This window comes from Phascolarctos cinereus, unplaced genomic scaffold, assembly GCF_003287225.1.
Source record: "Phascolarctos cinereus isolate Bilbo 61053 unplaced genomic scaffold, phaCin_HiC Scaffold_4;HRSCAF=312, whole genome shotgun sequence".
Classification (NCBI taxonomy): domain Eukaryota; kingdom Metazoa; phylum Chordata; class Mammalia; order Diprotodontia; family Phascolarctidae; genus Phascolarctos; species Phascolarctos cinereus.
In genome coordinates this window covers 502,917,861-503,062,039 of record NW_027555847.1, presented here as the reverse complement: position 1 = coordinate 503,062,039, position 144,179 = coordinate 502,917,861, and the positions used below count along the sequence as shown (strand labels likewise).

The 144,179-nt window shown below is 39.3% G+C and overlaps 1 long non-coding RNA gene across 1 annotated transcript; it reads right to left on the bottom strand.

Annotated features, from left to right (window-relative positions):
• Positions 1-35,727: 35,727 nt before the first annotated feature.
• On the bottom strand, positions 35,728-102,209 carry LOC110195778 (uncharacterized). Its single transcript, XR_002321009.2, has 5 exons — positions 102,125-102,209; positions 38,909-39,076; positions 38,497-38,586; positions 38,030-38,097; positions 35,728-35,976 (listed from the first exon to the last, which is right to left on the bottom strand). It is a non-coding gene; the product is annotated as an uncharacterized LOC110195778 (long non-coding RNA).
• Positions 102,210-144,179: the final 41,970 nt, after the last annotated feature.

Sequence of the window (144,179 nt, the reverse complement as noted above, 5' to 3'; positions counted from 1 at the left end):
ACACTGGGTGCAGAAGGAAGGGAGAGATATAATGGGGTAAATTATTGCAGGTGAAGAGGTGTGAAAAACCTATTTCAGTGGAGGGAAAGATGGGAGAAGTGGTGATGGGCATGGATTGAACCTTACTCTCACCTGTATTAGCTCAAACAGGTAATAATAGTTGAATATAGAAATATATCTTAGCTGACAGGGAAGTAGGAGGGGAAGAGATTAAGGAAGGAGTGGGGGGGGGACTGAGAGAAGAGAGGGCAGACTGAGGAAGGCAGTAAACAGAAGCAAAAAATTGTCAAGGAGGGAAAGGGTGAAAAGAGAGACAAACAGGAGGAAGAATAGGATGGAGGGAAATACACGGGTAGTAATCATAACTGTGTATGTGAATGGGATGAACTCTCCCATAAAATGGAAGTGGATAGTAGAGTGAATCAAAAATCAGAATCCTAAAATATGTTGTTTACAAGAAACACAATTGAAGCAGAAAGACATGCACAGAGTAAAGGTAAGAGGCTGGAGCAGAATGTATTCAGCTGAAGTAAAAAAGCAAGAGTAGCAATCCTGATATCAGATAAAACAAAAGCAAAAATAGATCTAATTAAAAGAGATAAGGAAGGAAACTACACCTTGCTAAAAAGGTACATAGACAATGAAATAAAATCAATACTAAACATATATGCACCAAGTGGTATAGTATACAGATTCTTAAAGGAGAAGTTAAGTGAGTTACAGGCTCATGACCAAACAAAAGATAGAGCATTCTGAAATGTAAAATAGATAACTTTGATTATATTAAATTTTAAAGCTTTTAAACAAACAAAACCAATGCAACCAAAATTAGAAAGAAAGCAGCTTGGAAACAATGGAAAAAATCTTTATAGCAAGTATCTCTGATAAAGGTCTCATTTCTCAAATATATAGAGAACTGAATCAAATTTATAAGAATACAAGCCATTCCCCAATAGATAAATGGTCAAAGGTATGAAAAGGCAGTTTTCAGTTGAAGAAATCAAAGCTGTTTATAGGCATATGAAGGAGTGTTCTAAATCACATTTGATTAGAGAAATGCAAATTAAACCAACTCTCAGATACCACCTCACACCTTTCAGATTGGCTAATATGACAAAAGAAATTATAAATATTGGTAGAGGATGTGGGAAAATTGGGACACCAATGCACTGTTGGTGGAATTGTGGACTGATCTAACCATTCTGGAGAGTAATTTGGAACTATGCCTAAAAGGCAAACTACACATACCCTTTGATACAGCAATACTAGATCTGTATTCCAAAGAGTTCATGAAAAAGGGAAAAGGATCTACATGTACAAAAATGTTTATAGCAGCTCTTTTTGTGGTGGCAAAATATTGGAAATTAAGGGGATGCCCATCAATTGAGGAATGGCTGAACAAGCTGTCATATACGAATGTAATGGAATACTATATTGCTCAATAAGAAATGATGAACAAGTAGATTTCAGAAAAACCTGGGAGACTTGTATGAACTGTTGCAAAGTGAAACGAGCAGAACCAGGAAAACACTGTACACAGTATCAGCAACATTGTTTGATGATCAACTATGAATGACTCAGCTCTTCTCATCAACACATTGATCCAAAACAAACACGAAGGATTCACAAAGGAAAATGCCATCCACATTCGGATAAAGAACTGATAGGCTCTGAAGGCAGATTGAAGCCTACAATTTTCACTTCATTCTTTTTCATGTTTTTTTTTCTTTTGATCTGTTTCTTCTTTCACAACTGTGACTAACATGGAAATATGTTTTACATGATAGCACATATATAATCTATATCAAATTGCCTACCATTTCAAAAAGAAGAGAGGGGATGGAGGAAGGGAGAAAAAATTGGAACTCAAAATCTTGTAAAAATGAATGCTAAAAATTTTCTTGACATGTAGTTGGGGGGAAAAATACTATTTTAAAAAATAAGCATTCAGAGCACACAAAGCCAGTGACTAGGCCCTAGGCTCCCAACACAAGAAGCTTGGGTCAGTGCTCTCTGCTCCCCAGCAGGACAGCTCAATCTCTTTAAAGGCCAGGAAATAACCAAACACCATGAGCAAAAAGAAACGTACCATGAATTCATATTTTGAGAACGTTGAAGATCAAGGCAGAAATTCTGAAGAGGACAACATTGTCAACAAACCCACATCTGGATCCTCAAAAGGGAATATGAACTGGACTGAAGCCCAAAGAGCCTCTTAGAAGAGCTCAAGAAGGATTTTAAAAGTCTAATGAGAGAGGTAGAAGAAAAAATGGGAAAAGAAATGAGAGGTATGTGAGAGAGAGTCAATAGCTTCAAAAAGAAGGACAAAAATTAACTGTAGAAAACAAGTCCTTAAAAAATACAATTGGCCAACTGGAAAAAAAAGTACACTGAAGAAAACAAGTCCCCTAAAAAATACAATTGGCCAAATGAGGAAGGAGGTACAAAATCTAATAGAAGAAAACAATTTGCTAAAAATTAGAATTGGGCAAATGGAAGCTAATTGGCTCTATGAGACAGCAAAAATCAGTCAAACAAAAACAAAAGAATGAAAAAATAGATGAAAATGTAAGATACCTCATTGGTAAAACAACTGACCTGGAAAATTGATTCAGGAGAGACAATTTTAAAATTATTGGTCTACCTAAAAATCATGATGAAAAAAAAGAGCCTACACAGTATCTTTTAGGAAATCATAAAGGAAAACTTCCCTGAGGTCTTAGAACCAGAGGGTAAAATAGCCATAGAAAGAATCCACCAATCACCTCCTGAAAGAGATCCCAAATTGAAAACGCCAAGGAATATAAATAGCCAAATTCCAAAATTACAGGTCAAAGAGAAAGTACTGCAAGCAGCCAGAAAGAAACAATTTAAATATCATGGAACCACAGTCAGGATTACATAGGACTTTGCAGCTTCTACATTAAAAGACTGTAGGGTATGGAATATGATATTGTGTAAGGCAAAGGAGCTTGGATTGCAACCAAGGATCAACTATCCAGTGAAAATGAGCATGATCTTTCAGGGGAGGAGATGGATATTCAATGAAATAAGGGACTTCCAAACCTTCCTGATAAAAAGACCAGAGCTCAACAGAAAATTTGATCTTCAAATACAAGACTCAAGAGAGACATAAAAAGGTAAATGGGACAGAAAGAAACAACATGTTATTAATAAGGGCAAACTATTTACATCCCTACAAGGGAAGATGACACTTCTAACCCTTGTTAAAGGGGGTTTACATAAACAGGGTGGGTATAAGTTGACTTTGATGAATCTGATAAAAAAAAAATCTAATCAAGTAAATGGATCCAAGTAAGTGGATTAATCTAAACTAACTAAGAAAATGTACTGAAAGAAAAGGAAAGGAGGAGGCAGACAAGGGTAAATTACATTACAGGAAAAGGCACAAAAACCTATTACAGCAGAGGGAAAGAGAGGGAGATGAGCATTGTTTGAACTTTACTCTCATCAGATTTGGCTCAAGAAGAGAATAACATAATCAGTTAGGTACTAATACCAATAGATTTAATCCTTCTCAGCAATACAAGGATCTACGACATCTCCAAAGGCCTCACGATGAAAAATGCTATCCACATCCAAAGAAAGAACTATGGAGTTTGAATGCATATAGAAGCATACTATTTGCTATTTTTTTTCCTTCTGTTGTGTTTTGTTTCCTCTTTCTGGTGGTTCCTCCAATTGGTTCTAATTCTTACTTACAACATCACTAATGTGAAAATGTTTAATAGCAATGTATATGTATAACCTATATCAGATTGCATGCCCTTGTGGGGAGGGAGGGGGAGAAAAATTTAAAACTCAAAAGCTTATGGAAGTAATTGTTGATAAAAATAAATTAATTTTTTAAAAGATTAGTAAAAAAAATAAGCATTTATTAAGTTCCTGCTGCTTTTTGTCCTTTGTTCTCGAAGAGGACCATGACATCAGGGAGGTAATGCCATGACGTGAAAGAGAATTGGATTTAAGTAAGAGAGGACTGTCTTAGGGCAGCTAGGTGGCTAAGTGGATAGTGCCCCACTTGTAGTCAGGAAAACTCATCTAAAGGAGTTCAAATCTGGCCTCAGACATTTACTAGCTGTGTGACTCTGGGCAAGTCATTCAACCCTGTTTGCCCCATTTGCCCATCTGTAAAATGAGCTGGAGAAGGAAAGGTCAAACCACTCTAGTGTCTTTGCTAAGAAAGCTCCCAAAAACAGGTCACAAAGAATGGGACTTGATTGAAATGACTCGATCACAAAATGCTTCTCTTAATGCAGTAGAAGATCCCATGACCTCTTTTGGTTCTCCTATCATAGGACTCCTAATAAACTTATCCAATAAAACATCCATATCTTTTTCAGATAAATCATTTGGCATAGATAGGAAATAATGCTCAAGTTACCATAATCTATAGTTCAGGAATCTTAAAAGGAAAAAATCATCCTTGTCTAACAAATCGGTCCGGTTTAAATCAACTCAAAATTCACTTTGAGTCATCTCCCCATAGAACTTGTGCCCCCTGGGACTCTTCTACCCAAGGAGGCTTGATGGACTGAAAGGCAAGTGTGTGAAGCAAAGACCTTACTTTTCATGATCTTCCTTTCCAGTTTTCTCCTCCTCCTCCCCCACCCACCCACTTTCTCAATGCCTTGGACTGACATACTGAAATAGCATCTCCCAAGTCCCTGATGGAGACCAACAGAGCTTATTATATAATCTCATCTCTCCTTCCAAAAACCTCAAGATCAATCTCAAAGAACAGCCCTCTGAACTTGGCAGTCGCTCGTGTGGGAAAGTCTTTAAACAAAAACAAATTTGTTGATGTACTGGACAAGAATCTCAGAGAACAGATAGACTGTCCCATGAGCCAACAGTGCCCTCAGTCACAGAATTTGCTCTGTTTTCCGCCTGCTGTCTGGCTACTTATACTGATGTGTACAACTGAAGGCTGCTCGGCAGCTTTCTTTAATACAGTAAAAGATTTTACGCCAAAGGGTCCTGGGTGATGCTGAAACAAAAGGAATAGCAAGTGATTCCTGATTATGAAGAATTATAAGGAAAATGTCTTAAGTTTTTCTTTCCTACCCAGCTTTGTCCTGCTGATGAATAAGCGCTATTAAGAAATGAAAGAATGATTAATTCTCTGTTTGTGCAGGAAGCTCAACACCAAAGGTGAGGTACATGGTTTTCCCAGTTCAAGATGGGAAAAGATGTGAACTACTCACAGTTTAAAAACAACAACTATGGTATGTTTCCTTCTGAAGAGAGGGGAAGGCTATCTCTGGCCACATTCCACTCCACTCCAGAGCAATGTGAAAGTTTCTGTCTCTGCCACATGGCAGTGAAAGACAACATGGCAGCACTGAACGGATTTCTGCTCCAAAATAGAAATCAAAATAAAGATTATTGTTCCCCAAGGAAGGAAGTTGCCTTGATAACTTCTCCTTTCCCAAGCTGCACACTGAAGGAGACACGGTGAAGAGAGGTCTGGGTAATATCAAAGGGGTTCCCTTAAGCCAGGGAAAGAGTTTCTTGAGAATAGGTATCTTTCTTTTATTTATCTTTTATTTCTTGGGAAATAAAAAAAAAACCAGGAGTGTCATCCCATCCAGAAAATGCATGCTGAAATCACCTAGGCTGGGAGAGGAGAAGGAAGGCAATAAGAGACAGGAAAGGAATCTAACCCTCAGGTTTGTATCTATGACACAGGTTTATGGAGTGTTCAGGGAGCACTAGCACTTCTGGTGTGAGGGCTTACCAAGCCCTTTTCAGGGCCGTTCATCCTGCCCTACTCTCACTTGTGGCTTCAAGAAGCTGAAGCATGGACAGTGGTCACAACCCAGTTAAACTGTCTTGGCAGATGAGCTAAGCCAGGTTGAGGGAACTGATAGGCCTCAAACCCATTGGCGAGTTAGGGGGATGTCTACCCTAAGCATGTGAAGACTTTTCCCCAGTAGAATGGATGGATGAGAACAATTTGTACCTACAGCCAGGAAGGTGGCTGAAGAAGGCACTGTGGGGCACCTAGAGAGTGTTAGAGCTTGGCCAGACATTGAAGATGCCAAGGTCACCCACTGCCTCCCAAGCCGTTACCATCTTGACTTTTGTCTTGCCACTGGACTTGGATGACTGTGGAAGAGAGAGTAAGGATGATGAGTATGCAAATCTGCCTCACTTAAATCCAATTCACACATATGTCAGAACATCACCCTGTGATATCATTGGTCCTCTTCAAAAAGGAAAGACAAATAACAACAACAGCATCTATGACATAACTATCTTCTGGGGGGCTGTTGGATGGTACAGTAGATAAAGCACCAGTCCTGGAGTCAGAAAGACCTGAGTTCAAATTCCATCCCAGATGCTAGCTGTGTGACCCTGGGCAAGTCACTTAACCCCTGTTTGCGTCAGTTTCTTCATCTGTAAAAGGGGGGTAACAGTTGTGAGAATCAAATGAAATATTGATTAAAAACACTTAGCACATTGCCTAGCACTTAGTAAGCACTATGTAAATGTTAGCTAGTAAGAAGTAGTAGTAGTAGTAGTAGTAGTGTTATTATGCTTTCAATGTCTGCTCCCAAAAACAAGGTATCAGAAAGAAAGCCTCCCCAACACCAAATAGGTGGAGAAAAGGAAGACAACCCTATGCCAAGAGAACATAAGAATCTTTTTAAAAAAATGACTTTTCTTAGTTTTTACCTTGGGACTAAAAGGATTTTTTCTTTTTTTTTTTTTTTGGTGAGACAATAGGGGTTAAGTGAGTTGCCCAGGATCCCACAGCTATTAAGTGTGAAGTGTCTGAGGTAAGATTTGAACTCGGGTCCTCCTGACTCTAGGGTTGGTGCTGTATCCACTGAGTCACCTAACTGTCCCCAACAAGAAAGATAATTTCCTTTTTTTTTTTTTGTAGTAAGGCAATTGGGGTTAAGTGACTTGCCCAGAGTCACACAGCTTGGAAATATCATGTGTCTGAGGCTGGATTTGAACTCAGGTCCTCCTGACTCTAGGGCTGGTGCCCTGTCCACCGTGCAACCTAGGTGCCCTTTTTCTTCCTTTTTTAAGGGAAGAGAATGAAATCTGAAAACTATAAGCTAATAAGATTAATTTTGATTTCTGGAAAATTTTTAGAACAAAATATTAAAGGGATAGTTAGTAGACCCTTAGAAAAGAAATGGTAACCCCAAAGAAGCTGATCTTCACCAAGAACAGGCCATGCTTGATCAACCTGATTTCCCTTTCTGATAGGATTACCAGGCCAGCAAAGCAAGGCAATATTGTAGATTTAGTTTATCTTCAGTAAAGAATTTAACAAAGTATTTCATTCTCTCATACTTATTTGGTGGTATTCAAAATGGCACTATGTTATCTGGATAGTAGTTCAGTTAGGTGATTTTGAAATTGGTTGAATGGCTAGACTCAAGGAGAAGTTACTGAAGGCATTATATCAACTTAGAAGGAGGCCTCTAGTAGTAGTGACTCACTAATCTATGGTTGACCCTGAGTTATTTTAGGTTAGGAAGCAGAGTTAGAATTCAAGATCATGACAGGCTAGAATATCGGGCCTGAAGAAATAAGATGACATTTAAGAGAGATAAATGTTAATAGTGTGTCTTTGGATTTAAAACAGTCAACTTCAGAAGTATAATATGGAGGAATTATTCCATGACAACAGTTTATCTGAAAAAGATCTGGAAGTCTTAATGGACTGCAAGCTCAACAATGCAATATGGCAGGCAAAAATCAATTAATTTGTTCTTGGGATGTGTTACGAAAGTCATATTGTTAATAGGGAGGTGATAGGTCCATTGCAGTGTGCTCTGGTCATATAACATGTAACATACTGTATTAAATTCTGGTCACTACATTTTAGGAAAGATGCTGACAAGCTGGAGAATGGGCAGTGGAGGGCGACAACCAAGGATGATAAAGGTCAGCCAGTCAATAAGCATCAATTAAGCACATACTATGTCCTTGAGATCATGCCAGCCTAGAACAAGGCAGGCTATATCTCCTTCTCATGGTTCTAGGGGCACCCCAGAAGGGTTAAGATGTCTCCTGTCTAACTCCCATGGGATCTAACCTCAATTCTGGGTGTGTTCCCCACTCTACCCCCCGTGACTGGCATCCCTTTTCCCATTTAACTAATTAATATAGATTTTTTAAAAGATATGTATTCCCAAGAAATAGCAAGAACAGAAGTATAAACATTTACCTGCAAGATCTCAGGGGCACATTCTCCCCTACACCACTTCGGTCTCTGAGAAGAGTGGGCTCATGTTTAGACAGTTTCTACATAGCACTGGCCACACCAAAGTCACTTCAAAATTCAATATCATTGCTAGATGAGTTCTTGCTTAGCCACTGCAGGGCCAAGTCCTGAAGATTGCTCCTCACCGCTTGAGGCCTCAAAGATGACATGCCAGAAGGAAAAACCTAGCATGTACTTGTTTCTTTGACCTTTAGAAATGCACAAGATTGTAGCTTCCAATTTTTACCTACAACAGAACAGAGAGGCAAAGAGCCAAGGCCCATGTTCATGGACCTCACCCGGCCTCAAATGGAGAAGGTTCAAGGCCTCTGCCCTGACAACATTATCTCTATTTTTTCACCATAATGCCACTGGGAAGAAAGAAGTACATGAAGAGAGAAGAACAAGGTTGATTCGTGCCTTTTAAATCTCCCCTTTTTCTTTTCTCTAGTTCTGGCTATGTATCTACAAACAATCAAAGATACTCTCCTGTCCATGTGGTTGGTAGATAATAACCAATAACAGGATATCTGTGCGTGCTCCAAATCTATCCAAGGAATTTCCATTTCATATTATCATGACCCTCCTAGAAGCAGACTCCCAAGCTTCTTCCACGAGGGGAATTGAATTAGAAGCATTCTGCACATAAGAAGTAGGCTCCTCAGCCATTTCCCCACCATATGGATGCTGTTAATGGTGTCAGTCATGCTAAGCCAACTTACCTTGATCTCCAAGTTTCTCAGAGTGTCATAGACAACATTGCTTTGATCTGTGGCTATATTTGATGCTAATGGGAACAAAATATGACCAAGGTGCTAAATTTGACTACTAGACATTAACTCCATTATCCAAGTTATGGCTAACTCTGTCCAATGGTAGAGCAGGTAATGCTTCCTCCAAGATTCTTCTCCAGTATCTTTTTCCATGTCAAGTCCCTCCTGAGCCCCTCAGGTGTTAGCACTTTCTTACTCTTCAAATTATTGTGTATTACTTTGTCTCTACTTAGTATTTACTTATCTATGCTTATAGAGTAAATGCCAGTAAAATGTAAGCTCCTTGAGAGCAGGGACTATTTTGTTTTTGTATTTCTATCTCCAGTGGGTATACAGTGGGGGCTTAATAAATGCTTGTTGAAGGGCACAGTGGATAAAGCACCAGCCCTGAAGTCAAGAGGACCTGAGTTCAAATCCAGCTTCAGACACTTGACACTTACTAGCTGTGTGACTCTAGGCAAGTCACTTAACCCCATTGCCTAGCGAAAAACAATTTTTTTTTAAAACAGTGCTTGTTGAATGAAGTATCCATACAGGCACCAGTGTCACCATGGAAATTCTGATGACATCAGAGCCATCTCAATGACAGCTTTACCAGGTCAATTCTACAGCCTGTGATCAAAGAGTTCACTTTATTATGCATCTGCTGAATGCAGAGCACTCTTCCACGTACTGGGGAAGATACAAAGTCTAAGCAAAACATTGCCCTTGCCTTCATGAAGTTAAAAGTCCAGTAGAAGGGAAACATTGAAACCTCAGTGGATTCATGAATACAATGAATGTACTACTGCCTGTCTCATGGTGCAGATCACAGTCCCCTCCCCCATGCCTCTCATCTAGTACTGTTCTTACTCATGGTCTCTCATAAATCCCCAGGAGAAGATTCATCCAGTGTTCTGAAGGCCTTTCTCTTTACATCCCCATCCTGTAGCGCGGTACCCTGTCCTAATTGATGTTCAATACATTTTTATTGAATTCAATTGAATTTAATGGGCAACGGTACAGAACATGGGCTGCCTCTCCAGTAGCTATTCCCTGATCCCCCTACATGCTCAGCTCACCCATTTTTTCCAATCATAGATATTTTGGGGGATAAAACATTTATGTTACTTCTTGCATACACAAATAATCATTGGTAATATGCTGAGGTTATTTCTTCCCATTATTCAAAAATAAATATAACATAATATATAATCACCTAATATCCTCAGGTCCTAGTGCAGTGTCTTGTTGCAACTGACAACTTGATAAATGTTTGTTGAGTTGAATTGAATTGGAATGCATTCTGTAGACAAGAAGAGGGCCTCTCAAATAAGTAAAAGGCTTAGCACAGTGCCTGGCACATTGTAGATGCTTAGTAATGGTTTAGTATGTCCCCCTCCCTCCCTTAGCAGTAGATTCACCATTAGGATGATTAATCTGCCAGTGGTATGAAACACAAGGGCTAGAGAATGGATTTGACTGTGTGACCCTGGGCAAGTCACTTAACCCCATTGCCTAACTGGGAAAAAAAATAAAAGAATGCATTTGAGAAGATAGTATGTAGGGTAGATGGTAGGAGATTATTGATCAAATCAAATGAGATATGTGTTAAAATATTAATGTTAATTAAATTAATTAAAACATTAATGTTGATTAATATGTTGAAAATATTAACTACTTTATGGTAGTTGTTATTATCATTATCATTGTTATTGTTGTTGTCACAATAGTCCAGGCTAAGGGGTATGAGAACCTGAACTATAGCATGGACATTAGGAGCAGAGAAAAAGAAAAATATGCAAGAGATATTGTAGAATGTTGGAAAGCCTACAGCAAAGCAGGCAAGCTAATCTGTTGCTAATGAATTACTCTAATTATTGTGGGAAATAGTTTGGAATTATATAATAAAATTTATTCAATTGTATATATATGCATATATATACATATATATATATATATATTCTTTGAATCAAAGATAACACTACTGAATTTGCTCTTCAAGGACATTATTGGCAGCAAGAAAATACCCATATATAAAAAAATATTGATAACAGTATTATTTGTGATAACAAAAATGAGGAAATAAAATACGTATGCAATTGGACAAACTGTGGGAAATTAATGTAATGGGATATTATTGTGGTATAGGGAATGGCAAATGTGATGATTTCAAAGAAATATACAAAAACTTGTCTTTCCTTATATAGAATGAAATAAACAAACCCAAAAAAGTTGCACTGTGGCTACATGCATATAAAGATTACACTGGGTTTATGGATCTGGGTCATCTGCATAGAAATAATGGAACCAATGAAAGGACGTTGCCAAGGCAGAGACTATAGAGATAGAAGAGAAAAGGTCCAGAAGAGAGACAGTACACCTACTGTTAGGGATTTGATATAGATGACAATCCATCAAAGGATACTGAGGAGTTTTCATTTAGGCAAGAGCAAAACCAGGAGAGAGTAATAGCAAGAAAACCCAAAAAGGAGAGAGTATCTAAGAGAGGGTGATCAGTACTGTCAAATACAACAGGGAGGTCAAAAAGAATGAGAACCAAGAAAAGACCACTAGATTTGGCAAATAAAAGATCACTGTTAGCTTTGTCAAGATTAATTTCAATTAAGTAATGAGGTCAGAAACCAAAATGTAAAGGGCTGAAGAGTAAGTAAGGATAGGAGATATGAAGGCAAAGGGAATAGACAATTTTTTCTAGGAGTTTGACTAAGAAATAGAGGATAAGCCAAAGAAAATCATTCGAGAAAATGGGAGAGTCTAGTGAAATTATTTTAAAGATGGAAAAGACTTCATCTTGTTTGAAGGTGTTAGGGAAGAAACCAGTAAATAGGAAGAGATTAGACATTAGAAAGAAAGGGGAGATGGCTATAGCTGCAATCTGCTACAGAAGAAAGGAGGGGTTGGCCTTAAATAAACAAGGGCCACCTTGTTGTCAGAAACTAGAAAAAGTAGAAGGTGAGAAGTGGTGTTAAGGGACTTTGAGATAAGAAAAGGGGAGAAGATACATAGACCCAGATGTGAGTCATCTGCTTAAGGATGATCACTGAACCCATGGAAGCCTATGATGTCACCAAGAAAAAGAATAGAGAGATAGAAGAGAGCCTAGAAGGGAGCCCAGTAGAGGGGTATGATGTGGACAATGATCCAGGAAAGGATGCTGAGGAGAGGTCAGAGACATAGAAGGGGAACTAGTAGAGAGCAGTGTCATGAAAACCTAGAGAAGATAAAGTATCCAGGTGAGAGTGGCCATCACTGGCACATATGGCAGAGAGGTCAAGAAGGATGAGGACCAAGGAAGAGAACATTGGTTTTGACACTGAAGAGATGTAACTCTGGAAAGAACAGTCTCATGTACGTATTGAGGTCAGAAGCCAAACTGTAATAGTCTGAGGAGTGAGGGAAATGGAGGCATTCATGGTAGACAACTTGTCCTAGGAGTTTGACTGTGAAAGGAAATAAAGGTAGAGGGTGATTATTGGAGGGGATGGAAGGGTCAAGTGAAGAATCTTTAAGGATAGGGAGACCTAGAATGAAGACTAGAGTGATAGTGATAATTTCCAATTTGATCCGTGTATATCTTGCTTATACATAGTTGTTGTTACATCATCTCCCCCAAAAGATTGTGAATTCCTTGAAGGCAGGGTCTTTTGCCTTTCTTTGTAGCCTCAGTGCTTAGCACAGTGCCTGGCAGTAGGCACTTAATAAATATTTATCGACTGGCTGATTGTGAAGACAATCTACAGTGAGAGTTGGGAGGTGATAGCCGTATTAGAGTGGTTGGCCTTGGTGAGGAGGGTGGCCTTTACCTCAGAGACCAGAGGAAAGTTGGGAGAGCGGAATGATGTCTTGGGGGCTTTAAAATGGAGAGAAAGGGAAAAGAGAGGGCTTCCCTCTGAGATCATTGATCTTTACATGGACCTTCACAGACCCATAGACTTCGTTCTAGAGTTGACAGGGATGTCAGAGGCCAATCTTGCCTTAAAAAGGAATCTGCCCCATACTGTCTCCAAAAAGTGACCATCTAGTATCTGTTCAAAGACCTCCAGTGGTAGGGAACCCACTATTTTTGAGGAAGCTCACTGCACTATGGATAGCTCTAATTGTTTTAGGAGTACCCAAGATTCCCCTGGGCCTCTAGAGATGCTCCCCCAGGTCTGAGGCATTCTGTGGCTTAGCAATCACTCAAAACCATAGTTCACAAGATTCCACTGACTTGTCTACTTCTACCAGCCAACTGAAGGACATGTTTAATGAACTAGAACAGCAATGAAGTTACAAGAAAAAGATTCTTCGCGTGCCCAGTTGGGCTGCTACCTCATAGCTTTCCACACCAACCAATGGGGAAAGAGTATTCATTTAGAGAATACATGTGGTGTGACAACATGCATGGAAGGTATTTTCAGAACCGTTCATAATCTGATCTCTTCCTATCTTCCCAATCTCCTTATGCCTTACCCCTCATACTCTGAAATCCAGTGACACTGGCCCCATTATCGTTACTCAAACACCAGTCCATCTCCCAGCTCTGACCATTTTCACTGGCTCTCTGCCACGCCTGGAAAACTCACCCTGCTCATCTCAGCCTCCTGGCTTCCCTGACATCCCTCAAGTCTCAACTAAAGTCCTGCCTTCTATAAGAAGACTTTCCCAGTTCTCCTTAATCTTAGTGCCTTCCCTCTGAGATTACATAGTTGTTTGCATGCTGTCTCCTCCATTAGACTATGAATTCCTTGAAAACAGAGACTCATTTTCCCTTTCTTTGTATCCTCATTATTTAACATAGTTCCTAGCAAATTTGTTATTGTTCAGTCATTTCAGTCACGCCTGACTATTTGTGACCTTATTTAGGGTTTTTCTTCTCCAGCTCATTTTACAGACAAGGAAACTGAGGCAAACAGTTAAGTGACTTGCCCAGGGTCACACAGCTAGGGTGTCTGAGGTCAGATTTGAACTCAGGAGGATGAGTTCCTGACTCCAGGCCTGGCACTCTCTGTGCACCATGGTGCCACCTAGCTGCCCCTACAAACTATCTATGTTTGCTGCTATTGCTCCTGTCGGTGAAGTCTATATATTGCTATATACTGCTGTTGGATTTCACCGCCTAATTATCAACAACACATATCTCCACTGTGCTAGTTAACTGACTAACAAATAAGGAACACGTGTGGCCAGAGAATATGCTTAAAGAGTTATATACCAGAAACCCTTGTGGCCAGGGCATGTACATCTAGTGCACACACTTAGGGACAGGTGTATGTGGTCAGGAGACATGAATGACCAGAGCAATTCATACCTCCAGAGCTGTCTGTTTAGATCTTCTGATAGTGTCATTGTGTTGCTCTCTGCTGCCCCCTTCTGGGGGATGAGTAGAGCATCCTATCTGCTGTTTATTGCGCATCATTTTGCCTCACTCATCCTGTCTTCACTTTCCATCACGTTCTCTCCGTTGCTCTCACGATCATTGAGTTGCCACCATCGGTCATTGAGCCCGCTGAAGCTGGGCTTCAGCTGTTAGCCTCCTCAGGGCCATTTGCTGCTCTCTGCTTCTGGTTCTTGGGGGTATGGAATTTAGTAAGCCTCTCACTGACAAGGATCAACTTGTACTCTCTATTGCATAATCTAGGTCCATGAGATACCAACCCTGCCAGGAAACCAGCTAAAAGCTAGCAGAAATGCCAAAGCTAAGACTGTGTATTCTTCTGACTTCTTTTTTTTTCTTTTTGTTCACTTTCAGTCCCTGAATCTAGAAATTATTACTTGAGGTTAGAAAATTACTTTTACCTCTGATTAAATCCTAGATCATCAACCTATATCCCCAATACCTATTTAATAGACTCTAATCTCTGAAAAAAATAATTTTTAAACCACAGGAACTACATGGTGGCTGGGACAATGAAGCCCTCCTCATTTCCACGATGCTCCCTAATAAGCATGCAAATAAAGTTAAGGGTAACCAACTGCCAGGTGAAGCAGACGGGTCCATCAGCCTCCATCTCTTCCACATTCCTACTTTTATTTTACCTATTTATAAACAACAAAATCACTTTCTTCTCTACCACATTCTAACCAGAAGAAATTTTATTTGTCATCCTGCTTTAGGAAGTTTTTCTTCATCCTGGGATGACATCTTCCTTTCTATAGCTTCACAGAATCACAGGATAGCAAAGTCTGAGGCCCTATAATCCAAATCACACTTGAAGAGAAACCTCTCCTCTATAAAGTATCCAACAAATGATCGTTCAACCTTGGATACAAGACCTCCAGTGAGGAGGAACCCTCATTCCCCTGGGACAGATTATTAGATTTTTGAACATCTTTAATTTTCAGCAATTTTTCCCTTACATCAAGTTTGCAACTGCTTTCCCCCCCTCAAATTCTACCCATTGCTCCTACCTCTGACCTCAAGCTGAGCAAAAAAAAAAAATCTAACCCTTCTTCCACATACTAGCCCTTAAAAAGTTTAAGACAGCTTTCAATGTGCTGATCACCTCTGATTACATGGCTTCTCCCAGAACATCCATTTAAGGAGGGTGTCCAGGCCTGTCATGACTCAATCCATTCCAGCCTGTATTCTGAACTTTCTCTGCCATGCCCCAGAAACACCTCAATCCTGGAAGTTCATTCCAGTCCTGGAATTTATACATTAGCACTACCTTCTGCCCTTATAGCCTCCCTCTGATTGAATGGTTCCTCCCCAAACCTCTCTTTAAGGAGGGTTTCCAGACTAGTCATATTCCATTTCTCTTCATGCTGCACTCAGATCTTTCTCTATTGTGCCCTGAGCCGTTTGCCCCACACCTCAGCTGCTTTCAACTCCCTTTTTTTGCCTTCACCTATTAGAATGTAAACTCCTTAAGGGTAGGAATTACCATGCTTTCTGCTTATATTTGTATCACCAATGTTTAGCTTAGTGCCTGGCATATCACTTAGTAAATGATCCCTGACTAAAACACTGTTGTAATACATAGAGTTGTAATAGAGTTCTGGTTTGGGAGTGAGAAAAACCTGGGTTCTAATTCAGTACCTGACATTTGTATGTATGATTTTAGGAGAAACAGGTAGCGTCTCTGACTCTGTTTCTTCCGCTGAAAATGGGGATAGTGCTACTCTTAGATACCTACTTCACAGCGTTGTTTGTGAGGTGCCGGGGAGATAATGTATGTAAAGTGCCTCAAACACTTTAAATCACTTTATAAATACCAGTTTTTATGATTATGTCCAGCCGTCCCTGCTGCCAAGTCTTCTCATCTCTAACCTAAATATCTGGAGTTTCTTCAAGTAATGCCATGAACCTGAGACTTTACATTCTTCTGGTTGTACTCCTCTGAAAGCCTGCCAACTTGTCAATATCCTCCCTAAAATGTAGTGCCCATAAACAAACACAATACCCAGGACCCAGGCTGATGAGGGCAAATACTGTAGGAGTATCTCCTTTTTATTTCTGGTTGCTATGCGACTTCATACAACTTAAGGCAGTGTTAGCTTTCAGGTAGCTGTATTATAATGCCAACTTACATTGAATTTGTAGGATACAAAATTAAATTTCCACTGATATTTTTAGATAAACTGACATTTATCCATACTTCCCCCTATTGTACTTAAGGAGTTTATTTCTTTTCGATTCTAGTGTAGGACGACATTTATTCCTATTAAATTTCATCTTTCTAGATTTGGCCCGGTGTTCTAACAAAAATCTTTTTGAATCCTAATTCCATCATCCAGTAAATTAGCCATTCTTCCTCATTTTGTGTTTGATAAGTAGGCCATGTGCACTTTTTGTCCAAGTCTTGGGTAATGTAATTATTAGGTGTCATGATGGAGGGTAGTTTGGTCCCTTCCCCAATCTTTCCCCCTCTTCTCTTTGGGGAGTAGATGGAACTGATTCTGCCTGACCCACTAGAAACAGCTCAGTTTTTCTTAAAGTCGCCTCCTCTATTCCCCTTCCCCTCTCTCAATTCTGGGGATGAATGAAGAAAGACCCAAGCCACTGGTATTTTAAATAACCTCTTTCCTGGAATGAATAAGGTTTTTTTGGTTTTTTTGGTTTTATTTTTTTTTTACTTTAAGGGAATTTTCTCTTTTTTTTATTAATTTATTTTGATTTATCAACAATCACTTCCATATGCTTTTGAGTTGAAAATTTTTCTCCCTTCCTCCCCCCCCTCACCCTCCCCAAGACTGAGCACAATCTGATATAGGCTTTACATTTACATACCCATTAAACACATTTTCACATTAGTGAAGTTGTAAGTAAAAATTAAAACCAATACGAGGAACCATCAGAAAGATGAAACAAAATTCAACAGAAGGTGAGAGCGATTCAACTTCCATAGTTCTTTCTTTGGAAGTGGACGGCATTTTCCATCCCGAGGCCTCTGGAGATGTCTTAGATCCTCATAATGCTGAGAAGGGTTCAGTTTAACAGTTTTACTCATTGCATAACGTGGATGTTATTGTGTACAAAGTCCTCTTGGTTCTGCTCAATTCACTCAGCATCAGACCATATAAGTCTTTCCAGGTTTTTCTGAAGTCAGCCTGTTCATCATTTCTTATAGCACAATAGTATTCCATTACATTCATATACCACAACTTGCTCAGCCATTCCCCAATTTCCAATTCTTTGCCACCACAAAAAGAGCTGCTATGAATATTTTTGTACACGTGTGTCCTTTTCCCATTTGTTTGATCTCTTTGGGATATAGCCCTAGAAGTTCTATTGCTGGGTCAAAGGGTATGCACATTTTTGTAGCCCTTTGGGCATAGTTCCAAATTGTTCTCCAAAATGGTTGGATCATTTCACAACTCCACCAACAATGTATTAGTGTTCCAATTTTCCCACATCCTCTCCAACATTTATCATTTTCCTGTTTTGTCATGTTGGCCAATCTGACAGGTGTGATGTGGCACCCCAGAGTTTTTTTGATTTGCATTTCTCTAGTTAATAACGATTTACAGCATTTTTTTCCTATGACTATAGATGGCTTTAATTTCTTCCTCTGAGAACTGTCTGTTCATATCCTTTGACCATTTATCAATTGGGGAATGGCTTGTGTTCTTATAAATTTGTCTTAATTCTCTATATATTTTAGAAATGAGGCCTTTATCAGAGAGACTGGTTGTAAAAATTCTTTCCCAATTTTCTACCTTCCTTCTAATCTTAGTTGCATTGGCTTTGTTTGTGCAAAAACTTTTCAATTTAATGTAATCAAAATTATCCATTTTGCTTTTCATAATGTTCTCTATCTCCTGTTTGGTCATGAATTCTTCTGTTCTCCATAGATCTGATAGGTAAACTATTCCTTGTTCTCCCAGTTTACTTATGGTATCAGCCTTTATATCTAAGTCCTGAACCCATTTTGACTTTATTTTGGTATATGGTGTGAGATTTGGGTCTATGCCTAGTTTCTGCCATACTCTTTTCCAGTTTTCCCAGCAGTTTTTTTCAAAGAGTGGTTCTTATCCCAGAAGCTGGGGTCTTTGGTTTATCAAATAATAGATTACTATAGTCATTGACTACTGTGTCTTGCATATTTAACCTATTCCACTGATCCACCTCCCTATTTCTTAGCCAGTACCAAGCATTTTGATGATTGCTGCTTTATAATACAATTTAAGATCTGGAATTGCTAGGCCACCTTCCCCTGCATTTCTTTTCATTAGTTCCTTTGATATTCTGGACCTTTTGTTTTTCCAAATGAATCTTGTTATTATTTTTTCTAACTCTATAAAATAATTTTTGGTAGTTTGATTGGTATGGCACTGAATAAGTAAATTAGCTTAGGTGATTGTCATTTTTATTTATATTAGCTAGCCTACCCATGAGCAACTGATGTTTTTCCAATTATTTAGATCTGATTTTATTTGTGTGAAAAGTGTTTTGTAATTGTGTTCATAGAGTTCCTGGGTTTGTTTCAGGAGGTAGACTCCTAAATATTTTATAATGTCTACAGTAAGTTTAAATGGGATTTCTCTTTCTATCTCTTGCTGTTGGGCTTTGTTGGTAATATATAGAAATGCTGATGATTTATGTGGTTTATTTTATAGCCTGCAACTTTGCTAAAGTTGTTTATTATTTCAAGTAGTTTTTTACTTGATTCTCTAGGATTCTCTAAGTATATCATCATGTCATCTGCAAAGAGTGATAGCTTTGTTTCTTCTTTGCCTATTCTAATGCCTTCAATTTCTTTTTCTTCTCTTATTGCTAAAGCTAAGGTTTCCAGTACAACATTGAATAACAGTGGTGATAATGGACATCCTTGTTTCACCCCCAATCTTATTGGAAATGCTTCTAGCCTGTCCCCATTGTATATAATGCTTGCTGAAGGTTTTAGATATATGCTATTTATTATTTTAAGGAAGACTCCATTTATACCTATGCTTTCTAGTGTTTTTAATAGGAATGGGTGTTGTATTTTATCAAAAGCTTTTTCTGCATCTATTGCGATGATCATGTGGTTTCTGTTGGGTTTTTTGTTGATATGTTCAATGATGCTGATAGTTTTCCTAATATTGAACCAACCCTGCATTTGGAATGAATAAGTTTTAAGATGTATATTGAATTTGGGGCAGCTAGGTGGCACAGTGGATAGAGCTATGGCCTTGGAAATAGGAGGAAATGAGTTCAAATCTGGCTTTCAGACACTTGATACTTACTATCTGTGTAACCTTGGGCAAATCACTTAACTCTAATTGCTTCACCAAAAAGCCAAAAAAAAATGTATATTGAATTCTTCCTACGTGCAAAATGATAGGAATACAACTGGAAGAGTAAAATCATCCCTGCAACCAAAGAGCTTACCTTTTAGTGGGGGAAGGCAACACATATGGGAAGTTTCAGCTACAAGTCAGTTGGAAAGCCCTCAAGTTCCTGTGGAAAAGCAGATAGAGCAGACAGGAATACATCTTCTTTCATTTCATTTCCATTAATCAATCCATGTCAATTTCTGATGTTGAACCATTTGACAGTGGCAAGGGCATTAAAGGCAAGAATTTTCTTTTCCTATCTTTCAATAGATGTAGCTACTGAGGATGCAGGGGCTGCAGGACCTGCAGAGGAAGTTATCAGATCACATTTCCACCAGAGTTGCTTCCCTGGAATTTGGTGGCACTTATTCCTCAATGGCCATTGCTTAGCATTTGTTAGTGGTAGTGAGGATGGCAAGCCCTTTTCCCACAAAGGTTGATCCCCATGATGATGGCTTCAGATTGACTTGGGAGGGAGACCAGTGTTCTGATAGGAATTTCGATTTCCAGATCTTATTGCTTTGGAATCCTGGGTTATTTCCACCTGGGTCTAAGCTCCCTGGGATTTAGCCTAGGGAAAGGGATCTGAATCCATATGGCTTGTTTTCTCTATAAAACTACAAAGCTTCAACAATAAGAGCAATAAAAGAGATTATTAACAAAAATCATAAATGCTCTGAGCACCCAGGTAACCTCTCTACACCAGATTGGACATGAGGATTCCCTAACTGCTTAAATTCTGAGTTTAGATGTGGCCTCAGACACTTAACTAGCTGTATGATCCTGGGCAAGTCACTTAACCTTGATTGCTTCAGTTTTCGCATCTGTAAAATGAGCTGGAGAAGGAAATGGCAAACCACTCCAGTATCTTGCCAAGAAAACCCCTAATGGGGTCACAAAGAGTTGGACACAACAGAAACAACTGAACAAAACTGTTTAAATTTTGCATAATCAAACATCCACCAGCTTGCCTTCCCCTCTCCATATCCATATTCTTTGTAAACAATTAAATACAATGAAAACTATCTTATCTTTATCTAGAAAAACAACTGTTAAAGTATAAACAATAAGCAAATTTAAAAGAATAGAGATATACACTCACAGTAAACAGTGCCGGCTCTATAAGTGACATTTTTCTTTTAAGGGAAAAGCAGAGAGAGGCCTAGATTCACCATTGTTTCAGCATTTTCTCAGGATAGGCATAGTTCAGTCACTCCCTCCTAGACCCCTTCTAAGCAGAACAGGGAGACTGGGAGAAGAATGGCTCCTGCCAGAACAAGGCTTAGGGTCAATTATCATGCCTATGGAAGTCAGCCTAGCAGAAGCGATGGGGCACCCTTGGGGAGAGAGAGGAGACAGGTCAAAGCAACACTGCCACCTTGGCCACTTCAAATCCTGATGGAGACAGCTCAGGACCCTGAACCCAAGAGCCTTGGGAATAGTGATGCTTCGATTTCAGTGCCTGTAATCATTGTCCTCATAAGCAGCCCCCATGGAGATGCACCCTGGTAATTGACTCCTGCAGGTGTGACACCCACAGCTACTCAAGACCTAGAAAATAAAGTTCTTGTCACTACAATCCTTGGTATTGTCAAACGGTTCAACATGAGAAAGTGATATGATTGTATCAATGGAAATGACATTAAAGAAAATTAATTATCATCTGCTTTGCTGCACCCTTAAAAACCATAGAACCTCTGCATCTGACTTGCAGCTAAAACCTTACCAATATGTTGTTTCCCTCATTAAAACGCAAGCTCCTTAAGAGCAAAAATTGTTTTACTTTTCTGTTTGTATTCTCAGCTCTTGGCACAGTGCTTTGCACAAAGAAAATACTTAATAAATCATTCATTCATTTATTCACTCAGGCATGCAACATTTTGTTCAGAGATGATTATGCATTCAGTGCAGCCTCTGAAGCTGAGATGCAACAGATTATGGATCAATTCTCTGCCACTTGTGCTAATTTTGGCCTGACAATTAACACCAAGAAAACAGAGTTCCTCCACCAGCCAGCAACACACTAACCATATATAGAACCATCAGTCACATACAGAAAATGGAGAAATTTTGAATGTATGGAAAGGACATGCCAAGGTAAGTGAACTTATCCACAGCATTCAAAAATAGATGTTGAGGTTGACACACTCATTGCCAGAGCTAGTTCATTGTTTGGGAGACTCTGAAGGAAAGTGTGGGAGAGAAGAGGTATTAGGCTGCCTATCAAACTGAAGGTCTACAGAGCCTTTGTCATGACCTCATTACCTACGAAACCTGGATGATCTACCAGCACCATGCCAGGAAACTGAATCGCTTCCATTTGAATTGTCTTGGGAAGATTCTGAAGATCACCTGGAAGGATAAGGTACCAGACACTGAAGTCCTTTTTCAAGCTGAACTGCCAGGCATTCAAACTCTACTGCAGAAAGCACAACTCTGATAGGCTGGCCACATTGTTCAAATGCCACATGTATCTTTGCCTAAAAGACTGTTTTACAAAGAGCTCACACAAGGCAGGCAATCACATGGAGATCAGAAGAAGCAATAAAAGGACAAGCTCAAGGTCTCTCTGAAGAACTTTGGTATTAATTATGAGACATAGGAGACACTGGAACCAGACCGCCCAGCATGGCATACCCCCATCAAAGAAGGTGCTGTGCTCTATGAACAAAGCAGAATTGCAATTGCTCAAAAAAAGAAAAGTGAGGTGCAAATTTCGAGACATCTCTATCCCAATATTCATACAGACTATTTGTACCCAACTTATGGCATGACCTTTTGAGCTCATATTGCCCTGATCAGCCACAGTCAGACACAGTGCACATTGACCCTGACATCATGATGTCATTTTGGTCCTCACGGAGCATGAAGGACAAACAACAATTTGCGTGCAAAGAGTCATTTGCTGTTGCTACTTTACTGCCAGGGACAACTGTCCTCTGTCCTCTTCAAAGACTAATTCCCCATTCCTGAGCCGGAATAATACCACTACCATCCACTTCAAACTATGTAATAGATCTCATCCCTTCCTAGTGTCTTTGAGACCATGCAGCTAATCCCTAAAGACTTGCTCTGCCTGTAGATCTCTTTAAAGGAATCTTGAAATGTCAAAAGCTCAGGGCCAAGCACAGATCAGTCTATCAGAGCTGCTAGTTCTTCCTGCCACCTACTAGCCCTGGATTACTCCTATATTTACCCTATGGATTTTTTATATCTACTTAAGTGTCTACATGCTGTTTCCTCAATAGAATATAAGATTCTTGAGGTCAGGGACTGTGTTACTTTTGTGTTTATAGTCTCAGTGTCTATTCATAGATAACACAGTACTTGGTATGTAATGGAACTTGATAAATACTCATTGATAATAAATATATTCTCTGGGACCAAGCAGACAAAATCTAATCCCTCTTTGCCATGATATCAGTTCAAATACCCGAAGAAAGCTACAGTTTTTCTTTATTAAATCTTCTTTTCTTCATGCTAAAATTCACAACTGGTATTATTTTAAATATTTACATGCTAATGCATATTGCTACAGTTTTTGTAACCAGCTTGTTCTCAATTTGTAACCATGACCAAAAGGTTATAAAATTGTGCATACCCTTTGACCCAGCAATGCCACTACTACATCTGTATCCCAATGAGATTTAAAAAAAAAAAAGGAGGGGAAATAATCTATTTGTACAAAAATATTTATAGCAGCTCTTTTTATAGTGGCAAAGAACTGGACATTGATTTTAAATTTCCCATCAATTGGGAAATGGCTTAATAAGTTGTGGTATATGATTATGGTGTAATGTAATTGAGCTGTAAGAAATGACAGGCAAGCTGGTTCCAGAAAAATTTGGCAAGACCTATATGAACTGATGAAGAAGGAAGCGAGCAGAACGAGGATATCATTGTACACAGTAACAGCAATGTTGGAACGATGATCAACTGTGAAAAACTTAGCTACTCTGACCAATACATGAATACAAGATAATTCCAAAGGACTCACGATGAGGACCTCCAGAGAGAGAACTGATGAACTCTGAGTGAAAAATGAAGTATAATTTTTTCATATTCTTTATTTTTCTTGCTTTTTTGACAATGTGGTTAATACAGAAATATGTTTTGCATGATTTCACATGTATAATTGATATCATATTGCTGGTCTTCTTAATAGGTAGGGGAGGGACTGGAGTGAGAGAGAGAATTTGGAACTAAAAAAATTTTTATGGGTGTTAAAAATAAATAATAAAAATTTAAAACAGCTTATTGTCTTAAGTAGGTTAAACATTTGTTATATCAATTTCCTCAACAATTTTTTAATTTACTAAGAATATGAATATTTAATAATAGCCTTTAATTTATCACACTATCCTGCATGAGCCTACAAAGTCTAGAAGGCCTTGGCGCTACATGCGAATGAATAGTATTGTATATGAATGAGATGGGGTCTTTCAGTGTGCTGTGAGCTCAGAATGAGTCAATAGTGATAGGTAGCCAAAAAAAAAATACAATCTTCAGTTATATTAATAAAAGGACAGAATAAGGAAAGTCATGGTTATATTATATTCATTATATTCTTCCATGATCAGATCATATCTGGAAACTGTGTTACAGTATGGGTGCCACATTTTTGGAAAGACATTGATAAGTTGGAGTGGAACTGACAACTTCAGGTGAATATGTACAAGACTGCAAGAGAACCAGACATCTTTTAGCTTAGGCAAACTTAAATAGAACATGATAGCTGTCTTTAAACATTTGAAGGATTGTCATGTTAAAGCTTAGCCCCAGATGGTAGACATAGGATCAATGAGCAGAAGAAACAAAAAGGTAGATTTCAGATGAACATAAGAAAAAAAATTCCTAGAATGCAGAGCTATCCAAAATTGGAATGGACTGCCTCAGAAAACAATGAAGTTCTCTCTCTCTCTCTCTCTCTCTCTCTCTCTCTCTCTCTCTCTCTCTCTCTCTCTCTCCCTCTCTCCCTCTCTGTCTGTCTATCTATCTGTCTGTCTGTCTGTCTGTCTCTCTCAGTTAAGGTCTTCTAAAAGAGGCTAGATGACCACATAATGGAAATGTTATAGAATGGATTCCTATGTAGGTTCTGATTGGATTAGGTGGTAGCTGAAGTGCCTTCCAAATCTGAGATTCTATGACTTTGTCTTTCATGCTTGGAATGTTGTATCTGCCTCCTAACCAGACTCCAAGACTCCATCCTCAATTCCACCTAATGATTATGATACTAGTTTTTCTAACGCGACATTTTTATAATGTCATTCTCCTAGTAAAAAGAAAATCTGCAATGGTTCTCCCTGATGATCAAGACCAGAATTTGGATTTCTAGAGTACAGTTTAAAATAAATGAGTAATGAGGTATTAGCCAGGGATGGAGTGCATGAAACAAGGACTTATAAAAAGCATATTTGACTGGAGTCTCATAAATTTAATCAAAAGGGTCTTAAACTGAAAAAAGAAGGGGAAAAGTGGGAGAGAAAAATTGACCACAGAGATCTGTTGATCCTGGTACTACAAAGAATAGCATGTATCATATGAAAGAATAGCAAAAAAGAGGATCAATAATTCATGGAAGATAATATCTAAGAAGGGAGTCAAAAATGAAAACTCATGTCCTCAGATGGTAACATGGAAATGCATAAAGTGTTCATGATAAACAAAGTGAATGAGAGCTCTTAATATAAGTAGACAAATGTGATCTTGTAGGTACAGTATTGCTGAGACTTGGTGGGTGGGATTCATGACTGAAATATGGCTCAAGAAAGGCTACCTAATTCAAAAGGAAAGGAGTATATAAAAGTGGAATAGCATTAACCAATAACATGAGCAGTGGTGACTCACATTGAAGCAGTGATTTGATATGTCAAAGCACTTTCCTCATAACAAGCGTATGAATTATGTTTTATAAATACTATTATCCTGTTTTATAAAAGAGAAAACTGAGGAGCAGAGAGGCTAAGTGGCTTTCCAAATCATGGCCAATGAGCTAGTAAGTATTGGGATCAGGATTTGAACTCGGATCTCAAGATTCCACATGTAGTCATTTGGTCATGTAGTACTGTAACATGCTGTAAAGAAGATAAACTCCTGAAAAAATCCAGGAACCAAAGAGGAGTATGGTAGAGAACTTTTGGGTGAAGATTGAAAAAGAAAAACAAAGATGATATTGTAGGAGTATTCTGCTTACTACCTAGACAGAAAAAGTAGTTAGATAAACACTTTGGGAAATAGGTCAGAAGTATTGACATGGAAGCAAAGTATGTGACTGTAGAGGACTTTAATTCTTCTGATATTGACTGGAGTCTCACTTTCTTCCAAAATCAGAGTGGGGGATAAGGAAAGAAGTCTTCTTTCTTCTTGTTTCTTCTTCTTCTTCTTTTTGGCAATTGGGGTTAAGTGATTTCCCTAGGGTCACATAGCTAGTAAGTGTCAAGTGTTTGGTCTGAGGCTGGATTTGAACTCAAGTTCTCCTGACTTCAGGGCTGGTGCTTTATCCACTGTGCCACCTAGCTACACCAAAAGAAGTCTTCTTTGCTGTTAACCTCTATCCAACTCAGCACCCACTCAGATGCAGTCCATAACATGGGCTAGGCTACGCTAACAAACCCACAAGCTTGCAATAGAATTCAATTCTATTCCCATCCACCCTTTCCCCCACAAAGAAAATCACCAAGCAGAAGCTTTCTCTGACTGAGACAGTAGCATGGCTGTACTCCATGATACAATATAGGGAACTAGGACAGGACATGTGGAGCTATGTGACATTCCACTAAACCTAGGGAAAAGATCCCAGCATCCATCTAGGGACAGTCCGTTCCATTGCAACCACCCTTCCTTACCCCAACCTGAGAAGTTACTTGGAACAGAGACTAAGACTGATAAAACATTAATTGTGCGGCACAAGAAGAGATTGAAATGGCTTTGAGATCCAGTCCCTAGGAGAAACCCAAATCAAAAGGGAAGGAGTTAGAAAGAGAGTCATAGGGGCAGCTAGGTGGCGCAATGGATAGAGCACTGATCCTGAAGTCAGGAGGACCTGAGTTCAAATCCAGCCTCAGACTAAACACTTGACACTTACTAGCTGTGTGACCCTGGGCAAGTCACTTAACCCCAATTGCCAGAAAGAAAGAAAGAAAGAAAGAGACAGAGAGATAGAGGAATAGAAGGGGAAAAAACTGAAATTACCAAAGATCTCAGGAGGAAGAAAATTCAGTTAAAGATCTAAACAGATAAACTAATAGGGAAGATATTAATAACAGAAAGGAATGTGGCTTCCAGATCAGCTGAAAAAGGCCAGACAAACACCTATGAATAAATATTGCAAGGCAAAGGAAGACAAAGCAATACCTGATGAGGCTGAGAACCCTAAGAATTCCCAAGAGAGCATGGAACCACAGCAGAATGTTCCTGAATGATTTCAGCAGTGCGTTAGAAAAAAATTTTCCTGCTACACTGGTAGACAAGGTGGAGGATACTGAGCTAGATAGTGGTACTGCGAGGTGAATTTGGAACTGATTGCACAACTAGACCCAAAGAGTCACCATTACTAACACAAAGAAAATATGTAGTAGAGAGTCCCAGACACACGTCCTTAACCCTGTGCTATTAATACTGATAACAACACACACGTAAACAACACACATTTAAAACATTTCATCGTTGACTCAAATGAAGCCACTAATGACTTGTCAAATTTGCAAATGACGCAAAATGGGAGGGGGATAATTAAAACTATCATTCTTTCCATTGCCTAGAATAACAGTGTATTTCCCTTTGTTCAAGAAAGATAAGCAATTGGAGTAATTACATTAATTCCATAGTGGGTGAGACAAAAACTCTGCTAGTCATTCTTTTTTTCCTTTCAAAAGTTCAGAATGTTCTTGTCTGTCTCATTTCTCAAAAGTAGGCACGTTTATATTGTGAAAAAAGATGAGCTGGACCCGGAATCAGTAGACCTGACTTTTAATCGTGACACTTGTGAGCTTTAGAATTAAAGCTAAATTTAGAACTGAATTCTATTGCAAACCTGAAAGTCTGTTAGGGCAGCCTAGCCTATGTTGTGGGTGCCATGAGAGTGGTTGCTGTTGCTCAGTAGTTAACAGTCATGTCCAACTCTCCGTGACCTGATTGGGGTTTTCTCGGCAAAGATACTGGAGTAATTCTCCATATCCTTCTCCAGCTCATTTTACAGATGAGGAACCTGAGATAAAGAGGGTTAAGTGACATTCCCAGGATCACACGGCTAGTAAATGTCTGAGGCTGGATTTGAACTCAGGTTTTCCTGACTCCAAGCCCAGAGCTCTATCCACTGTGCCACCTAGCTGCCCTAAGGTAGTGACTACAAGCTAGTTATTTATGATCTCTGAACCCAAATTTCCTCACCTATCAAGTGAGAGTGACTATTCTTGCATGACCTGTCTCACAGGGCTATAATGAAGAAAGTACTTGGTGAGCTTTAAGGCACTATAGAAATATGAGTTGCTTTTGTTTTCAATGAGATGGTACTACCAAGATGGCTTTGTAGTTACAAAAACAGAAAATATGTCATATAAGACTCATGAAAAAAATCCCAAAATGGTACCAGAAGTATCAATCATCTATTTGGGTTGCAAATCTTTTGCTTTTGAATAGAAAATCCTGTTTTTCCTCTGAATCTTGAATAGCCAGAGTCTGTCTGTCTGTCTAATCATCTATTTCTTTCTCACTCACATACATATATCATAGTCATGCTAAAGGACATTCCCTTAAAATAAAAATTCAAGATAAATAATTTTAAAATTGCAGTAAGCAGAACACAGTCTCACCACCTATTTCCTCATAAGATCTCTCTTCAGGACTTCCAAGCACAAAGGAGTTATAGTCCAGGGGTGGGGAACCTGTGGCCTCGAGGCCACCTGTGGCCTTCTAGGTCCTTGAGTGCAGCCTTTGACTGAGTCCAAGTTTTACAGAGCAAATCCTTTTAAGGGGATTTGTTCTGTGAAGTTTAGATTCAGTCAAAGGGCCACACTTGAGGACCTAGAGGGCCACATGTGGGCTTAGGGCCACAGGCTCCCTACCCCTGCCTCAGTCTATCGGCTCAAGGAGCTGCTGAATCAGTGTGGCACTCAATTTAGGGGAGTTTTTAAAAAAAAAGGTCTTAGTGACTTGCCCATTGGCTGAACCCTGAAGGCACTGCATCTCAATGTCTGGGATGCCTATCAATGTCTGTTCACTAAAGTGTGAAAGACATTGATAGACATCCCAGACATTGAGATGCCCCAGAATTCTGTAGCTGGATACATTCCTCTGGACTTCTCCATCATGGAACCTCCTCACCCTGCAAGATCATTTTACCCCTGAAGCTCACACTTTGTCCATACCCTCTGCCCCTGGTACCCCTTCCTCTCTCTGATTAGAGAGTGGAGAGCAGAGAGTTCCTCTCAGAACCTACATTTAAGGAGAGCACCCAGGCCAGCCATCTGATTTCCCACTATCCATTTTGCCCCACCTGGAGTTCCCACAATCATTTTCAGTTTCATTCTGTGCTTTGCCTTCTCCCATTAGATTATAAACTCCTTAAGGGCAAGGACTATCTTCAACACTTTGTACCCTCAACACTTATTACAGTGCTTGGCCCATAGTAGGCTCTTAATAAACGTTTATTGACTGACCCACAGAAGGGTGGAAACCTCTAAAGGATGCCACAGATTAATCTGGAAATCTATGACTGACATGAGTAAGGGTGAGAGGGAGAATATTCACACTGGGCTGCCAATGCTCAACGGCCTAGCATCAGCAGATGTAGAAAGACACCTTAATGTCTGCTAACCCCAGTAGGAGGAGATGTAGTAGAAGGAAAGTCCCTGACCCTACTCCCCTCCCCTTCTCCTTCGAAATCTCATCAGCTAGCATCACCAGGAACTTCTAATGATAGCACCTGCTAGACTGTCTCATACATGGCTCTGGGAGAAGTAGTCCCAAAGAGAACATGGTGTCATCTCCAGCTAGGGATAACCCCTACCTCCTCCCACACACACAGATTTCACATTCAGATACATCAAAAAGTTAACATATCTTTATCAGTAAGAGCTCAAGAACATGACAGGTGCCCCACCCCTTAAAATTTTTTTGAGTTTAATCACACTGAACTGATTAGTAAAAAAAAAAAAACTCAGAACAAAGAGATGTATTCAGAGCTCACCTACAGTTCTGATGTATTGCCTGGGACAACTTTCTCTGTTTCCCTGTTTGAACTTCTGCCAGAGATACCCAGACAGATAAACCTAAATTTGGCTCCTCCCTGAGCTGTTGCTCTTCTGTACCTGACTAACCAGGGCTTACTCTGTAATGCGGGCCGAATCACCCGAGTGCCTCAGCACGCAAAAATGTACTTTATCACTCCCTACCGGGGGATGGCTTCTTGGATCGCCTCTCCAGTCACTGGGTGCTTTGCCATGACACTAAACAGACCCTAGAACAATAAACCAGCTTTGGCTGCAGAAGTAGAGGCTAGGATTTTTGCTCTTCCAATCTGCTTCCCCTCTTCAATTTTGAAGATGGATTTGGAGGCCCGAGGGAAGGGGGATCTAAGGGCCTGAGATGTATTTAAAAGGATTTCCTTTTCTTTTTTCCCCCTTTATTCTCCAGCACCCTGATTGAGCTGTTTGTTTCTGTTATCACCTACAACTCATGTAACCTGCATGGATTGGGTCATTGTTGCTCTTCCTATTTTACCCAAGAGGGTTCAGAGGGGACAAGGGAATTGGCGTGGAATCAGTAGTCAAATTAGAAGCAGGAACTGAAGCTGAACCTCTGAAATTTTTTGCTTTTGGTGGTTTTTTTTTCCTCCCAGGTAATGTTGGCTACCCATTGAGATTGCCTTTTTACACTGTTCTGACAATAGCTTGCATGGTGATGCTGACATAGACCTTCTGGTGGCAAAGACAGGGCTTGGCATCTGGACTTTGTCTTATTCAGAAAGGCCATAGGGCTAAAAATAGCTTCAGAAATACTGAATACTGTTAAAAATAGGTCTTGGTGCAAAAGTTCTTCAGTTCAGAAACATTCATGATGGAAAGAGGAGTCTTCCCTCCCCTGCTCTCCCATTCCCCCTTTCCCACTCTTTTATCTGCTTCCCCCAGGGTTCACCATAAACTATCAATTATGCTGGGTCAATCCTGCCTAAATTTTCCAAATCTCCCAGGATAATCTTACAAGAAGGAGCCTAAGGTGGGTGGGACATAGGCTGCTTCTCTCTGCCTGAGGAGGCTGCCCTGGATTGTTAGCCTCTTAGGGATCCATTTGAACAGCTCAGCTGAGAAACATCATGGTTACATTTTCCCAATAAAAGAAGTCAAAATTTAGAGGTGAGATGAGGTGGCCACAGGGGTAAGCAATGAGCTAGAACATAGAACAAGGTTATGATCTTTGCCATTCATCTCCTTTTCCCTCTTTTTTCTCTTTATGCTATTCATTCATTCATCCATCTGTTCATTCAATAAACATTCATTGAACACTGATTCAAAAATTCTACTCCAGTGACATTTTCCCCCACAAATACCGAGGAGTTCAATGATTCATCATTTTGTGGAGGTGACTGTTTATTCCTGAAGTCCGTATGTGTAAAATATAAATTTTTTATGTTCCTGGAATCATAGATTTCAAGATGGTAGATCCTTTGGTGGCATCTAGTCTGACCCTCTCCATTTTACAGATAAGTAACCTGAGGTCAGAGATGCTGAATGGTCACAGAGATGCTCAAGGTCACATGGGTAATAAGGGGAAAAGTTGGGGTTCGAACCTAGAATTTCTAGCTCTAACTAGTATCTATTTAATAATTGTTTATTGAAATGATTTGATCTCTCATCTGTTAGGTGGGACATTTCTGTGGGTTAATGCAATATGAAAATGATGGAACCAGATAAAACATCTGCATGTCAATTAAGGTCAGGAAGGTAGAAAAACCAGTTTTCCCATCCAAAGTAATAGATATCCATGCATACATTTTTTCCACATTGGAAACATGTTTGTATTATCTATTTCCAGGACTTCAAAGGGCTCTAAGCAAGATACATATTAATGAGGATATATGTTGTTATTCCTTTTCCCCTTAATGTTAATTATCTCTGGCAAGAGAAAATCAAAAGGAATTTTTAGCTCAGATTTAGGAGTGGTTAAGGAGATTAGGATCTTCCAAGGAAAAAGCAAAGAACCTGGGGCTTAACAGATTTAGAAAGATGAGCCCCTGAGAACTAAGACCACTGGATTGGATCTTTGTAGGAACCCCTTGTGTGCCTTTCCATTGTCAGCCAGTTTCCATTGAGAATGATGGACGCTAAAGACCTGTACTCATTCAAGTAGCCTTGGTCTGCATGGGGCAAATTGGAAAGTCAGTAGAAAAGAAGCTAGAGTCAGAGTCAGGGGAACAGTGTCTGCTATCAGTCTCCTTTGTTCATTTCTAAAGCCAATGATACTGACCAAAAAGCCCCACGTGGTATAGCAGGTCTGAAGATCACTTTGTTTTTCAATTGTTATTATTTGTCCTTTGTTTTAGAAAAGGACCAAAGACATCACACCGTAGTCACAGGGTGATGTCGTGGCATATGACTTAGATGTGAATTGGATTTAAATGAGGCAGAGTTGTACAAAGTTGTCAGCCTCACTCTCTCTTCCAAAGTCATCGAAGTCCAGCAGCAAGGCAAAAGTCAGGACAACGGCCATGACCCTGGATGACCTCAGTAGATGACTTCAGTGTCTTTGATATCTAACCACGCTCTAAGTGCTTTACAGCACCTGCTTCTGCCGCCTTCGTGGCCTTTGGAACAAACTGCTCTCCTCCGCCCATTCCACTGGGGGAAGTCTTTACGTAGTTGGGGTTTTTCAGTTAGCAAAGGGCTAAGGAGTACCTTTGAGAAGCACCAAATTTTCAGCTGCACCACTGCTAGGCAATTGTCTCCATGATATTTATCCATGCTAGTAACACTGACATCTCTGAAATGGCATCTCTGGGCATGTGTTCACGAGTGCCCACAAGGTAGTACCCAACCAAAAAGCATCATTGGTCATCAGTTTGTCAATCAAAGATGGAGGCAGCAAGCCCTATGAGAACTAGGAACTTAGAGGTAGCTAGGTTATTATCTGTTATTCATTATCACTGTCAGACAGAGGATAGAATTCTGGGCCTGATGCCAGGAAGACCTAAATTTGAAAATCTATCTGGCAAGTCACTTAACTTCAATCTGCCTTAGTTTCCTCAACTGTAAAATGGGGGTAATAATAGCACCCACCTCCCAAGGTTGTTGTGAGGATAATATTTGTTAAGTGCTTAGCAATAGTATCTGCCACATAATTGGTATTTAATAAATGATTGATTCCTTCCTCTCTTCCTCCTTTCCTTCTTTCTTTCCTTCTCCTTCTTCCTCCCTCTCTTCTTTCCTTCCTCCCCCTCTCTCTCTTTCTCCTTCCCTCTCTTCCTTTCTTCCTTCCTCTCTCTCCTCCTTCCTTTCTTTCTCCTTCCTTCCTTGTAGAGAGCTGTCTCTGCCACTGGTTCTTATTTGGGTGATAGCTAACTTTTCCAGGTCAAAAGCACTGAGCTTCTGTCTGGCAGAGTAGTTTTCTCACAATAGTTCCCTATCAAGATGATCCTCAGAGCCTTAAGAAACAATTTTGGTGTCTCAGGCAAGCTTCACAAAAATATACCTGGCAACCAACATAAAATCAAGTTTTAAAGATTAATGTAGTTGGGTTAGAAAAAGATCCTGTGCTGTAGTGGGCAGATGGGAGTGGTGGTGGGTAGTGGAGGGTGTCAAAGAATAGAGACCCTCACATACTATAAGCCTGTTTCTGGGGAAATTGGAGTAGAGGAGAAGGGACTGTGCTACAAAGGACCTTGCCTAGAGTGCAAAGGGGCAGGTTGGGAAGGAGAATCTTTAAAATTAACTCTTTTTGCTAAATAGGTGCTAAATTCTATTGTTCCTGCCTGGTGAAACCTTTGGTATCATCTCATTTCAGTGCGCTGGAGCACAGGCCCACCCTAGCTACCCTTTGTTGACTTCCAGTGGACAGCTACCTCTTCTTCCTAAATCTTTTAGATGGGTGTAAGATGGTGAGCTAAGATTGTGACACTTCCCCCCTAGGGCTGGGGTCTTTGGTCATTAGCTAAGGATAGGGTGTATTCATCTGTGTACTCAGAGAAGGGATATATCTGGAAATCCTATCTGTACTGCTAAGGTCAGCAAATTGAATTGAGACTTATTCATTCTGATAGGTCTGAAATTGGGGTGTTCTGAAACCTCTTGAGCTTTGACAATATTGTTTACAAATCTTCGTGTGCATTAGTAGGACTATCCTTATCTTCATTCTTCTCCTCGAACTTATCCTTATCTTTATCCTTATCCTTCCTTATCTTTATCCTTATCCTTATCTATATGTCTCTATTAAAATATCTAAGTTATTCTAACTTAGTTGATTGAGTCTAACAATATAGACCCAAGGGCGCAGTACAGATATGACAATAATCAGACAATGATATGACAAAAAAAAATAATAATAGGCATAAGTCTCCAGTTAATAGGACAAGTACAGAGGAGCCTTAACTTCAGAACTGATGATAAAAGGATTCACATCCAACTGAAATTTACGTCCATGACACCTGCCAGATTAATTATGATTGTTTTATTTCTATGTTTTCTTTTATTTTCTAGCCAGAATGACTTTTTAAAGATGTGTGTGTGTATATATATGTATATATATATACATATATATACACACACACACACATATGTATATGTGTGTGTATACATATATACATATATATAAATATATAGATAGATAGATTTTTGTAATAATACAAGAAAATTACTTTGCTGGAGTCAGAAGGGTTCAGATCTCTTCTCTGTCACTTACTGTATGTTCATCCTCAGTTTTTGAAGAGGACCAGTGACATCATGGGGTGATGTCCTGACTTGCAAATGAATTGGATTTAAGTGAGGCAGAGCTATAGCAAGTGGTCAGATTCACTCTTTCTTCCAGAGTCATCAAAATCTAGTGGCAAGACACAAGTCAAGATGATTGGCAAATGGCCTGGGATGCAGTGGATGACCTCGGCATCTTCGATGTCTGACCAAGCTCTAAGTGTTCCACTGCAGGTGTGACCTTGGACAAGTTACTTAACTTCTTTCAGCCTCAATTTTCTCATTTGTAAAATGTGGAGGTTAGGTTAAATAGCTAATAAGGTACCTTTCAGCTCTAAATCTATGATCCTAGCTGGTATGGATTAAAGTCTTGGCTATAGTTTGTGTTTAATAAATGTATGATAAACCACATTGATTTGGAAGTCTCATTTCACAATGCCACTTAAGAGGCCTGTTGGTAGCCTGGATACACACATGCCTGGTTCAGTGCCTCTGTGGGTCACAACTTCATCCAGGAGGGTCAGCTTCATTATAGACTGAGTTGACCTTTAAACTTAAAGGCACAAAGACCTTAGTTTATTCCCCTGCCCATCTCTCCAGATGTTTCTACTTGATCTTGACCCCCAAAGCTGTGCAGCAAAGAGCAGGAGCCCCAACATTGAGAGAGACGAGTAAAGATGCAGCAAAAGCAATATGGCATCTGGGTGGCCAAGGAGGTCACTACCTAAGGCCTGCTGTGCTTGTCTCTATTAGATTGAAGAGGAGACACTTACCCTGGGTAGGGTGGGGGTAGGGTGTGTGAGGGTAATAAAAGAGGGAGAAATATTAAATAAATAACTTGACTATTTACAGTTTGTACTTAAAACAGTCATCAAAGTTAATTGTAGGTTTATTGTTACCTGTCCACCTCCCTATGCCAGCAGGTGCCAGGCACAGAGAATTCAACTCCCATCAGACATTGACCCTGGCATTCATCGAGGAAGCTGATGGATTCTGTTTACTCTAGCAACTGGGAGCCCACATACGATAAAGGTTTATAGTTGGTTCAAGACAGACTTCAGGCTCATTCTTTCCAGATTTATTCAGAGGGAGGGAGCAGAGGGGGAGGTCAGGAACAGAAGAACAATGTTTAACTCAATTGATTCCCAGGCTCTCTTTGGTGAAGATGACCAAAAGCCTTCCCACCCCCACCCCTCCATTTTTTTTTCCACATCCCTCCTCCTATCCCCCACTTTTCCCAAGTCTTGACCAAAGATAACGTCAAGGTATCAGCCTCCTGCCAAGTAGCTGCCGAAAGTGAAACAGAATTGCCCTGGGAACGAGGGAAGAAAATAAAGTCTAGTGAGGCCAAAGGAAGTCTATAAAAACAAACAAACAAAAAGACCACCCCCAAGACTCCTTCCTCTAATTCCCCCCCTCTTGCTCAAACAAGGACTGGAAAGCAGCTGTCTTCTCGTCCTGAGTGTCCTAACTGTCAAGTGTGAATCAAGCTAGAAGAATGTAGTGTGAAAAGTCAAGGAATAATGCCCAGAACTGAAGTTATTCCTCCTCCAATGTCTACAGGACATGTTGGAACCCATCCTGGACAAGCGCACTGTCCATCTTCCATAAACATTGGAGCAACAATTAGCTGAGAAAAAGTAGCAATGAGCTAAACATGAGCAAAAGTATCCTTGTTGTGCCTTCGTGCCACATTCTGATGAGTATTCATTCAACTAATAAGCATTTATTAAGCACCTATCATGTGCCAGACTGAGCATTGGGGATACAAAAAGAAACAAAAGACACTCCATCCCTCAAGGAACTTACAATCTAATGATGACATGAGCCTACAATTCTACTAGAAATGTTAGCTATAACAACAAAAGAAGGAAAAGAAATCAAAGGAATTAGAATAGGGAATGTGGAAACAAAACCATCACTCTTTGCAGATGATATGATGGTCTACTTAGAGAACCCTAGAGAATCAACTAAAAAACTACCTGAAATAATCAACAACTTCAGCAAAGTTGCAGGATGTAAGATAAACCATCAGCATTTCTCACAAAGCCCAGCAGCAAGAGATAGATAAATTTCATTTAAAATAACAGTAAACAATATAAAGTACTTGGGAGTCTGCCTGCCAAAACAAACCCAGGAACTATAACAATTACGAAACACCTTTCAAACAAATAAAGTATAGCCATATATATATATTTATAATAGTAATTATTGTAATATTATATTATAATTATTATTACAATAATAATAAATAGGCTATATATATTTATTAATTAGTTGGGGGAGGGACAAGATGGGGAGAAAATTTGAAACTCAATCTTGTGGAAGTGAATGTTGAAAACTAAAAATAAATAATTAATTAATTTTTAAAAGAAATAAAGCATCTAAATTGGCCGTGTTAAAATCAAAGACATTTAAAAATCTTTCATTTTGTTAAAAAAATGTATAATAATAAAATATGAATGATTAGGTGCTATGTTTGGATAGTATTTTGTTTGTTAGTGTAATTATGGCTTATAATGTTTAGTAGACAATGAGATATGTATATCTATATCTATAGTTGAACCAAAAATGTATTATTCGTTATTAGATTATGAAAATTCAAATTCAACAAACATTTATTATGTTAGTTTCGTTATTGTTAAGTGAATTGGATATTTTTAGGACTTAGTATTTATATGGCCTCAATAAATGTATTGAATGAAGGAAAACCATGCCATAAAATTTGAAACATTTCTGCTAAAAAAAAATCACTTTGATTAGAGAAATGCAAAGTAAAACAGCTCTTAAATACTGCCTCATACCAATCAGATTGGCTGATATGACAAAAAAGGGAAAAAAGGTAAATGTCAAAGAGGAAGTGGGAAAATTGGGATGCTAATGCACCGTTGGTAGGGTTGTGAACTAATCCAACCACTACGGAGGGCAATTTAGAACTATTTCCAAAGGACAACCAAATTGTACATATTCTTTGATCCAACAATGCTACTACTAATTCTGTATCCCAAATAGATCATTAAAAAGGGGGGGGGGGAAGGACCTACATGTGCAAAAATATTTATAGTAGCCCTTCTCATGGTGGAAAAATACTGGAAATTGAGGGGATGCCTATCAATTGAGGAATGGCTGAACAAGCTGTGGAATATGAATGTAATGGAATACTATTGTGTTACAAGAAATGATGAACAGGCCAATTTCAGAAAGAAAAAAAACTAGAAAAATATAGTACAAAGTGATGTAAATTAAAATGAGCAGAACCAGGAAAACATTGTACACAGTATCAGCAACATCATGTGATGACCAGCTATGAATGACTTAGCTCTTTTCAGCAACACAATAATCCAAGACAAGTACAAAGGACTCACAAAGGAAAATTCTATCCGTAGTCTTTCTCGTGGTTTTATTTCCTTTTGATCTGTTTCTTCTTCCACAACTATGACAAATATGGAAATATATTTTACATGATAGCACACGTATAAACTATATCAAAATGCCTAACAATTTCAGAAGTGGGATGGGAGAAAAATTTGGAACTCAAAATCTTGTAAAATGAATGCTAAAATTTTTTTCTTAATACGTATTTTGGGAAAATGCTATTTAAATTTTTGAAATCCTCACAAAAATAAATAAATGACTGATTAAGGAAAAGAAAAAAGAAAATGACTGAACAACAACAACTTCCTGACTCCAGGCCCACTGTTCTATCCACTGCACCACCTAGTTTCCCCAAAACTATGATACAGATAGATAAACTGAGGCATGAGAAAATCAAGGGTCATCTTCAAAGACAGGAACAGAGTATGGTAAAGAACAGAAGATAGCAAATACCCACCGAACTTACTTCACTGCTTTCACAAGTTGTCATCATCATCAAGATCCCAGGTATTTCTATAAGTTTCTTTCAATTTAGTAGTCAGTGTTCCTAGTCCCATTGATAGAAAGGAGAATCAGAGCACAGACAACGAGGAAGAATATCTCATAAAGCTGTCACACAATGGCAGTTGTGTAATCATTTAGGACCAGAGTTCACTGGCCTCTCCGATCCACTTGGATAGATTAAATAAGGAAGATCCTACAGGATTTTATATCAGATAGGTATAATTTTAGTCTTTTGAATTTTCTTTAGTGGGTATAGAGTGGGAGAACACTAGAAAATGATTTCTGTTTCAAGACACTGGAAAACATGCTTTGAGTTAGTCCATAGACTTCAGGTGGAGGAGGGGAGAGGGCGTTGCTTTTCTTACCCACGAAAGTTTTGCTCCTTTGCCGTAATCAGCTAATCTGGCTCTGAGCCCACGACTCCTACAGTAAAAGACGAGCACAGTAAAAATCAGTTGCAAGGCTTCCTCTCCTCATAGATGTACCATTAACTTCCTTTGGCTTAAGTCACTCTGTGTGTTTTTCATTTGCTCCTGAAGAGGGAGAAAAAAAAGTAAATGTTTTTTGCACATATAAATGGGGGTGGGAGAAGGTATGGGGGGGGGATAAGAAGCACTTTAAGAAGACAACCCTGGGCCACAACTCTTGTTCTTTTTGTCCATGAAGGCAGAAGACACAGTTTTTGCATGTCAGGTCAGTGGCATTTTCATTTTTTTAGCACTGGTTGTTACAGTTTCTGTTAAAGCATTGGGAAATCAGTGCATGGATCAAAAGCATAATGGAGGAATCCCATAAATTTCAGCAAATCCTGTTTGCCAAAGATTTGGAGTGTCTTTCCTCTGTCCTTTTGAACTTGTTTCTGTTTTGCCACTCTTACAAAAAAAAATATGTATTTTAGAAATCTTCTGGTATGGCAGTTCTTTTTATGCTCACAAATCATGGAGTGGGGGTGATGATGAAGAGACATGGAAAAGGAGGGTATTGGGTGGTGGTGGAAACTTCTTACTTATTCCTTTTTAAAGTTCCTGTAAAGAGAACCCTAAATTTACATGCCCAAATCTAGGTAGTTTTATTCATTTCTATTTCCAACCATTCATTTCCACTTTTCACAAAACGTATTAAGTATTTACTATATGTGAGACACTCTGCTGTGTAATATGAGAGATACAAATACAAATCAGACACTGTACCCATCATCAAGGAGATAGAATTGAAGGAACTTGACAATTTATTAGATGTGAAAGGCAAGAGAAAGAGGAGTAAGCAATGTCCGTGAAGTTATTAGTCTCAGTGACTAGGCACTTAAGATGATGGCACCATTGACAGGGATAGGAATTATAAGATTTAGAGTTCAAAGGCCTTCCGACACCATCAAGCCCAATCCTCTCCTTTTATAGATGAGGAAACTGGGGCCTAGAGAGGTAAAGTAACTTGCCCAAGGCCATACAAGTACTAAGTAGCAGAGCTAAGATTCCAATTCAAATCCTATGATTTTAAGTCTTTCCATTACACAATTATCTTGACCAAAGCTGGTCTTCGACATCTATGCAGATTAGAACAAGTTATCATCATCATCATCATCATCATCATCATCAATCTTCATCATCATCATCAATCACATATAGGGCTGCTAAATGGTACAGTGGATAGAACATTGGGCTTAGAATCAGGAAGACTCATCATTGTGAGTTCAAATCTGGCCTCAGATATTTACTAGCTATGTGACCCTGGACAAACTGCTTGACCCTGTTTGCCTCAGTTTCCTCATCTGCAAAACAAGCTGGAGAAGGAAAGGGCAAGCCACACCAATATCTTCACCAAGAAACCACAAAAGGGGTCACAGAGAGTCAGACATGACTGAAAAACAACTGAACAACAACAAATTATTATATACTATAATATGTCAAGGCACACTACACTCACCCATTCATAATCCCTCCTCTCCATCTACCACAAATTTGCTTTTAAAAAGCACTGGAGCCAGAGGACTTGTGTTCAAGTCTTGGCTTGGTTATTTACTACCTGTATGGTGTTGGGTAAGTCATATAACTTCAGGTAGTTGGACTACCTAATTGTTAAGTTCTCTTCCAACTCTAAACCTATGATCCCATGATCTCTTTCCTCAGTTACTCTGTGTGGTACCAGAATACAAGCACTCATGGAAGTGGGATGCTCACTTTGTAATCACGGAGGAAACTCAAAAGTTCAAAGTTGTTATGGGGTAGAAAGTAGACTGTGTCCAGTATGATAGAAATAAAAATAGGATAATGGCAAGTTTAAATCTCAGAGAAATTCAACCCTACATTTCTTTTCCTTATTCTTGTTTTCCTTTCTACATCTCAACCACAGATGGTTGAGTAGGAGGAAACATCTTCTACTGTCAGTAGCCCCAACAACACATACAAAATACCAGCCAAGCCCAGTGAAGACCAGTGCCCCTGCTCCAAGGAAACCTCCATCCTCACTGCCTCCCTAAGGAGATTCACCCTCAGAGCCCAGTTACTTGTGAGGGGAAGTGGGCATGGGAGGCCAGGGCACTTCTTTTTTTTATTTTTTATATTTTGGCTAGGCAATGGGGTTCAGTGATTTGTCCGGGGTCACACAGCTAGTGAGTGTTATGTGTCTGAGGGGATTTGAACTCAGGTCCTCCTGATTCCAGGGCTGGTGCTCTATCCACTGCTCCATGTAGCTGCCCTGCACTTCTTCTTTAGACCACTATTATCATAGGATCATCATAGTTAAATTATATTTAGCACCTTAAAATTGGCAAAGCAATTTGCATGTTTTCTTTCTTTTTATCTAAGTGTAGTCCAGTCTCCTCATTTTATAGATGAGAAAACTGGGGCCCAGAGAGGTTAAGTATTTGCCCAAAGTCACAGAGCTAGAAAGTTGTAAAGGTGAGATTTGAATCCAGGTCCTCTAACTCTAAATCAGGTAAATTTTCCCAAGGAGCTGAAATCATTAAGTCATTTGTAATTTTATCTCAATTTAACATTTAGTCACAGCACTGCAACTTCTACTGGCTGTTAAGAGAAAAATTAGATATTAATGCCACAACAGCAAGGAAGATAAAATGGGTTGTGATGGCGGACTGAAGAAGAAAGGCATCAAGGAAAACATGTCCTATGAGACTGAATTCCATCACCAATTTGATACTATCATGCTATAAGAAATGAGGAGCAGGATGCTCTCAGAAAAATCTGTAAAGATTTACATGAACTGATTCAAAGACAAATGAGCAGAACCAGGAGAACATTGCATAGAGTAACAACAATATTGTATGATGATCAACTGTGATGACTTAGCTATTCTCAGCAATGAAATGACCCAAGGCAATTCTGAGGACTTAAGACGAAAAATGCTATCCATCTCCAGAGAAAAGAACTGATAGAATCTGAATGCAGATCGAAACAACCTTTTTCTTTACTTTATTTTTATTGAATTTTTTGTCTATTTTTTCTTTCACAACATGACCAACATGGGAATGCATTTTGCATGACTGCAGGTGTATAGCTTATATCAAATTGCTTGCCTTCTCAAAGGAGGCGGGGGAGGGGAGGAAGAGAATTTGGAACTCAAAAAAAATTTAAAAACAAATGTTAAAAATTGCTTTTACATGTAATTGGGGGGAAATAAAATTTTAAAATAAAAAAAGAAAACAGTGGCATACAGCAAACAATGCTTTATGATCAGGTAGTTCTCTCTGTCAAATGCTTAAGCACCTATGAGGATCTCTGGGGTGTGAAGGCTGGGGTGAGGACCAGAGCAGTTACCACTCTATAGCCTGCTCCCATCTTAAAACTCCAATACCAGTTTGAGTAAAAACTGCTGCTGGGATTGGGGCCAGGTTGGAAGCAAAGGGCTGGCCTGAATCTAATTAACTCACACTGGACTAGCCAGGGTTCTCAGCTACAAAGGCAGCAAACAAGAGCAGTATCAGCATTGTCTACCAGCTCTTCCCTTCCCTCTCTGCCTTCATCTATCCCTGTCTCTGCTCTGTCTCCAGACTTCAGGTAAGGAGTTGGAGGCTGAGGAACAAGTTTGATCACTTTCTTTCTATGGGACAACTTCTATCATAACCCCCTGTATCTTCTATTGCCTTAGCTGGAGCTTCTACTATTATTTGTAGGGAACATGTCTATGGTCCCAGATTCCCACAATCCATGGGGTTGAAGTGGCCATACTTATTTGGGGCTTATGAGTAAGTAAGTAAGTACGTGTGTGGAGGCTACCTTTCTCAGGAGACTATGCGTGGCATGAGTCTTCAACATGGTGGCATGACCAAGTGAGTGCTCTTATTGAGTAAGAAGAGATTCTTAAGCATAGGAAGCCTGAGAGAGGGGCTGAGCACCTACAGAGAAGGGGCTCATCTAATGATAGTCATGGTGACTTGAGCCCTGAAGTCTCAGACTAAGATAATGACTCCAGGTCTAAAGGTGAGCTAGCTGAGTGTCCATGGATGTCATTCAATATCCAGCCAACTCTCTGAGACCATAATTAACAAATGAGTTACCAGTCTCCATTGGTGGAGGGAGTTTGCACACTGATTGTTTCCCGTTAACAATGAAATCATAAGTCTAGACCCAAAAAAATAGGTATGAGAAAAATGAAAGCATTTTACTATAATGTCACCATGAAATTTTGATTGTTTAAAATTGCAGGAGTCTGTCACTGCAAAAAAAAAATCCTACAAACATTGCTCTCTATCACTTAGTCCCATAATTCTCAGTGCTCAGGACCTACTTCCATAATACGCCACAGGAGAGTAGCTATTCCATTCTAGAATAATTGGCTTTAATATAATATCAAAAATTAGAAGTCTCTTGGTGCTTCCAAGATTTCATGAGTGAGGAAATTCCCTCTCCATCTCAGTAGATGGTCTTTGTGAGTTGTGGCCAGAAGATTTCATCACCTGGTGACCAAATTCTGGTGAGGAGCTTCTCCAGATAAATCTGGTTCTTGGACACCAGACAGTTTAGTGAAAGACCCAAACCTTACATTACATGAGAAAGTAAGCACCTTACTGGTAGAGCTGTCTTATTTTTCTGGTTCTATCTCTAGAGCCCAGCACTGTGTCTGTCACTTAGCATTATCTACAAAGTGCTTACTGAATTAAATTGAATTGAAACTTATTATTTTCTAACCTGAAGGAAGGAAAGAAATATTGATTATACACCTACTATGTACCAGGCAACATGCTAAACACTTTATAAATATTATCTCATTTTGTCCTCACATCAATCCTGTGAGGAAGGAGTTGTCATCATTTCCATTTTACAGTTGTGAAACTGAGGCAGACAAGATTAAGTGATTTGCCCAGAGTCACACAGCTGGGAAAGATCTGAGGCTGGATTTGAACTCAGGTATTCCTAACTCTAGGATTTGTATTCTATCCACTGCACCACCTAGCTATCTTCCTAATTTGGAAGAAGGATCTTCCAGAGCTTTCAATCCACTGGCACCCTCTTTGAGACCTTAGGCTCAGCTGTACGCCATGCTAAGGCATTAGAAGAGGGTGATAGTGGACTTTTTAACGTGCTTGTCATTCATTAAGCTGGTCTGGATTTACAAGGGTCTTCCTCTCAAGTGTTCATTTCACCAATAGCCTTACATAAAGCCAGAGAAAAGGAACAATCCAAGAAATAATAAATGTCCCTCATTTATTTTATATGACACATTTAAATTATGTTATGAAGATCTCCTTTGCTAAAGGTAAAATAATAGCTCAACCTTCTGGAATTGTTTCCTTCCCTGACCTTTGTAGAAAAACAACATGGCCATTGGGCAAGTGGGTGGCGCAGTGTTGGATGGCAAGTCAGGGAGACTTGAGTTCAAAGCCAATCTCACTTACTAGCTCTGTCACTTGATCTCTGTCTGCCTCAGTTTCCTGATCTGTAAAGTGGGGTTGGCAATAGCACCTATCTCCCAGAGGACTTATTGTCAGGATAAAATGAATCAACATTTATAATGTGCTTTGCAAATCTTAAAGTTCTAGATAAGTACTAGCTACTATTAATATTTCTAAATACTTTGAAAGCTCAACCTCTCACCCTACTCTTCTTGTCCTCTCAGCAAAGACCACTTTCAATTTTCTTTGTACATGTCTATACCGCCTGGTAATCATTTTCATGTGTGTGTGTGTGTGTGTGTGTGTGTGTGTGTGTGTATTTTGCCTCCCCGATGTTCCTTGGTGAAAATACGTGTTCCCTTTCTCCCAGATTAATTCTCTGCCATTGTGTTTTCCCTGTCACCTTGGCAACCATACAACTCCCCTTTTCTGGTTGTGCCAGCGAAGAAGCTTACCAGGCCATAATTGTCTATCCATCAGATTACTGACTAAATCAACATATTAATATAAACTTCTGCATTCTTTCTAAACGGATAGAAGATGCAGCTCTTCCAACAACTTTGTACTTGCCCAAGTAAAAGATACCTACGGTGGAAGGAAAGGGATAAGCATTTATATAGCACCTATTATGTGCCAGGAACTGGGCTAAGCAATTTTTTTCCACAAATATTACCTCATTTTGTCCTCACAACATCCCTCTGAGGTAGGTGATGTTATTATCCTCATTTTACAATTGAGGAAACTGAGGCTAAGAAAGGTTGAATGACTTACCTAGAATTATACAGGTATGAAGTATCTGAAGCTAGATCTGGACTCAGACCTAACTGACTGCAAGGCCTGAGCTCCACCCACTGGCCACTAGCTGCCATGAGGAAGATTCATGAGTTGTAACGTACAGTGGATGCTGATACAAAATATGCCTTGAACTTAGAGTAGCTTTCAAGGATGCCCATAATTGAATGAGATATGGTCTTCATAAGTATATCAAAGAGGAAGGACACCAAGCACTATGTGAGATCTAGATGAGAAAGTCTCTACCTACAAGTCAGATATGGCGAGATGTCAAGCAAAAGGAAGCATTTCAGTTGTGCTTTTTAAAAAATAGATAGGGGGGTGGGGCAGCTAGGTGGCGCAGTGGATAGAGCACTGGCCGTGAAGTCAGGAGGGCCTGAGTTCAAATCTGGCCTCAGACCAAACACTCAACATGTACTAGCTGTGTGACCCTGGGCAAGTCACTTAACCCCAATTGCCTCACTAAAAAAAAATGAATAGAAATTCAGCTTAGGACCAAGAGGGCAAGGTCAGGAATTCCAACACATCAGTGTCAACAAGTATGTACTAAGCACTTACATTATATGCCAGGCACCTGCTAAGTGTGAGTGAATATGGGAAGTCTGGGAAGCAGAGGACATTTGGGGGAAATAGAGTATAGTTCAATTTGGCTGCAGTATACAATTTGTGAAGTAAAATCAGAAGATGATAAGTCTAGAAAGATAGAGTGGTAACAAATTGAAATTACAGAGGGCCTTGAATGCCAGGAAAATAAGTTTGGACTTTACTGAGTAGACAATAAAGCCATTGGAGAAGTGACATGACCAGATACAGAAAAACAGTGAGACAGCAATCAGAAAAATGAATGGAGAGTAGAGAATGGAGGCTGAAAGTTCCTTGTTTGAGGACATTTCAATAAGCCATGCAGATTTTCATGATGCCCTGCTCTAGGGTAGTATGAATAAGAACAGAGAAGAGGGAACTGATAGGAGAAATCTGGAAGCAGAATGAAAAGCTATGGAGGAAAGGAAGGGAATGAGTATTTATTAAGCACCCACTGTGCATCAGGCACAGTGCTAAGTGCTTTTCAAATATCTCATTTGATCTTCGTAACAACTCTGGGAGGTTGGAGCTTTCATTATCCTCCTTTTACATTTGAGGAAACTGAGGCCAACAGAGGTTAAGTGTCTTACCCAAGGTTACACAGCTGGAAGTATCCAGGACTGTTTTTGAACCCAGGTCTTTCTGAGTCCAGGCCCAGTGCTCTCTCCAGTGTGCCATCTGACTATTCTGTTAAGACCTATGATGTCAATGGAGCATGAATAGGAAAGCCTGTTAATTCTCCTTATTTATATATTTATTTTTTGGTTTTGGCTAGGCAATTGGGGTTAAGTGACTTGCCCAGGGTCACACAGCTAGTAAGTATCAAGTATCTGAGGGCAGATTTGAACTCAAGTCCTCCTGACTCCAGGGCTGGTGTTTGATTCACTGTATCATCTAGCTGCCCCTGATTCTCCTTTTCAGTGAAGATCAATTTTGAGCTTAGACTCTATTCACCTTTAAGATGTTGAAAAGTTGACTGCAACATTTAAATCTTCAGAATAAGCAAAGGTCAATGCATAATCATGTCTCCTTCTCAGCCATGCTTATAATTCCCCACTGCAAAGGCAGAAAATGAAATGGAGTGAAGGATCTGATTCCTGCTAGGGAAAAATAATTAATCAACATTTAAACTCCCACTTCACTTTGACAATGAAGTTAGCCCTCTGGTTAGCCCTCAGCCTGTCCTGTGAATGCTACCTGTCAGTTTATCATCAAGTAAGAGCTTCTGAATAGCCAGGATTTTTGTTATTTTCAAATATTTGCTTGCTTGGGTCCTACATATTCTATTCATTTTAATGTGAGCCCTCAAAAGACAATGACAAAAAGATTTAAGCATTTTCTAAACATATGGAAGACTTAGCTAACAAAATAGTTTCTTTAATCTGTTATTTTTTCCCCTGAACTGACTGCTGAAAGAGATCTTGTCTAGAAGGGTTTGGGGTATTGTTGGTTTGTGTGTTTGGTTTTTTAAAATCAATATTGATCAGTATACAATGACTTTGATGGGTGCCTACCTAACGGGTAGTCTAGATCAGTGGTCCCTAAAGGGGGGAACCAGGGCATGACTCTAAAGGATATACCATCAACCAATTAGAAGGTGGGAAGATTGGTTGCATTGGACCCTCTTCAGAAGAGCCAATTATCCACCAATAATGCCCTTGCTTGACCCTTTCCTACAGTTATTCATGTCCCCCAATCTCCTGACCTTAGCCTCTTGGAGCAGTTATGACTTAACCATGACCATATTAGTCACATTTCAGATGGCAAGCTCTGAATTCTGGGGCAGTGACCAGTGAATGAGAGTCCTCCCACACCACTGTTTTCCATACCCCACATTTCCATTTCAAGTAGCATAGAATGAGAACCACAGGATGAACAAGAATGGATTCATTGTTATTTGCATGGCAGATCTTATATTATCTTTCCCCCCAAAATCTCTCTCTCTTCCAAACTTTCCTATTTCTGGAAGACATTACCAGTCTTACTGACATCCAACTTTATAACTTAAGAATCAGCCTTAACTCAATTTCACTCAGTCTGTAGATCTATATTGTTTCTATCTCTACATTTTAAAAATGTAGAGATGTTTTCCCAAAGAGCTATAAAACTGTGCACACCCTTTGATCCAGCAATACCACTACTAGGTCTGTATGCTAAAGAGATCATAAAAAAGGGGAAAGCATCTACATGTAAAAAAATATTTGTAGCAACTCCTTTTGTGGTGGCAAAGAACTGGAAATTGAGGGGATGTCCATCAATTGGGGAATGGTTGAATAAGTTGTGGTATATGAATGTAATGGAATACTATTATGCTATAAGAAATGACAAGCAGATGGACTTCAGAAAAACCTGAAAAGACTTACATGGTCTGATGTGGAGTGAAGTGAGCAGAACCAGGAGAACATTGTACACAGCAACAGCAATATTGTGCAATGATCAGCTATGATAAACTTAGCTCTTCTCAGCAATACAATGATCCAAGACAATTCCAAAAGACTCATGATGGAAAATGCTATCCACATCCAGGGAAAGAACTATAGAGTCTGAATGCAGACCAAAGCACACTATTTTCTCTCTCTTTTTTTTTCTTTTTCATGGTTTTTCCCTTTTGTTCTGATTCTTCTTTCACAACATGACTGATGTGGAAATATGTTTAATATGATTGTACATGTATAGTGCCATCTTAGAGAGGGGGAAGGGGAGGGAGAAAAAAATTTCTGAACTCAAAATTTTATAAAAGTGAACGTTGAAAACTATCTTTACGTGTAATTGGGAAAAATAAAATACTATTAAGTGGAGGGGAATTAAAAAATGAAATATATTCCTTTCTCTCCGCTTATACCACCACCACTCTAGTTCAAGGTGTCATCATTATTTCAATGACTTCCTAATTGGTCTTCCTGCCCCAAGTCTCTCCCTTTCCTAATCTATCCTCCATTTAGCCACCAAAGTTATTTTCCCAATTTCCAGGTCTAACCAGTCATACTTCTGCTCCCTAAACTCCAGTAGTTCCCTCCTGGCTCTAAGGATCAGCTATAAACTGCTGTTTGGCATTAAAAGCATCCATTACTGGTCCCCAGCTTCTTTTCCAGCCTTGTTATGTGCTATTTCACTTTTTAAATATTACAATCTAGGCAGATTGACCTTTTTTTTCCTTCTCATTCATACAAAATCATAAGTAAAATATCCAAACTTGAATGAGCAATTAATGTGTGATACCATCCACTAAGCAGAACCATGAAAAAGGAATAGATTTATATTGAAAACTTTCTTCTGAGTTGAAATCAGAGACAATTCAGTTTTGTTTGTTTTTGCATTGTTTATAAGGAACAACCACACCCAAAGAAATGATGATGAAAGAAAGGAAGAAAGATTAACATATATTGGGGATGCAAGTTCAAAATTTTTTTTTAATAATCGAGCATATGATCAAAAACATTTGGAGACCGCTGGACTAGCTGACCTCTCAAAGTCCTTTCTGCTCCTCAGGAGTCAATAATTCTTTAAGCAGAACCAGCAGACTGCATAATATGGTCCCTTTTTTAAGGCTTTTTTTCCCCCCCAGTGAGGCAAAGTGACTTGCCCAGGGTCACACAGCTAGTGAGTGTTATGTGTCTGAGGCTGGATTTGAACTCAGGTCCTCCTGACTTCAGAGCTGATGCTCTATCAACTGTGCCACCTAGCTGCCCCTATAAGGTCCCTTTTTATGGTTAATATTTGACCCTTGACTCTGGGCATAGGAAGCAACTATATCTGTCATCTGAGAACTTGTCAGGTTTAATTAAGAGAGGGTCCTCAAAGGGTTAGCTATTCTGGCACATCACTCCACCTACCAAGATATGTGTGATTGCAGGCATCAGGACTGTCCTCAATATGAGTATTTGAGCCCTGTTTCTCTCTTATGTCTAAAGGTACTTCCCTAGGATTATGGGGGGGGGGGAGACTTTTAACTGCTCCCTTTCACCTGTAGCTGATACCCTCTCTCTTTCTATGCCAGGCCTGAGCAAATTTGGGAGCATAATATATAATTTAAAGTGGTCCTTGCCACTCTCTCCAATCTTCCACTTGTGTATTTTCATCTCCCCTTTGCCACCCTTCATGCCTCATTGTGTTCACCCCTGATCAGTCATGAACTCTCATTGGGCCATCCTGTCTGGGTCTTCCTCCCCAATAATGCCCTGTCCTCCTTCTTCCCAACCAAATTTGTCTACCATTCCTTCAGGGCCCAGCCAAAGCTGGCCCTCAACCCAAAAGAGGGACTCTGTTGATAGGCTGATGGGAAGCCAAGGATTTGTCAAAAGGTGAGGGCCGTTTAGGACCTTTAATATCACATAGTGTCATTCCAACCCTGTAGACCAGAGATGACCTTTGAGCACATCCTCCTTCCATGAAACTGTTTTAGTTTCATCCCTCTGGCTATTGCATCACTGCAAAAAAATATCAAAAACTCTTTCTTGTTCTCCCTTCCTTGCTTCCTTTCACTTACTTGCTGTGTGGTCTTGTTCAAGTCACTTAATGCCTCTAGACCTCATATTTGCCTTCTATAAAATAATATTTTTATTGTTTACATCACAGGATAGTGAGGAAAGTGATTTACAAATCTTATCTGCTCCATCCAAATGTGATTTAGGATGATGCAGTGTGTGTATAAGGACCAAATGAGATCCTATATGTAAAGTCCTTTTAAAACATAAAGTACTAATGTCTATGTCAGCCATTACTATCACTACTGTTATTAATAACTCATTCTTCTCATTTTTTCAATAGAATTCAAATATAAGTGGTCTGAGATAAGTTTCTGCTACTGCTATGCATTTGGCATTAAAAAGATGGTTCACCTTGAAGTCAGCAAGACCCGGGTTCTAGTCCTGCCCCTATACATGTTGGCTATGTGATCATGGGCAAATGATTTAACCCCTTGGTACTCTACAAGCCTCTATAAGGCTATAGTTTGCAGAGGAGGTGCCAATCTGAATGGATAGAGCCAATTTCCTCATCTCAGTGTTTCCTATTTTAATGAAATCACAGGTTCCTATCCTTATTATCATGAGTATATGTCCTAGCAAAGAATCATAAGATCACAGATTTAGGGTTGGAAAGGATCTTAAAAGACCCTTGTTCAACCCTTGCACCCAAGTTTTACAGATAACAGAAGCAAGACTTGGACAGATGAAGTGATTTGCCCAAGGTCTCCCAGGTAAAATCACCGGGCTCCAATTCCAGCACCCTTTCTAACATAGTATTCTGAAACATAAGCACAATAAATGCTCCAGAAATGTTTGGTGACATCCTATCTCCACTAGTTAGTTTCCCTCTCTTTCTCAATCCACACGTCCTGGGGCATCTTGCCCACTGGAGGCATCAACATTAAAATGAATTATAACTTCGTACCCCACCTTTATAGGCCGCGGTGGTCAGTACCACATACCTATTTGCACAAATGATTGTTTAGTTATTAAAATTTATAGTTTGACCTATGATTAACTATACGCTGTCTAAAATACACAAAAGACCCAATCTGTCACTCAGCTATTGTGTGTGTGTGTGTGTGTGTGTATTTTAATTCCAACAATGCCATATTGCATGTCTGAGGTTATGTTGACATGGTTTTTCTTTGTGTTGTGGGTAAAATCGTCTCCCCAAAGTTTTCGTCCTGAGCTGGTTAGTTCCTTAACCTGTATGTCTGCCCTTCTCATGTTCTGGGTTGCTGTACTGCCCCCTAGTGGTGAATACAAGAGAACAATTATTTATTTATTTGTTTGTATTGGTTTGGGTGGGCCGAGTTACAAAGCACCACCATCCTATGGGGTAACTGCTTACTTTGCCTTTCTGCTACTATTGGCTTTTGTCATGGAAGTAGTAATATGTATATTCAACCAATTTTACAACTACTTATTGGGCACTACTGATACTTTAGTACTTGCTAGGCATTGTGGTGATACAAAGAAACAGTGTGGTATAGCGGATTCTTCACAGGACTTGAGTGTAGCAGAAGCCAGGACACCCGGGAGCCAAAGCATTTGGGGACAGATGGGACTATGCAGTGATCTTTAGATCACAGGGTATATCCTCGACTCTCACATCTGGAAAGGACACCTCAAGATATTTTCCCTTCACATAGATAAAGGGGGTGGGGGAAGAGATCGCTTCAACTACCTCCCTTTATTTAGTCATTATGCTTTTGACAAAATACAGAAGAAAAACTCTTTCTTCCTTCTTCCCTCTCTTTTTGTCTCTTCTTATCACATATGGTCTCCTTTAGTGTTCTCTCCTCTCATTTCTTTTCCCTCCTTTTTTCTTTTCTTTCCTCAGCTTTTCTCCCCTTCTCTCCTTCCCTTTCTTTCCTTTCTCTTTTCCCCTCCCCTTCTTCTATTTTAGTAGGCCTATTCCTATTAATTTCATTACTTGTTTCTTTACTGCTGTCCAAAACTTCAGCTCATAAGTTCTGAATGGGTAAGGGATTGTGTCATTTGTGGGAAAAGCGCTGGACTTGGAGCAACAAAACTATTAATTAGCTCCATGGCCTTGAGCTGGACTCTGGGCCTCAGTTTCCTTATCTATAAAATAAGAAGGTTGAATTAAATGGTCTCTAAGGTGCTTTCTAGCTGCTCTACTCTTACATTGTCCTTAAGCTTATTTTCTTGCTCTTGAGCTTATTCTCAACTTACCATCGCCAGTTGTTTTGACTTATAACTTACCACTGGACTCTAATGTCTCTGGAGGAGAGAGTGAGGCTCGTGACTCTGCACAGCTCTGCCTCACTTAAACCTAATTTACTTGCAAGTCAAGGCATCACTCTCCTGATGTCATTGGTCCTCTTCTAGAATGGAAGATCAACAACAACGATTTTCAACTTAAGGAAACAAAATATGCACACATTAAAAAAAATGAAAAAGAACAATACAAGAGATTTAACAAGGCAGCATATACTAAGTGCCAGGTGAGTCATTCGGATGAAGAAGTGTTGTTGGAGTTGAAAGGAAGAAGATGGGAGTGGAGTTGAAATCTTAAAAGATGGTCAGAAGCTACACAGGCAAAAGAGGAAGAAGGGATTTCAACTAGAGGGGGAACAGTGTGAGCAAACACTTATTAGAGATAAAAACAGGAATAGTTGCTTAGGGTAAGGTGGGGCAGTAGGTAGAAGAGATAGGCTGTGTTAGGGACTAGTGGATGATAAGACTGTAAAATTACACTAAGATCAGATTGTGGTAGATCTTGAATATAAAGTTAAGGAGTCCAGCCTTAATCCTGTAGGTAAAACGGGAGCCATGAAAAATTTCTGAGCAAGGATGCAACTGCCAAACAGTTTTTATGTATGCCAATTATTCACTGGGTTAAGTCTAAGGGAATGTACCCCTTTTCATGAGATTTCTGCCCTGGTCACAACGATTGGCTCCCTAAGGGTTGAATCTGATTTATTAACCCAGTTGCAGCTACTGCCATCACCACCAATGAAACATTGTGCCCTTCCCCCACCCCCTTTATCTACATGCCTTCTGTTGAGCACTAGAAAAATAGACAGCATTTCCTAAGCAACTCCTAATGTCTCAGAGTTGTCAGGGCAACTTCTGTTCCCTCTGCTCTTTCAGATTCAACAATAACATAGATTGTAATAGAGGTTAGCCAGGTGGGCAGGTCACCAAATGACGCAGGCATAGGGCCAGAAGCCAGTCAAGCTAAGAGTGGGCTGGGAAGAAGCCTTCTCTGTCCTGAGTGAGCCCCACAGCTCATAATCCCAGTCAGGGATCCCTACCTTTTACCAGCACAGAGGCTAAACAGTCCTATCCAGGAAACAGGATATTTGCAGCTTTTTCAGAAACAACTACATTCAGAGTGAAAAAAAAAAGAATCTCTATGTGTATATCATAACAAACATTCGTATAGTGCTTTAAGGTTTACAGAGACCTTTATAGGTATTACCTCACAACAACCTGTGAGATAGATGTTATTATTATTTTTCCCATTTTACAAATGAAGACACTGCTACTTGAGAGAAGATGATTTTGCCAGGGTCTCACAGCTAGTAAGAATCTGAGGTAAGATTTGAACTCAGGTTTCACACACACACACCACAACCCCCCCCGGCCTGGTAAGGTGAGAGGTTGAGTAAAACAACACAGCACTCAGTATAACATCTTGTAATGCTCAAGGTATCGTATCACAAGGAAAAAGGTAAATGGCTCAGTATTCCTTCTTTTCATTGAATGGGTATTTTTTGTGCTCCCCAATACCTTTTGTATTGATTATATATATACATATATGTACACATATATACATATATGAAAATAATATTCTCCAACACCCAACATTGTTTAGTTTTAATTATAAAGTTTACTACTAATTGTGTTTTTTAGTCCTACTTTGGGGTCTAATTATGGTGTTGAGATTACCCTGGATCTTTAGAGGCTATAGCTACAGAGTCTAAGCTCTGACAGGTTCTATAGAACTAGAAAGATCTCAGATGCAGTTCTGGCAACAGACTGTCTGTTGTCCAGCAACCAGCCTACCTAAGAACAGAAACACTCAACACAAAAACACTGGCCATTTAGTCTCCTTTTCTAGTTGATCTCCCTGTCTCTGACTTCCATTTCCTCCCCCTCCTATCTATCTTCTGCCACCAAAATGATTCTCCCAGAGTACAGGTCTGACCATGGTCACCCCTCCAATACTCAACAAACTCTAGAAAATTCCTGTTGTCTCCAGGATAAAAATTTAAAAGTCCTTTTGTTTGGGTTTCCTACCTTTCCAGTCTTTTGCTACAATCCAGCATCAATGGCCTCCTTGCTATTACTCAAACAAGACATTCCATCTTCCGAATGTATGTCTTTTTGCTGGCTATCCCCCATTCCTGGGTTTCTTCAGAACTCAGCTCATATCCCATCTTCTGCTGGAGGCTTTTCTCCATCCTCCTCCCCCATTTCTCCTGCTCCCTCTCAGTGCTGGTTCCTTACCTCTGAGACTATCTTCTATTTATTACAGATAGATAGATAGATAGATAGATAGATAGATAGATAGATAGATAGATAGATAGATAGATAGATATGCATATGTGGACACAAATGTAGGAATAGATGAGTCAGGAAGAATCATCTTTTTGTGTTCAAATCTGGCCTCAGACACTAGCTAGCTATGTGATCCTGGGCAAGTCATTTAACCCTGTTTGCCTCAGTTTCCTCATCTGTAAAATGAGCTGGAGAAGGAAATGGCAAACCACTCCAGTATCTTCGTCAAGAAAACCCCAGATGGGGTCACAAAGAGCTGGACGTGACTGAAAAATGACTAAACAACAACAACGGATATAGATATAGATGTAGATAGCGATTGGTAGAGATGGAGATAGAAGTCGAGATAGAAATAAAGGGAAGACATGGTGTCCCAAAAATCTTAGTGCGATTTCAAGCTATTATTTTCTTATTCAATCTATGTATTATACTTTTTATATAGTTGTATCTTACATGTACATAGTTATATATATGCATGTTGTCTCCCCTATTAGAATGTAAAATCTCTGAGGATAAGGACCATGTGTTTGCCTTTCTTCGAACCCCCAATGTGCTTATCATGGTGCCTGACACATACAGGGTAAACACATAGCAAACGATGATTGATTGATTGGATGATGGTTGCACAGCATCATGGACTTAATAAATTCTTGTTGAGTTTAATATGAATGTATGTGTAGAGCCTATATCACATTGCATGTCCTTTTGGGGAAGGGGGAGGGGAAGGAGGGGAAGAAAATCTGGAATTCAAAATCTTATGGAAGTGAATGTTGAAAACTAAAAATAAATTAATTAATTTTAAAAAAATTAATTCTTGTCAATTGATATCATCTCATGAAAATCCAGTTTGCTACAATCGCCATTGGCCTTCTAGATTTATTGAGGTTGTATTCATAAATAACAAAAGACTGCAGTACAACTTTTATGACATCAGCTACAGAAGACAGAGGAATTGATGTCTTCTGATCTACTTTCCTCAGCACACTGTGCCAGACTTCCAGCTGGAGAGCGTCACCAGCAAGGTTAGACCTCATGTGTGATTCAGACTCTTTGCTACCGCTGATGGAAGTGGTGAGCCTCCTGTTGACTTTCCCTAGGGCTGGCCTACTCTCATCCTTTGAAAGAGTTCTCATTTTCTATAACTTAAAAGAAAAGGGAATAAATATTACAAAAATTCTGCAGTCGACTCCTAATTGGTCTCCCTGCCTCAACCCTCTCTTCTCTTCAATTCATCCTCTCTCTACACAGCTGCTAAAGTGATTTTCCCAAAATGTAGGTCTGACTTTGTCACACACAAACTATCCTGTATTCAATAAATCCCAGTGGTTTCCCATTGCCTTTATGATCAAATACATAAACTCTTCTGCTTGGCATTTAAAAGTCTTCATTACCTGATTCCATCATACCTTTCCAGACTCAATATATAATACTCCTTTGCTCACAACTTGGTCTAGCTGAACTGGCTTTCTTATTGTTTGTCATTCATGACCCTTATCTTCTGCTTCCATGTCTTTGCAGTGGCTGGGCCCCATGCCTGGAACTCATTCCCTCATCTCTGCCTCTCAGAATCCCTAGTTTCCTTTAAGGCTCAGTTTGAGAGTCACCTTCAGGAAGGCTTTTGTGGTCCCCCAAGCTTCTGGTGCTTTTTGTGGATATCTAGTTTGTCTCCCCTGTCTAGACTGTAAATTCCTTGAAGGCAAGGTTTTCTGTTTTTATTGTTTTTTGTTTTTTCTTTATTTCCCACACTAAGCAGTGTCTGACACACAGTAAGTGCTTAATAATTGCATCTTGATGGATTGATTGATTGAAGACTGGGACTTCAAGAAGGCCATCTTGGCTGGAACAAAGAGGCATAAGCAGAGCCATGAGAAGAGCTCTTGGAACCTTTGAAGACAATGACCAGAAGTTTATATCTGATCGGGAGAATTCTGGGAAGTCACTGGAGGACATGGGAGTGAACAGGATTGAAGCAGCAGTAGGTGCAGGAAACGACCCAAGCTTTCGAGTAGTTAGACTTCCTCTAAAGTTGATGAGGACAGTGTAAAGCTGGGCTTCCTTACTCCTTGAACTGATCAGTGTGGGACCACCAATGTTCTGAAAGGCCAAGCTCCATTTTCCCCTGGTGTTCCCCAGAACGTTGCTTTTTCCCGTTCCTCCAACCCTCACCCCTTGTTACCTCTGTGATTAAAAGCTTGGCTCAGAGCCTGACAGCAAGCTGTAGCCTCCACCTCAAAGGAAGCCCCGTGCAGATGACCTTGTTAAACTCCCTGTGCACTGCACCCTGGATGTCAGTGGGCATCTCCTGGTGATTTACTGCCTCGCAATCAGTCTCCTGTTACTCAGCTGAATTTTCCATTGAGCAATAAGAGCTGGAGAGTTGCTCAAGGTTAGCGGCCCTCTGAAGCTCACTCAGCCCAACAGACCTTCTTTCCTAATGGTATACATAAGAGATTTATTGGGATGTTTTTACAGGCCAGGAAATTGCTACATGATTCTGTCACTGACAAAGGAGCAAACGTCACCGCCCAGTCTATGTTGGACTTTCTCCACCTCATTAGGGCTTGCAATGGGAACACTTAAAATAGACAGCCTGAGCCCTTGTTCAGTTATCGGGTGGGAGGGTTCTGCCTGTCTGAACAATATTCTAATCTGTTTTTGTCTCTCCTTTCAGGGGTTAGGGTACAGTGTATATTTGGATTTCCACTCGGTTTCCTGTTCTTGTGGGACTCGTTAGTGCTGCTCCCCGGGTGATGGCTGTCAACATGCCTCTTACTCAGTTAGCTTTCTACATTATCGAGGGACCTAGCTAGTGTCAGCAGGAGTTTAGCCCAGGACATCTTGGCGGCACAGGCCAAGGCGATTTCTCCAAGCCAGCTGTCTACACAGTCAGGAGAACAGGCTGCAGGTGTAACCAGACACCTGTCCCCATGGGTCAGCCTGGTTTCTGAGTTTACTCCAATTCAATCTCTCTCTGTGCTGACATCATAAAATGACTTCTAGATCAGGGCGATGTCATAATTGAAGACCATTCCCATGGTTGCTTACTTTACTCATCACATGCCTTGCTGAGAAGGGGCAGAGCAGAACCCTATCCAATAATCTCCATTAGCTTGAGCAAGACCAGAAATACCAGTCGTTTGAGGGCAAAGGAGGCAGTCTTCTCTGGATTGGTTCTGCAAAATGTAGCGAGACTAATCACTGACATTTATATGGTGCTTTCTCACAGTAGAACATAAGCTGCTTGAGAGCAGGGACTATTTCATTTTACTTTGTATCTTTGACACCTAGAAAAGTGCTTAGCGTATGATAGTTGTCAACAACATCCCTTTCCAGTCTTGGTATACGCTTCTCCCTTTTCACTTCAGCCAGACCGGTCTTCTCATTATTCTTCTCACGCCCCTCCATTTCTTGTCTTTGCTCCTTCGCAATGCTTGTGCCCCATGCCAGGTATGCTTTCCCTCATCATCTCCACCTCTTGGGATCCTTTCTTTCCTTCAAAACTTACCTTAAGGGGCAGCTAGGTGGTGCAATGGATAGAGCACTGGCCCTGAAGTCAGGAGGACCCGAGTTCAAATCCGACCTCAAACCAAACATTTGACACTTACTAGTTGTATGACCTTGGGCAAGTCACTTAACACCAATTGCCTAAAAAAAAAAAACCTTACCTTAAGTTCCCCCTCTTACACAAAGCCTTTCCTGATAGCCCTCAGTTACTATCACCCAACACCTGTCCCCAGTTACCTTGTATTTATAGTTATTGGGCATGTATGTGTTGTCTTCCTTAAGAGAAGGTAAGTTTCCTGAGGGCATCCCTGAGCATCTAGCATGCAGTAAATATTTAATAAATGCTTACTGATTGATTGTCAAATTGGATTGAACAGAAATCTGTGATTTACAAAGCATTTTCAGTGTTTTTCATTTGATCCTATAAATAGATCTATAAGGTAGATAGCACATATATGTATGTATGTAATGGCACATATATGATACAGATATTATCCATATAGATGTTATTCCCATCTTAGAGATGAAGAAGCTGAGGCCTACAAAGGTCTTATGATCCTATTATCATAAATCTGGAACTTAAAAGAGTCTCAGAGACCATCTAGCGACTAGATTCTAGCCCAAACCCTTCATTCTACAGACAGGTTGAATGACTTGCCAGAGATCACACACACCTATTCAGTGCCAGATTGGTGAGCTTAGAACTCAGATCTCTCATGACTCCATCTCAAGGCATCTGGTGAACCCTCAGCTATTCACTCAGAACACTATTATTCTGGCTTTTCATACCTACAAATAAAAAGTGCTCTGCTGAGCTGAAATGTTCAGAATACTTAGACAAATAGCCCTAATAAATAACTTCAGAGATTCATAGATAAGACATGAATCCAGCACAAATCAAGTCTTATACCTTGATAGGGAAGTGATTTAGTGTTGGTGAAGAATATCAGAGCAGCATCCACCATACACACACATATACATGCAGTATATGTATGTATGTATTTCTGTGCACATATAGTTACATACATATATGTATATAATTAGGGTCTGACCAATGTGTAGACACCATCAGTTTGCGGAGATGGCATCATCCATGTTGGTGTATATGTATATGTGTGTATATGTGTGTGTGTCTGTGTGTGTGTGTGTGTGTGTAGCATGTGCATATATATATATACACATGTATACATGTATACAACACATATATGTATTTCTGTGTGGGTGTGGGTACCTATATGGGTGCATATGTACATATATACATATGCATAATATTTACATACACATAACCATGGATGTGTATCTATGTGTGTACATGATTTAGACACATACACCCACTTACTACCCACGTGATCTTAATTCAACAATTCACCTTTATAGTCTTCATTTTCTTCACCTGTAAAAACAGGGGATTGGAGGAGGTCATCCCTCCTAGCTCTGGATCCTATGAATGCTGACAAGTGAAGAACTCACTATTTGCTGAGACAGCACACTTCATTTTCAAACAGCTCCAATCAATAGGAAGTTTTGTAGATCAAGCCGGAGTCCATCTCCTCATAACTCCCGGCCTTGACCTCTGCCTTCTGACATAGCTCAGGAGCGATAGCAGTGGTGGGGGGAGGAGGGGAGACACAGAGAAAGAGGGAGAACTGTGAATCATGGCAACTATTCCAAGGTCATAGGATGACATTGTTTCTTAGGCTGACCTTTGTGTGAATCAGCCTTATCTGAATCATTGCACTCTTCCCTCTGCGTTGTTCTCCTAACTCTGCTCTGTGTGTATCCGTCCCTTGACTTTTGACTTCACTGCTACTAAACTCACATTGGACGTGGTTTTCCCCAAAATCAAGGAAGGGCTTTAACCTCACTCCTGTGACTCCAAGTCCGAGGTTCTTTCCATTGCACCCCACTGCCTCTCCGTGTTAATAGACACAAAGAATACCTCCCCCACTCTCTCGCTCACATTCTCCATGGGGCTGGGCTTACTGTAAAGCTCCCCTCCCTCCTTTTCTCTAACTCCCAGTTACAGGACCTTTTGCAAGATTAACTCCCACATATTATATTTCATCCCACAGAGCAGTAACTCGGGGGGGGAGGTTGGCTTCTGAACAAGATCCACTACTAAATATTAAGTTCCCTGGAAGAATCTTTGGAGGGAATTTAGTGTTGCTGAAGAATGTCAGAGAAGCAGCCACCAAGTCTGAGTTTGTGTTTATTCACCTACCAGGTAAAGATTCAAAATACTGTACAAACATCCCAGCAACACTATCAGCATATGTCAGATGACAAGCGTAATATAAACTCCATGTAAAAATCCATTGCTTTTCTGATCCTCAGATCACAACCTTTACACAGAACAATAACTTGGTTTATATAGCACTTAATACTTTTCAAAGCCCTTCACACGCATTGTCATTTGGGTGTTCTCTGAGAATACGCAGAATAATCGTGGTGGTAATGGTCACATGAACATAAAAATGTGCCCACTTGACCTGTTTTAGCTCAAAGTAATTAAAATATTTTTAGAGAGGGCTTAATATATAATTTCTGCTTTAGAAGTAAGATCCTTTTTTAAGATGAACCACTTTCCTCCGTTATAAAATAGGGAGGCAAGTCTCCCATTGTACTTATCCAATGGCTCTATGTTCCTGATTCTATTGATTGGGCAGGAGACAGTAAATGTAACTATTCTCCACACTTCCTCTGCCCCAACTGAGGGGAAAAGAACAGGGCCTTCATTGGAGGTTGTAGGGAGTTAGGCACAGTAGAACATTTGTTGATTTGGTTTGGATTTTAGGATTTGAGTGAAAGGAAAAGATTTTTTTAAAATAAATGAGGCTCAAAAGAGCTAAATCTTATTTATGATGTTCTAAGAAGAAAGGGAAGCTGTGTGACATAGTAATAATAATACTATGTGCCTACTACGTGCCAGGTACTGTTAAGCACTTTACAATTATTATTTCATTGGATTCTCACAACAACCCTGGAAGGTAGGCACTACTCTTATGCCCGTATAACAAGTGAAGAAATTGAGGCAAAGAGAGGTTAAATAACTTGTCCAGTGTCATTCAGCAAGTATCTAAGGCTCCATCTGAACTCAGGTCTCCCTGACTCTAGGCCCAGAACTTGATCCACTGCATCACTTAGCTGCCTCTATATTGTAGATTCAGAGCAAGCCCTGAAGCCAGGGAGATGTTGATCCGAGTCCTATCTACAAAGCGTCTGTGTGATCCTGTAGGGTGTATGGGGTGTTCAAGACCGGCACCTCTGGTGTGAGGGCCTGCTGAGCCTTTCTCAGGGCTGATCATCTTCCTTTGGTGTCCACCTTCATCCCACTCTCACCTGTAGCTCCAAGAAGCTTTAGCATGTACAGCAGCCACGCACGAGTAAAACCATCTCAGCAGACAAGCTAAACCAGGTTGAGGGTAACTGACAGGCCCCAAACCCACCGATGAGTTAGAGGGATGTCTACCCCAAGCATGTGAAGACTTCCCCCAGTGGAAAGGGATGAGAACACTTTATTCCAAAAGCCATGAAGGTGGCTAAAGCAGGCACCACAGAACTCTGAGCACATGGTCACACACTGAAGAAGCCAAGGTCCTCTACTGCATCTTGGGCCATCACCAGTTGTCCTGACCTTTGTCCTGCTTTGATGACTGTGGAAGAGAGAGTGAGGCTGATGACTTAGTGCTACTCTGACTCACTTTAATCCAGTTCATAAGCAAGTCAAGATAACACCTGTGATGTCATTAGTCCTCTTCAAAATCAAAGGATAAACAACTAAGCACTTTCAGTGCTCAGTGTCTAGAAGACAGTAAACGGGGGGGGGGGGGAAGGAAGGTCCTGACCTTCACTGGTAGATGAAGTTTGCTCCTATAGGACTTCCCTACACTAATGAGATCAAAGAATCAGCCCCTGTCCTATCTTGAGAATTTTGTATTGTAAGAAAAAAATATTCAGAAGGGACCAGAAAGAATCATAGTCAAGCTTTGGAAGTTACATGTTGAATTTATTATATTCTTTAAAAGAAAAACAAGCCATACAGAATAAATTTTCCTTTTCATTCACAATCCTTTTTTTCCCTTCTGTTTATATACACATACGCACACACATATACATATAAATGGAAATGCTCATTTTGGGGGGTGTTTGTTAGGCTCAGAATAATAAAAAAAAATTAAAAAGAAAAATAGGAAAAGGTATTTCATTACCCAATGCAAAGTTTAAATGTCAATCTTATTTTAGAAAGATTTACAGAATAGCTTTTTAAGGAACAAAAGCTTCATTTCCTTGGGTAAGTCACTTTTGACTTAGTGGAAAGAGTTCTAGATTTGGAGTCAGAGTGACCTGCTTCGTCCCTTACTACTTGTGTGACCTTGGACGAGTCACTTCATCTGTCTGGGCTTCATTTGTAAAATGAAAGAGTAGAACTAGATGATCCTAAAGGTCTCTTACAAAGCTCTGACTAGAACCATTCTTAGAATATGGGAAAGGAACAAAAGAAAAGAAGGAGAGAATAGATGGGTCTTTGCTAAGTAAGGGGCTATCAATCATTCAGCAAGATTTTATGAAGTGCTTATTCAGTAGAATAGGGGCAAGCTGGGTGTGCAGTGGATAGAGCACCTGGAGTCAGAAAGATCCGAGTTGAAATGTGACCTCAGACACTTACTAGCTGTGTGATCCTGGAAAAGTCACTTAACCTGCCTCAGTTTCCTCATCTATAAAATGAACTGGAGAAAGAAATGGCAAATCACTTCTATATCTTTTCCAAGAAAATACCAAATGGGGTCACAAAGAGTCTGAAATGACTGAACAACAAAATATTCAGTAGAAGATCCATGATCTCTTTTCCCAGAATTCCATTCCAAAATGTAGTTTTGTTAAAAACACATCCTGTGAGGTACCAACTGAGGGAAGATCTAGGGAAAGCCACCAGGGGTCTGAAAATTGTCCTCCATTGTCCACAGTTTCTGCATAATTCATCTTAATGTGGAGGAAGTGTGACACCACTGACCTGTGTGTTTGAGACATAGTACAGTCTGAGAATTAGTCTCATTGCTCTCTTCAGTATAAGGTGGAATCCTTTATGAGCAATTTTTAATGCATTTTTTTCAGATTTTCAACTCTCTATTGACTCGAGTTACTCTTACCTTTGAAAACATTTTTAAAAGAAAGGCAAAGGTTTTCCTTAAAGGATGTGTGTGTGTATGTGAATCCCAATTTTTAAAATGACTATGTATTTGGGGTCAGAAATATCTGGGTTCAAATTCTTCCTCATTGACTCAAGAGGGCAGAAATCAAGACAGCAGAAGTTTCAGAAAGGAATTTTTGACTCCTTGTCAAGAAAAATTACCTAATAATTAGAGGTATCCAAAATTCAGGTGGGTTTCCCTAGGAAGTTCCTCCCTCATTAAAGGTCTTCAAGTAAAGGCTCAATGACCTTTTATCGGATATGTTCTTGATCAGGCAAATTGGACTAGATGTACTATTAAGTTCCTTCTAAATTTGATGTACTGTAGTATATTTCTATAATTCTGTGATTCTATTATGTTATTGATGACTCTGGAGGAGAGAGTGAGGCTGATAACTTTGCATAGCTCTGTCTCACCTAAATCCAACTCCCTTGGAAGGCGAAACATCACCTTCCTGACATCATAGGTCCTCTTCCAGAATGAAGGAGGAACAAGAAGACAAATTATTATAAATTCTGTGATTCTATTATATGATTCTATTATTTTACATATTTATAGTTTGTTGTTTGTAAAAGGAAAGGAAAGGTATCAAATTTAACTTTAATAAACTAATAATAGCTTTGTTTCATTAAAAAAATTCTTCCTCAGACACTCAACTAGCTACGGTATTCATTGATCTCAAAATTTTTTTTTAATTTAAAAATAAAAAAGTAGGAAAAGTTTTTTTTCATTGTTCAATACAAAGCTTAGATTCTCAATCTTATTTTAGAAAGATTTGCAGAATAGCTCTTCGAGAAACAGAAGTTTCATCACCTTGGGTAAGTTACTTTCGACATAGTGAAAAGAGTACTAGGTTTGGAATCAGTTTCCTCCTTTATCCTTTATTACCTGTGTGACTTTGGGCCAGTGGCCCTGGGCAGCCACTTCTCTAAATCTCAGTTTCCACATCTGTAAAATGGTAGGATTGGACTGGCTGGCCTAGAAGGTCCCTTGCTGCTCTAAGTCTATGAATCTGTGAGCTACAAAGGTCTGAGGTTCTGGTCTCCCCGGGACTTTAACTTCTCTAACAACTGTAATGAAACAAGACAACTCCCTCAAGGTACAGATGGTGGGAGTGTTTAACCACCCTTGCTGAGACAGGTTATTCTACAGCTAACTTCTTTTTCGTTCTCTTTCTTCTTCTGGGCAGGCAGGTCCCAACACATCCTCCAGAGATAGAATCATTGCCACTTTCTACTTCTCCCAGATTATCGCACTTCAATTGCTATTTGGATTAAATGAAAAAGTGTGTTATGTGTCTATGTGTCTGTGTCCGTGTGTGTGTGTGTGTGTGTGTGTGTGTGTATGTGTGTGTGTGTGTGTATGCAGATACAAAACAAGAGAGAAAACCAAGGGTTGAAAAATCAAATCTATTCCATAAGGTCTTTGTATTAAGTCCTCAAAGGCTGCTGCCCTGTGTCTTACCTTCCAAATGTAAATCTGAAAGTCAATCCCTCATCAAAAAGGCAACAGTGATAACGGTAATATGGACATTAAAACATACATGTGTGACCTACTTTGGCTGGTGGCAAGGTCTTTTAAGAATAAGGTTACTATATATTTCTGAAAATGCTGTGGAAGAAGAGAGCTATTTTTCTAAGATAAACCAATTCTCCATAACATGCCATTTGTTGCTGAGTTGTTTCTGTAGTGTCCAGCTCTCCATGACCCCATTTGGGTTTTTCTGGGCAAAGATCCTGGAGTGGTTTGCCATTTCCTTCTCCAGCTCATTTTACAGATGAGGAAACTGAGGCAGACAGGGTTAAATGACCTGCCTAGGGTCACACAGCTAGTAAGTATTTGAATCCAGATTTGAACTCAGGTTCTTCTGAGTCCAGGGCTGGTACTCTACCCACTGCACCTCTATACAGAGCCTTAAAGTTTGCAAAGCATTTTACATACATGTGTATTATCATGATCTCAGGTTTATAGATGAGAAAACTGAGGCCCAGAAAAGTTAAGTGATTTGCTCTCATTCAGAGAGCTAGTGTATACCAGGGACAGGATTTGAACCCGGAGCTTCTTGATTCAAAGTAGAACTTGTATGTATTATTCTGCACTGCCTCTTCAAGTGGTGCCTAGCATGTTCTCCCAAGAGCACTCCAAACACTCAATAAATGTATGTTTAATTAAATTACTAGCAGGTGGCACAAAAGGTTTTCCTTCTGGTGTTATTGGTACAAATAATCTCAGGTAATCAAACTGCTCTTTCCACTTGAAGGAGACCCATTCACTCTGCCAGGCTGCTAATTGCTAGCTTTTATATAGCACTTTAAGGCTGGCAAAGCTCTTTAATCAATAAATCAATAAACACTTATTAAGTACCTACTATGTGCCAGGCACTGTGCTAAGCACTGGGGATGCAAAAAGAGGTAAAAGATAGTCTCTGCCCTCAAGGAGCTTACCATCTAGCGGAGGAAACAACATGCAAACAAATATATGAAAAGGAAGCTATACACAGAGTAAGAAGAAATAATTAACAGGAGGAAGGCATTAAAATTGAGAGGGATTGGAAAAGGCTTCTTTATATACATTATTTCATTAGATCCTTACAAAATCCTTGAGAGGAAGGTGCTGCTGATATTCCCATTTTACAGATAAGGAAAATGAGGCAGATGGTAGTTAAGTGAGTCATCCTGGGTCACTCAGATAGTAAATATCCAAGGCAGGATTTGAACTCAGGTCTATCCTAGCTCCAGCGCCAATATTCTATCCATTGTGCCACCTAGGGAACAGCTGAGTAAAAGATGCTTTTTTACCCCTTTGCAAATGGAGACTTAAGGTGGATAAGATAGCTTCCTTCAAGTATTTGAAAATCTAACACACGACAGAGGGATCTGTTTTACGTGGCAGGTGCTAGAAACAAAAGGTGGAAGTTATATAGATGCTCAAAATAAGGATGGGAGTTGGGGAAAACTTGATTCAGAAGTGGAATGGACTACCTCAGGAGGTGATGAGTTCTGCATTCCTGGAGGTATCCAAGAGGAGGCGGGATGAACACTCTGACTGTGAATCAGAAGGGTTTTCCTACCCAAATACTGGTTGGACTGTATGACCTTTGAGGCCCTGCCCAACTTTGGGATTCTGTGATTTTGTCAAAGATTAAAAGAGAGTACAAAACTTCAAAACGTCTTCCTCATTTTCCTTTTTTCTAGCAAGGCATACTCTTTCTCCCAGTAGAATATTAGCTCCTTCATGGCAGGGACTGCATCCTTTTTGCCTCTGTTTTGCCAGTGTCTGGCACGTGGTAGGACCTTAATAAATACTTATTGATTGATTGTCTGTAACAACCACATAGCAAGTGAATAATAATGATGATAGCTAGCATTTACATAGCACTTTAAGGGGCAGTGCTTATGCTCTCTCCTTTGAGCTCCTCAGCAGCCCTATGAGGAAAGTGCTATCATCACTCCCATTTTATAGAAGAAGAAACTGAGGCTAAGTATGTCAAGTGACTTACCCAGGGACCCACAGATAGCAAGTGAGGCAGAATCTGAACCCAAGTCTTCCTGACCCCAAGGCCAGTGCTTTTACCATGAATACAATTACTTCTATTCTGTCCAGAAATCTGAAGGTCTTACCCTCCTAGACTGATTCTTTTGCAGAGGCAAAGTAGGCCATCTTTTGCTTCAATTCTTACCTAGCCTTTAACTTCTGAATGAGTATTGCTTCAGACAAACTGAGACCTCGGAAAGACTTTAGTCTATAAAGGCCAAAGTCTCCTATTGCATCTGGGCCATCACCAGTCGTTGTGATTTATGTCTTGCCATTGGACTTCAGTGACTCTGGAATAGAGAGTGAAGCTGATGACTTTGCACAGGCCTGTCTCACTTAAATCCAATTCACCTGCAAGTCAAGACATCACCCTCCTGATGTCACTGGTCCTCTTCAAGAACAAAGGACAAACAACATCAACAATAACAACAAAAATAACAATGTTATGAGCCAGAAAGATGTTTGGTCTCATATTCCTACATCAGATGCCAAGCTGAATCAAACAGTACAAATTTTCTTTTGAATTCTGTCTGATTCCTACATCATTTAGATTTGGCAAACAGTGGGTGTACGTTCTGCCTGTATGACCCCAAACAAGTCACTTGACAATTCACAGGGTCAATCTCACACCAAGAGGCCAGCAAAACTCCCCAGGGAGGCAGGGGCCAGATGAAAATGGACTTGGGAAATGTTTAACAAAATAAATAAAAATATAGGGCAACACAGATGATGTTAAGTTGTGGTTTTCTAAATCAATACCCAGCCCACAGGAATCTATTTCTCTTTGAGTTTGACACCATTCTTTTAAGCAGCTTTCAAAGACTATAAGTAGAGACTGCCCTGCATTGGTAAAGAGAGTTTCCTCATTTGAGAATTTCCTACACCAGTGAGATCACAAATCTACTCTCCTTATCCCCTTTCATTTTATTTCGTAAATCATTTGGAGTTGGTCAATAGCATGTAAAACATCTGTTAACACTTGTGTCTTTCTTTGAGAACTTCAGACTTCATTTCCTGGATGCCAGATTGTATTCAGCATTCCATAATAGTACACTGGCTTGGTCTGTATGCATTTTAATTTCATCATTGTAAGGATAGCATTCTATAACATGTTGTCATATGACACATTTTTAGAAACAAAAAAAGTGTTAGAAATTCTAGGAATTAGAATCAATGGCTTTTTACTGAGCTGATACAATAATATCTTGGTTTCAATAATAAGTTGGAGTGTGCACTTGTCTATGTTTTTTATTGTTTTGCCTACCAATGATATACATAATTACATTGACCTTCTGTGCCATATAAATGAGGTATGGATCTTTTGCTAGACATAAATGAAAGGGCCACTCCCCTTAGTACACACGTGCATCTTTTTTATTTTTATTTTTTATTTTTAGGAGTTAAGTGACTTGCCCAGGGTCACACAGCTAGTAAGTGTCAAGCATTTGGTCTGAGGCCAGATTTGAACTCAGGTTCTCCTGACTTCAGGGCCAGTGCTCTATCCACTGTGCCACCCAGCTGCTCCCACACATGCGTCTTAACCTTCAATGTTACTTTAGTCCAAAGTGGTCTTCTCCTTATTCCAAATTTGTATGACATTTTCATGGTTTTGATTTTCCTCTAGTTCTTCTTTGTGTACATATATCTTGTCTCCTCCTCTAGATTACAAACTCTTGACAACATGTACAGTGTCTCCTATTTCTTTGGTATCACTACTGCAATCCTGTATACACACAATATGTCCTGAAATGGATGAATGAATCATGCAGATAAAAAACAAGATTTCCTTCCACTATGATCTTACTTTTCCATACACTGTGGGCCAACTTCAATGATTAATTACAGTCCAGCACATCATCTCCCCAACTGTGTTCTATGGAAGCCTAGTGTTACACATGGCATGAATAGGGGTGTGGTTACAACATTTTGCTGGTAGTGATACTTTCCCTTTTAAAATATGGATATGAAACCATGTACTTCAAAATTCAAGGATGCATGATTTCGTTAGTGTTGAGTAATTCTTCATTTGGCAATAATCACAATCCTTCCATCTCTTAGGAGATGTTCTTATAAATGAGCTGGTGTGCCCGGAAAACTTTGCCACCTTGTGGCCAACTTTCTCATGATCAGCTGGTCCAAATTGATCTAAGAGATTCTTGGGACCCCAGATGTAGTCAGGCTCCGGGTCCCTACTCAGAGTGTTTCTAGCCGCATAGGAGCTAGTAGCACTTATACACTGCAGATCTCAGGGTCACCTCCAGGACAGGATAAGTAAAGGCGCCATAGTTGAGCTTTAGTGGGGAGGGAGGGAAAAGGGTAAATAGTAAAATTATGTACCTATCAAAAATAATGATATATCATGCTTGGCAATTTTTTTCTGTTACAAAAATAGATCTAAATTTCTGTTACAAAAATAGATTTAAATTCGGCCAACATTTCTCCAATCCCCCTCCTCTTTGTCCTAAGGACAAATGTCCCAATGTCCTTCCCTACCCCAGACCAGCATTTATGGATTCCATTAGGATGTTTCCAATCCCAGAGTGTTCAGTGGACAATTTGGATTGGGAAATATTGATCTAAAAATTAATTTCCAAATTCCAGGATAGTATGACTAAATTTATTTGTATAGCCATATAGCTAATCTGATTTTGTTGAGTAATTATAGAATAGTCATCCCGTGTATTTTAATCTTGAAATACATTAGAATCTATTAGAGGCAGAATGTTGGAGTGGCTAGAAAGCTAGCCTTGAAGTTAAGAAGATCTGGGTTCAAGTCTTGCTCTGACGCATATTGGCTATGAGACCCTGGACAAGTGATTCATTTAACTTCTCAGTACCCTCAAGGAATACAAGTTAAAGATTATAGTTATCATTTATATAATGTTTTTAAGGTTTGCAAAATGCTTTACACATATTATTTCATTTGATCCTCACAACAATCCTGTTGAGTTTGTGTTCTTATTATCTCGTTTTACAGATGAGAAACTGAGGCTTAGAGAGGCTTGTGTGAGACAATTTGATTTTCTGAGATTCAGCATTTTAGAAATTTTAAGTGTTCTTCATTTAAACACAATTTTTTGAAAACTCAAAGCAGTTCGTTACTCATCAGTCATTAAATCAATGTTTATGATACACTAATACCCTTCCACAATCAGCATTTCAGAGTCCCTGTATGACTTCTACTGTTTTCAGCCTATATAAGGGTTCATATTATCAAAAAGGTAGTTCAAACTCATTTACTATTATCCTTAAGGGGAAAGGAACAGGAACAGAAGCAAAAATATATCCCTTTGATTGAACACACAGATTTAACAGTTCACAGACCTTGTTGAAGACAGCAGCCATCTGCTGAAGGGACAAACTGGTAGTCTGAGAATGCCCATATCATTCTGGGCTGATCACTGATGGAGAATAACAGCACAGACACAGACCAAGGACAGAGATAAAATATGTGTAACTCCTGGGGCTCAAAGCTATTTGCACAAGACTCTCCTGATTGGTGAAGAATGATTACTAGAAGCTCTGATGAGTCTTGGGAGAGGAGAGATCCTAGGTTCTCTGGTTTCTGGCTCCAAAATAGGACACACCAAGTTTCAGGTTATCTTCAGAGAAAACTCCCTGAGGGGAGAGAAAGACTCTAGGAAGAAGTCAATATGATCAAGGCACCGGCTCTTCACTTCATCCATTGGAGTAACAGTAGAAATTGATTTGATTTTTATTTTTTCCTTTCAAGAACAACTATTGTTGAACATCAGCAAAGTCTACTTAGTATCTTCATTCTGTTATTAGACTCTGGGTGAGCTATTAGACACCAAAGCAAAGAGAGATCATAGGGGCCTCAATGACTGCCACATGGGCTACAACAAAGCCTCAGATATCCTTCTGATATAGGTAATAGATGGAGCAGACTTAATTAGAAGCCAGTCCCAGATTCTTGTGAGTGGATCCTAATGTCATCCCTGACGATCAACTTGGCTTTCTGAGAACTTTGATGAAGCTCTGGCAGTAGCAGATGCATGATTGGCAAGTTCTGTATCTCTGTCAGTCTTCATGTGGGGCACCTAGGGTGACATGAGGGATCTAGCCCAGCACATGAGAATATGTATATGTATGGGATGAGGGTGGGGAGGATCCATTTCACCTATTACTTTCAGTAAACTAATTTCTGGTTTCACATAGATTTCAAAATTTCTTGTCATAGGTGGTACAGCGAATAGAGCACTAGGTCTGGAAGCAGGGAAAGCAGCCTCAGACATTTACCAGCTGTGTGCCACTGGCAAGTCACTTGACCCCTGTCTGCTTCAATTCTCTCAACTATAAAATGGAGATAATAATAATAGCATCTAGATCCCAGGTTGTTGTGTGGATCAAGGGAGATAATATTTATAAAGTGCTTAGCACAGTGCTTGTGCACATAATAGGTGTTTAATAAATGTTTGTTTGCTTCCTTTGTTCTAGTCAAGATTGTCAAAAGAAAGAGAAGCAATCTGGTCTATAAAATATAGTACTTATTGGAATCTACACTTGAGTTAAAAAAATGAACTGCTCAAATATAGAATAGAGTAGAAATAACAATTAAAAATTAGAAAAAATCTGGGGAATTTAGTGGACTATAAATATAGTTCAATATAATTCATTTTTGAATTCATATATTTGAATATAAAATATATATGATTATATATTATATTATAATATATTATAACATATATTATATATGAATATATAAATATAAATACAAATCATAATTGAATATTATAAATATATATATCAATATCATCTCCAAGATCAATATTATAAACATTATATATTATTTAATATTATATTATAAATATAATATAATTCAATTATCAAATGGCAACCCAAAAGAACCAATGTAATTATAGAATATATTACAAGAAAGAAAGAGGTAAGTCCCTATTCTCTGCTCTGGCCAAGAAATACTTGACGTATTGTATTCAGTTCTGGGAAAAACATGGTCAGTTTGGAGCAAGCCTAGAAAAGGGCTACCAGAAGAAGAAGATGGCTAGATTCCATGCCACTGAAAGATTCTTTGAAGGAACTAGAGATGATTAGCCTGGAGAAGAGAAGACTTAGGGGATCGATGATAACCATGTTCAAAATTTTAAAGCTTTGTCCTGTGGAAAAGGGATCAGAATTGTTTCGTTCAGACCCAGAGGCCAGAGCAAAAAGTAAAGGGTGGAAGCTGACTTAATAAAGGAAAACCTTCCGGATGAAAAGCAGAATTCTATACAAATAGAATGAGCTTCTTCTTGTTCCATCATTCTCAGCAATTTGTGCCTCCTTGGACTATACTGTCCATGGGGTTTTCTTGGCAAAGATACTGGAGTGGTTTGCCATTTCCTTCCCCAGCGGATTAAGGCAAAGACAGGTTAAGTGACTTACTCAGGGTGTCACAGCTAGTAAGTGTCTGAGGTTGGAGTTGAATTTAGGTCTTCATAACTCCAGGCTCAGCACTCTACCACTGAGCCATATAGAGGAGCTAACTGTAGAGATAAAGAACTCCCCAACCCTGAAGTCTTCTAGTACCAGCAGTTAGGATGCACAGTACATAGAATGTAAGACTTGGAGTCAGAGAGACCTGAGTTGAAATCCTACCTTAGACATTTACTAGCTGTGTGACTCTGGCCAAGTTACTTAACCTCTCCCAGCCTCAGTTTCCTCATCTGTATAGAGTACATAACAAAAATATCTCCCTCATAGGGTTCCTCTGAGAATCAAATGAGATAACATATGCAAATCATTTTGTACATAAATGCTATCTGTTATTCCAGCAGAGCTAGATGAATACTATTAGTCAGGGATATTGCACAGAGAAAGAGGTGGCATGGTTTTGTTTGGATTAGATGACATCAACACTGAGAGTCTGTGATTCCTTCCTCCCATCCACTTTTGCTTTCTCCTCCTTGCTGCAAATGCAACCTGGTAATACATAACCCTATTATTTTCCCCAAAACTTTCAGAACAGATAAATGGCAGCTTAGCCCTTCCTGTCCCCTCCTTGCAGGCATGGGGCTGGACTAGATGACCTCTTGAAATCTAGGAATCCTATGACATCAGTGAGACAGACATGAATAGAAACCAGAGTGCTTCATGTCTGGTTCAGTGAGAATTTATTTAGTAATTATCAAAGCAAACCAAAGGTTATCACTGGGCTGGACATTTAGAGATTAAGGAGAGCTGATAAACAGAATTATTTTGCAGGTAGCTTGACTTTAGTGGTTCTGGGATCTCTCTACTGGGAATGTGGAGGTGTTTATAATCCTGTATTATAATAGATTCCAGGTGATCCAGGCAAGAAAGCTGAATCAGACCCTCTCTACTTTGATTTAAATGGCAGGAGTCGGGCCATCCCCAAAATGAAAAGATATATTAATGAGCAAATGCTTAAAAGGAAAGAGGGAAGACAAACTGATGGGAATGCTGGAGCACCAAGTCCGGAGTGAGCTATAACTCCCCTCCCCACCTCCAGAGGAAGGACCATAAATTACCGGGAACATTCAGCACCCTGGCTCCAGCACATGATCTATTACAGAATGAGGCTGCCTGTAAGCAGAGAACACCGTAAATGGGGAGCAGCAACATATGTGCTTCAGTTTACATATGCAATGAAGAGTAACAGGAGGGGCCACAGGGGCTGAAAAATGAGATGCACATTTCAAGCAAAAGGCAACATTATCAAGATTTGAGTCTCTCTGGGCCACTGGGCCTCAGACGAACAGATGGAAGGTTAGATGAAGGCTAGCACTTGCCAATGTTCCCAACACACACAAAAGCACAGGAGTTTCGTTTTTTACAGTCAATCAACTATCATTTATTAAGTGCCTCGGTGGCACAGTGGATAGAGTGCAGGACTTGGAATCAGGAAGAACTGAGTTCAAATCCAGCCTCAGACACTACTAGCTGTGTGATGCTAGGCAAGTCACTTAACCTCTCCCATCCTCAGTTTCCTTACTGTGAAACAAGATATTAGTAAGAGGTGATAGTGGTCTAGACTAGAGTGGTGGCTGTGTGTATGCAAAAGAATTTGTGGAGGCAAACATGACAAAATTTGTTAACCAATTGAATATATGTCATGAAAGAGAGTTAGGGTTGAGGATGTCACCAAGATTGAGAACCCAAGAGACTGGAAGGATAGTGGTGCCCTAGACAACAACAGGAAAGTTGAGAAGGGAGGACGGTTTGAAAGAAAAAATAATGAGTTCTTGTTTTAGATATGTTGAGTTCAAAATGCCTTTTGTTGTTGGGTCATTTCAGTCAAATCTGACTCTTTGTGATCCTCTTTGGGGTTTTCTTAGCAAAGACACTAGAGTGGTTTGCCATTTCCTTTCCCAGATCATTTTATAGATGGGGAACTGAGACAAACAGGGTCAAATGACTTGTCCAAGGTCACACAGCTACTTAGCGTCTCAGGCCAGCTTTGAACTCATGAAGATGAGTCTTCATTCCAAATCCATTGCTCTATCCACTGCACTTTGAAATGGCAGGGGCTAGATAAAAAGATCTGAAAGTCATCTGCACAGAGATGATCACTGAACCAATGGGAGCTGAGGAGATTATTAAGTAGGCTTTTATAGAGGGAGAAAAGAAAGCCAAGGACAGACCCCTGGAGGACAACAATGATTAGTGAAAATGATCCAGATAAAGAAATAGCAAGAGACAAAAACGAGCTGTCAGACAAGTAGGAGGAGAACCAGGAGAGAGCAGTGTCAAAAGAGAAGAGAGTATCCAGGACAAGAAAGTGATTGACAGTGTCAAAGGTTGCATTGGGTCAAGAAGGATGAGGATTGAGAAAAAGGCCATTCGATTTGGCAATTAAGAGATCAATTAAGAGTAATTTGGAAAGAGCAGTTTCAGCTGAGTTATAGGGCCAGAAGTCAAACTCCAGGGAGATTCTAACAGAGTTCGAGGTGGAGGTGTGAAGAATAAATAGCTTTTTTTATTTTTCAAGGAGATTATCTGTGAAGGTGGGCAGCTAGGTGGCACCATGGATAGTGTATCAAGCCTGGAGTCAGGAAGACTCATCTTCCTTAGTTCAAATCCAGCCTCAGACACATACTAACTGTGTGACTCTGAGCAAGTCACCTAACCCTGTTGGCCTCAATTTCCTCATCTGTAAAATGAGCTGGAGAAGAAAATGGCAAACCACTCCAGTATCTTTGCCAGGCAAACCCCAAAGGGGATAACAAAGAGTTGGACATGACTGAAACAACCAAATAGCAACAACAAGCAGTGAAGGTGAGAAGAAATATCAGATACCAGCTAGCAGTGGATAGTAGAACCAAGCGAGGTTTCATTTTGTTTTAAGGAATGAGTCTACACATTTTTGGCACCAGGGAAGGAACCATTCATAGGTAGGTAGAGATTGAAGATTAGAGGGATGGGAAGGAAGATGGGAGGTGATCGTGGGAATATCTTCAGAAATGGGAAGGAAGGGGATCAAGGGTACATGTGGTAGGGTTGGTCTTAGAAAGGAAAAGATCCACTTCCTCATGAGAGATTGAAGAAAAAGAAAAGATAGTTAGGAATGATGTCAGAGGTATGTGAGATAAGAGCAGAAGAGGGAACTCTTGGCAAAAGGCTTCAATTTTTTAGTAATATATGAAGAGATGTCTGCAGCTGAGAGGGTGGGAGGCTTGAGGAGAGAAGACAAGGTTTGGAATAGCTGCTTAATCAATTTATCATACACCAAGTACCTATTATGTACAGAAGACTATCTCTGGCCCCCACTCCCAAAGCAAGAAGAATTGATATTTATACACAAAATATTTTACATGTATTATGTCATTTGATCTTCACAAAACCCCTGTAAAGTAACCTGAGCCTCAGAAAGATCAAGGGATTTGTCCATGGTCATGTAAGTAGAGAAATATCAGAGGCAGAATTCTAGAACATAGTCCTCTCCTTATGCTGAAATGCAATGACTAAATATGACAAGGTGCCTGCCCTCAGGGAGCTTATGGTTGATACATATTGATGAATATACAAAGAATCATACTACAGCTAGAACATGGACTGTCCCCCAGCCCTGTAGGGTATTCCCTTCTCTCCTTCAAGTCTCAGCCCAGGCATCTCCTCGCAATTCATAACACATAATACATAAAGAGAGATAGAAACTATTATGTGAGGCATATAGATAGTATAGAATGGAGAATACAGCACTAGATTTGGAATCAAGAAGAATTGAATCTGAGTTTCTCTTTAGACATTTACTACCTTTGGAACCCTGAGCAAGTCATTTAACTTTCCTGGACATCCTCAGTTTCCTCATCTGTAAAACAGGCATAATAATAGCACCTACTTCATAGGGCTATTGTGACAATTAAATGAGATACTATCTACAAAGAATTCTAGAAACCTTAAAGTGCTATATAAATTCTTCTTCATCTTCATCTTTGTCTTCTTCTCTTCCTCCTTTTCCTCCTCCTCCTTCTCCTTCTCCCTCTCCTCCTCCCTCTCCTCTTCCTCCTCCTCCTCTTTCTTCTTCTTCTCCTCCTCCTGCTCCTTTTTCTTCTCCTCCTCCTTCTTCTCCTCCTTCTTCTTCCTCCTCTTCTATAATAATGTGAAGCTGTAGAGTATAGGTGCCTCTATGTCACAACAAAATGCTATTTTACAAAATAAATATGCTGTACTTTGAATCCATAGTTTGAAGAGCAAATGCAAATACAATAGAACTGATTCCTCCTTCTAGTGACACGCCATTGGCTGTAGAGAGGGCAAAAAGATATAGCTAAAACTTTTGTAACCCTGGAACATTAGGTAGTGCAATAATCAAATGAATTGTTATTGATAAGTAGCATATTCTGCTGATTAAGGAACTGACAAGCTATAAGAGCAAGCTGTATTCATAAAGAAGTCAAAACAAGAGACTCACCTTCCCTGGACATTCATTCATTCATTCATTTACCTTTTTCATTATATAAGAATAGTTCTAAATTTGTGTTGGTCCACTGGACCTAAAGCATGCTTGAAATTCAGAACCATCTGCCATGATGTATGTCTATTCTGTCTTCCTATCTGGAAGCATAATTGACCCTCTGGAATCACTCACTCCATTTGCCTCTTAATGGAAATCTTGATTGGTATCCCATTATGTGGTCTATGGGATCCTCAAAGGTGCCTGGATGGACACTGTGCCCTCTTTCTTGACTGTTCTCCTGGGTCTCCTGTTAAGATCAGGGACAGAGAGTTCAAGAAGAGCAGAGAATTTTACTTGTTTACTCCTTGGTAGAGTATAATTTCCACTTTCTCTGTATTTTTTGGTTATAGGTTGGTGGCTTAGGAGAAGTGGGCAGGAGATGGTACAAGGGTTGGGGGCGTGGAGGGATCACTACTTGTTGGTTTGTTTCTTAACTATCTAAGAATTTGTCTGTATCTATCTGAAGGAATGTTGTGAAGTATCCAGAACTGAACCAGCACAGGGAATAAAAATACCCCAAACATTCCCCACCCTATCACTCATTAGCTAGAGACATCCCTGGAATATTGGAATTGGGTTTTGAAGGACCTAATAAAAATGCCCATGTGCGTGCGCACATGTGTACACACACACACACACACACACACACACCACCACCACCACCACCACCACCACCACCACCACCATCAAGGTATGACTGCCTCTTCCTGTCTCCACACACTCCTTCATACTTTCTTTTTTATATCTCCCAGTAAAATGTTAGCTCCTTGAGGACAGGGACCATCTTTTTGCCTTTGTATCACAGTGCTTAGCAGATCACCTGGATCATAGTAAGCACTTTACAAATGCTTTTTTTGTTTCTTCCTTCATGGATTCCATCCAGTTTCTCTCTATCTATAAAAGATAATTTCAGTGGCACAGTGGATAGAGCTCTGACCTTGAAGTCAGGAGGACATGAGTTCAAATCCAGTCTCAGACACATGACACTTATTAGCTGTGTGACCCTGGGCAGGTCGCTTAACCCCGATTGCCAAAGCAAAAAATAAAAAAAAATAATTTCGTAGTAAGCAAATGATATACGATTATAGAGCTCCATAAAGAAAAGGATCTAGCAAGTGTGCATGCGCGCGCACACACACACACACACACACATACACACTCAGAAAGGCCAACTTTTTTGATAGCTGCTAACCTCTTCAAGGGCTCATAGCCAAAGGATGAATGGCGGGCAGCTTGGAATCCTAATTCAACATAAAACAAGTGTTGCCTGTCTTTCCTTTCCCCAAACCAGAGCTCCCTAAAGGAAAAGATGCCTTGTGCTCACACAGCTTTGTGGAAAGGGCTCTGAAACTGGAGCCATTCAACTTGGTTCCAATACCAGCTTTCTATGTCACCTTGGGCAAATCACCTTAATTCTCTGGGCCTCAGTTTTCTCAACTATAAAATGAAGAGGTTGGAATAGACATACTCTGACGTTTCAGTGCTTCTGTTACCATGAGAAGATCCTTTTAAAATTGACTGCTGCTCTTCAACATAGTACACTGGAAAAATCACCAGCGTCAACGGAACTGGGTTCAAATTTTGCTTCTGACACTAATTTGGGCACCTAAGTGGTGCAGTACGTAAAGTGCCAGGCCTGGAGGCAGGAAGACCTGAGTTCAAATGTGACCTCAGACATTTACCATCTGTGTGACCCTGGGCAAGTTATTTAACCTTCTTTGCCTCAGTTTCCTCCTCTGCAAAATATGCTGGAGAGGAAATGGCAAACCACTCCAGTATCTTCGTCAAGAAAACTCCAAACAGCCAACTTAACAACAACAGATGCTTCATGCTTGCTACGAGGTTATTTTTCCCTAGGAAAATTACTACATGTAAATCTCCTCCACAGCAAGCAATCTCCAAGACTTTCAGAATCACAGACGTGAACTCTGACGGAGCAATGAGATGAGGAGCTCCCCTCTGAAGATTGCTGAATCACAGGAAAAGCCCAAACCAAGCAGGAAAAAATAGGCCTTGTGCTTTTTCACGTAACTCACCTACTTTAACGAAGGGTGGTTATGTTTCCATGAATAGGGCACCCAAGGAGAATGGCTAATAACAGACTGATCCAGAAATGAGAAAGAATAGCATGGCATCTTGCCCCAGTCATGAATAGATGACCTAACAAAGAGAGAGGAAAAAGAAACAAGAAACCCAGGACTAATGGGGAAAGCAGGGCTCACCCGCCAAGCATCTTTGAAGCACAAAGTGTGGGAACTTTTACTTGCCTTGGAGACACATATTGTTTGTGGGCCAACAATGGCACCCTGGCCAACATCGCAGCCCACGCGCATTTCAGAAGAAGGACTATCAGGGGTGCTGTGACTCCACAGAGCACTTCTGGGAAAGCCTCAGAAGGGCACATCACAGGCTCTTTGCTAAGATGAGAAATGAGCTAGGGGAGCAAACTATGGCACCCAGCAAGCTTGGGCTAGAAAGTGAATCAGAAGGTTTTAGCGTCAGATGGATTCTTAGAATCATTCTCATTTTACAGATGGGGAAAATAGAGCTCAGAGAAGTGGAAGAAATATGAAACATGAACTGTCACTGTCGCACAGCTAGTTAAAAATGGGGCAGGAAGTGGACTGCAGATCTCCAAACACCTAAGCCTCAGATTCCTTTCCAACTCACTACCCTCTACCATGCATGTGAATCACCGTTTTGTTTTTTTTTAAGAATCAGATTATAGTAAAGTATAGGAATTATACTGAATGTACTTTCATCTTTCTTTAATGATTCAGCAGGCAAGATTTCAATTTCATCATTATGAGCATCAATTATCATCACACAATAAAAGGCAGAGAAGCCTCTCTTGATCACAAATTGTCGGTGTCTTCTTCCTCTTCAAATTATCTTAGAATCATAGAATGAGAAAACTTTTGAGTTGGAAGGAATTTTAGCAGCTTCTGAGTCAGCCTATTTCTGATAAAGAATCCCTACTGCAAGATGCCCAACAGTGGCCTGAGACCACTCAAAGACCAGCCTCCAATGAGGCGCAGCTCACTCAGGTAGCTTTTTGTCTCATATTCACTTATATCTTGTGTTATCTTATACATTGTATTTTTACTCTCTTATCTCTTTACATGTTGCATCCTCCAGGTCAGAGGCTCCTAACCTTCTTTGTGTAGTGAATCCCTTTGGCCATTTGGCAAAGCTGGTGGACCTCAGAATAATGTTTTTAAAGACATAAAATGAAATTTACAAAAAGGAACCCAATTATATCAAAATCCAGTTATCAAAAAATTAAAAAAAAAAAAGAAGTTCTAAGTTGAGAAGTAGCATCTAGGAGAATGTAAGTTCCTTGAAGATATTCTCTTCTCTCTGGGTTTTCTCTTCTTTCCTTTTGTTCTCCACCTGCCTGTTTGTACTCACCTTCTTAGACTCTTTTCCTGGATCATCTAGCCCAAATCATGGGTATATTCACAGGCCTGACCCTCAGCCTGTGTCTGTGACTCTCTCAGTCTCCATTTTTCTGTTTTTCTGTCTCTGTCTCTGAGTATCTGCGTATCTGTCTCTTTTTCTCTGCATGTCTGTGTCTAAGAGTCTGTCTGTGTGTCTATGTGTGTGTGTGTGTGCCTTTGTGTCTGTGTGTGTGCGTTTGTGTGTCTGTCTGCCTCTCTGTGGATTTAGTTGTGCTTACAGATGGAGTACCCAATCCCTTGCCTAGGCCTACTTTTTCTCCTGAGTTACGTTCTCTGTATCACCAATTGAACGTTAGATATTTCCAAGCAGGTTATCTTGCGGACTTCTCAAACTCAACATACAAACTCAAGCACATCATAATCTTTTCCCAAAAGCTCACCCCTCTTACAAACTTCCCTGTTTCTCTGGAGGGCACCACCATTGTTCTAATCTCCTGGTTCTCCACTTCAAAGCCATCCTAAAAATCTTCGTTCACCCCACCATATTTAATCAGTTGTCAAGTTTTAACAATTCTACCTCTATAACATCTTTCATATTGGTCTCCTTATCCCTATTTCCACAGCCACCACTCTGGTTCAGTTCCACTTTGCCTCTGGCCTAAGTTTTTGTGATAGTCTCCATCTGGGCTCTAAATCTCCAATCTATCTCCTCTCCAATTCATCCTCCACATAGCAATTTTCTAAAAAGAATGCTCTGACCATGTCAGACTCCTGCTCAAAAACCTCTATGGGTCCCTATTGCCTTTAGGGAAATAAATTCTATTACAACTGAGATTTACAAAGTGGGGGGGGGGTCCATTGCTCATATGAAAGCTTCCGGGTTGTATAGTAAGAGAAGGTTATCCCCCAGGAGTTTAAGGATGCCTCCAATGTCCATCTCTATGAAGGTAAAGGAAATAGATTGTCCTGTGACAATCACAATCTCTTAGTCATTGCTGGCACGATTCTTGCCAGAGTCTTCCTTAATAGGCTGATCCTTCACCTGGAAGATGGTCATCTATCTGAGAACCAGCGTAGCTTCAGAAAGGGCGGAGGAACAGTCAATATGGTGTTTGCTGCCCAACAACTCCAGGAGAAATGCCAGGAGCAGAACAAAGGTCAGTTTGCAGACTCCTCTATTTAGCATTTAAAGCCCTTCATAAGCTAACTTCAGCCTGCCTTTCTAAGTTTATTACATATTACTTCCCTTTGCACATTCTACCATCCTCCATGCCAGGAATGCACTCAACCTCTTAAAATCTCTAGCTTCCTTCAAAACTCAGCTCAAGCCTTCCCTGCTACCTTTAGCTCCTTGTGCCTCTGCCCACCTAAAATATTATGTATTTACTTTGTGTATTCCATGTATATATACTTATTTTTTTAATTTTATTAATTTATTTTGATTTATCAACAATCACTTCCATATGCTTTTGAGTTGAAAGTTTTCCTCCCCCTTCCTCCCCCCCCACCCTCCCCAAGACTGAGCACAATCTGATATAGGCTTTACATTTACATACCCATTAAACATATTTTCACATTAGTGAAGTTGTAAGTAAAAATTAAAACCAATAGGAGGAACCATCAAAAAGATGAAACAAAACTCAACAGAAGGTAAAAATAAGTGACAGCGATTTGACTTCCATAGTTCTTTCTTTGGATGTGGACAGCATTTTCCATCCCAAGGCCTCTGGAGATGTCTTAGATCCTTGTAATGCTGAGAAGGGTTCAGTTTAACAATATTAGTCATTGCATAACGTGGCTGTTACTGTATACAGAGTCCTCTTGGTTCTGCTCAGTTCACTTAGCATCAGACCATATAAGTCTTTCCAGGTTTTTCTGAAGTCAGCCTGTTCATCATTCCTTATAGCACAATAGTATTCCATTACATTCCTATACCACAACTTGCTCGGCCATTCCCCAATTGATGGGCATCCTCTCAATTTCCAATTCTTTGCCACCACAAAAAGAGCTGCTATGAATATTTTCGTACATGTCCATGTATATATTTATATGAATTAATTAATTAATTAAAAGGCATGTTTTAAGCACTTCTTATATGCAGGGCATATTATATTACACATGTTACTTACCCTAATAACATATAATTTCCTCGAGATCAGACTACCTCATTCTTATCTTTGTACTCCAACATCTAGCACAATGCCTAGCACATAGTAGGTGCTTCATTGGTATATGCTTGCTGATTGATTGAATGTAGTGCTGAAGAAACCATTATAGTTTGTGCTTCATTCTCGAAGAGGACCATGATATCAGGGAGGTGATGCCTTGACTTGCAGGTGAATTGGATTTAAGTGAGGCAGGGCTGTGCAAAGTCACTAGCCTCACTTTCTCCTCCAGAGCCATCTGGGTCCAGTAGCAAGACATAGATCAGGATAACTAGAGGTGGTCCCAGATGTGTGATTAATTGAATGTGATGCTAGATAAAACAGTTCTTACTGGACTATGCTACAAAAGCAAACTATGAATAGCAATGTCCTATTAAAATGTATGCTATTATTGATTAAGAATGCCTTATAGGGAACTGGTGACCTAGCTCCAATATTTCATAGCAGTTCTCCACCTTGACCTATAGCACCTTATTGTAGTATGGAAGTGACTTTGCCATTTTAAAGGTTCAAAGCTAGAAGAGACCTCAGAAAACATCTAGCCTAACCCTACGTTTTATATTGGTTCATCCTACTCATGAGCAATGGATATTTTTCCAATTATTTAGGTCTGACATTATTTGTGTGAAAATTTTGTAATTGTGTTCATATAATTCCTGAATCTGTTTTGGCAGGTAGACTCCCAAATATTTTATAACGTCTACAGTAACTTTAAATGGAATTTCTCTTTCTATCTCTTGCTATTGGGCTTGGTTAGTAATATAAAGAAATGCCGATGATTTGTTTGGGTTTAACTCCCACATTTTACAGATGAGGAAAGTGAAGCCCAGGGAAGGTGAGTAACATGCCTGTGGTCATACAGAAGCAGGATTCAAACCCAGGTCAACCAGCTACAAATTCCCCACCACATAACTAGAGTATAAGCTCTGAAACTTAGAACCCCTTATAAACTAGAAGGTTCAGCTAGGTGTGGCAGTGGATAGAGCGCTGGGCTTGGAATCAGGGAGACTCATCTTCCTGAGTTCAAATCTGGCCTAAGACACCTACTAGCTGTGTGGCCCTGGGCAAGTCACTTAACCCCTATTTGCTTCAGTTTCCTCCTCTGTAAAATGAATTGGAGAAGGAAATGGCAAACCACTCCATTATCTTTGCCAAGAAAACCCTAAATGGGGTCATGAAGAATCAGATACAACTGAACAGGTCTGGAGAACATGTCTGACAACACTGTATCTGTGCTCTGAAGACCAGCCTAGCTGGGGTCAGAGAGCTCCAAGGTACCTTCAGAAGGATGACTTTCTCGGGTGGAGCAACTCTCAAAGGCCAAGCGTTAAATTAAAGAAGGGTGGCAATCGCTATCAGTGAACAGAGCACTCGTGCAGATGAAATCTTTTTTTTCCTTGATGTACTAAAAGTTAGTGATGTTCTGCATGTAAGAGATTTCAACAGCTTTACCAAGAAAAACAAAAAACTGACCAGCCCAAACTAATATTTTTATTAACATGCTTTCCTCTGCAGAAAATGTACTGGAAATAAAGCTAATTAAATCAGTGTTCTTTTCTGACTACTCAGAATTATGATTCACTTTGAGTGAATCAGAAATGACTCTCTTCCTACAGAGAGAGCTAGAATTACAGCAGAAACAGAATTAGTTGGAGGCCAAGAATTGGCCTCCATTCTGACATACACTAGCTGTGCCACCCTGGTGGGAAGAGGAGAAAAGGGAGAAGAAATAAACATTTGTAGGTTGTTCAGTGGTTTCAGTCACTTCCAACTCTTTGTGACCTTATTTAGGGTTTGCTTGGCAAAGATACTGGAGTATCTTGCCATTTCCTTTTCCGGTTCATTTTAGAGATGAGGAAACTGAGGTAACCAGAGTTAAGTGACTTGCCCAGGGTCACACAGCTCGGTGGTGCAGTGGGCCTGGAGTCAGAAAGACCTGAGTTCACAGCTGAGCTCAGACAGTTACTAGCTGCATGAACTTAGGCAAACATTTACACAGGATTGCAATGTGCCAGGTATTGTACCAAGTGCTTTTCACAAATATTAACCCGGGGAAGCAGGTATTATTATTATTATCCCTCTTGTACTATTCTCCCAATCCCCCAGCTGCACACCCTTGGGGCATCCTTGACTCTTCAGCCTCTCCAATCCTTTGTGCCTAACCAAGCACCAAATCCTTGAGTCACCCACCAGCATACCTCTTGCATCCCTTCAATCACCCAACTGCAAACCTTGCTCAGACCCTCATCACTTCTTGCTTGGACTATGGCTACAGGCTCCTAATTTTGTCCCACTTCCTCCAAACTCTAAGATATACTTAGTTGAAGAAACTGAGGTAAGTAGAGGTTAAGTGACTTGCCCACGGTCATGAAGCTTGTAAGTGTCCAAGGCTGGATTTAAACTGAGGTTTTCCTGACTTCAGGCCCAATCCTTCATCTACTGCACCACTTAGCTGCCTCATGGAAAGTCATTCAACCTCTCATTACCTCTAACTTTTCAAGTTTCACATAAATTTCAAATGAGTTTCTGACCTGCATTAATGAAGGAAGTTTCCATGTGGTGATTTCTCTACACTGATAACTACCACCACTCTCCACCAAAAAAAAAAATTCCCTATGGTACTTAAATAATAGCAAGATATTAATTTACACAACACTTCAGCTTCTCAATCAGTCAGCTAATAAGCATTTAGTAAGTGCCTACTGTGTACCAGACAATATGCTAAGCAATGGGAAGGAAGCTAGTGGGAAAGAATCCAAGTTCACCATATTAATGTGTAACAATCAATTCTCTCCTCCACATCGTAGAATCAGAGAAATCTGTATTTCAATCTCAGCTTCAAATCTTATTAGCTGTGGAATTTTTTGTCAAGTTTCTTACCACCTCTAAGTCTCAATTTTTTCATCTGTAAAATAGGGATAATGATCACCACACTAGCTATGCCTCAAGACTGTTATGGGGAAAGTGCTTTGTAAGGCTTAAAATGTTATATATTATATGTTACATATTATATTATTTTTATGTATTATTAATAGTTCTAATAGCCTATTAGAATAGGTTTTAGAGGTTACCTAGGACAATCATTCCCTGACAATGTGTGAATCCTTTCTATAATTTCCCCAATGGCTAGTTTAGCCCCTACTTGTACACCTCCACTGACTGGTAAGCTATTACCTCTCAAGTTGACTCATTCCATTTTCATATAACTGCTATTGTTCGGAAGTTCTTTCTTAGATTCAAGTTCAACAAATATTTCCCAGGCATCTGCCATGTGCAATGCACTATACTGGGCACTGAGGATATAAAGATGGAAACAAAATAATATCTACCCTCAAGGAGCTTATATTCTACTGGGGGCAGGTAGGAAGGAAGAGCAGCAGGAACTCATTTAATTCATTTAAGTATGAGTCAAAGTAATTTGAGGAGGATAAAAGCACTAGTAACTAGGGGGATGGAGGACAGCTTCATAGAGGAGATGATGCTTCAGCTACACCTTGAAGGAAGATGAAGATTGTGAAATGCAGGAGTCCATTCTAGGCTTGAGGGATAGGTGACTTGTATAATGACAGAGGAACAGAAGATAAGATATCACTTTTAGGAAATAGAGAGTTGTTCTGCTTGGTTGGAACAAAATCTACCTGATGTATGATTTGTAATGCAAAATAAGGCTAGAAAAGTAGATGGGATTCAGGGCCTGGAGGGTACTGAATGCTAGGTTCAAGACTCTCTATTTCACCCTAAAGTTATGAAGCCAGCTAAGATTTTTGAGCAGCTATGTGACATGGTCAGACCCATTCCTTAAGAAGAAAATTTTGTCAGCTAGATATAAACTGGCTTTGAAAGGTGAGGGTTTGGAGGAAATGAGACAAAATTAGGAGCCTGTTACCATAGTCCAAGCAAGAAGTGATGAGGATCTGAACAAGGTTTGCAGTTGGATGCAAATAGATGCAGGAGATATGCTGGTGGGTATGCTGGTGGGTGACTCAAAAGGATTTAATCCTTGATTAGATACAGAGGAAAGGAGAGGCTGAAGGGTCAAGGATGGGGGCGGCTAGGTGGAACAGTGCACCAGCCCTGGAGTCAGGAAGACCTCAGTGGCTTGACACTTACTAGCTGTGTGACCCTGAGCAAATCACTTAACTCCATTGCCTGGCAACAAGATTTTTTAAAAAATCATTAAAAGAGTCAAGGATGCCCCAAAGGTATGTGCCTGGGGGATTGGGAAGGTAGTTGTTGTCCAGTCATTTTTTAAGTCCTGTTGGACACTTTGTGACCCCATTTGGGATTTTCTTGGCAGAGATACCTGAGTGGTTTGCCATTTCCTTCTCCAGCTCATTTTACAGATGAGGAAACTGAGGCAAACAGAGTAAAGTGACTTGCCCAGGGTCACACAACTAGTAAGAGTCTGAGGCTGGATATTTGAACTCAAGTCTTGCTGAATCTAGACCTGGTATTGTATCCACTGCACACTTAGCTACCCCTGGGAGGGCAGTAGTGCCCTCAAAAAGAGTAGGGAAATCTGAAACAGATAAGGACTTGGGATCATAGCTCATAAAGTGAGAATTATAAGGGATTTCAGAGGCTATCTAATCCAAACCCTTCATTTTACAGATGAGGAAATAGATCCAGAGATGTTAAATGACTTGACAAAAGTCTCTAAGTGCCAAAGGTAGGATTTGAACTCAGATTCTTTGACTTCAGATCTGTTTCACTGTATAACTTAGAAGGAACAATGCTTCTCATTTTGGATATGATGAGTTTGAGATCCTACGATGATAAATATAAATGTGAAAGTGCCCTAAGATTCAATGTAGTCCAACCCCTTCATTTTACAGAGGAGGAAACTGAGGCCCAGGGAAGTTAAGGGACTTGCCCAACATTATACCAGTAGTAAGCATCCCAGACAGCATTTTAACTCCGGCCCTCTGAATCCAAAGCCAGTGCTTTTCCCAAATGCCAATGGGAAATCCAGGCTTGAAAGTGATGCACTAGATAGAGCACTGGCCCTAGAGTCAGAAAGACCTGAATTCAAATCCGACCTCACATACTTACTAGCTATGTGACCCTGGGCAAGTCACTTAACCCCATTTCTCTCTGTTTCCTCATCTGTAAAGCAAGCTGGAGAAGGAAATGGCAAAGCACTTGAGTATCTCTACCAAGAAAACCCCAAAAGGGGTCACAAAGAATCAGACACGACTGAAAATCAACTAAACCACAAAACCAACAGAACAATTGGAAATTGCCTGTCTCTATATGAAACGAAAGAATTTTAAGAGATAATTGTGCCCATTAGCCTGATAAAATCACCAAGGTTGGGAAGGGGAAACATAGAGGAGTTATAAAAGGAATCCCAGAGCACAGTTTTGGGAAATATCCTTCCTTAAGGCCTAGGGAAAGAGAAGATGAACCAGGAAAGAGCTATATCACAGAGCTGAGGACTGGGACCCCAGAGAGGAGTAGGGGAAGGAGGGTAGAAATGGGGATTTCAAAGTCAAGAGAGGTCAACAAGGAAAAGCATGAGAAAAGATGGCAAGTATTCATTGTTAGGAGATCATTGGTAACATAGGAGAGGGTGGTCATGGTCAGAGGCCTGGTATTAAAAAGCAAGTAGGTAGCGGTGATGCAGAGCTAGTCAGGTACCTTTGCACATAATTTTTTCCATGTTTTCTCTCCCATCAGACTGTGAGCTTGTTAAGAGCAGAGACTGTCTTTTGCCTCTTTTTGTAACCCCAGCACTTAATGTAGTGCCTGGTACATCAGTAGGGGTGTATGTAATAAATGCTTGGCGAAGTTAGGTGGCCCAGTGGATAGAGTGCCAGATCTAGAGTCAAAAAAGACTCATCTTCATGAGTTCAAATCTGGCCTCAGACACTTACTAGCTGGGTGACCCTGGGCAAGTCACTTAACCCTGTTTGCCTCAGTTTCCTCATCTGTAAAATGAGCTGGAGAAGGAAATGGCAAACCACTGCAGTATCTTTGCCAGGAAAACCCCAGATGGGGTCATGAAGAGTTATATTGAAATGACTGAATAACAACAATACTGATTGACCAAGTATTGAGAGAGCTTTTGGGGAATGGCTACCATGGGAGTCAGGGAGTTACTGTGTTCCTCAGTCACAGCTGACCAGCAGCAGGACGAGGTTTCTGCAACGACACCCTTCTCAGAAAAAAATGATCCCTGACAAGGATAACGAGCCCAAACCATGCATCATCCTGCCAAAAGACACAGACTTTGAGGTCATTCCTCAGAAAGTACAGAGTTGAGGTGAAGGCGAATAGCTGGTCAGCAGTCCCACAAGATATCTGTTTTGTGTTTTCATGTTTTAAGTACCAACCTCCTAAGAAAGTATAATAGAAGTTCTTCCTAATTATTCCATGTTTTCAGTCTTTTTCAATGCATGCTTCTGAGTGTTTTGTGGGTCAAACATTTCCCTAGTGTGGAGGAAAATAATAGCTATATACATTGAAAATTGAATAGTTGTGTATAACGGACCTGGAAAGTCTCTTTGGGGGAGACCCTAGACATGAGATGAAGCTAATCTTTAAGTGGTTTTCCCTGGAGCAGGGACATAATGAGCAAGAAGTGACAGGAAAGAGCCTGACTCCTCTCTTTAGGAGTCAGCTGGGGCAGGCTGTGTGAACCCTGGGCTGGGGCCCCTTAGTATGCGAGAAAACTCCCCTGCCCCTGTGCTCAGTGGTTGTTGCTACACATTATGATGATGACGACAATTCCCACCTATAATGTTTTTGAGTTAATAAAATACTTTCCTTACAATTAGGGTCGCACTCAGCCTCTCTGGCTCATTGTGCTTTGATCCTATAGCTCACAATCCTATGCCTTTAAAGAATACATAATAGCTTATGAGGGTACAATTTTGTAAGTTAAATCACACCCACATGTATTTATGAGAACACACACACACACACACACACACATCATTCACAAACTATACTCACCAGGAAAATGTTACTGCTCCTGTTTTTTCAGATAGGGAAACTGAGTCCTAAAATTTGTCGTGAGATTTGAGAATGCCTTGCTACACAGCTGACCCTCTAGTCATTTCTTTCCCTGGCTCCTTCAGCAAGAACGTATTTCCCAAAACTCAGACCACATTTTGGTAACTCCATTCCTTATTGCACCACTGACTATTTCCCCAGCATGGTCCCAGGACAGAAGGCAGCTGAGGATTCTGGCACATGAGTTTGTGATAAATGTCAAATCATACCAAAGCTTCACGTTGCTAAAGGAGCATCAAACCCACCTCAGGGTTTCTAAACTTGGGAAAGTACATGCAGTAGATGTGATTAGCTAGAAGATTCTCTGGGGGAGCACAAGGAAATCTCCTTTTGTGCTTATCTTTAAACCATCTTTTTAACACTATGTTTTCCCAATGCAACTCACACACGCAAAAAATACAAATCCAATAAAATATGAAGGACAAGAAAAAAAGGGAGAGAGAGTGCTCACCCACTATCTTCTCATCAGTTCTTTTGCCTTTGGGACAAGTTTCCTTGCAATGAGAAAAGCCTTTCAGCTCTGAAACTCCTACTCTGGGGCCCTGTTGTCCTGATTACATGACCCACTATTTCAGACAAGCCCCAATAATGCTTTATTTTACTCACTGGACATCATTTTCTCTATAGCTGCCTTGAGGGATGCATGCATATTCTCTGCCCCACACTTTCCAGTTTTGGAACTATAGTCAAATCAATGCTGCCATCACTATAGGAAAAGATGAGCTAATCTTTGGGTCTGAAACAACTAGGTGGTGCAGTGGATAAAGTGTTAAGCCTGAAATCTGGAAAACCTCAGTTCAAATCCAGCCCCAGGCACTTACTACCTTGTGACTATACACAAGTCATTTGAACTCTGTTTGCCTCCATTTCCTCATCTGTAAAATGGGGGTAAAAATAGTACTTATCTACCATGGTTGTTGTGAGATAATAAAATGAAATCATTTTCATTTCAAATAATGAAATAATCAAATGAAATACTAATTACAAAGTTCTTACCATGGAGACTGTACATAGTAAGTGCTGTATAAATGTTAGCTATTATTATTATTCTACTCACTATCCCAGTAATTTTCAAAAACTGAATACCCCCTTACTCCTACTCCAGCCATTTTTCCCATATATGTGTTATCTGCCCCTATTAGAATGTAAGCTCCTTAAGAGAAGAGACAGTTTTCACTTGGAATAGTGCTTAATATATAATAAGTGCTCAATAAATATTTTTCATTCACGTATCTCTAAGTAAATCCCTCTGAACTGGCACGATAATCATGTTGTTTGCTATTGAATGGATTTCTAGGAGCTTTCTCTCTTTGGGCCAGAAGGTCACACAGATGCCAGTCTTCTTAAGCTCTTTACAGAAATTCTCTACTTTTTCATCATCTACAACCAGTGTTGGTGACTTAGCTACAGTTATTTTCACGGTGGTCTGTTTGCAAACACTCATCGTGAGCATCACAATAAGAGATAGACTAATGTGCCATTAAATAATGCCTTTTGTTGTCTTTGGGCATTCAATAAAACCAGGCTGCCCATTCCTTTCTTTGCCTCTCCAGGTAGTACTTGGGAGCCATCCTTCCATTTAGCTGCAATTTCCTTCTTTCTTCTGTTTTTCTTTACTGCAACAACGTCAAGATTAATATGATTCAGGCCTTCCAGTAGTATGTACACTCGTTGATTATTGTACAAGGATCACAGAATAATAACAGCTGAGTTTATACAAGCTCTAAAAATGATGTATTTCTTAGCAACCTCGGCTCCCATTTCTGCCACAGTGCCACCCTCACTACCTCAGTGTAAAGACACATTCGGAGGCCATTTTGAATTTTGGTTTGACGGGTTGCCATGGCCAAAGAATTTATCACTAAGTGGTAATGCCTACTGGTCACTAGTCTCTATGTTCTTAGCTAGGCTGGTCCTTGGAAAGCAGAGTTGGTCTATCACTAGAGCCATACTCAATACCTTTCCTGATCCAAGTTTACTTTCTGCTGGTATAGTCTTTGGAGCTACAGCTCTCCACCATAACATATTTGAGTAGGACTTTGGGAACACAGATGGAGATACCAAGAGGATATTCAGGAGGAGATGTCTAAGACACATTGCAGGAATCGTGTTTATTGTGGGGGGAAAGGCATTGAGATATTTTAAGTGTAATGTTATCCAACAATATGACTTGGAAGGCAAAACAAAGCAAAACTGTTATTTTAGACTGCATTAAGGGAAATATGGGGAGCATCTAGGTGGCTCAGTGGATAGATCATCAGCCCTGAAGTCAGGAGGACCTGTTCAAATCCAGCCTCAGACCAAGCACTTGACACTTACTAACTATGTGACCCTGGGCAAGTCACTTAACCCCAATTGCCTAAAAATTTAAAAAAATTAAAAATTAAAAAAATTTTTTAAAAGGGAAATATGGGACAGCTAGGTGGCGCAGTAGAAAGAATGCCAAGCCTGGAATCAGGAAGACCTGAATTCAAATCTCACCTCAGATACTAGCTGGGTGACCCCAGTCAAGTCACTTTACCCTGTTTGCCTCAGTTTCCTCATCTGTAAAATGAGATAAAGAGGGAAATAGCAAACCACTCCAGTATCTTTACCAAGAAAACCCCAAATGGGGTCAGGAAACAACTGAACAACAAAGGGAAATACAACGTCCAGAGTAAATTTGGTTCTCGGTTTGGGGCATCACGTTTTAGAAAGGATGTTGAAAGGCTGCAATGCATGGTAAAAGAGGATGACTAGGAGAGTGAGTAGACCCACAAGTATGAGGAGCATATGAGGAGTTGTTGAAAAATAGCAATAATGTTTCACAAATGTGCCAGGTGACCCAGCCCTTTACCACTTACCAAGGAATTTTCCTACAATAACAGCCCCATGGGACTTACATAGCACTTGATGGTTAACAAAATTCTTCTTTTTTTATGATCGTCACAACAGCCCTGTGAGATAGGCAGTGCAAATATTCTTATTTTTTACATGAGGAAACAGACTCAAAGAGCATAAAGGACTTTGCCAAGGTCACAAGCTAGGCAGAAGCAGAGCTCAGATATGAACTCTGGCCTTCTGATGACAAATCTAAAGCTCAGTCCACTCGACCAGGCTGCTTTGTGTATGTCTCATAGTTTACCTGCTGGTAAATAAGGTCCATGGGTGCACCTTGTTTTCCTTATCTTTGTATCCTAGCAAAATTCCATGCGTATATTAGTTGTTTTTAAAAACTCGATAATCATATGAGGTAAATAGTGTACATATTATATTCCTGTTTTACAGATAATGAACCTGAGCTAGAGAGGTTAATTACCTGCTCAGTCTCATATAACTACTAAGTGGTAGAGTTAAGACTTACGCTTGTCTTCTTATTTCATATCCACATTCTTTTGCCTTCACCATGCTGTCTCTCTGGAAAAATTGGAAGAGTTTTACCTGAAGGAGAGAAGTTTTAAGAGGGCACATGGTGGCTTTTTTTCTAAAATTTGAAGGGTCATCATGCTTGTCTCCAGAATGCAGAACAAAGGATAGAAGTCACAAAAAAGGACATTGAAGCTCAGTCTAAGAAGGACTTCCTAATGGTTAGAGTCATCTAAGGATGGAATGGACTATATCAGTACCTAATGAGGTCCCCACTAGAGTAAACTCCTGGACAGCAGCAGAGTATCCCTAACAAAGGCTAACAAAAAGGGTATTTGATTATGTACTAGGGTGTCCCAGTTTGTGAGTTCTTAGAGCTTAAATTTGCACAAACACTTTTGAAAGACCATATATAATCAAAAAGCCTTCTTTGGATTGAAGAGGAAGAAGGAAATTACTTATATATAGCCATCAAGGTTAAAAAAAAAAAACAACCTGTGAAGAGTAGCTACAATGTAGGAGAAAGAGTACCAGGAGACACCCACATAATTAGCAGTTTAAAAAAAATCTAAAAAAGCAGCCAATAATGAAACCCAGGATTTCAGACCAAATGATGAGTAATAAGCAAGATAAAGTAGAGATTCTAATGCAAGGAACTAAATTTGCCCACGTAGCTATCATTGAGACTTAGTGGGGTCATCATATTTGTAATGGGTTTTTGTATTTCTTGCCTTCTTAATGAGTTGGGGTAGGAGAAGGGGAAGGAAAGAATCTGAAACTGAAAATAAAATAAAATTGAATGGAAAAATAAATATATAATAACTTTAACAAGAAGAAGAAGAAGAAGGGGGAGGAGGAGGAGAAGGAGGAGGAAGGAAGAAGAGGAGAAGAGAGAAGAGAAGAAGAAGAAGAAGAAGAAGAAGAAGAAGAGAAGAAGAAGAAGAAGAAGAAGAGAAGAAGAAGAAGAAGAAGGAGAAGGAGAAGGAGAAGAAGAAGGGGAGGAGGAGGAGGAGGAGGAGGAGGAGGAGGAGAAGGAGAAGGAGGAGAAGAAGAAGGAGGAGGAAGAGAAGGAGGAGGAAGAGAAGGAGAAGGAGGAGAAGGAGAAGAAAGAGAAGGAGAAGAAGAAGAAGAAGGGGAAGGAGGAGGAGGAGGAGGAGGAGACTTAGTGGAGTCAGACCCAGGACTGAAATGTGGCTCTATAAGGCAGGAGCACCTAACCTTTCTTATGTCATAGATGCCTTTTGGCAGTCTAGTAAAGCCTATCAATCGCTTCTCAGAATGATGGGTTTAGATGCACAAAATGAAATACATAGGATTACAAAGGAAATGAATTACATTGAAATACAATTGTCAGATTTTATTTTTAAAAACACAAGTTCATGGAACTGAGGTAAAAAAACAAACAAACAAACCCTGCTATACCTAATTCAAAATGGACAGAAGAAGTAAGGAGGATGAGGATTGAGTAGCATTGCATATTAAGAAGACATTGTCATACAAGGAAATCCAATAACCACAGGAAGGAATCATGGTGGAAACCATTTGCGTAAAGATTGATGGAGGCAGAAAGAGAAGCAATATTGTCATTGGAGCACTTGACAGACTACCAGAAAGAGGAATTAGATGAGGAGTCTGGGAAATAGACCACAAGTCAGGCACAGAGGCATGATATAGTAGTAATGGGGGACATCAATAATCTGGATGTCTGTTTGAGCTCTCTCTCTCTCTCTCTGCATAATGCAGAATGGCTAATGGTTCCTTGGCTTTACTTAGCCATAATTTCATCCTTCAAAAGGTAACAGAATCATTGAAGGGAACATGTATTCTGCTCCTGATTCTCCCCGACAAAGAACTTGTTGATGGTGAGATTACGATGGTAGCCTTGGAAGAAAATGAAAACTCCAAGAATTTGTGATAAAAAAAGAAAAAAGGGTTTAGTATAACAGACTACCTAGATTGTAGGAGAACAGATTTCCAGAGGGTTCAAAGAAAGCATGTGTTAAATGGTATCACAGTACAAAAGTCATGGGGAGGTCAGCCCAGAAGGAATGCAAAGATCCCAAGAATGAAATTCTGAAGACAAAACAATTCCAATGAGTGAGGAAAATAGAAATTGTCCAAAGATGCCAATGTGGATATTCAGGGAACTTCTCAAACAACTTCAATTTTTAAAAGATTTAAGGAAGATGAAAGCAAGAGAAGGTAACAGGAAAAAAATGAAAGCGTGTAATCAGGGGGAATAGTGTCAGGAATGAAGATCAGAATAAATCAAGAAGAATTTTTTAAACATACATTATGTGCCTGAAAATGTGCTAGGGATTGGGAATGGTAAGAAAAGTTAAGGATAAAAATAAAACTTTTGTTCATTTTTTAAATAATCTTGGGGCGGGGGGAAGAGGATTAAAGAAAACATGTTGGCTTATGCTGTAGGGCTAGAATAATGATAATGAACAATGAAGAAAGGGCAGAGTTGTTCAACTCTAATTTTGCTTCCATTTTATCTATCAAAGAAAATGATCTTTAAATTAGGAGAAAAAACAAGAAAAATGGTCAATAGAAAAAATAAAGAAGAAAAATGGCTACTAGAAAGTTGTTGCCCAAGTAGGGAGATCAAAAGACCATGAATTTAGAGCTGGAAGAGACCTTCAAGGCCATCTATTACAACCACCTCATTTTACAAATGAGGAAACAGAATCCCAGAGTGTTTACATGGCTTGCCCAAAGTGACAGAGAGCCAGAGATCTCCCAGCTGCCTTTGATAAGTTCAAGTCACCAAGCCCAGATTAATTATAATTTTTGGTATAAATAAATTTGTGGCCATGATTTCAGAGTCATTTTTAGTAATCTTTGAAAGATCATGGAGAATAAAAGAGATGAAGTAGGATTGGGGAAAAGCAATTGTCTCAATTAAAAAAAAAAAGAGAGAGAGCCTATAAACTATAGGCCAAGGAACTTGACAACTTTAATTCCTAGTAAAATTCTGGAACATGGGTTTTTAACTGTTTACATGTCATGGACCCTTGGTAAAGCCTATGGAGCCCTTCTCAGAATAGTGTTTGTAAATGTATAAAACAAAATACATAGTATTATAAAAGAAAAGAGTTTTACTGAAATACATTTATCAAAATATTTTAAAAATAAGTTCAAGGATCCCAGGATAAGAACTTTTTGTTCTAGAATGTTCTCAAGAGAATGGTTGATAAATATATAGAAAAAGAAGCAATATTCACAAGAAACCAGCATAGTTACAGCAGAGACCTGGCTCTGCTATGTGACCTCAAACAAGCCACATAACCACTTTGGTCTTCAGCTTCCTCATCTGTAAGATGTGGTTGGACTTCAAGGCCTCCATGATTCTTTCCAGCTCTAAACCTATGATTCACTCTGTAAACTTCATTTTCTTTTTTTTTTTTAAACAAGGTGTGGCCCTTTGACGGAATCCAAACTTCACAGAACAAAGTTTGGATTCTGTCAAAGGGAGGTACTTGAGGACCTAGAAGGCCACATGTGGCCTGGAGGCCAAAGGTTTCCCACCCTCGCATTAGGGAATCCCCGTCATCACATTTTAGCAAAGCATTTGACAAAGTCTCTAATATGAATCTTGTGGACAAGACAGAGGGGTGTGAGCTAAATTCATAGTTCATAGTTCACAACGGGTTAAATAGATGAACACAAGTAATAATCATCAGTGGTTCAATGTCAGCTTACAAAGAAGACTCAAGCTGAGTGCTCAGGGATCTGTGTGTGATCCTGGGCTCTTTAATATATTTATCAATGACCTAGATAAGGGTGCAAGATGTTATGCTTCCTAAATTTTCAGATGACCCAAAGATCAAAGGGATGGTGAGCATGTTGATGACAGGATCCCTACTCCCCCCCAAAAAAATCACAGCAACATAGAACATTGGTCAAATCTAGTACAATAAAATCTAATTAAGCGTGGTTAGACATCAGTTCACCTGAAGAATATTGAAGTTTTTTCATGGACTGAAAGTTCAACATGAGTCAACAATGCATATTATCCAGCTGTATCAGTAACCAATTAAGCTAATGAAATATAGGCTACATTAAGAGAGCATAGTGTCCAGGACCAGGAAGGTGATAGGATAATAGGATCGTAAATACAGAACTGGAAAGGACCGCAGGTCATCTCATCTTACAGGTAAGCAAACTGAGGCTTAAAAAAGTTAAGTCAGTTGCCTAAGATAATACAGGTAGTAAGTGACAGAGGCAGAATTTGAACTCAGATCATCTGACTCCAGAGCCATTTTTCCCCCAATTAGATTACATGTGGATTATTACATTCAGTTATGGATGCCACATTTTAGTCATGTAAGAGGCAGTATCATAAACCACTAGATTGGGAACCGGGATGAGCTGAGTTCAAATCCCACCTCTGATATTTACTAGTTGTATGACCATAAGCAAGTTACTTAATCTTCCCGAACTCAGGTTTTTTTTATCTGTAAAACTGTCATAACAACACCTATAGTACCTACCTCACAGTGTTATTGTGGAACTTGGGGCAGCCCCTCTCACATATGAGTCCCCTGGAACAGCTACCCCAGATTCAAGGTACCCTGTGGGTCCACATTTGCTCAAAAAGAATTGCTCACTAGCCCCTAATGTTGTATATACTTTTTCTCAATTCAGTCATAAATGATCATTAATTGAAAGCAAATACATTTAATGAAAGAGGAGAATAAGATGCTTAGTAGAAGATTCCTCCCAATCCCATGGTGTATTTTTCCACAAATATAGACATCATCAGCGAGAAAATAAATGATTGTTGTTTGTCCTTCATTCTTGAAGAGGACCATGCCTTCAGGGAGATGATGACATGACTTGCAATTAAATTGGATTTGAGTGAGGGAGGGCTATGCAAAACCACTAGCCTCACTTTCTCCTCCAGAGCCCTCTGGGTCCAGTGGCCAGATATTGATCAGAATGACTGGAGATGGACCAGCCTGTGCTGCAGTAAAGAACCCAGGAAGACCTAGGTCCAAATTCTGTTTCTGATGCATATAGACTGTGTGATGAGTATGCATAAGAATAATGCATGAAAGATTCATGCATAGGGAATACAAGACAACTTATACCTCCAACATGGAAGGACGATGTAATGTCCACATACTGCTTTTGCTGAAATGGTCAAGTTGTCTCTGTTTGCTTCATTACTCTGCTGGGTCATCTCTTCAGAGCCAGCCAATCCAAGTCAACTTCATTCTGCTAGGGTATAGTGACTAGAAACTTTCCCTAATAAGTATAGGCTAAGAGCGCTTAATGGGCAGCTAGGTGCCAGTGGATAGAAAGCATCCAGCCTGGAGTCAGGAAGACTCATCAGACACTCACTAGCTGGGTGACCCTGGGCAAGTCACTTAACCCTGTTTGCCTCAGTTTCCTCATCTGTAAAATGAGCTGGAGAAGGAAATGGCAAACCACTCCAGTATCTTTGCAAAGACAATCCCAAATGGAGTCATGAACAGTTAGGACTGAAAAGATTGAAAACAAAAACAGCCCTTTAGTCATAGCTATATCATCAAGTTAACAAAAGTTAGTCTCAGATGCTCCAGGTTAAGTTTAGGTCTTTCCTTTTCAACCTCTTGGGGAAGATCAAAGCTTCTCTCACAGATAACTCTCTTATTTAGGGTCTAAATTGTCTTAAGTATTCCCAGGTTCCTTTATGGCTTAGAACCAGAACAAAAGGGAAGCTAAGGGAGCCAAGTTCTCCACCCATGTAGCAAGCATTCCTGTTTTTATCATGCATATCATTCAGCAGCAAAGTCAAATTAATTTAGTGCAAGATTTTGCACAGTGAAAAACCTGTCACCCTATATTTGTAAAGTGCTTTATAAACTTTAGAGCATTATGTGATTGCCAGGCATTATCATATTGTTGGGAAAATGGACCAATATCTTACACTATAAACCATAATAAGTACAAAATGGTTAAGTGACCTGAGTATTAAAGGTCATATCATTAGGTGGCACAATGGATAGGGCATGGGGCCAGGAAGATGTAAATTCAAATTTGGCTTCAAACGCTTAATAGCCATGTGACCTTGGGCAAGTCACTTAACCTCTGTTTGCCTCAGTTTTATCACCTGTAAAATGAGGATAATAATAACACCTACCTCCCAGGGTTGTTGTCAGGATCAAGGGAAATAATATTTCTAAAGCACTTAGCACAGTGCCTGGCATATAGCGGGCACCATATAAATGTTAGCTACAGTTTTCAAAATTAGAAGAGTAAAGGTCAACGATCTTTCACAGCTATGGCTAACAAGTGAATTCTTAATTGAACAAGGAATAGGATTTATTACAAAAGATAAAAAAGGTCACTTTGATTATATAATTTGTTTAAACTTCCAAATAAACACAATTAAAATGAGCAAACAACAACCACATGAGAAAATACAATCACAAATAATAAGAAATCACCAATAAAAGAAATCAAAATCAAAACAACCTCACACCCAGCAAATTGGCAAAGATGACAAAAGGACTGTTCCACTTTTCCAATGTCAGAGACATGGAAAGATATTAATGCATTGCTAATGGAACTGGGAATTGAAAAACAATCATTGTGGGGTTTCTTAATTAATCTTTTTTTTTCAATCAACAGAAATCCACCTGCTGGGTAGTAAGCAACAAAGCTGAAAATTGGCAATAGTTCCTGCATCCTACACAAGGTCAAAGGGCCTTAACATGAGTCTGGGAGTTCGTCTTGCCCAGGTGCACAGTCTCTGTCATCTTCCAGTCCCTGGGCACTATAATCAGCTCCAGTACCTTAGTACTTCATAGCTATATCTTGCCCCTCCCCAGACCTCTCTATCTTTCTATGTCAACCTGGCCTGGAAAAATGACTCAATGTGGCTTCTTGAACTTCCCTATCAGAATTTGGTTTGGTGACATTTCTAGATGGTTGGTAGAGTTTTTTCAGGGGGAACTAACTATGCATCTTCTTGCTACTCTGCCATCTTAGCTCATTGGATTCCTTGGTCCAATCATTTTGGAAAATAATTTTGAATTATAATTTTTAAAAAATAGTGCCCAAGACATTTATACATACTAATAAATATATGTAAGTTTCTTATATATGCATACATATATGTATATATATGTATATATATATATATATATACATATATATACACATATATACACAAATATACCTTTTGATCCAGGCATATGCCCCCAAGAACATTAATGGCACAAAAAGGCCTGTATATATACCAAAGCATTTATAGCAGCATTGGCAGAAACAGAGAACTCTAAATAAAATGAATCTCCTTTCACTGGGGAAGATCTAAACAAGCTGTGATATGGACTGTTTTTACATTCACAGAAGAAACTATAAATATGATGAATACAGAGAATCATGGGAAGATATGCCAACACTCACATACCAAAACAACTTCACAAAGTGAAGCAAGAAGAACCAAGAAGACACAGAACAACCCAAAAATTAAATGAATGCTGTCAAATTACAAAGACCGAGCTCAGCTCTCAAACACAAGAAGACACCAACCCCTGCTTCTCCATAGAGGTGGAGGACTATGGATGTGGAACACTGAATATAATGCCACTTTTTCCCAACATGTTGTCTGGTTTTCTTGAACTGTTTTCTTTTTCTTTTTTAATAAAGGATGGCTTTCTGGAAAGCAGAATAGGGAAGGACGCATTGGGAAAGGTAGATAAGGTAATAACAAATCAATTAAACTAACAAATAATGAATTAAAACAATTTTAAATTAATGAGTAATAAATTAAAACCAGTATCAATTAAGTTTTATTCAAATTATTATTATTAGATTAAGAAGCATTTGTCAGTATGTGAAACAGTATGAGAGACCCACACAGTGTAGCGGATAAGAGAGCTGACTTCAGAGCCACAAAGACCTAGGTTCGAGTTTCACCTTTGATGCGGACTGACTGAGTAACCTTGGGTAAGTCATTTAAACTCTCAGTGCTCTAGACAACTCCAAGACCATAAATTGCAAAGAAAGTGCTAACCTGCACTGGTAAAGGATGATCTCCTCATGAGAAAACTCATATTGGAGGAGAAAAAACATATAAATGTAATGAATGTGTGGAAACATTCCAGTGTTCCCTCTTCTCTCCTCAGGCATCTAGGTAAGAAATCGAGAACTGGGAAAGACCTTTGCTTAAAAAAAGCCAAGGTCTCTCTGCATCCTGGGCCATCTCCAGTCATCCTGATCTATATCTGGCCACTGGACCCAGATGGCTCCAGAAGAGAAAGTGAGGCTGGTGACTTTGCACAGCCCTTTCTCCCTTAAATCCAATTCACTTGCATGTCATGGCATCACCTCCCTGAGGTCATGAGCCTCTTCCAGAACAAGGACAAACAGTATGCAGTCTCTGATGCCTGAGAGCAGGCCCCTGGAGGTAATCAATATAGGGAAACTCAGGCTTCTCTCCAGCAGAATTCAAAGTACTTAAAGGATTTAAATGCCAGGACACTTTCCCTTTTGTCTCTGTATCCTGATTGCCTAACAAAATGCCTGCCAAGTAGTCAGAGCTGAACAAATACTTCCTTAATTGAACTGAATTGAATTAGTCCAGGGTGAAATTGAGTGTTCCATAAGACCTTGAAGTGGGAAGCTCAGGGAAAAACAATAGACAGTATGTTGCAGTGGAAAGAATGCTGGATTTGGATTGAGACAATGTGGGTTCAAATCTAACTTTTGCCACTTAGTAACAGTGCTAGCTTGTATTAGTCGTTCAACTTTTCTTTTCCTCAATTTCTTCACCAGTGATCAGATCAACAATACTATTGCTTCTGGAAATTAATTATTTTATGGCTCCCCTCACGATTTCTGACTTTACCCTTCCCTAGCCACCGCCCCGTAGATGGTCTCTCTTGGATTTGTATCTCCAACACTCAGCAGTTCAAACATAATAAGCACTTAATAAATGCTTTTGCATTTATTTATTCACTCACTCATTCATCTACAAAATAATGAGATTGAAATACATGACCTTCAAGGTCCCTTCCAACTCTTCATCTATAATCCTGTGAACTTGGAAGCAAAGTTAAGGTCAACCCATAACAGTGTTTAAGGTCAGGAGTCCCAGAAACAGGAAGTTGCAATAGTTCAAACAAGACTTGACCAATGCTTGGAATAGAGATAAGGGAGGAAAGTCGTATTCTGGACTTGTGGAAGCAAAAGGCATCAAGATTTGATAACAAGACAGATGGTCAGAGCCAAAGACTAAGTCAAAAATTAATCTGAAGTTTCTTACTTTGGAAGCTGGTATTGTAGTTTCACTTCTCGGACCTAGTAAGGATCTGGAGGGAGATGACCAGGAGTGTCCGCTTAACTACAACACGTCAGGCCACAGAGCTATGGTCATCTCCTATTTTAGTACACAATTATTTTCAGTAAGAGGAATTTGGCAATCTGTGTTCCCAGCTGAGAATTTTCTAAATTGCCTGCATACTTCTCAGCATAGCCTGTGTTGTAATTTAGATTTACAGGGATCCTATCATATGAGAATGTCCCCATTGAGGGGGAATGCCCCCCAGTCCCAATCCTTAAAAAGCACTGTCACAGCCATGCTCCTGTAGTTCTGTCTCTCTGAAAGAGACAACGGTGGCATGCTAAGACTTTCCAACATGTGGAAGAAGTATTTGGGTTATTACTTTGTTATTTCGTATTTATTTTCACTCAGTTCTGGCCATACTGGGGAATTGTCCAAGGGAATGGTAAAAGCAGATGCTTAAAGACCTTTTAAAACCCAGAACTGGTTTCACAAGTACAGAAAAGTTTAAGAATTATTTTCTGAATGCTAATGGACTCAGACACCTAGCCCTAAGACCTCTCAAGACTACCAATGAAATGAAATTTCGCTGTTAAATTAATTTCAAGGGAAAGACAGGGCCCTCTTTTCTTTCTCCTGTCTTTGAACATGTTTTCAAGTGAACAGGCACATTTTGTGGCATTTGGATATGAAGAATTCAACCCTGACTCTTTGTTGGAAGCTGTGTGGCAGTTGGGTTGAAAATCCATGGTGTGTATGTGTGTGTGTGTCTGTCAGAGAAGGCATTCTCACCAGGCTTGGTGACCCAGATGGTTGACGTTCAGAGCAGCAATGGGCGCAGGATGGAGGGAGCCTGTGCTGCAGGCTCCATTAACAACCTTTGTTTCAGCCAGTCCCATATTCATGCTTTGAGGTCTAGAAGAGGAACTGGGAAACTTCCTAAGCACAAACCTGTTACAGGATTTTCTCAATCAGAACACTGACCTTTCTCTAAATCCTCCTGCCAGAGAGAATCAATGAAAATAAGAATTATACTGGCAAATGAATTTGGAGGATACAGGAGGTCAGCTTGGTGAAGGATAGACTTCTGATCCATTTCTGAGCCCCCATGAACAGTACTGGGCTGTTACAGGATGCTCAGGTTTTTTATATAAGCTATCTCCCAGGCTGGTAATGCTCTCCCTCTTACCTCCACCTCTTGGAATCCCTACCTCCATTAAAGACTAAGTTTAATGGCCATTTCCTTCAAACAACCTTTCCTGATGCTCTCATTGGTTAACGTTCTCCTCTATCCCATTATTTTGTATTTAGCTTGTATTTATTTAAATAAGTACATGCTGTTTTCTCCTAGTAGCCTCTAATTTTCTTCAGGGCAGGTGAAATTTTTCTCTTTGTTTTTGTATTCCCAATGCCTAGCCCAGCAATGGGTACATCGTAGGTACTTAATAAATGCTTTTAAAATTGAATGTAGTTAGGGACAGCTAGGTGGCCCAGTGGATAGAGCATTGGCCCTAAAGTCAGGAGGACCTGAGTTCAAATCCAGCCTCTGACCAAACACTTGACACTTATTAGCTGTGTGACCCTGGGCAAGTCACTTAACCCCAATTGCCTAAAAAAATAAAAATAAATTGAATGGAGTTGGTGTAAGTCTTTTAGGGACAAGCTTTTGAAGTGGTCTGGGCAACTTGATCCTAATCCCCCTGCCCATCCCAGCCGTATATATGGCACTTCCCTGTCAAAGGTACAGAAGAAGCTTGTGCTTAGATGCAAGGACATTATAACATCACAATAAAATTGCTATTTCCACCTTAGATTTGGCTGATAAATATGTTCAATGGCTACATAACATATAATAAGTTACCAGCGCAGAGGAGGACCTACAATTTAAACAAGATATGTTTAAGCCAACAATACTTTGACCAGGAATCTGTTTTTAGACCAGGTCATGACAGCTCCAAACACTGCCAGCAAAGTAACTAGGACACTACATAAACAAAAGGAAAATAAAGTACAAGGATCTATTACTGTAGCCTAGCATGGCAGGCTTCTCCTTCATTAATGTAATTCAAAGAAGGAGTAGTCAAGTATTAAAAGTCCTAGAGGTCGAGAAGATGAGGACTGAGAAAAGACCACTTAAGTGTTTGATGGAACAAAATGACTAATATGGAAATATGTTTTACATGATTGCACACGTATAACTTATATTAGATTGCTCACTGTCAAGGATGGGAGGAGGAGCAGAGGCAGGAGGGAGGGAGAAAATTTAGAGCTCAAAATTAAAAAAGAAAAAATGAATGTTAAAAATTTTTTTGGCATATAAATGGGGGGGGTAATTTTTTTTAAAAGAGTTTTATATTTCCTAGAGATCAGCTTCATTTAAGACCTGAAAACTGGATGGCAAAAGGGTTAAAATATGAACAGGCAGTGCATAAATGCAGGCTGAACATGGAAGGTCTTTTCTAAGGAGTCTATGACAGGGAGGAAAACTATGGGCTGATAGCTTGAGGGGATAGGAAGGACAAGTGAAGGTTTTTAAGAATGAGGAGGCAATGGCAAGCAACAGGAAAGGAGCCAGCAGATAGGGAGAAACTGAAAAAGGAGAAAGGCCACCCCTTATTTTCATAGGGTTTTATGCATTTATTATAGATCATTCATTTTTAGCCTTTTAATATCCCTGTAAATTGGCCAAGAGGCAATTCTTATTACATCCTATCTGAGAAAGGGAAAAATCTTTCAAACCAAAGAATTTACTTATGCCCCTACTCACGGCCATCACCTGTGATGCATTAAAATGTCCACGGGTTCTGAACCACCAACACTTCGGGGCCTGCTTCACAGGTTGTAATTTTTTTTTAATAATTCCAAAACAAAAGCCCTCAGGTACCACAGTGGAAAACAATTTTAAAAGATTCTATTTTCTAAATTAGGAGGCTTATTATTCCTTTCAAAAATTTGTATTTTTCAAATCAACTACAAAGGACTTATGAAGGAAGATGCTATCCACCTCCAGAGAAAGAACCAATAAATAGAAGTATGCATAGTATGGTTTTACATATATGTGTGTGTATGTCAAATGCGTCAAATGGCGGCATTCTGTAGTGTGGGATAGGGAGGGAGGGAGAGAGTTCAGAACTTAAAATGTAACAAAAAGATAAATTAAATTTTTAAAAATTTTTATTAGGGGACACTTTGAAAAAAAATTAAAATAAAATAAATTTTGTATTTCACATTCTACTTAGTCAATTAGCCAGGCCCTTATGAGTTTTGGGGTAGGTCTGTGTTCCTCTCCTATTCAAGGGTCCTTGAAATCAGTTGTCCTTCCCACTATTCAATCTACCTTGGAGGTGGTTGGAGAGCAAAGGAAGCTGCTGCTTTTCTAATTCCCACATTCTCTCTCTCTCTCTCTCTCTCTCTCTCTCTCTCTCTCTCTCTCTCTCTCTCTCTCTCTCTCTCTCTCTCTCTTTTTTGCTTTTTTTTTGGTGAGGCAATTGTGGTTAAGTGACTTGGCCAGGGTCACACAGCTAGGAAGCGTTATGTGTCTGAGACAGGATTTGAACTCAGGTTCTCCTGACTCCAAGACGGGAGCCCTATCCACTGTGCCACCTAGCTGCCCCAACCCCATGCTCTCAAGGCCCACAAAGAAAACTTTCCAGCCTGCAATGGGAGTGACAGTGGGGGTGGGTAACAGCTTCACTTCACTAACCTTGTTAACCAGTTAACTGTGGACTTCTAAGCAAATAGCCACTACACCTATGAATAATTGTTAATAATAAAAATGCTAACTACAGCACTTTATGGTTTGCTATGTGCTTTACATATATCATCTCATTTGAACCTCACAGCAATCCTGGGAAGTAGGTGCCATTATTATTCCCATTTTACAGATGAGACTCAGAATGAGCATGATTAAGTGACTTGTCTACAGTCACCCAGCAAATAAGAGTCTGAGATAGGATTTGAATTTGGGTCTTCCTGATTTCAAGCCCAGTAATCTATCCACTATACCATCAGCTGCTATTAGAAAATCCAGCACTGGTTGTCAGTAGGCAGAGCCAAGTAATATGGTAAATCTGAAGGTAACTTTCATTTTAGGCATAAGCAGTGGACTAAGGGAAGAAGGACATCTACTTCATTGTGAAAGCCTTTATCCCAAAAGATTGAAATAATGAACTCTGTCTCTTGTGGTGTCACTCGTACCTTTTTGAGTACGTAGAGTTTTATAGAAATCTAGCCATGCTTCAAAGACACTCAAACAAAAAAAAAACCCAAATCAGGATTTTTTTCAAGCAAACAAGAAGATCTTTCAACCAGGGCTGGTAATGCTGATATAGTCTGAAAAAAAAAGCATCGCTGATAGAACTTGAGGGAATATTGATTCTGCCCTTCCAATCTCAGACAGGGGTTTGGGGCTGGAATTCCCATCCTTCTGAATTCCATCACATAAATCAGCCCAATGCAGTGTCCAGAGCAGGCTTAAAAATGTCACGTTTATTGAAGTAACTTTAGTGGACGATGAAACCAACAATCATCTTTTTTTCAGACCTAACAATAAAAACACAAGTGGTGTATTTTTCTAATTCTTTAAAAGCACTATTATTTTTAGAAGAAAAAAAAAGGGATCTGTTGCCTGAGATCTTTTCTCCCTGCGTGCTAGGCACTGACTGCTTTTGATATGAATAGTCAGATGTATATAAAGTAAATCACAAAGTAAATCAGGAAAGGAAGAAAGAAAGAAGGAAAGAAAGAAAGAAGGAAAGAAAGAAAGAAAGAAAGAAAGAAAGAAAGAAAGAAAGAAAGAAAGAAAGAAAGAAAGAAAGAAAGAAAGAAAGAAAGACAGACAGACATAGCACCAGGAAGGAGTGAAGTGATAGTCCCACTGTATTCTTCCCTAGATTGATTCCCCTCCAAAATTTCTCTCTCTCTCTCTCTCTCTCTCTCTCTCTCTCTCTCTCTCTCTCTCTCTCTCTCACACACACACACACACACACACACACACACACACACACACACACACATATAGTTTGGGGAGGATATTGATGACAAATGGAAGCCTTTCCCACAAAGAACCATCATGACAGTGAATGGCTATGCCATACCAAGATGACTGAAGGAACTGGGATGGGAAGAAGTAAGGGGAGCACAATAGTAGTCTTCAAGTATTTGATGGGCTATAGTGGGGTGGAAGGATCAGACTTGTTCTGTTTGACCCCAAAGGGTAGAGTCAGGAACAATGAGTATAAATTGTAATTGCAGATTTAGGATAGAAGAGTTGTCCATGAGTTGTTTCTTTACCAGAATATCATCAAATAAATTATTGCAAGTTGAATTCCTCAATGGACAGAATAACCTCAAACCTAAAATCTCACCTTCTACAGGAAGCCTTCCCCAACCCCTCTTAATTCCTGTGCTTCCTTGTTAATTATTTTCTACTTATCCTGTATACAGCTTGCTTTGTACATATATATATGTCTGTATACATATTATATATATATATAAATATATATATATATATATATATATATATATATATACACACACATATATATGTATACATGTTGTATAAAGATACATTAGATTATAAGCTCCTTGAGGGCAGGGACTGTCTTTTGCTTCTTTCTGTATCCCTAGCACCTAGCACAGTGTCTGGCACATGGCAGGTGACTAATCAATGTTTATTGATTGATTAAAATACATAGCCAAGGGGGTACCCTTATAAGAGCAACCCCCAAACAGAAGCTCCCATCATTTCCAAGGTTGTCACTGTTGTTCATATTAGGAAACTTTCCATTGTCCCCATCCACAAGCAAAAGTCAAGGAGATTTCTGCTCCAAGGCCCACAGACCTTCCCCCTCTTTCATCTCCCCTAGCAATAACCTTCCCCTAACCTTCACTTCAGTCCCTCACAGAGTCACATTCACTCAGTCCAGTGCAAGCTGTTTTCAGGGTCAGCTGAGGTAACTTTCAAGAATGACCTCACATTACTCAGTTATCTTGGCATCACTTTGAAACACTGACTATTCCCTTCAACCACTCCTTTCTGTTTCTTCCCTTTCCAGTTCAAAGGCTTGACTTCTAGGTCCTGACCTTTGAGACTCCTTGTTTCTCTTGATAGTTTTTCTGGGGTCATGGCTGATTGATCCCTCTTTTTTAGTCTCCCAGGTGCATAAAGAAGTACAATACTTTTCCTTTCTCAGTCTCAGGTCCAATTCTCTTGGTTTTTAGGTCAAACTTACTCCCCTGGCTGCCACCTGACCTCTGACTTGATAGAAAATCTCTGACTACCTCCTGGTTATAGATACTCAGCTCTCCCTTCCAATTCCCTAAAATGAGTTGTCCATCTTCATCTGTGAAGTCATTCTTGCCATGTTCCTATTTGCTTAATGCCTTTTTCTCCTGCCTTATTTTAAAAAACTGCTTCCAGACTTTTTTTCTGGGCTAGCCCATCTTGTATTTTATTTAATCCCACTTTCAAGTCACAGTTTCACTAAATATTCATCAGGTCACCACAATTTCCCTGGGTTCAAATCCTTTTTGCTGTCTTAGGAAAATAATACTACCTTATTGAATCTCTTTCCTTCTTTGTTAAATGAGATGTTTGGATTTGGTGACCTCTAATGTCTCTTGGACCTCTAAATCAACGATCCAAAGATTAGGATTCAAGTCTCAGGACTAACACTTCCTCTAGTTTATATGAACAAGGACAAGTCATTTAACCTCATCAAACTCATTTTCCTTGTCTGTAAAATGGGGATGATAATACTTATACTACCTGCCTCACAGGGTCATTGGGAGGAAAACATTTTTTAAGAGACTTTGTAAATGTGAGCTATTATTATTAAAAAAGAACACAGTTCTATGTTTCCTCAAGGGCTTTCAGAGCTCTCCCCTGACTGAGCAAGGATTAAACCTGGGAGGGCATTCAATGATCCAATTCTTCATCTATAAAATTTAAATATAGGATCCAACTCAAAAGCCAGAATTGAGTCTCTGAACCTGGAAAAACACAGCCCAGTAATAATAGCTAACATTTATATAGTATTTTAAGGTTTGCAAAGCATCTCACAAATATTATCTCATTTGATCCTTACAACCACCCTGGTGTAGGTATTATTATTACTACCATTTTACGATTGAGGAAACTGAGACAGACAGGTTAAGTGATTTACTCGGAATCACAGTCAGGGAGTGGCTGAAGCTGGATTTTAAATCATCTTCCTGACTCCAGGTCAAGACTCTCTCCACTCTACCACCTAATTGCCTATGTATATCATTTATTCTTGACACTTCATCATTACTATCATGTTAATTATTATTGTTAGGATATCAAGGGAATCAATGAAAAAAATGTGAAAGAAGATGGTCTAGTCATGGCAGATCTCAAACTGTATTATAAAGTGGTAATTATCAAAACAATCTGGTGGTGAATACAAAACAATACAGTGGTGAATCAGTGAATAGATTAGGTACAAATTACATTATAGTAAATGATCATAGGAATCTAGTATATGATAGACCCAAATATCCAAGCTTTTGGAACAAAAATTCATTATTTGACAAAAACTAATAGGAAAACTGGAAAACAGTATGGCAGAAACTAGGTATAGACCAATATCTCATATCTTATACCAAGATAAGGTCAAAATGGGTACATGATTTACATATAAAGGGTGATGCCATAAGCAAATTAAGAAAACATGGAATAGTTTATCTGTCAGATTTATGGATAAGGGAAGAATTTAGGACCAAAGAAGATATAGAGAGGTCCTACAAAATGTAAAATAGATCATTTTGATTATATAAAATTAGAAAGGTTTGAACAAACAAAACAAATGCAACGAAAATTATAAGGAAAGCAGAAAATGGGGGGGCAGGATTTACAAGAAATATCTCTGATTAAGTCCCCATTTCTCAAATATATAGAGAACGGAGTCAAATTTATGAAAAATAGAAGTCATTCCCTAATTGATAAATGGTCAAAGGATATGAACAGGGAGTTTTCAGACAAGGAAATCAGAGCTGTCTATAATCATATGAAAAAATGCTCTAAATCATTATTGATTAGAGAAAAGCAAATGAAAACTACTCTGAAGTACCACCTCACAACTATCAGACTGATTAATATGACAAAAAAGGAATATATTGGATGTTGGAGGGGATGTGGGAAAACTGAGACACTAATGCACTGTTGGTGGAGTTGTGAACTGATCCAACCATTCTGGAGAGCAATTTGGAGCTATGCTCAAAGGGCTATAAAACTGTGCATACTCTTTGATTCAGCAATACTGCTGCTAGGTCTCTACCACAAAAACATGCAAAAAAAGGGAAAAGGACCTATTTGTACAAAAATATTTATAGCAGCTCTTTTTGTGGTGGCTAAGAACTGGAAATCAAAGGGATGCCCATCATTTGGGGAATGGCTAAACAAGTTGTGGTCTGTGATTGTAATAGAATATTATCATACTGCAAGAAATGACAAGCAGGGTGATTTTAGAAAAACCTGGAAAGACTTACATGAACTGATGCATAGGGAAGGGAACAGAACCATGCACATTAACAGCAACACTATATTATGAAGAACTGTGAATGACTTGGCTATTCTCAGCAATACAATGATCCAAGATAGTCCCGAAGGACTCATGATGAAGCATATTCTCTGCCTCCAGAGAAAGAACTCATATTGATTAAATAAAGACTGAAGCATGCTATTTTTCATTTTCATTTTTTCCTTTTTTTTGAGTCTTCTTGTACAAAATGACTAATATGGAAATGTTATACATAATTGCAAATATATAACCTATATCTGATCGCTTACCATCTCAGGAAGGGAAAAGGGGAGGGAGAGAGATGGGGATAGAATTTGGAACTCAACACCTTTAACAAAAACGTTTTTTTAAAAAATTACTGTCATTGTTAATATTACATAATCCCTTGGTTTCACTGAGGCTTAATGATGGACAAAGGTGATCACCTTCTACTTATCCCCTATCTTCCCAATAGTCTGAAAAGATAGCTGATCTTTCCCAGCTAGTTAATCACCCAAAACAGCCAATTAATTAAAATGACCTTTTTACTGCCTCAGAATAAAAGGAATGCTTGTCTTTAAAAAATCCATCAAGCAGCCATGGAGAGCCTGGCATCAGTCTGATCTCCCTGAAAACGGTCAGCACCTCCTGTCAACATGATGAATTTCCTGAATTTAGGATATTTTGTGGAGTTTCTTTGTGCCTTTTTCATTTCCTAATTGATTATTTCCCCTTGGTTCCTTTTTCCCCCTTCTCTTTCCAGTTAAGTTACCCCCTCTAAACTTGACCTGGTGAACAAGAAGCATTTCTTTGTCAGAGGAAGGCAAAATGTTATTGTTGGACCCTTCCTTAAGCTGAGACCTCGCAACTGACCCATAAGTTTGTGTTCCTTGCAACTTTCCCCCACAGTGGGCTGCCTGGAGTTCCTGGTGATTGTGTTCAAGAAAGCCATCAAGACAAATAATGCTGGGATTAAAAACAACAAAAATTCACTGGGGAACCTGTGGGAACAACACAGCCCCTAGACAGCATGGTGCTCAAAGCATCGAAGGGATTTTCCCACCAATGCTAGCCTGTTGGTGGCAAGACAGTTCCTCTACTAAATATGGTTTCAAAAAAAAGGAAGTATTACAGCCAGCCCCAGCCATACCCACTGATGAGCAGTTGGATATGAAAATAATTCTAATCTTAATAATAATAGTAATAGTACTAACTAACGTTGGCACTTTAAGGTTTGCAAAATGTCTTACAAAATTGTCTGGTTTGATTCTCACAAAAACCCCATAAATTAGATGCTATTATTATCCCCATTTTATAAATGAGAATATTGAGTCTGAGAGAGGTAGTGACTCGCACTGAATCATATAGCTAGAGCTTAATGCAAGATTAGGGGACAGTTAGGTGGCACAGAGGATAGAATGCTGGCCCTGGAGTCAGGAGGACCTGAGTTCAAATCTGACCTCAGACCAAACACTTGACACTTACTAGCTGTGTGACCCTGGGCAAGTCACTTAACCCCATTGCCCCCCAAAAAAAAAGTGAGTTTCCCCTTACTGGTGGTTATGTAAAAAAAAAAAAATCAAACAACTGATATGGTTATGAACTAGACAGCCTTTGAGCACCCCCTCCTCCTCCAGCACTGAAATTCTGTGAAAGCATTATGTATATGAAAAGTGTGGACATTACCATCTTCATCATGACTACCATCATTATAATTCATAAGATTCAAAACCTACTGTCTGTTACAAATGAACAACCACCCAAAGACTGATCAATATATATTGTATATATGATATAAAAATATAATTATAAAGATATACATATATTCACATGTGTCTATACAAATATATGTGTGTATGATATACAAACATACAGTTATCCTTTTTGCATCATGAGGGTTAGCGATGCAACACTCCCGAGATCTGAAAAAATCCACATAAAAATTTTTGGTCCTCCCTTTGTACCAGAGAAGAAGTCTGAATTTTTTCCTTTATGGGATATTTACAATATCTTATTGCAAAATTTGGGTTAAGTATTTGGTCATAGGCTCTGTGTTACCTGCTAGCCTTCACATGTCATCTACAGCTTCTGTAAAATTCCCAAACAATTCCCATTTCATTTCTTATGCTACCCTGTGATTTATGGAAACCACAATGGAGACAGTTGTCATGAGGAAGGCACAGCTGTATAAAGATATACATGAATATTTTATATATTAATTAATTATATGTTATAATTATATAATATAATACATATGTAATATACTGTATAATGTGGTTATACAATACATTAATTCATATAATTAATGTACTATATTAATTAATATATTATGTACTGATCTCTAGTAGACAGCAAGATCTGAATCTTATGAATTATGATGATGGTGGTGATGAAGACGGTAATGTCAGTACTTTGCATTCACATTGAATTTCACACATATTTATAAACATGTACAGTATTTGCATTTGCTCAGAATTTCACATGTATTTATAAGTATGTATATATGTCTACAAATATATATTTCTGATTTACATTTATTTCCTTGCTGGTCTCAGGAAACTAAGGCACTTCATTACTTTGGCCCTCTGCCTCAAATAAAGGAAAACCTTCTTCATTCCTGGCAGCTGAAACAATACAGCCAAAGGAAGGAGTCTTTTTCCCTGAGAGATCTGGAGGTCACACTACTGAATTTAAGATCAGCTTGCTATAGTCTCCTTTCTCAAGTGCTTAACACCACAAACTCCATACCCATCTGGTTTTCTAATGTGATTTTTCCTGTATTAGAGATGATTACCTCACTTTTTCCACTTACTTGACTATTACCAAACCAAATGGTCTTTCAACAATTATGACAAAATGAGGTCCAAGCAGTTTTGAAGGTTTTGTTCAGTTATTACAAGCAAATTCTCTCTGCCACACCACAGGGATGGCAAGATCTCTAGAAATTAGCTCAACTGATGCCACTCGGTTTGGGGAAATTTTACCATCTTGTGGCAGTGTGTCTTCTTTGTTCATGTCATTGAGGCAGAGATTGTTTTCACTCTTGCCTGTGTATTCCCAATGTCTAGAGTGTCTGGTACGTAGCAGGTATTTAATCAGCGTTTTTGGATTGACTTATCCATTTGTTCTTAGGTAACTAAGGAGAATGCTCACTCAGTGCCATGCTTCTGGGAGAAAAAATGAATGTTAACCTACTCCAAGAGCAGTATTTTATTAAAGATTAGAAATTCTATCTTTTATTCAGAACATTATCATGGACCTTCAGTCATCATTCAGCAGTACAAGTTTCCCTAATAATAGGATAACACTTCGGATGTGTCTTTTGGGGGAAAACAGAGGAGGTGACACTTTTTAGATCCACTGGTTAATCTTTTTTTTTTTTGCTAGACCATGGGGTTAAGTGACTTGCTCAGGGTCATACAGCTAATGCATGTTATCTGTCTGAGGCTGGATTTTTTTCTCAGGTCCTCCCAACTCCAGGGCCAGTGCTCTATCCACTGCACCACCTAGCTGCCCCTAGTTGATCTTTTCTTGGCTATTCCACAGACATAGCTAGACATTTTGAACATCTTGTTAAAGCAAGACTCTGAGTTTTCTTCAGTTTGCTACCTTGCAACCAAATCTAACTCTGTCATACCTGCTTTCTACCTCAGTTTCCCCATCTGTAAAAATGAAGTAGCTACTTTCTTTTTATTGTTAGATTTAAGGTTAATCCAAATTTACTGAGCAGTAAATTAGACTCAAAGAAGGAGGAAGGTCTGCATGTTCTTTCTTGAAGCCCTTGTGGGTCTGTTTGTAGGTATAGGGGATATAATTCAATTGAATGCAACAAATAGTTATTGTTCTGTCTAATATTCAACACTGTAGGGGGCAGCTAGGTGGCGCAGTGGATAGAGCACTGGCCTTGGATTCAGGAGGACCTGAGTTCAAATGTGATCTCAGACACATAACATGTACTAGCTGTATGATCCTGGGCAAGTCACTTAACCCCGTTGCCTAGCCAAAAAAAAAAAAACACTGTGGTGGACTCTGGGCACACCAAGATTAAGAAGAGCGTAGTCCCTTCCCTCAATTAGCATGATGCATGGTGGAGATGATTAGGCAAAAGAGAGGTCCAAAGTGCTCTAGGAAAATCTGAGAAAGAAGAAATCACTTCAGCAAGTTGGGGAAGTGAGGAAAAGCACTTGAAGGAGGGAGCACCTGACCCCAAAAGGAGAGGATTTCAACAGGTGGGTGTGTAGGGGCTGTGCATTCCAGGCACCGAGCAGTCCATGTGACGGCATGGAAGTAGGAGCATGAAGGATGAGCCTGGGGAACAGCCAACAATCAATTGACTGTGGCTAGAACACAGAATGTACGAAAGAAGAGTAGAGTAAAATGAGTCTGGGAAAGTAGGAAGAAGCCCAATTGTGGAGAGCTTCAAATGACCAGCTGAAGGGTCTAGAGTTTCTCCTATAGGCAATAGGGAGCTACTGATGATACTAGAGCAAAGGAGAGACATGATCAGGTCTATACATTAGGAAGATGATTTTTTTTTTTGGTGAAGCAATTGGGGTTAAGTGACTTGCCCAGGGTCAGCAGCTAGTGAGTATCATGTGTCTGAGGTCAGATTTGAACTCAGGTCCTCCTGATTCCAAGGCCGATGCTCTGTCCACTGCATCACCTACTGTCCCAGGAAGATGATTTTTGACAGCCGTATGAAGGACAGATTTAAGAGGGGAAACTGGAGGTGGGGAGACCAGCGAGGAGGTTATTAAAATAGTGTGGGTTAGAGATAATTAGGGCTGAAACTAAGAGCATGGCAGAGTGAATTAGGAGGAAAGGACTGGCGCCAAAAGTCTTGTGGATTGGAGGAGGGAAAGACCTGACTTCTTTACAAATCTAGTAGAAAGGGAAATCGAGAAAATATAAACACAGAGAAGATTACATAAAAGACTAGAAAAAGAAAGAGATGAACTGGGTTTGTTATTTCACATTTCTTTCAATGACCCTGATACTTCCTGGTGAATGTGGGACACAATATTTTCATGGAATCAGGTTTTTTTCCCAGCAGAGGAAACCCTGAGCTGCCCTTTCCATCTTGAATATAATATGTGTATGTATATATAAAATCTCAGTCCTTCTTTAAACATTCAGACAAATTTCCTGAAAAGTAATGGAGCCGCAGATGACGGAACTTAAAAGCTTAGGAATCAAGAGTGGGCCTGGACTGCTAGAGTAGCCTAGGGCAATAAGAGTATCAGAAAAAAGCTGTGTGAGTCCTCAGGGTATATCTGAGACCTTTAGTGAAAATGATGCTTGGAAAACTCATCACCTTTCTAGACTCTATGTCCTAGTTGGTAATTCCTGCTCCTTTCTCTTAGCCCAATTGCTGTGGCGTCCTGGTAACATGCCATTCTCAGGAGGCCTTGTGCCCTATCACTTTTCATCACCAGGGAGCTTATTTTTATTTTTGGATAATGAGAATCCATTCTGAAGCCCCTCTACCTTAGTCAGGACTCACATATTGAATAGTGGGATTGCAAAGAAGGTTGGGAAATAGCTGAAAGATCTCCAGATTAGTAGAGGTGGAAATAAAAATATATACTTAGAAACAATATGTTTTCCTTGCAGACAACACTCAAGAAATTCTTTTTTTTTTCCAGTCAAAGACAAGGCTTATTAGAACATCCATCATATTGGGCAGACTCTTGAGGAGTCTGAATGTTAGTGAGCTAGATTTTAGGGCTGGATTTTAAGAATCTGAGCCCGTGGCTGGATTTTAAGAACCTCAGCCGAGAAATTCTCATCTAGTCCACTATTTGATTTCTTGGTTGAAAAGTACCTCCCAGTTGGCCCTGCATTAAACATGTGCAAAGTATTGACATTCATAACTATCATCATATACAAATAAATATATGTGTGTATATGTGTACACATGTATGTGTATAAATTATACGAAACATGTAACTATAAAATATACATATATTATTGGGTTTTGTTGGTCAGTCATTTTAGTCGCATCCAACTCTTTTTGACCCCATTTGGGGTTTTCTTGGCAAGGATACTGGAGTGACTTGCCATTTCCTTCTCTAGCTCATTTTACAGATAAGAAAACTGAGGCAAGTAGGGTTAAGTGACTGGCCCAGGGTCACATAGCTAGTAAATGTCAAAGGCCAGATCTGAACTCAGGAAGATGAGTCTTCCTGACTTCAGTCCTGGAACTCTATCCACTGTGCCACCTAGCTGCCCCATACATATATATATATATATATATATATATATAATATATATATTATAATATATATATATATATATATATATATATATATATAAACATGCATGTATAAATACTTGTTTTATATGTATATATACATGATACATAAATATATAAATATATGCATATACATGTATGTATTAGATATTATTATACATTATATCCTAATCTCTAGTAGAGAAGAAGATTTGAATTTTATGAACTACAATGATGATGATGAAAATGTGTCAGCACCTTGCAATGCTGTCACAGAATTTCATATATATTTATAAACTTGTATATGTTCATATGTCTATATATATATTTATGATTTACATTTATGTCATTGCTGCTCTTAGGAAATTAAAATACTTCATTACTTAGGCCCTCTGAAAAAAAATAAAAGAAAACATGAAATATCTCATCAGAAAAACAACTGACCTAGAAAATAGATCAAAGAAAGACAATTTAAGAATTATTGGAATTCCTGAAAACCAGGGGTAAAAAAGAGACATTATATTTCAAGAAATTATAAAGGAAAACTGTCTTAATATCTTAGATCCAGAGAGTAAAGTAGAAATTGAAAGAATTCCTCAATCGCCTCCTGAATGAAAACTCCTAGAAATATTATAGCCAAATTCAAGAGCTCCCAGGTTAAGGAAAAAAATATTGCAAGTAGCCTGAAAGAAACAATTCAAATATCGTGGAGCCACAGTCAAGATTACTGCAGATTTAACAGCTTCATGTTAAAGGGGTGGAATATGATATTCCAGAAGGCAAAGGATCAAAGATTACAACAAAAAATAACCTAACCAGCAAAACTAAGTATAATCCTTCAGAGGGAAAATGGAAATTTAATGAAGTAGAGGACTTTCACGTGGTCCTGATGAAAAGACTTGAGCTGAATATAAAATCTGACATTCAACAAAAGGATCAAGAGAAGCATAAAAAGTAATCATTAAAGAGAAATTATGAGAGATTTAATAAGGTGAAACTGTTTATATTCCTCTATGTGGAAATATGCTAAGTATACTCCTAAGAACTTTATCATTATTAGAGCAGTTAGAAGGAGTCTACATAGACAGAGGGTGTGGCTATGAGTTCATTTTATTGGAATGATCTCCAAAAAAAAGAAAATGAAAGAGTAAGAAAGAGGGATGTGCCAAAGGGAGGAGAGGGAGAATAGGAAAAAATATCCTCACTCTCATTGGAATTAGCTCAAAGAGGGAAGGATATATAGGTACACACTCAGTTGAGCATAGAAATCTATCTTACACAACAAGGAAGTAGAAGAGGAAGGGGATAAGAGAAAAGGGGACATGATATTAAGGAGGGTGGATTAAGGGAGGTAGTGGTCAAAAGCAAAACAGATTTTTGAAGTGGGACAGGGTGAAAAGAAAAGGAAAAACAAAAATAGGATAGAGGGAAATACATAATTAGTAATCCTAACTGTGAATGTGAATGGGATCAACTCATCCATAAAAGTGAAGCAGAGAGCAGAATGAATTACAAACCAGAATCCAATAATATATTGTTTACAACCCCCTTGAAACAGAAAGCCATGTTCAGAGTTTTAAAAAAGGACTAGAACTAAATCTATTATGCTTCAGCTGAGATTAAAAAAATAAAAGACAAGAGTAACAATCACGATCTCAGACCCCAAAAAAGGCAAAAAATAACCTAATTAAAAGAGCTAAAGAGGGAAATTACATTTTGCTAAAAGGTACCATAGATGATAAAATAATATAAAAAAGATTTTATAGCAAGTTTCTCTGATAAATACTTCACTTCTCAAACATAGAGGGAACTGGGTCAAATTTATAACAATAACAACCATTTCCAAATCGAGGATATGAACAGGCAGTTTTCAGAAGAAGATGTCAATGTTATTATCTATATTTATATTAAAAGATGCTCTAATTCTCTATTGATTAGAGAAATACAAATTAAAATACCACCTCACACCTATTAGATTGGCCAACATGACAAACAAAAATGACAAGTGTTGGATAGGATGCAGAAAAATAGTGACATTAGTGTACGGTTGGTGGAGTTGTAAACTGATCCAGCCATTCTGGAGAACAATTTGGAACTATGCCCAACGTGCTATACAACCTTTTGGTCCAGCAATATCACTAACAGGTCTGTATCCAAAGAGATTTTAAAAAAAAAAAAAAGGAAAAGACCGATATGTACAAAAATATTTGTAGCAAGTCTTTTTGTGGTGGCAAAGAATTTAAAATTGAGGAAATGTCCATCAATTGAGGAAAGGTTCTAGAAAGCATAGAAATAATGGAGCCTTTCTTAAAATGATGAGTAGTATCTATCTAAAACTAATAGCAAGCATTATCTGTAATGAGGATAAGCTTGAAACCTCCCCAATGAGATCAGAGATGAAGCAAGGATGTCCATTATCACCATTGTTATTCAATATTGCACTAAAATGCTAGCTATAGCAATGAAATAAGAAAAATAAATTAAAGTAATAAAAACAGGCAACAAGGAAACAAAATGATTAACCTTTGCAGATGATATGATAATATACTTAGAGAACCCCAGAGAAGTGACTAAAAACCAGTTGAAACAATTAACTACTTTAGCAAAGTTGCAGGATATGCAATAAACCCACATAAATCATTAACATTTATATATGCTACAAAAAAAAACCAGCAGCAAGAGAAAGACAAATTCCATTTTAAATAACTAGAGACAATACAAAATACTTTGGCATCTACCTGGCAGGACAAACCCAGGAATTATATAAACACAATTGCAAAACAGTTTTCACAAAAAATAAAAACAGATCTAAACAACTGAAGAAATATTAATTGCTCATAGCTAAGCCAATATAATAAAAATGACAATTCTACCTAAGTTAATTTACTTATTCAGTGCCATGCCAATCAAACTATTAAAGAATTATTTTATAGAGCTAGAAAAAAATAATAACAAAATTCATCTGGGAGAACAAAAAGTCAAGAATATCAAATGTGAAAAAAAATGTGAAGAAAGGTGGCCTTTCCATATTTCAAATCATATTACAAAACATTAATTATCAAAACAGTCTGATACTGGATAAGAAAATAGGGTGGTGGATCAATGGAATAGATTAGGTACACAATGCACAGGAGTAAACGACCGTAGTAACCTAGCCTTTGATAAACCCAAATATCCAAACTTATATGTTAAGAATTCACTGTTTGACAAAATTTGCTGACAAAAATTGCTAGGAAAACTGGAAAGCATTTTGGCAGAAACTAGGCATAAACCAACATTTCACACCATACACCAAGATACAGTCAAAATGGATAAATGATTTAGATGCAAACAGTGATATCATAAGTAAATTAAGGGAAAATGTACCCATCAGATCTGTAGATGAAAGGGAAGAGTGTAGGATCAAACAAGAGATAGAGAGAGTCATGCAAAGTAAAATAGGTCATTTTCATAACATAAAATTTAAAAGCTTTTGCACAAACAAAATTAGTGAAGCCAAAATTAGAAGGAAAACAGGAAACTGGTGGGGGGGGAGGATTTTACAGCAAGTTTCTCTGATAAAGGACTCATTTCTCAAATATATAGGGGAACTGAGCCAAATTTATAACAAAAACAAGAACCATTCCCCCAGTTTATAAATGGTCAAGGGATATGAAGAGGCAGTTTTCAGAAGAAGAAATCAAAGCTATCAATAGTCTCGCAAAACATGCTCCAAATCACTACTGATTAGAGAAATGCAAATTAAAACAACTCTGTGATAACCACCTCACACCTATCAGATTGGCTAACATGACAGAAAAGGAAAATAATGAATGCTGGAGGGGATGTGGACCTAGTGTACTGTTGGTGAATTGTGAACTAGTCCAACCATTCTGGAGAACAATTTGAAATTATGCCCGAAGAGCTATAAAACTGTGCATAGTGTTTGACCAAGCAATACCACTACTAGGTCTGTATAACAAAGAGATTAAAGAAAAGGGAAAAAGACTATTTGTACAAGAATATTTATAGCCACTCTTGTGGTGGCAAAGAATTTGAAATCGAGGAGATGTCCATCAATTAGGGGATGGCTGAACAAGTTGTGGTATATGATTTTGATGGAATATGATTTTGCTATAAGAAAGGACAAGCAGAAAAACCTGGGAAGACTTACATGAAATGGGTCAAAGTGAAGTCAGTAGAACCAGCAGAATATTGTACACAGTGTCAGTGATACTGTAAAGATAACCAACTGTATAAGACTTAGCTACTTTGATCAAGACAGTTTCAAAAGTTCCATGATAAAAAATGCTATCCACCTCTAAAGAGAGAACTGAAAAACTCTGAATACAGACTTAAGAATACTTTTTAAAATTTTTCCTTATTTTTCTTGAGTTTCAGTGTGTTTTTTCTTTTGCAACATGGCTAATAGGGAAATATTTTTGCATGACTTCACATGTATAATTGATATTAAGTTGCTTGCCTTTTCAAGGAGACTAAGAAAGGCAGGAAGGAGATAGATAATTTGGAACTCAAAATTTTTTAAAATAATTGCTAAATTTTTCTTACATGTAATTGGGAAATATTTAGAGAAATAAAAAATATTTTTAAAATTGAGGAAAGGCTGAATAAGTTGTGGTACATGATTTGTGATAGAGTAGAATTGTGCTATGAGAAATGACAAACAGAATGGTTTCAGAAAATCTAGGAAGGCCTATATGAATTGATGCAAAATGAAGTGGCAAACCAGGAGATCATTGTACATAATAACAGCAACAGTGTGACAAAAATCAACTGTGAAAGACTCAGCTATTCTGATCAAAACTGATGCAAGACAATTATAAAGGACACATGATAAAAAATGCTCTCCACCTCCAGAGGAATATGAACTCGGAGTGCAAATGGAAGTATAATTATTCCCCTTATTTTTCTTGCTTTTTTTGCAACATGGCTAATTTCATGATATATGATTGAAATCATATTGCTTTCTTAATGGATGGGGAAAGGACTGGAGGAAGAGAATTTGGAATTTTTTAAAATGTTTTTAAATGCCAAAAATACATTAATAAGATATATATATGTGTATATATATACATATATATGTATACATATATGTATGTATATATATATGTGTATGTATGTGTATATATATGTGTGTGTGTATATATATGTATATATCAATTATATATATATATATATCCTTTTTTTTAAAGGGTGTCTTCTCACCTGATCAGTATATCTGAGCAATATTTTTTGCAATTTTTGACCCTTACAATCTCATCATGGAATAATCAAAAAGATTTTAGAATTGATTGCTGACCTTATTTCAGTAAAGTCTGAAAAATTTTAGAGAATGAGAGACATTTTTCTGGACTGAAGATACTTAAACGGAAGAAGGAGGAGGATAAGGAGGAGGAAGGAAGGAAAGAAAAGGGCTTCATCTTGAGAATTCAATTCCTATTTTATTACTTATAATTACAGATAGGATTTGGAAGCATTTAAAACAGAAAGCAATAAGCACTACTAGCAAGTATGGCAAAAAGAAAAAACAAAACAAAACCCACGCTGTATCAGGCTTCCTTTTTTGTCAGGCTTACTAGATTGATAGAACAAAAGAATGCCATAAGTAAAATATACCTGAATTTCGCTGAGGTATTTGACAAAGTCTCTTATGATATCTTTATGATATCTATATGAAAGTGGACTTGGAGAAATGTAGAATATACGATAGTACAATCAGATAGATTCCCAGCTGGTCAAATGACTGGATGCAAAGAGTAGTCATTAATGGATCCATATGACCCAGCACATAACAAGAATCTATTTAATCGATGACTGGCACGAAGGCATAAATGACATGTTTATCAAACTTGCGAAGGATAAAAATCTGAGAAAAGAAGCTGGCTCGCTGAATGAGAGTCAGGTTCTGAAAATATCCTGACATGCTGGAACAGTGAGGTAAATCTAATCAGATGAAATGAAATATTGATAATGTTAAGTCCTATACTTATGTTTAAGAAATGATTTCACAAGTATCAGATGGTGGGGGTGGTATGGGTATGCTTAGAAAGATATATGACATTTTAATAAGTTATAAGCTCAATATAAATAAACCCACACCAAAAAGCCCGGTTTCCTCCCCTCTGTCTCCCCACTTTTCAACTTCCTTGTTTTCTGTTGTCTTCACTCATTAGATTTTAAGGTCCCTGAGAGCAAGAAGCTTTTTTTCTTATTCATATCCACAGTGCTTACGGTTTGATCTGGCAGCCAACAAATCTAATGCAATCTTTAATTTTTTTTCTTTTTGGTGAGGGAACCTGTGTCTAGGATTTTATTAGTATAGAAACTTCTGGTCTCAACTCAGCTCCACGAACCTGGATGCAGATCAATAACTGGCCTGTAATCAATAATTTCAGAGAGTTGCTTGGGCCATAGAGATATTAAAAGAAACATATAAATCAGAAACAGAAGTTGAACTGTGGTCTTGGTGACTCCACAATGAGCCTGCTATCTACTGCGGCATGATGCCTCTCAATGAAATAACAGATATCATTAAGTATTAATGTGGCAGGGGCAGGTAGGTGGTGTAGTAGATAGAGTACTGGTCCTGGAGTCAGAAGAACCTGAATTCAAATCCAGCCTCACACACTTACTAGCTGTGTGACTCTGAGCAATTTACTTAACTCCAATTACCTCCAAAAATAGAATTAATAGAGGCATGCATTACATGCATACAGACCAAGAGAAGGAATGATCCCATGTAATCTAGTCTGATCAGACTACCTCAGAAGCATTGTGCTCAATTTGGGGTTCTACATAGTAGGAAAGGAGTTTACAAATTGGAACATGTCCAGAGAAGGGCAATCAGGACAGTGAATGGACTAAAAGTAGTGTAATATTAGAATTAGTTGGAGGAAGTAAAGATGCTTAGCTGAGGGAAAACTTATAAGGAGATGTTTGCTATATTTAAGTATTTGGAGATCTGTTCTATGGAAAGGGGATTTTTCTTGTTCTACTTGGTCACAGAGGATAGTGGGTGAGAGGAGAGGTGGGGGGGAAGAGTAGTTTGAAGAGAAGCTAATATAGATCTGACAAAAGGAAAACCTTCCTAGCAATTAAAGCTGTCCCAAAGTGGAATGGATCACTTGAAGAGATAACAGGCTCTTCATCAATAGAGATCTCCAAGCAGAGACAATGGGGGGGGGGTTTAAAAGGTTATTCCTCTTTAGTCATGAGTCCTTCAAGCTCTGAGATTGTATATTCTGTGTCATATCTTGTTTTGTACCCCTAGCACCTAGCACCAAGTGCTTGAAAAATGTTGGTTGAAATGAAATTTCCCATTAGTTCTAATTGTTCTTTACATCATGACTAATGGGAAAATATGCTTACTATGAATATATATGTAGAGCCTATATCAGATTATACGCCATCTTGGGGAGGAGGGAAGAAATGGGAGGGGAAGAAAATTTAAACTCAAAATCTTATGGAAGTGAATGTTGAAAACTAAAAATAAATAAATTTTTTAAAAAGAAATGAAATGAGAAGAGAATAGAACAGAACAGAAGGAATCACTGACAAGAAGACACACTTTGAAATTTACATGTTGAATTTGTTATATACTTATATTGAAAAGTAAACTTCTATATAAGAGATTCAAGGCCTTCCTTGTGTTCTGAAATGTATATGAAAATGATTATTTTATTTGGTGTTTGTCAAATCCAGAATAAACAAATGCATATGCTTATCTTATTTGGAGATGCTCATTTTATTTGGTGTTTGTGTAGTGCAGAATAAAACTTACATATATATGTATATATATTTATGTGTGTATGTATGTACATATCTTTACATATGTATATACACATATATCCATAATATATGAATGATTCTAGAGTTAATAGGGAGTCACTGGAGTTTATTGTGAGGCCAGAGAGTGACAAAGTCTAACATTTAGGAATATCACTTTTGCAGCTGTATACAGAGTCGATTTGAATGGAGAGAGACGCATGACAGGGAGATCCATTTACAATGACTGTAAACCAGAGGGGATGAAGACTGGATTAGGGCATGGCTATATAAGTGAAGTGAAGTGAAGGGGTCACATGTGGGAGATGACGTGAAGTTAGAAATGGGAAGATTTGACAACAGAATGGATAGGTGAGGTTATCGAGAACAAAGAGTGGAAGGTGATACCAAGGTTGAAAATCTGGGTGCCTAGCAGGATGGTGGTGCCCTCCACAGTAATAGAAAAGTTGGAAATGACTTGGGAGGATTTGGGGGAAAAGGTAATGAGATCTGCTGTTTATTTGTTTGTTTTTTTCTCTTTTGGACACTTTGAGTTTGAGATGCCTATGGCACATGTCAGGAGATCAAGAGAGAGGTATAAATAGATCTGAGAATCATCTGCAAAGAGATCATAATTGAATCTGTGTCAGCTGACAATATCACCAAGTGGGATAGTACAAATAGAGGAAAAAGAGAAGACAGTTTGGAAATGATATAGACAAGGATGCAGCGAAGGATACTGAGGACCAGTCAGACAGGTAGAAAGAGAAACAAGATAGAATAAATGTCATGAAAACCTGGAGTTGTGAGAGTATCCAGGAGTAGACGGGGGATCAACAGTGTCAGAGGCTATAGAAAGATCAAGAAGACTGAAGGAGAAGAAGATTGAGGAAATGCCACTGCATTTGACAATAGAAGTCATTGGTAAGCCATTCCCTGACAGATGTTGGCCAAAGAAATTCTTGAAGTAAAATTCATGTAAGGTAATGAGAAACCCAAATCACTTCATTCCCTGCAAATTGACAAAGATGGCAAATGATGTCAGTGTTGGAGGGGTTATCGAAGACAGGCGTATTAATGGATTGTGGGGTAGCTGTGAATCAAAACAAGCATTTGGAGCATGTATGTGTTCCATTTTCCCAACACAGTTCTGGCTTCTCACATGGATCCCAATACTTTTTCCCCAGCCCTACTCTTTACCTCCAGTTCCCTAACGTTTTGCAGAAAGTTAGCCATTAGTAAGTGCTATCAAAATTTTGACAAGGCAGAGTCACCATAGCTATCATAAGACTCCATAAGGCAGCTAGATGGTATAGAGGATAAAGTGTTGGATATGGAGTCTGAAAGAACCCTATGCAAGTCACTTAACCTCTGTTAGCCTCAGTTTCCTCATCTGCAAAATGGTGATAATAATAGCACCTACTTCACAGGGTTGTTGTGGGGATCCAATGTAATTGTGGATATAAAATGCCTCATAAACCTTAACGTGCAATCTAAATACTAGCTATTATTATTTAAAAATCAGTATCATAGGCAACATGATGCCACTGAGATTTACAGAACATGCAGAAGGCGATGTTCAATGCTAGGATAGCTACAAAGAGACAGGTATACTCCTTGTTCTCAAGAAATTTAGAGACTAAATGGAGAAGCAGGACACACACCCACGCTAAGTGTGTCAAGTAATTATATACAGGCAAAAGGTGCCACATCTGTATCCACAGACTCAATTATCTCTACATGGATGACTCCAAGATTTCTATATTTGATTCAAATCTCTCCCCTTAGCTCTATTTCTATATCTCTGTCTCTAGCTGCCTGTTAGACATCTATATGTGAATGTCCAGCTGATAATTCAAGTTCAACATGACTTTTACAAATCATTTAATATACGTGGGCCTATATTTCCTTCTATGCAAAATGAAGGGTTTGGATCGATGGCATCTGAGGTTTTTTCCAGTTCTAAATCTATCGTTTGTGGTTGTTCAGTCATGTCTGACTCTTCATGTCCCCATTTGGGGTTTTTTTTGGCAAAGACCTGGAGTAGTTTGTCATTTCCTTCTCCAATTCATTTTACAGATGAGGAAACTGAGGCAAACAGGATTAAGTGACTTGCTTAGGGTCACATGGTTAATAGGCGGCTGAGGTCAGATTTGAACTCAGGAACTTTTGATTTTGACTTGAACTTCCTGACTCCAGGCCCTGCACTCTATCCACTGTGCCACCTAGTTGCCCCTCAAATCTATGATACTATATCCAAAACTGAGCTCATCCTCTTATTCTGTGAATCCTCCCCCTCTCCAATCTTCTCTGTTTTTTATTATGGTAACACTATTCCACTAGTCATACAAGATCAAAGCTTCAGAATCATCTTCCATTCTTCTCTTTCCCTCTTCACCCACATTGAATCAGTTCCCAACTTTATTTTACCTTCACAATCTTTTCTGCATCCATCCGTTTCTCTCCACTCACATAACCATTACTCGTACATCAACTCATCACCTCTGGCCAGGGCTATGTTCCAGAAAATCCTAATAAGCTTCTAATTTGTTACCCTGGTTCAAGGATCTTCTCTCTCTAATCTCTTTTCTCCATAATTGCTAAAATCATTTTCAAAAACACCAGGTCACTTCCCTGCTCAAGACTCTTCATTGGTTCCCCAGTACTTGTACAATAAAATATGAACTTCTGGTTCTAAACTATCTTTCCTACAAATGTTATTCTAGCTAAGCTTCCCTACTCAATATTCCCCAAATTCAGCATGCCTTCTCTAGTCTTTATGCATTCATGCAAGACTATCTTCTTACATAGGGTTATGGAATTCAGTCAATAATCACTTATTAAGCACTTAGTATGTGCCAGATATTATTCTAAAGGCTAAGAATACAAAGAAAAAGCAAAAAGAGTCCCTGCCCTCAAGGAGCTTACATTCTAATGGGGCAAACAATATATGCACATATAATCATATAACAAATATATACAAAATAGACCCAAGTGCAATACTTTACTTTTATCCCTAATTGAGATCATCTTACTAGCTTCAACCCATTATTCCTGCCTAGAGAGAGCTTTCTCTGTATATCAGGTTCATGATCCAATGTATTAGAGTAATTCAGACAAAAGCAGGCTCTTTGCCTTGATTATCCAGTTCTTTGGTTCTGTCCTCTGCTTTGCTTTAGCTGTGGGGGTAAGTGACCTACAAGATTTATAACTTCCTTGACAAAAGAAATATTGCATGCTTCATAAATACATCAGTGAACCCGTTTCTCTGCAAATTTATCAATTTACCGATAGGAAATTCTTGCTTAATACTGAAGTCATTTTCTGGTAAGCATTTTATGTCATAACTATCAAGACTGTGTTCTGTTTAACTTAGCCAAATAAGCTAGATTTTTTTATTCATTCCATGAAGACAAGCCCTCTGAAAAAGAAAGAGTAGTTTATTTCCCTTAAGCCACCTATGTTGGCCAGTTCTTGAAATTATTGCACCATGGTCATTGCACCTCAGCTATGTCAATACCATGTTTGCAAAGTGATTCAACTACATCAACTCATTCAGTTCTCACAATAGTTCTATGTAATAGTGATTACTCAGGATCCTGATGCCTGAAGGCTAGGTCTGTTACATTTTGTCGTTCCCCAGAGTTCCCTGGTACCCTTCAAGGGGGTTGGGAGTATCTAGCCTCTGTCCATCTTTGGCTCAAGCTCCCATACATCCGCAGCTCCCCAGTTCCATTTAACCACTTAATAGTCAAATTAGTTTTTCCAGAGTAATATTTATTTCAAAAGTATAACAAAGACAACATGCAAATATTCTGCCCCTAATACCTGGGAAGCATAATCTTCCCTACATTCATTCAGCCTCTGGGACTGGAAAGGAGAAATGGTTCACAGTTTAACTGAGTTTCTATGTAGTATCAGTCCTAGGCACATGCTAAGATCACTTAAGGTGGAGGCACCAATGTGAGAGATAGCAGGGACCAGTTTCTGGGAGAAAACATTGTGTCCTCCTAACACGTGAATAGGAGTATCGTCTTTCCAATGGCTGCATAACACAGTCTTTAAAACTACCAGACACAGATAGTATGTCTCTGTGTCTCTTTCTCTCTCTCTCTCTCTCTCTCTCTCTCTCTCTCTCTCTCTCTCTCTCTCTCTCTCTCTCTCTCTCTCTCTCCCTCTCCCTCCACTTCTCTTTCTTTCTCCTCCTTCTCCTTCTCCTCTTCCTCTTCCTTCTCTTTCTTTCTCTCTCTCTCTCTCTCTCTCTCTCTCTCTCTCTCTCTCTCTCTCTCTCTCTCTCTCTCTCTCTCTCTCTCTCTCCTTTTCTCTCCTCTCTCTCTACCTCTCTTTTCTCTCTTTCTAATCTCTCTCTCTACTGCTCTCTGGCCTCCACTCTTCACTCTTTCTCTCTCATTCTAACTCTCTCTCTCTCCTCTCTTTTCTTTCTCTCTCTCTGTCTCTCTGCCTCTTTCTTTCCTCTTTCTTTCTCCTTCCCTCCTCTCAGACTGGCAGGATGTTAGGAGGGATTATGCCCCTCAGATATTGGGGAAAAGGTTTGCATGGTTGTTCTTCTTCTAACTTTGAAGTAAATACTCTTCAGTAAAAACTGATCGGATTGTTATGTGGTTAGATGGAACTGGAGGTGCTGCTGTTGTTCAGTCATTTCAGTTGTGTCCAACTCTCTGTGACCCCATTTGGGGTTTTCTTGGCAAAAATACTGGAGTGCTTTGACATTTCCTTCCCCAGCTCATTTAGAGGAACCCTAAAATTGAGGAAACCCAATTGGTGGTAGCTTGAGGTTATGGTAAAGACTAGAATGACACATACACTCTTCTTAAAGCTACCAGAGAACTGTGAGGGAATGGTGCAGTGGATAGAGCACCAGCCCTGAAGTCAGGAAGATCTGAGTTCAAATATGGCCTCAGACCAAACACTTGACACTTACTAGCTGTGAGACCCTGGGCAAGTCACTTAACCCCAATTGCCTAAAAAAAAAATGTAACTGGAAATGTAACTAGAGTCAGGAAAACCTAAATTTAAATCCAATCCCAGACACTTACTAGCTGCATGACCTCAGGCAAATCACAATCTTTGTTTGCCTCAGTTTCCTCATCTGTACAATGGGCATAGTAATAGCACCTACCTCCCAGGGCTGTTGTGAGGATCAAATGAGATAATATTTGTAAAGCCCTTAGCCTAGTGCCTGGCATATAATGAGCTATAAAAATGCTAGCTGCTGTTTTTTATTATTATTATTATTACCAGAGTATTTGCCTGTGAGGTGGATATTACAGGGAATCATGTTTCCATTTTACAGATGAGGAAACTGAGGCTTCAAGAGGTTGTCTGAATGTATTTTTGTCATTTCAATTAAATATTCAGTAAATAGTGGTAGTCTCCAATTTTAACATGGGTTAACAGACATTTACATACATACATACATATACACATACACACACACATCTCTCTATATATACATACACATATATGCATATACATATTTGTGTGTATATATGTGTGTGTATTTTTATATACATATATATACACACATACCCGCATACATATACACATCTGTGTATCTGTGGGAAAACCACAGCTACTGCCCTTAGGGTGTTTGGGTCTATTTTGGGGTTTGACCGAGGTGTACTTTGTCCCCAAAAGCAGACAAGGAAAGACAGGTGACATCAATCCCCATTCCATGCTGTTGTTCTTTGTGAACTTGGGTCTCTCCAGCCACAACACTTGGAGGAAATTCCACACAAACAGAGGAAGCCAGACTCTTTCTGGGAGAAATTAGTAGCTGACTTACTACAGTCAGCCCTGATGCCTGCAAAAGATAAAACCTGGGAAAAGACCTCCAGTTCCTTTCCTTCATTGTTGCTACATGGGCTCCAACTCCAAAGTCTGAGCTATGTACATATTTCACTGGGGTAGGTGGGGCGCCATCAGCACATTTACATGGGCCTAGCTGGTGACAGGATTGCTAATGTTTACAGTAACAGGTTAGCTCAACTCTATGCCAAAGAATTCTTTGGTTTTTTCTTCTTAAAAACTGCAACAATCCCATCCCCTTCCCCCTATCCATTGTTGTTTGCTGGTTTGGATCTGCAGAAAAAGGAAACAGTAAATTACTGAAGAAAATAGTATGCATCTTGCCAGGGCTCACTGCTTTGAACTTTGATGACGTTACAATATCAGCTAGATATGTTGTTATGTAAAACACTGGACATCCCTGGTTTGTGACGAGCTGGTGTTAGGAGCTGAAATGAAAACATGCCATAAGTAACCCCTGTCTTCCTGGGTTTGTTACTGCAAGGTTCATGGACACAGCGAGGTACTTCCATTCATCCAGTCAACTGATCCAGAAAGTCAAATTGTAAATACTACTATTCATGAGAGCTGGTATTTATATAGCACCTACTATGTGCTAAGAGCTTTACAAATACTATCTCGTTTAATCCTCATAACAACACTGGGAGGTAGGTGCTATTATTACTCCCTTTTTACAGTTAAGGAAACTGAGACAAATGCAAATGAAGTGAATTCAAGGTCACACAACTTAAGCCACCCATTTGCCTCAAATAAATAGATAGTAACGAGTGCTCTGTTCAGCCACAACTCCGTGAACCAATGATAATGTTGGGATCTAAAAGATTTTCAGAGGATAGCTAGGTGGTTCAGTAGATACAGTTGCCAGGCCTGGAGTCAGAAGGACCTGAGTTCAAATGTGACCTCAGACACTTCCTAACTGTGAGGGGTCATACATAACTAGTAAGAGTCTGAAGCCAAATTTGAACTCAGGTCCTCCTGCCTCCAGGGCTAGTGTTCTATCCACTGCACCACCTAGCTGCCCCAGCAAAAGTGATTTTTCTAAAGCTGTTTGCCTCAATTTCCTCATTTGGAAAATGAGCTGAAGAAGGAAATGGCAAACCACTCCAGTATCTTTCCCAAGAAAACCCCAAATGGGGTCACAAAGAGTCCAACATGACTGAAACAATTCAACAGCAACACCAACAGCAAAAGATCTCTCCTTGGTTACTGGTTACTTGTGCTAGTACCATTTTCATTTCAGGATTAGGTCAGTAGCATCCATCTCTTTAGTAACTGCATGTTTGGACAAAGAGCCAATTTTGTCCAGTACAAGAGCAAAAGAGAATAGAAAGATGTTTTACCTCATTGTGTAGTTGAAACCAAGCTGAAGCTGAAGAGGAGACTACATTTCCAATCCCAGATCTGACATTTTCCAGCTCTGAATATGGGCAAGTCAACCTCTCCAAGCCTTAGGGTCCTAAACCTTAAAATGTAGATCAATACATAGATAAATAAATATGGACAATACATCTAGAATTGTGAGGAAAGTGCTCATTAAACTTCAAAATGTTATGTAAATAGGAATCGTTATAATTGCCTCACAGTCCAGGCTACCATCAGATCACACTTCAGAAATCAGCATCCAGAACAATTGATAGGCAGCATCCCAGTTGATGAGAGCCCACTTACTGTGTGCAAGGCCCTGTGCTAGGTGTTTAAGATATAGTATCTACTCTCTCCCTTCGAGGCTTGATTCAGAGCTCAGAAAGTCAGTAACTACAATTAATAAAATCAATCAATCAATAAGCTTTTATTAAGCATCTACTCTGTGTCAGACACTGTGCTTGGGTTACAAATTCCAAGAAGTAACAATCCCTTCTCTCAAAAAGCTCACATTCTGTGCTGTAAGAAAGGACAAGCAGGAAAGCAGGATGATTTTAGAAAAACCCGGAAAGACTTACATGAACTGATGCAAAGTGAAGTGAGCAGAACCAGGAGAACACTGTACACAATAACAGCAACACTGTGTGATGAAGAATTGTGAATAACTTAGCTATTCTCAGCAATACAATGATTCAAGACAATCCCAAAGGAGTAATGATGAAGCATATTATCCTCCTCCACAGAAAGAACTGATATTGATTGAATACAGACTGAAGCATGCTATTTTTCACTTTTTTTATTTTTTCCTTTTATTCAAGTCTTCTTGTACAAAATGACTAATATGGAAAGGTTTTACATAATTGCACATGTATAACCTATATCTGATTGTGTACCATCTCAGGGAGGGGGTGGGGAGTGGAAGGGGGGAAGGAGTGGAGGGAGGGAGGGAGGGAGAATTTGGAACTCAAAACTTTAAATAAAAACATTTTTAAAAAAATTTTTAAAGAAGCCTATATTCTTACTTTTTGACCTCCTACTGTTCTTGCAAAAACATGAGACACATGTTTTCAAACCCCAGACTAAAAGTACTTGGCAAGCTTATTAACACAGTTCAAATGTTCAGCTGTTTCCTTGACTAAGTATAGTATGATTACCACCTCCGAGAAGGAACTGGACTGATTGACTTATCTACACAGAAATATCACTATGAAGGAAAAGCTCTGACATAAATAGATGTCTATTGCCCAGATGGGGGCCACCTATGGGAGGATAAAGAAAAGTCTAGTGAGGATCATTTTAGTCTAGGGCTACACCTGGGATAAGGATATATTATGTTCTGTAAGCTGGAATCTTCATAAACTAAATAAAATCATATAGGCTGCTAGAAACAAGGTAGAGAGGAAACAATGTCTGATTTGCTTATTCCCTGAGTTTGTCATAACTTTTGGACATTTCAAAATTTTTTAAAATTCTAAACCTTAAAAAACACCAAATCAAACAGGCATTCTTACAGAAATGTTGGCGTTGAGTCATTTCAGTCGTGTCCAGCTCTCCATGACCCCATTTGGGGTTTTCTTGGCAAAGATACTGGAGTAATTTTCCATTTCCTTCCCTAGCTCATTTTACATATAGGGAAACTAAGGCAAATAGGGTGAAGTGACTTGCCCAATGTCACAGAGCTAATAAGTATCTGAGGTTGGATTTAAACTGAGATCCTCCTGACTCCAGGGCCTACACTCTATCCATTGCACCATGTAGCTGCCCACTTTAGAGAAATAGTGGAACAGAAAAATGGGATTGTACATAAAACTGTGGATCTCTATTGTGGACAGCCTGTTATTTTTAAAGTTATCCTATCTGCCTGTGATTTTCACTGGCCACCCTTCTGTTTAGAGTTTTCTTTTTAAAAGGTCCACAATCCCTATGGTTAATCAATTTTGTTATCTGGCTTAGCATTAGGCTTCTGTCCATCTTCCCTGAGACTCCAGCCCAGGGGGCTAGTTTAGCCTCCAGAACTTGTACACATATTATTTGAACCCCTCATTTGACTAGATTCCACAGATATGGGGACCCTGCGGCCTTAAGGCCACATGTGGTTTTCCAGATCCTTAAGTGCAGCCTTTTGAATGAATCCAAATTTTACAGAACAAATCTCAAGGCTGCAGGTTCCCCATCCTTGGCACTAGAACAACTTATGTACAAGAGTTAGGTAGTGATTTTTAATTTTTTTGCTTTTTGGTGAGGCAATTGGGGATAAGTGACTGGCCCAGGGTCACACAGCTAGTAAGTGTTAAGTGTCTGAGACTGAATTTGAACTCAGGTCCTCCTGACTCCAAGGCCGGAGCTCTATTCACTGCACCACCTGGTGGTGATTTTTATTATCCAACTGAGTTGCCAGCTCTTTGAGGGCAAGAATTGAGAACAGGCATTCAAATACATATTAAATAAATAAATTGATAAGGAAAATAGGACTTCCAAAATAAAAACCAGAACATTTTTCTTTTATTGTTGTCAGAACAATAATTCACTATACACCCAAATATATCTCTGGCTTTCAAGCTTCCGTGCCTCCACCATTACACCTTGTATACGTTACTCGACTCTAATAATTATAAACTTTTTATATTGTTTGATAGTATATTGTAATGATTTTGTTGCTGTTCAGTCATTTCAGTCATGTTAGACTCTCTGTCACCCCATTTGAGGTTTTCTTAGCAAAGATACTGGAGTAGTTTGCCATTTCCTTCTCCAGCTCATTTTCCAGATGAGGAAACTGAGGCAAAGGGTGTGAAGTGACTTGCCCAGAGTCCCATAGCTAGTAAGTGTCTGAGGCCTCATTTGAACTCAGGTCTCCCTGACTCCAGGCCCAGGGCGCTATCTACTGCACCACCTAGTTGCTCCAATATGGTGTTGCTTAGAGTAAGTGGTCCTAATCCCCATAGAAACATATAGGTGAAACATTACTCCTTTTCATTGTTAACCCTGCATCAGGTGTATAAGGCACGTAGTTTTTGGTGTGGTGAATTCATGACCTGCTGCAAGGGCCTTGAACCACTCTCCTTTTGCGGACTTAGTGTTAGATCCTCTCATTAATTTGTGGTCACTCTCCCTACCCCAAGCTTCACCCAAGCCTGGTATCGTTAAGGGACCCCCCCACCCCACTCCCAGAACTTTTCCACCACATCTGGGTCTGATAAGGAATGCCCTCTCCCACATCTGGCACCAATTACCGGTCTTCAACCAAGCCCATTTCTAGGGTGTATAATCCTGCCACCTGAACTCCAATTTTGAACATGTTCCCTCCCAAACTTGTCTCCCATACCCTCCACCTGTAGTAAATTTCTTGCCTATGTGGACAAACCTCTGTTTATATTGCTGTATAGTGTGTGTATATGCTTTGTTTGCTTCTCACATAACAATAAAGTTCGTGATTGTATCATTTCCTGAGCGCCAATTTTCTGGAAATCCCAAACCCAGGTAATTTCTTTAAGCCAAATAAAGCACCCACCCTACCTTTATTCCACCTTTCTTCCAGGCTGAGTTCAAACACAGCCACCCCAACAAAGCCTTCCTTGACTTTCCCAGAGAGGAGTGACAGCTTTCTCCGCCTCTCTGTCTCTCTGTCTCTCTGTCTTTCTCTCTCTCTCTCTCTCTCTTTCATTAAATCGCAAGTCACCTTGTGTTTTTCTATTTTATGCACTTGATTGATATATAGTATTTTTGAAGTACAATTGTATCTGTATATGTGTATAAATATATATGAACAAATATGTATATTTGTGTATGTCTCCTGCTAGAGTACACACTTTTCTGCAGGCAAGGAACAGGTCTTCATAGGACATTACAATTAAAACTGGAAGTAAAATGGCAGAAAATCTAATTTAAGGGATCTTAGACTTTTTTTTGTATCATGGACTGCTTCGGCAGTCTGGCGAAACCTACGGAACACTTCTCAGAATACTATTTCTAAATAATTGAAGGAACTGCTAAATATCAGTCAGAGATTAGTAAAAATAATAATAATAATAAAGATGTAATATTTTCTCATACAAGTTCAAAGACCACCTGAAACCTATCTATAGACCCTTCAAGAGTCCATATACCCCAGATTAAGAAACCCTGATCTAGTTAAACCCAATCATTTTACGAATGAATTTAGCTCTGAATTTCCCCCCAATGACAATTACTGGGCCTTGCAACATAGCAGTTGCTCAATATATTTTTTGAAGGAATGAATGTATGCATGAATGAATTCTTAAAAATCTCTCCATTTGGAAGAAATTTCCTTTAAAGATAATATTCACCATCCGCTTTGTATTAGCTGTCTTCTCCAAGAAAAGTAATTGTAATTGCTCAGATTTTCTCTTAAATGTCTCATTTTCCAACCATCTTAACCCTTGCCACCTCCACATTTTAAAAAATCTCAGATTTGGTGAGGACTTTGAAATGTGCCTAGGCCAACCTCCACCTCCATTCAGGAATCCCTCTACAATCAGTCCTTGCAGGAAGAATCCCAGACTTTGCTTAAACATTTCCAGCAGCAGCAAACTCCCTGCTTCATGAGGCAACCATTTATGGACGACGATCATTTTAGAAAGTATTTTCTTAACTTAGTTGAAATCTGCCTTCTTGTATCTTCTCCTTTGGGGCTAGTTCTGCCCTCTAGAGGTGCAAAAAGTAAGTCAAATACTTCAAGATGAAAATCCTGTAAGACATTGAAGACAGTTTGAAGACAGTTAAACTGTCCGGGGAGGGACAATGTCTCTGCTTACTGCTCATGAGCACACACACACACACACACACACACACACACACACGCACACTACCCTCCCACCCCATCTTCTTTTTTCAATGTAATGATCTCTAGTTCCTTTGGCCATTCCTACTGTGATATGATCTTAAATCTCTTCACCATCTAATTTCTCTGACCACATTCCAGTTATTCAATGTTGTTCTTTACCTCTGATATTCCACACTACTACATACGTGGTAGTAGCTCAATGTTGTTGTTATTATTGTTGTTTAGCCATGTCTGACTCTTTATGACCTCATTTGGGGTTTTCTTGGCAAAGATACTGGAGTGGTTTGTCATTTTACAGAGGAAACTGAGGCAGACAAGATTAAGTGACTTGCCCAGGGTTCCACAGCTGATAAGTGTTTGAGGCCAGATTTGAACTCAGGAAGACAAACCTTCCTGACTCCAAGCCCTTCGCTCTATCCACTGCACCACTAGATACCCAAATAGCTCAATAGAGGGGGGACTATTTACCTTCCTCATTCTGGGCGCATATTTCTTCTATAAGTACAGCCTAAAAGTATATATTCAAGGTATAATGGACACAGCAGTGAATTTGAAGTCAGGAAAATCTGAGTTGGAATCTTGCCTTAGATACCTCCTACTACCTGTATGACTCCAGGAAAGTCATTGAGCTTCTCTGGACCTCAGTTCCCTCATCTATAAAATAAACAGGTTGGACTCAGCAACCTCTAATGTCCCTTCCAGCTCTAATAAGATTCTAAGAACATATTAGCTTTACTGGAAGCCATATCAAACACTATAGTTCATATCAAATTTGTATAACCCACCTCCAACTCACCCCCAGAGTGTATTTATACAGTTGCTTTTTAAAAAAAAAAACCTAAATAGATCACACAAATCAAGTCAGATCTAAACAACTGGAAAAATATCAATTGTTCATGAGTGGGCCAAGCTAATATAATAAAAATGACAATTCTACCTAAATTAATTTACTTATTCAGTGCCACACCAATCAAACTACCAAAATTATATAGTAGAGCTAGAAAAAGTAATAAAATTCATATGGAAGACCAAAATAATAAGAATATCAAGGGAATTAATGAAAAAATGCAAAGGAAGGTGGCCTAGCCATACCAGATCTAAAATTATATTGTAAAGCAGCAATCAACAAAACTATTCGGTACTGGCTAAGAAATAGAGTGGTGGATCAGTGGAATGGATTAGATACACAAGACACAGTGGTAAATGGCTGTAGTAATCTACTGTTTGATAAATCCAAAGACTCCAACTTCTGGGATAAGAATTCACTATTTGACAAAAACTGCTGGGAAAACTGGAAAACAGTGTGACAGAAACTAGGCATAGACCAACACCTTACTCCTTATACCAACATAAGGTCAAAATGGGTACACGATTTAGACATAAAGAATGATACCATAAGCAAATTAGGAGAACAAGGAATAGTTTACCTGTCAAATCTATGGAGAAAGGAAGAATTTATGACCAAACAAGAGATAGAGAACATTATGAAATGTAAAATGGTAATTTTGATTACATTAAATTAAAAAGGTTTTGCATGAACAAAGCCAATACAACCAAAATTAGAAGGAAAGAAAAAAGCTGGGGAATAATTTTTACAGCCAGTGTTTCTGATAAAGGCCTGATTTCTAAAATACATAGAAAACTGAATCAAATTTATAAGAATACGAGTCATTCCCCAATTGACAAATGGTCAAAGGATATAAACAGGCAGTTTTCAGATGAAGAAATTGAAGCTATCTATAATCATATGAAAAAAAATGATCTAAATCACTGTTGATTAGAGAAATGTAAATTTAAAAAAAAACTCTGAGATACCACCTCACACCTATCAGATTGGCTAATAGGACAGAAAAAGAAAATGATAAATACTAGAGAGGATGTGGGAAAAGTGGGACCCTAATGCACTGTTGGTGGAGTTGTGAACTGATTCTGGAGAGCAGTTTGGAACTATGCCCAAAGGGCTATACAGCTGTGCATACCCTTTGATCCAGCAATACCACTACTAGGTCTGTATCCCAAAGATATCATAAAGAAGAGAAAAGGACCTACATGTGCAAAAATATTTATAGCAGCTTTTTGTGGTGGCCAAGAATTGGAAATTGAGGAGATGCCCATCAATTGAGGAATGGCTGAACAAGTTGTGGTATATGAATGTAATGGAATACTATTGTGCCATAAGAAATGATGAGTAAGGAGATTTAGGAAAAGCTTGGACTTACATGAACTGAGTGAAGTGATCAGAACCAGGAGAATATTGTACACAGTAATAGCAACATTGTGTCATGATTACCTATGATAAACTTAGCTCTTCTCAGCAAATAAAGACAATCATGACACAGTAACCATATCCAAAAATGTGTTATCTCTTTCTGCACCTTGTAACTATCACCTCTCTGTCAGAAGATAGGTAACTTTCATCATCCTAAGTTCTCTAGAGACATGATTATTCATTGTGTTTACCAGAACTCTTAAGTCTTTCCAAGTTGCTTTACAATGTTGCTGTCCTTGTGTAAATTTTTCTTCTGGTTCTGTTCACTTCACTCTGCATCAGTTCATACCCAGGATCCTCTGAAGTCATCTATTTCATCACTTCTTATAATGCAATAGTATTACATTATATTCATACACTACTATTCATATACTACATTTGTTCAGTCACTCCTCAGTGGCTCAAATCTAAGATGCCCCCACCTTTACCTTGCTTTACTTGCAGCTATCCCTTCCCCAGTATTACTATACTCCCTCTCCCATATCTCTGCTTTTTTTCCTTGTTGATTTGATATATTTCTACACTAAGCTCAGTGTGCATGTACCTCAGGACAGGGTTTTAAAGACCTCAGAGACCATAGGCCTGGGGTATACCAATCTGAGCTTTCTCATAACATGTTCTGCCCCCCTACCACACCCAGGGCTTCCAAGGTCCCCACCCCAAGACTTTTGGCTGCCCTGGGGCTTTCTCAGGAGAGATCTCCCCTCTTGTTGACTCCAGACAGAGAGCTGTGCACATGCCTCACTCATCTCTGACCTCAGCAGAAGGCTACCCTGCACCAGTGCTGGCTTTGCTAGTGGTCCCCTTTTCTTCTACTTCTGACTGCAATTCCAGGGTAGAAGAAGTCTTTACTATAAATTCTATTTGGATTTTGGAATCGCTATTGAGCATGGTGAAAACTTCAGGGTTTTGCTAAAATATACGTGGGAGCTGAACAGTTGGACTCCAGTTCAGGCAGCCATCCTACTTTTCTCTCCTTTTCAACAATCAAATGTTTGTCTCTATTCTTCTAATACCTCTCTCAGTCCATAAGCATTTCAATTGCCAGGCATTTATTAAGCACCTACTATATTCTAGGCAAAGAACTGTTTTTAGGGATATAAATAGTAGCCCCCCCCAAAAAAAATAGTACCCCTCTCAAGCAATTTGCATTCTGGGAGAAGGGGGAATGGATTCCTCCATGATTTCTCAAATATTGCATCATTCACAATTCATATCTTTCTCTGAACTGGATGTCTGTAGTGTATTCCTGAAACCAGTATTTGCCATCATAGTTTCATCCTCAGTTTCATAGATTTCCAAGCAGGTAAATGAAACATAGTATATATTGATACCTACTACATGCTGCTGCTATATAGTACTATCTTTTTTTAATTAGATTTACACTTTTTACAAAAATCAAGAGGCAAACACCAAAGTTGAACCCAGAAGTCTAGAAAGTACCCAGTCAGAACTGAAGGTATGTATTCTGTTGTATGCCCGTTACAGCAGGTCAATACCATATTGGTTTTTATAAAAATAATACCAATTCATGTTTTAACAAGAAGAGTAACAATCTCACTCCTATTTCTCAGTGAGGCAATGTCTATAAAGAGACAGAACAATTACTATTTTTATTTATTTTTTTTATTAAGCAATTGCGGTTTAAGTGACTTGCTCAGGGTCACACAGCTAGCAAGTGTCAAGTATTTGGTCTGAGACCATATTTGAACTCAGGTCCTCCTGATTCAGGGCCAGTGCTCTATCCACTGCACCACCTAGCTGCCCTAGCAATTACTATTTCAATAATAGGTCAGGAGAACCACAGGTAACCTCAACATCAACTTAAAATTTGAGTTTTATATTCCATTTTTCAAAGGAGTCAAAAGTATTAGGACTGCTTCACTTCCCCTCCTTTAGAAGATCTTTAAGGCTAATGACAGGGGTATTCTGGAACCTCGGAGCCACTGTTAAGTTTTCACTGGGAACATTTACCTCTTAGAAATCAACAAACTATAAATCAAGGCTTGATTTATTGTATTGTTAATTGTCTAGACTTAATAAAGTGCTAATGATGCAGATTGAACTTAAAAGTGTGTACACAGATTTTTCTTTGAGAGCTCAGTTGTTAAACATTTACCAGCACACCCCTTCCTATATTGCTCTATAAACACTATTTGAGTTCAGCAGGGGTAAAGTAGAAGGCTCAGGGAATGAAGTTACCACTTTTCGTCCTTGGCTTTTTACATGTTTATTTCATTTTTGCAGAGTTCATTGCATTTCAACAGGAATAAGTAATTATTGGAAACCAGCTAGGTGGTGCGGTGGTTAGGATGCTGGACTTGGAGCCAAGTGTTACCTGAATTTGAAACTTGATTCAGGCACTTACAAACTGTATAACCCTGGACAAGTCACTTAATCTCTCTCAGCCTGTTTCCTCATCTGCAACATGGGGATAATGATAACACCTAACTCATAAGATTGTTGTGAGGATCAAATGAGATTCCTATGCAAAATGCTTTGCACACCTGCGTGAATGCTAAATAACAATATTAATGATGATAATGATGTTTGAGCAAAGGTTTTCCAAAACAAGTAAGCACTCATGATGAATTGTAATAGGTCTGAGATGGACCTTCATGCTCCTCTTTGAATCAAGGAAGACTTCTCTAAGTCTGAGTTGATGTGTTTATGATCCTTGCTCTAGTTTTGGTCCACCAAGACTTTCAGATTATTCTCGGGCATACTTACATATATTTAGTAATCTTTGTAGTTTGCATTCTTCTCTTCTGACTTTGAAATCTGTTGATTCCAAGCAGCCTGGCTCAGAACCACACAGCAAGACTCTGAACCTCCAGATCAATAGGCCGGAGTTTCCTTCCCTGTAAAACAAGAGGGATGGACCAGAGAGCCTCTGAGGTCCCTTCTGGCCCTAAATCGATGTCCCTAGGATCTAAGGAACATACTCAGGCTTCAGTTCAAGCTGACCTCTGTATTCTGCAGCTGGATGGCTCAGTGGAGGAGCTCCAGGTCTGAGTTCAAATCTGGCTTTAGACACTTACTAGCTGTGTGACCCTGGGCAAATCACTTAACTTTGTTTGCCTCAGTTCCTCATATGTAAAATGAACTGGAGAAGGAAGTGGAAACCACTCCATTATCTTTACCAAGAAAACCCCAGAAATGGGGTTTATGGAGAGTCAGATACAACTGAACAACAAACAACTATGCATAATCTCATTTGAGCCTCAACAAAGCCCTATGAAATAGGTAGGTAGTAGAGGCAGTATCATCCCCATTCTGTAGATGAGAAAACTGAGGCATGGCGTGGGTAAGAAATTTGGTCTCCCAGCTAGAAACTGTAGGAGGCAGGATTCAAAACCAGGTCTCTCTTGTCTCCCAATCCAACACTATTAAATAATGCTGTTTCTCATCAACTGACCAAAGCAACTTTTGACCTTTTGCACCTTTCACCAGTATCCTCTTCTTATGTCATCATTCAATTGCAAATGTTTGCTCCAAAGTTATTAATAGTTATTAATCACCAAATCCAATGGCCTTTTCTCAATCCTCATCTTTTTTGACCTTGACCTTTGGTAGTACTGATCATACTTTTCTCCTAGACCCTCACTTCTCCCTAGGTTTATGTAATATGATTCTATCCTAGTTCTCCTTCCTGTCTGACTGCTCCTTCTCAGTCTCCTTAGCTGGATATTTATCCAGGTCATGCTCACTAACCATAGGTTACACCCAAGGCTCTACCTTGGGCCCTCTTCTCTTTTCCCTCTATTAGTGAGGGAATTAGTGATATTATCAGCTCCCATGGATTCAGTCATCATCTTTATTCTGATGTTTCTCAGATATACTTATCTCTCTCCTGACCTTCAATCTCTCATCTCCAACTGTCTATTAAACATATTAAATTAAATGTCCAGTAGATATTTTAAACTCAAAGTATCCAAAACTGAACTTATTATATTCCACCAAGCCCTCTACTCTTTCTAACTTTCTTATTTCTGTAATGGGGACCACTATCCTCCTAGGCATCCAGGTTTGCAAACTAGATGTCACCCTCTACTCCTCAATCTTTCTCATTCCCCCATATCCAATTAGGTGCCAAATCTTATTGTTTCTACCTTCATAACATGTCTCACATACCCCACCCCTCTGGCCACCAACCCTGGAGCAAACCCTCAAAACCTCTTACCTGGACTGTTGCAATAACCTGCTGGTTGGTCTGCCCTTCTCTAGCCTCTTCCCACTTTAATCCATCTGGAGTGCTCACTGGGCTGTTAAATTGATCTTCCTAAAGCACAGATGTGACTATGTCATACCCTATTCAATAAACGTCAATGGCTCCCTATCACTTCCAAAATCAAATGTCCCCTTCTGCCTTTCCAGTCTTCTTACACCTTATATTACCCAGGTGCTCTAGATAACAGTGACAATGGCCCCTTTGTTGCTCCTCACAGAAGACATTCCATCTCCCAGCATACATGCATTTTTACTGGCTATCTCCCCTGCCTGGAATTCTCCCCATTCTCCTCTCTGCCCCCTTTTTCCCTTCAGGTCTCAGTGTAAGGCCTACCTTATGTAAGAAGATTATGGACAATCATGTATTTCTCACATGAGTGTGTGTATTCATATTTAGTTTAGATGGGTCCTTATAATTCAATTAGACTATGATCTCCTGGAGAGTAGATACTGGGACTTTCTCTCATTTCTTCCCACGGCATTTAGTGTAATATTCCCTGAACCTGGCTTTAAATTATGATATTTGTCAGTGAAATTGTCCTCTAGCTTCACTGAATCTCTCAACAGATTTAGTGGTTTAAGCTAGATTTACTATATTACTCACACTCATGGAATTCAGGAACTTTAGGTAGGGTTTTACTGCTCCCTCAGCATCCCATGAGTAATAAGACATCAAAGGGAACCTAGGGAAATGGGCAAGGCAGGGAACCTGAGGCAACTTGAACATTCATTGAATTCAGGACATCCTAGTCACCTCTAGTGTAAAAATGAGTTTATATTACAAGATTATGGTTTCAGAGCAGGAAGGAACTTCAGTGGTCACCTAATTGAACCCCCTCATTTTGCAACTAAGGCAGAATGAGTTTGATATACTAGTAAAGATTGGACAACTAATTCTGTCACTCAGACAAGGATCAGGAATTTAGTGGGCAGCCCATATAGGAACACAAGTTTTGAAACAGGAAGAGATGAAGCCCGAGAGAAGAATCTTTTCTGGGTAGTTAAGAAAGTACCTGCCTTATCCAACA